The sequence below is a fragment of the Lichenostomus cassidix genome, chromosome 8 (assembly GCF_008360975.1).
Source record: "Lichenostomus cassidix isolate B80296 chromosome 8, HeHo_3.0, whole genome shotgun sequence".
Taxonomy (NCBI): Eukaryota; Metazoa; Chordata; class Aves; order Passeriformes; family Meliphagidae; genus Lichenostomus; species Lichenostomus cassidix.
This window is the reverse complement of record NC_139489.1, coordinates 23,140,550-23,262,262: the sequence shown is the minus strand read 5'-3', so window position 1 is coordinate 23,262,262 and position 121,713 is coordinate 23,140,550. Positions and strand designations below refer to the sequence as shown.

The following is a 121,713-nucleotide window of genomic DNA, read 5'->3' as shown; positions in this document are numbered from 1 at the left end:
CACTGGGAGCTTAGGGTTTAGTTCCCAGCAGAGCTCTTGCCACAGGGACACTGGCAGGGAATCTACCTGGGCTGGTGCTACTCACCTTAAACTCATAACTTCAATGTTGCATTAAAATTCTTCTTCATTTAAAGTTCCATCTTATCCATGGAGATCCATAGAGGATCTCTTACTGAGACCCAGGGCCACCTTTCCATTTCATTTGAGGCCATCACCAGACTTCATCTTACAGTTTTCCAAACACAGCCATTTATTCCCACTGCAAAACACTCCCTTCCTGGTCTGTCAGCACCATGCTGCCACTCTCCTGCTGGGAAGCAGAGCCTTCCCGAGAAATCTGTCTCTGCCCAGCTGCTGGACTGGCTATCAGTCACACCTCAGACAGGCTGCAATTAGAGGGGAGGTTGCATTCTCCCAGCCTGCTGCTTTTGCATGCTGCCTCTCCTGGCTGCATCCTGACACTTTCAGGGGACACTCCGAGATCCTGACTCATACCAGGGAACAAACCCTGTGAATTATTTCAGCTCTGTCCCTACCAGTTGCTTTCATTGGAGCCTGGTGGCAGCTCTGCTGATGGGGCAGAGACCACACAGGGGATTTTGCAGCTTGTGGCTGGTGTGTGCTGCTGTGTCCCCCTGTCAAGCACTGACACTAGGAGCACAGTCAATAATTGGAGCTGATGGGCTGTTTAGAGCAAAGACTTTTACTCCGTGTTAACACACACCACCAGGCCACAGGAAAATTAAGCAAAGTCATGAAGCAGAAGGCAAATTATCTCCAAATGGGTTTCCTTTCCAGAGGTGTCAGTCAGTTCTCAAATTATTTTCCCTAGCTGGGGATGATGAGGGAAGACGTCTGGGATAAAGGTGCCTTCTGCTGCTGTCACGCAGAGCGGCTGTGTGACAGCCTCTCCACCTGACAGGCCTGAAGAATCAGATCATTTCTCTGTAAAATCAGCTTTCACAGCGATGTCCCTGGGAGCTGAGGATGACAGGCTGGGAAGGAGCAAGTAGCCATGGCAGGAGGAATGCCAGCAATGGGCAGAGCAGCTTGAAAAGCCTGTGAAAGCATCCTGGCCAGTGGTCCGTGTGCTTTAACGGAAAATGAATTCTGTACATTTAAACAAAACATGAATCCTGTCAAACTCCGTGTTGGGGTTTTTCCCATGTAGTTACAAGGCTGATTGATAAAAGTGAATGTGTTGGCATTACACATAGGCGCCTGTCATGGTATCACCCATCAGCCTGATTAATACACAAGGTATGGATGTGTGCAGTTTGTAGAGGGAAAATTGCCTCGTAGAGGGATCTCAAAGTACCTGGGAATGGAAAACCTTCACCCAATGGTGGTAATTCCGTGGCACCCCACAGACAGCAGTGTTCTGCTGCATTATTTTCTTATTGAGATGATTCAAAGTGAGTAGGAATGGGTTTCTTTAAATAATAAGCAGGCGGGGCTGGGAGCTGCTCCGTGAAGCTCCACATTTATTCCCCCCTCGAGCTGCTGCCTGCAGAGTCCATTGCTCAGCCAGCAGGATGCTGCAGAAGGACAAGAGAGCAGGTCAGGCTGTGCTGCAGGGCAGTGCTCTGCCCCTAAAGTCTCCTTCCAGCCTGCAGGGCTCTGATACAGCCTCTGAAGTGCAAATCAAAGCAACAGCATCAAAGGAGACAACAGTGGGGGAGCAGGGAGCCTTCAAAGGCCGCTGGGCACGGGGCCAAAGAGAATCTATTTTTTATCACTTCCTCCTGCCCATTGCACTGGGCTCTCCCTGCCTAAGGCAGCGAGTGAGTGAGGCCAACTCTGCTGCCACCGGAGCCAGCAAAGCAGGAGAGCAAGAGATGTCTCCCGAGATAAAAATGAGATCCCTGATCTTACCTGGAGAGTGTAGGCATTGGGCAGCTGGGGTGCTTCTGCCTCCTCCAGCTGTGCCTTGGGGCAGAAGCTCAGATGCTCCTGCCCATGGTGGGGTGATCCCTACAGCCCTGACAAAGCAGAGGCAGCAGAGATTTTCACCAGTCATGTCAGGAGGCGTTTTCCCTTGGGAATTACCCCTGACAGGCAGCTTGCTTCCTTCTGATGCTCATGTGCTGCTGCTGTTCTTCCTCCTGCCACCCTGGCTGGGGTCTGCACCTGTTCAGAATTTGCTCACATTAATGGGCTGCTTCTCAGATTGGTCACCCTCCATCATGCAATTCCTCCAAAAATCCCACACAGGGCAAAACTCAGGTGTGAGACCAAAAGCATCCAAACCAGAAATCAAGATGCTTTTGAGCCAACCTGTCCCAAGGAGCCTTCACCCTTGTTGAAAGGGGTGAATAAAATGATTGCATCTGTAATATTACTGCAAAAGAACACAGCTGCTTTGCCTCTTCAGTATTTATGACCCTTTTTATTTGTGGATGCTCAAAAATATCAGCTTATGCTCACATGGGTGGAAAGGAAATGCATCACGTCTGTTTAAGAGCAGAAAATAAGGAAGGAACATTCCTGCCATATGGAAAAGCTCCTTTTATTATCTGTGTAATAATTGCACAGACTTCCAGTCTGCAGATAATTTACAGAGGACAAGGTGCTCTCAGTAAGGATAAAAACTCATCAAAAATAAACCTCTTTTGCTGGAAAAATATTTAATTTGGATTTGGGTCAGGGTTTCAAGCTCATGCTAAGTGCCTTTGAAAATCGCCCCCCACGCACATGGTCCTACCTTTCTGATGAGCACAATGAATGAGCTGTGAATGTCTGTGTCTTCAGGGTTCAAAGGAATTCACAGTTTTCAACATCAAAACACTTCCTGACAATTTTTCAGCTGAAACACACTGGTTTGTTGTAAAAGCTTGATCTCTTGGAGTGCAAGGGCATTTTGCTAAGCCCTGTGATTTCTTTCCTGGTGCCCACCATGCATGCACAGGCCCACACCAGAAAACACACCTGGGGATGATAATTGGCAGTGCATTTATGGAAAACACAGCTCCAAGTGCTCTAACAGATGGAGACCATGCAGTCTGGCCATGACCATCTTGGGCCAAAAGCAGCTAGAAGCTGTTCTGTGTCAATCCCTCACCTACTGTCCTGCACATGGGCAGTGGTGGAGCGTGTGGTCTTCAAAAAGCATGGGCTAGCAGAAGGTTCCTTGGATGCAGAGCTGGTGTCTCCTGGCTCAGAGAGAGAAGCCAATGGAAAAATCACCCCTGGAGCTAGCAAGGACCTGCGTTGCCTCAGCTATAATGCAAAAGCAGCACACAGGGTCATTTCTTCACTGCTTTGTTTCATAAACTGATTTTTTTAAAGAATAAGGAGACATCCATCCAGCATCCTGACACTAGAACATGCAGCATCCTGACACCAGAGCACCTGCCAGGGAAGGGGTTATGCTGTGGGCAGGCTGTGCCCCATGTTGCTGCTGGCCTGGCATCCTCCACTGCTCAGCTTCCACCCACCAATACCATCCCTGATTTCCCCAAGGCCCCCACCAGCCAGCGGCTGTTTCCTTCCTCTTCTGCTCCCAAATCAGTGTGAAGCGGAAAGCAGCAGGAAAGATTTCCATTTGAACGCTTCGAGGCTGATTACACTGGAAAAGCAACTGGGAATAGGGCAAACATAATCACAGGTAGCGGTATGAGCATCATTAAATCAGGCACTGAAAAAGCAGTCTCTTCCAAAAAACTTCATTTCCTCTAATTCCTGCCTTTTGCCAGGCTGGTGAGGTATTTATAGCACCTTGTTTGGTATTCAAATCCCTGCCTGGTGCAAGCAGATGCTGTCCACGGAGCAGCACCCAGACTTGGCACCTGATTGCTCAGAGATTAATGGCAACCTGTCACAGGTGTCACCTCCCCAGCCCTGACAGACAGGGCTCAGCCCTCGCTGCTCTGCAAGGGGACAGCACCTCAGAGCTTCTCCCCAGTGCTCTTTGTTTATGTGTTCCTGACTACATAACAGGGAAGGGAAATTCTGGGGAAGCAATGAGCTTTCAGGAGAAGAAATCAAAGACTACCTTCATCATGGCAAGGAAAAGTCCTGACATGCTGAAGTTGTCAAAAAGACAGCCTGAATTATTTAGGGGGAGCTCTGTGACGCTGTCACAGAGTGCAGCAAACCTCTGTGTCTACTAGCTGTGTGGGAAGCAGCTGCCCTGGCATCTGACACTGAACATCAAGAGAGGGTCCAGATTGGAAGAGTTGTTTTTCCAGCATTAATTATGGATGCTGCTCCAAGCATCCCCTGGCACATCCCCTCTGCTTTGAGCTTTGCTGCTCTGTAGGGCTGCACTACAACATCGGCTTGCTCCTGGGAAAGCCAAACCCCATGAGCAGGTGGAAGGGTGCAGGGGCAGCAGGAGGAGTATTTGGATAATGCTGGTGGACTCTTTGCCTTTGTTTTCCAGATGTAACCTTTTGCAGGGATGCACTAGGATGTTCCCAGGTTACAGGAACGCCTCTGCTCCTGGGTTTGGGTGGGTTCAGTTCACTTGAGTATTTCAGACCTTTCTTTTCTTTTCTAAATGTATGCTAAGCCCTCAGCAGATAGGATCTCTCCTACTTCAGCATTTTCATGTAAGCTTAATTCTTGATTTTACTAGAAGCTGGTGTTCTCTCAGAGTTGCCATAGTTACTGATGCATACGTTTCTGATTTCACACGCTAATGACTGTCCCAACCTCTTGTTTGTGGAATAAACTGTGTAACCCTGAAAGCAACATAAAATGAAATATTAAAGCACTTATGGTTCAGAAAGCAGACATCATGAATCAGCAATTGGAATTAATTGCATTATCAAGTCTGGATTAAAATAATCCTAGCCTCTAGGCCAACCAAGGGATCAGGACAGCCCCCAAACAAGATTTTTTGGGGATGCTCCAAGTCTGAGAGGCAGTGTTGTGTTGAAGGGAGTGTCATCCCATCCCTGCACACCAAGATTATCCAGGCAGCAGTTCCAGCCTTGTTTCTCCATGAAATGGTGGAGAGACTTGGCAGCCTGGCACCAGAGGGACAGGCGCAGAAGCTGTGCTCTGGCACAGCCTGTCCTGAAGAGCAACATCACGGCGTGAGGTTCCACCCCCACTTCAGTGCTTTTTCCCTGCCCCAAGGAAAGAGGAGAATTAGATATTCTGGGTAGCACTGGACAGCACCCAGAGTGGCATGGGGACAGCTGAAGCAGTGGCCATGCAGCAAAGCCCAGCACTGCAGCCTGGCTCTCGAGTGTCCTGGTGGCTTCTGGAGCTCTGGCTTTCCCTGGAAGGGTGATGGTGACCTCCTGCCACACCAGAGCTGCTGTCTCTGCCCATTGCCACACCACAGCTGTCCCCTGGGGACTGCCAGAAGCTCTCATACATCCCTGTGCTAGCCCTGCTAGCCCCAAGCTTGACAGTGGCTCTAACCTTTAGAGAGGGTAGCAAGGTGTCCCTGTTAAGGGCATTTTTGTCACCTGAAGACACATGGGGTGGGTGAGCAGCCAGTGACAGGCAAGAACTGCCTTTCCTTACTCCAGTGCTGATACAACTCATTACACACTTGGCTGGCTGGAGACTAAATTATAATAAATGCATAATGAAATATTTAAATTTCCAGCAATGGGGTGGAAGTGCAGCGTGGCTTCCCCTGCCAACACCAAGCTCTGCTAACAGCTGCCCTGTCCCTTGGCACTGGGGGGCCATTGCCTTGTCCTGCAGCACCCCCATGTCCCCGGCAGCTCCCAAGGATCACATCCCCCCAGGCATGGCAGCTTGCACTGGGAACCCACTGTGGTGTGCTGACCTTGGCTGGCTGGCAGTTAAAATACATTTGGATAGTCAAATTAAAACAAACACCAATTAGAGCCGAGGCAGGCTGGGGGAGCAGCAGCAGTGTCCTGCCCTTGACACTTGTGCTGGGTCTGTTTGCACATATCGTGGGGCCAGCACTGCCTGCTCCATTTGCCAGACAAGCACCCTCATCCCATGGCAGGACAGAGCCTGCCAGCCTTGGGACGAAATCTTGACCCAGAAATCATGCCCTGTCCTCTGACACACACCTTCTCCCTTTCCACCATGCTTCTCCAGCCGTCCTTTGCCCAGGAGCACTTTCCAGCCTCAGTCCCATGGATGCAGGGTTATTTTTACCCCACTCCCAGCTCTGGCAGACGTTGGCTTTGGCAGGAGATTTTTGCCGTGTCACAATGCCAGGCTAAGCTGGGATCCATCCCTCCGGGAGGGACTGCTGGAGGGTGGAATAATGAGTGGCAAGGCTCTCTCTGGCTGCAGCTGCACGTGTGTTGTGCCAGGCGGGCACAGGGCAGATTCCCTCCTGGAGAGCCCGAGGGCTGAGCCAGGCCACTCCTCTCGCCGCCTTGGCCACTGTGGGCTGGACAGCACACGGGGAAAGCAGCAGCAAGGTTCCTTCCAAAGCCTTCCTCACACAGTGACAGGCCAGGGACCAAAGGGAGATGATGCTGCACCACAGACACCGGACCATGGGGGACTTTGTGGCACCAGGGCAAGGGGAATGCCCCGTCCCAAATGGATGCTGGTTGTGCTGGAGCACCCAATCCTGGTCTTGGGCCAAGACAGCAGGGGAATCAGGGGTCCTTGTGGTGGGGCTGAGACCCTGCTGGGTGCAGTGAGGTGCAGTGTGGAGAAGATTCATCCTGAAGCCATTCTCTGCTGCTCCTGCAGTGGGGAGTCCCCAGGGGAATATGAGGAGGCTTCATCTTTCTGTCAAGGAGCTCTCCAGAGCCAGGCCAGCAGCTCGTCACGCTCCACTTGTGCTCATCTCAGGCTGGCTTCTATCAATTCCCAATCCATGCCTCCCTCTGTGGGCTGTCAGTGCTGTGAGGGGCACACCAGGAGCCCATGGCTAACCACAGTCATTGGGGCACAAGGGCTCCCCCATCACACCTCAGGGGTTACAACTGCTAGCTCCCTGCATCCAGGAAGTTTCCAGCTTGTTTTCCCTGGTAATGAATCCCTCTGAGAAACAGGGCTGCAATGGGTTGAGATGAGGAGAGGATAGGATGGGAATCACAGAGAGACAGACAGACAGACAGACAGACAATAGCCACACAGTGCATTCAGTGCTGTTTTCCGTAGGAAGCCAGGATAAAAGTCACTTCTGCCAAGCTGTGATCATGTAGCTTTGTGTCCCTAATCCTGACTCCAAGGTAATTAGCCCTTCAACTGCCTTTACACCAAAAAGTGACTTAAGGAGCTCAATCTGTTCAGCTTATTAAAGAGCTGGGTAAAGAAGAAAACTGTCCACAGTCTTTAAGCATCTGTCCATGGAGACCACGTATGATATTAAATAGGTCTTTGCAGTAGATGATGAAGACAGTATAATGTACAGCACTGAAAACACAGCAAATATGAAGCAGAAAACACATTGACCACTTTGACTGTAGGAGAAGCTGACTGTCTGAGAGATAACCAAGATCTGCTGGGCTCAGAGTCACTCGTAGTTGGGTCACCCACAAATCTTTGGCATCCTCTGTGGATGACCAGGGAAACCCCCTCACTCAAACTTATGCAGGTGCTCAAATGAGAAACACAAATCCTGCTAGCCCCAAATCTGCATGTGAGCACAGAAGGATGCCCTGAGCAGGGAAGGATGAATGGACAGACCATGCATGGAGCAGGAGGACAACCAGGGAGTAAAGACAACAGATATAAGAACCAAAATTAGAGAAGGAAGCTGAGCAGCAGTCCTTTAGAAAAGGCACAGGAGACTGTACTCCAGGCAGGCTTTCACAGTGTGCTCTGGCATGGGTGTATTCCCTACAAATACAGGGAAATAATGGCTTTCCTCATCCCTGCTGTAGGCACTGGTACATGCTTTGAGTTGTCCCATCATTGTCACTTCCAGTTCTTCAGCTTCCCTTTGAATTGCAGCCTTACCTTATCTCTGTAAGTACAATAGAGGAAAGAAATTGTGAAAGGAGGAAAGCAGCTAACAATGTTAATTTGTTATTTTTTGCTAAGTTGTTGAAGAGATAAACCTGACATAATTCCTTAGCCCAGCATGTGCTCAGAAAAGATCTAGAGCAAGGATGTGGAAATACATGATGGCCACATCACCCTCATGTGATGGCATGGTGCTGGCTGTGTCTTACAGCTCCTGGCTCCTAGCTTTAGGGAAACCCAGAGGTCCACAACACCAATGGACCCTGAAGGAGCTGTAAAGCAGCATAGAAAAGCTTGGGTTGAGAGGGACCTTAAAGATCACTTAGTTCAGACTCCTTTGCTGTTGGCAGGGACATCTTCCACTATCCCACGTTGCTCAAAGCCTCATCCAACCTGACCTTGAACACTTCCAGGGATGGGACATCCACAGCTTCCCTGAACAACCTGTGCCAGGGCCTCATCACCCTCACAGGGAAGAATTCCTTCCTAACATCTGATCTGGATCTCTCCTCTCTTGGAGGATTTTGTGAGACAGTCCAAGATGCACCAGGCAGTCAGCGCTCCTGCCAGCCCCAGCTTTGCAGGTCATGGGGAGTTTGCAAGTCTCTGAGCTGGTCTCACAGGGCCCTGGGGATGGTGATGAGCACCAAAAGTATTCAGACACATTTTCTGTTCCATGCCCTGGGAGCCTGCACTCCTGGCTATTCGCTCAGAGCAGCAACTCAGTCCAGAGATTCCTCAGTAATTCTTGGAGGTGTTTACTTTACTGTTTCATATTATATATTTGCATACATCCAATTTACAGTTCCCATCATCTAGCTGCCTCAGTAATTGGGCAGCTGGTCTCAGAAATGCTGATTTACTGCACTGCTGATGACATAATATGTGTTTGTGATTGCAAGAGGCAGCCACAAAATTCCTCTCTCCTGAACAGAATTCCACTATTGATTTTTGTTTTTTCTATTGGATTAACATTACCATGGCCTGCTGTTTTAGTCAGCACATTTAATACACTGGCAAGAATGTGCCTGTGGAGCTCCTTCGTCACAAACTGCATTTCCTGCATGGGGCACGTGCAGCTCCCCTGTCTTGGCACTCTTGCAAGGGAATAATAATCCTTGACCATTGGGAACAGGCACAAGACTGCAGAGAGTGCAATCAGCAAATGTCACCTTGAAATGTTTGTGGTTGGGTTGGGTTTTGCTCTGCCAACACTTGCCTGTGCTGGGAACAAATTCCTGCTGCCTCTGCAAAACTCATGGAATGGTTCAGGTTGGAAGGGAGCTTAAAGATCATCCTGTTCCAATCCTCCTGCCGTGGGCAGGGACACCTTCCACCAGGTCAGGTTGCTCAGAGTTCCACCCAGCCTGGTCTTGAGCACTTCTAGGCATGGGTCATCTCCCCCTTGCCCATCACCAGATCTGGATTGGCAGCCAAGCAAAGGTTTCGCATCCCCGCTGAGCTCTGTGCATCCCATGCCAGCAGCACTGGCAGCAGCAGGGATGCCCAAGCTGCCCAGCCCACATCAGCATGGCTGACTCAAGGAGGATGATGTGCAGGACAAATGAAAATGGCAACAAAGTGTTCCCATCGCAGAGCAGGAGCGCTCCCAGCCAGCTTCCCACACAGCCAACTCTCCTGTGCTTTTTACGTTTGGTTCCTGTCCAGCCTGAAATAAGAGCAGCCTCTGAAGGGAGGCATTTGTCACTGCCCAGAAGGACTTGCAAGCAAGGTCAGCCTGGACTGCTGCTGCAGCATGGCTTGATGCTGCCTTGCTCTGGAGGAGGGCATGAACACACTGTCCCCAAACCTCCATCCAAATTCCCCCTCAGCCTCCGGATGCTCAGCAAAGGAATCAGCTGCAGTACAGACTCGGCACAAATAAAAAGAGCAAGAAAGCAATTTTGCTTATAGACATCCTTCTTCTTACAGCCCGACAGATTAATTTTTTCCTGTGGCTCGTAATTCCTGTATTTTCTTATTTCCTAAAGGAAAGCTTTCTCTTTGAAAGCAGAAATGACAGACGCTGGTGTTACGCTCATGCAGTGCTTCAGAGGCTTGCACATCCCTGGCACAGTACAGAGCTCCTACCTGGGGGACACAGTGTCACTTTGCATCACCCACTGGCTTGGGACATCCAGCAGCACAGGGCAGGAAGCTTTGAAAATTTCTGTGCAGTCCTTATGCACTGTGACTTATGAGACTCTCTTTTTCCAGCACTGAACAGCACAATTGACTCATACATTTCCCATCATGTGCGGTTTTGGGTAGCAGAAAACAGGCACCAGAAGGATAAATTCAAGTGAGGAAATGAGAATGTCACAAAAATAAAAGGCACAGGAAGAAAACACTTGGAAACAGCAAGTTGAGGCTGCCTGGAGGGGACTGGGGAGCAGATCTCCACCTCTCTGATGGGAGCAGCCCCACACCAATGAGTCCCAGTCCCAAACTCCACGCAGCAGGTGGGCTCAAGCATATTAAAATGCCAGTCTCCCCACTTCGCCCATGCTAATTTTCTCCTGTCTCTTAGTAACTGGTTGGTACAGGTTATGTTAATATGGATTTAAATTCTCCAAAGAGCAGAAAATTAAAGAAAATTATGAATCAATTTACATTTCATCTGATTCATATACCTACACACTCTACAAAATGAGTTGATTCGAAATAATTAAGGTTAAGAATGTCCTCATCACCTCTTCAATACTCCTACTAGATGCACTGCATCTTCCCTGTCTGCTCTTGCTCTCTTTAGCATTTCAAATTACATGTTCTCCTTTGTTTTTTTCCAAGATTTTGCGAATTTACCAGGCAATTAAATAGTGATATGTAATAATAATAATAACAGCAAAACCAGTAATGATGGCAATAGGCTGTGTTTGCAGCAGGAGGAGCAGAATGCCAAAAGGAGGGAGATGAATGGGGAATTCCTGCCTAGATATGGTCCTGGCAGAGCAACCCCAGCACACGCAGTTTGTCAGGCTGTGGGAATCAGGTTGTTTATCAGCCCTTTCACGTGTGAAAGCAGGGCTTAGCAGTGGGACTCCTCTGCAGGTAAACTCTGCAGAAACAGACTCCAGAAACCTTGCCCATCCTAGAAATGTTGAAGATCAGGCTGGACAGAGCTCTGAGCAACCTGCTGTAGTTGAAGATGTCTTTTCTCATTGCAGGGGGATTGGACTAGATGGCTTTTGAATATCCCTTCCAACCCAAACCATTCTAGGATTCTGTGGTCTGCCTTTCCCTAGCAGACATCCATGCTCTCCTGTAAGAATTCCTCCTGCAGAGCTGTGAGGACAGTTGCTCCAACCCTCCTAAGGATTTCTCATTAAGGTAATTTTTTTCCCAGCAGGTTTTATTGTCAGGATGATACATTTAAATCAGCTCCACCACAGCTGACTCACATGTGAATAGCCCCTAGTGAGAAGAAGAACCCACTCACCACACAGAAATTTTAATGAGGAATAGAAAAGGGACTTTTCCATCACCTCAGACCTGCCAGGCCATCTGCATGGCAAAGTGACCCAGCTGGATCTGAGGCCCCACAGAACAAGTGTGGCAATTTTCTTTACCTATTGAAGGTAAAAGAGGGAGAATGGCAGTTCTTGTGGGTGCATTTCTCAGCAATGGGATGCCTTGCTCCAGTATGTGCTTGCTTCCATTGCTGCTTTTTACTGGCAATTATAGATTTGCCTGTGATTACAGTAATTCTCCTCATTGGGAAATAAACATCAGCTACATGCAGCTCTGTGGTGGCAGCAGTATTTCACTCCAACACACACGTCCTTGCTGTCCAGATTTTTCCAGCCATAAAGCAGAAGGAAAATGTCATGCACCTCCAGTACTGCATCCAAAGGTCTCCAGGGAGCAACGATGTGTCTTCCTCCACCTGATCTCAGAAAAGTGTTACGGCAGGGATTTGCAGGCAGGATATTCCACAGTTCCCTGCTCGGAGTCAGGATGCAGCAGGCAGAAGGGTTCCCGAGAAGCAGGGCCGGCTGCCACAAGGAGGCAGTGCCTGATGCCAGCTGAAGGGCTCTGCAACATTTCCAAGGGAGCAGAAGAGCTCTGCAGGCACTGACGTGTGACAAATAGAAGTGAATCGTGTCTTCCCTTGGCTTGGCTTGCTGAACCCTTCAGTGCTTTGCAAGGCACAGGGTGCTTGATTGGATTGGAGTGAAGCAGAAACTCAGCTTTCTCCTTTGTGCATTGATCCAGCATCATCCACTGCAAGCCAGAGCGTTTGCTCCACCGTGCATGACCCTGTGGCTGGTGGCCAGCTCTCTGCCATCCAGGAGGACATGGATTTGTGTCCAAATCCTCAAAAACAGGCCCATGGACATGCTGGTCTGCAGACACAGGCAGGAGAATGCAGCCCCATCCTGGCCTCCTTCAGGAGGAACAAGGCCAGGAGATAAAGGGGACTCACTGCCCTCCTCTGCTTGGTGCTGGCAAGGCTGCATCTGAAACAGAGCCAGTTTGGGTTCCTGCCCCCAGGTCTGGAGGAACCAAAGGCAACTAAGATATTCAGGGCCAGATCCAGTGCTGGGGATAGCCCTGTCCTGAGCCAGGGCCTGGACTAGGGACCAAACAGCCAACTTTGGTGATTCTGGGGTTCAACATGCAAGTCTTCCCTGTAAGGGAAGGGCTGTGATGTCTTTGGGGAGACAAGCATGCCACTTCTTGTCATGCTGCAGAAACAAGCTGAAGATACTGAACCCCTGTGAGCTGTAGTCTGAATTTCAGCCCTGCCAAACAGACTCAGCCACATTTGAATGGCAAGACAAATGTCCAGGGGCGATGTCAGGCCCTGGGAAATGCAGAGCAATTACAGCAACCCTGCCTGTGGCTGGGGAGAGCGGCTGTGCTTTTCTCTTCCAGCCTTCCAGTTGGTATTGTGCCTTGGGAACTATTCCTGATATTCCTCCTCTTCCTCCCTGTGGTGTGGACCGGCAGTGTGGATCCCACTTGTTGACACAGCTGTAAATCACTCTTGACAAGTCTAACAATGACTCGAGGGCAGCAAAGAATCAGCAAAGAATGGATGTTTTTCCCGGAAATAATGAATGTGTGGCCAGGTGCTTCCTCCCACAGCCACCTGCACCCACCTCCGTGGGGCTGGGAACATGTGCTCACTGCAGCCAGAGAGGTCACTCACCCCACTTAGAGATAAAATGCCAAATCACAGCTGACATTTAACTTAGACTGCTCTTACTGAGTGTGCTGCAACAGGCACTGAAGCCTGCTCCATGCGGGCTGTGCCAGCAGAGGTTCTGATTCAGGTGGAGGCTGGGAGTGTTCCCATCCTCAGGAGTTAATGAACACAGGCAGCACAGCTCCTGGCTGGACCTCCCCTGCAAGCTGCAGCCCCTTTGCAGTCAAAGATCATCCCCTGGATGCTGCTGGCTGGCAGGGGCATCTATACAGACATCCAGCAAAAAAACCTGTCTCTCATTTTGTGCTGCCAGCAAATCAAGAGGCTGAAGTTTCTCCCGGCAAAGTGGCTGGAAGTGGAGTCACAGCTCACTGTGACAGTAACAAATTCCCTTGGGGGCTGCAGGCCACTTCTAAATAAAGCCATGGGGCACAGTCACAAGCCCAGCCCCACAGCCTGGCAGCCAGGATGGCACATGCCCTTCTACTCCCTGCCCCAGTCCTCACAGGCACATCTAGAGAGGACAGTGGGCACCTAGTGGGTCCTGGGGACCTCTAACCAGGCTGTTATTGCTCTTATTGCCCATGCCTTGAAACCACCCATCCCCACTGGCCTCAGGGAAGGTTTTTGAGATTGTGGAGGGCTCCTGTCTCTGACATATTCTGCCTTGATCGGTGTGTTCTGCTCTGCAGACCCCTGGGGCTTGGGTGCTCTGTGTGCTCCCAGCAGGACTGCGTCAGCTGGAGAGGCAGGCAGGGGTGGGAGTGCCTGACGGGCTGTTTGCACTGATAGCAGGAGATATGATGGGAGTGAATATCAAACTGGCATCTCCGTCATCTTGTGGCCAAGGTAACGGTGGGAAGTGGGCTCGCCTTGTTGAATCCCTCTTCAGATGAAAAATAGCGAGCATCAAGCTGCTCTCGCTCACAGATTCCTCCTGTTCGGTTTCTAATGTAACGATCCAATTTGCTCAACACAGCTGCAGGTTTTGGGCTCCTTCCAGCTTCCGTGTCTGACACAGGAATGCTGCCTGCTGCACAGAAAGGAGCTGGCCATCCGCACACAGGAGCTGTCCCCTTCCCCTTGCACTGCTCCCCAGACTGGCACTTTTGGAATCAACACACTACACAGTAAACTTCCCTGTACTGCAAAGGGTTTATTGCCCATGGCAAAGAGTTTGAAAAATGCAGACCAGAGAGAGAATGCCCAAACTGACACTGTGCAGTCACGTAACCTCCTTTTTCACCCACAGCTCTTTCCCAAAGGCATCGGGACCTCTCCCTTTAACTGGGCTCTCCCTTTAACAGAGGTAGTTTGCTCCCTGAATTTTTTTGTTGCATATGCAAATAGCGTGGCTCTGGGACCTGCTTGCCCAGAGACGTAGTAGACACCCAAATTTCTCACCTGGATTTCTCCCTGGCCAGCTCCACTTCTCTGAATCACCCCAATCCCACAGGAGACGAGGATAACACGGAAGGGGATGTCCCCATCCTCCCTACAGGGCTCTGTGTAGATAGGTCAGAGCTTATTCTTGGCAGGCACAGGACCCTGCCACTGCCCAGGGGTGGCTGAAGCCACCCCAGGGTCATTCCTGCCCTGCTGGCAGGGAGAGCAGAGCTGTGCAGGAGAGCAGGTTAGGAATCAGAGCAGGCGGGGCACAGCACAATGCTCAGGCACTGTGCTCATGCAGCTCCAAGTCAGCTTCTTGAAAATGTTGTCCTACTTATTTAATCTTTGGGAAAGATGCCTGGTGGGTTTTATAAAGTGTCTGAGTGTGGTTTATGCTCTTGGGTTGCAGGAAATTAAATGCCTTTCGGTTGTCTCTGAGGGTAGTAAAGAAAGAGTTCAGGAGCCTTATTAGACTTCATTTCCATTTTTCTCCGTGTTGAAGGAATACTAAATAACTCCATCTTGGTGGATTTGAAGTATCTGTCATTTGCTTATCTGCAGGACAAGCCACAGTATAGAGTATTACAAGTTCAAAATGGAAAAATAATCTTACTCATTTTCTCATTTACTTTATTTTTCACTTTTTTTCCCTGTACCAATCATCCTGCAATTGTAAACAGCCTGGGCAGCTGAACTACTGCTTCTCTCCAGTTTCACTGCCCTGAATCCAGTCCCTGAGACTCTCTGTAGAATTCCAGACATGAAATGACTCCCACAAGTTCTTATGCTAGGCTCACATTTATCAATTATAAGTCTCCAGGGAAAAGCAGATCATATTTCATCTTCATTCTGGGCTCAGGAGAATTTTTCTCCCATGTGTTTTGAATCTTTTTCTCTGAATGGAGCAGCCTGAGGAGGGCCAAGCACAAAGTAAGTGTAGGGTGAGGCCTTCTAGAAACTGAACCTGCCTTTAAATTGGCCCCTTAACTCCTCCTCTGAGTTGTTGCACCCAATTCATGTTGGGGAAAAAGGCTCCTGGGAAGCAGGAGGAGGCTGTTTCTCATTTTCCTAAAAACAGCACAAAAAGCCACTTGCTGGCTTGCTGCAAGAGATGGAATTGATGCTTTTTTGACATTTTTGTTTCCATGGGACATTTCTCTTTTATATTCTGTGTATTAAAATATATTGTAAATGATTGTTATGTCACAGGGAAATGGCATAGCTATTTTAGTAATGATCTGATTTATAGATTCATAAGCTTTAGGGCCAGAAGGGACTATTATGATCTAGAGAGCTGTGGCCAGAGTCACTTGCCTGATGATTCCCTGCTTCAAACCCAGCATTTCTGGCCAAGTGACAATCCATCTTCACACAGAGAAACCCTGTCAGAACCAGAAAGCCCCAAATGCTGGAGAGCTCCCATCACCTGCAGACACCCCCTATCTGTGTGGGGTGTGAGGACCAGCGAATTGCTCCGATGAGAGCTGTTCATCCATTATCTCCAATCCTCTCTGGAGTTGTACAAGTGAAGTGGGCAAAGACTGATTCATTCCCCACACTCTGGGGTGCAAGGGAGCCAGCAGCCCCAGTGCCAGCTCCCTGGGACCCACTGGGAAGCAGCTGCAGGCTGCTGTGGCACCATGAGCTGTTTCACCTGCATGCACAGCAGGGCACTAGGAATTAAGTGGGCTCCAATTTTATTGTCAGGGTTCATTAGGTTAATTAATACTGTGGACTCACTCCGTTAATCAGCTTTGCAATGGGAGAGTGGTTTCAGCAGGAGTCGAGGAGCTGCTCAGAAGCCGCTCTGCTAATGGTGCTAAATCCAATTTCATGCAATGGCACAGCACAGGGAGATGATTAATGGGTTTCATGTCTCCCCATCTGTGGGGACTGTCCCCAGCTCCCCTGAAGTCGGAGGGAGAGGGTCGTTGCTGGTTGTCTGTGTGGCAGAGCCTGGCAGAGCCCGGCAGAGCCCCTTGCTCCCTGAAACAGTCTCAGAATCTGGGCAAGGAAGAGAAGAAGTTTTTTGGTGCTGGTGTCAGCATGCCAATGCCCACCCAGGCACCTGGCAGTGCTAGGTCCCGTGCCCACCAAGGCTCCAGCCAGCAGGGAGAGGCTGATTCTGACAGCACTGCACTGAGGCAGGGCAAGGCTTTCAGGGACTGACAACAAATTTGCCATATAAATATATTACTGGATTCAATGATCTAATACCATTTGGAAAGGATTCGCATTTTCATATGTCTGAGAGGAAGATTAGAGACACCACCTTCAAAAAAGCTCTCACGGGCTATTCCCTCCTCTCTCCACGGAACACAAAAAGTGACTTTGAAATATGAAACAGCATTGACTGCAAATAAGTTGAAATAAAAGTACTCCTTATGTGACCCAAAGGATTTCTTGGTTGAAAAAAACTATCACCTGAAGAAGGAGGAGGATGTGACTAGTGCTGCCTTGAAGTCTGGGCTCCCCGCAGAGCAGTGACACAGCTGTGACAAGGGATGGCCCCAGGCAGCTGAGCTCGAGCAGGAGGAGGGAGGGTGATGGGAAATAAGTATATTTTCCCACATGGCATGAGCAGGAGGAGAGAAAAGATGGGCATTGAGTGTGCTGCAGCTAGGCAGGTTGATTGAAGGGCCATGAAGGTGCTGGTGAAGGGCTGCTGCAACCCTCAAAACTTCACCCCAGCAAATAAGGGTCATATTTACTGGGATTCAGTGGTTTTAGAGTGGGTGAGAAGGAGAAAATTCATCCTCATCCTCTGACTTTTGCAGGGACTCTGCACATCAGATAATTCCAATTTTGCTCTTTGATGAGATTATGTGTTTGGCTGGTAAAGGTAACAGCACAGATACAGCAAAATACCTTGGCTTTGCTGGCATTTGAACAGGGACAGCCCTGGCAGTCTGATTTTAAAAGTTATCAGGAAAAGACACATTATGTGAATTAAAATGTGGCTGGCAGTGTGTTAAAATGTTTGGAAGGCAGTGTGAGGCAGAAGCCCTCTGCTGACAGCATTGCTGGGGGGTCAGGGCTTGACATTTCGGACAGCAGGATCTCTGCTTGGCAGCATTTGTTCCTTGCCCAGGATGGGCTGAGTGGACAGGGCTGTGCTTTGCAGCCTGTGCCAAACACAGGGACCCGAGCACAGGGACAGAGGTGTTTCAGGTGCTCCCCTTCCCTGGGCTCAGCCAAGGTCTCTCTCATCTCCTCTGTGCACAGCCTGTGCTCCTGGGCTGGCCAGACCCCTCCCTGGGGTCCTGCAGGATGTTCCTGTGCTTATGCCAGCGATCCCAGCAGCTGCAAACAGGCATTTTCCCCCTTCATCACAGAAACTCGGGCGATGATGCTATTTTAGAGGCACAAACGCATCTGAGTGAGCTTTTCTTACGGACAGTAATTTCAGCATCTGTTCGGGCTGCAGAGGCACCTTGTAGCACTGGAATCGCGTGCTCCAGTATTTGTTAGAGTGCAGGATTATTTTCCATTGATTTCAGGCTAATCACACAAAGAAAAGCAACATCTGCTAAGTGAATGGGCTCCCAAGGAGAATTAACCGCTCTCACACACAAAAGAATGGGAAAGAGTTGAACCAGCAAGATTCTCTTTAGCAAGAAGAACATTTATTTTTAGCGCCTCGTGTGGCCCAATCCCTCCCTCCCTCTTTTCTGCCAGCACCAGTTGGAGGCAGGAAAATACCACTGGCATTGGCTTTTTTCCTTCCTCCCCATCATCCCCATCCTCACATCTTGACCCCTTTGCTGTCTGAGCCACTCAGGAAAAAATGCAATTTCTAGCAGGTCGTCCATCTGCGGTGCACATAAACTTATTTGCCAGTAAAAGTCATGCAATAGAGATGATTTGAATCCATGCCAGGCTTCCCCATAACACACAAGTCAGCTGCACAAAGGTGGAGTGGGGAGCCCGGGTAATAAGATGGAAGCAGTAGAGAAAAGTATCCTAACAAGAGTGTGGTAATTAGGATGGGGCTGTTTGTTTCCCTTCCCATGAAGAGGCAAGCCATAAATCAGGGAGGCATCTGCCGTGCAGGATCCAAGGGCTCTCAAAGCAGTAGGAAAAAGCCATCCATCACTGTTAGCAGAAGGAGGATTCGAGTTTAAATTACAGATACTCGAACTATGCATTTGCAATTGTTTGGAAACAAAGTTTTCTTTAATTTCTCCCCTGACTCTGGGACGGGGCTGAGCCAGCTACAGCAGGATTCATCTGATGTCTAATCAGGCCCCAAAAGCAGCATAAAGGGAAAATTTGGTGGGGACCCCAGGGTTCTGGGGTGTAGCTGCTGCCCTTCCCCTGAGCACCTGCACCCACTCTGTCACCCTCCTCACCATCTTCCCTTCGTGGGCTTTTTTACACACTATATTTCCAAAATAACCTGGTCCTTGAAAAAAACCCAGATAAGGCAAAAGAGGGACAATCTCAAGAGCTTTCTTCCTGCTGAACACTCCCACTGGCACGTGTCCCATCCCATTGACCTCTCCGTGCTTCCGCCAGCACCAAAGCTGCCTGCAGGGAAGCAGATCCTGAGTGGCCCAGGAATGCAGGGAAGCAGATCCTGAATGCCCCAGGAATGCAGGGAAGCAGATCCTTAGAGCCCAGGAATGCAGGGAAGTAGATCCTGAGTGCCCCAGGAATGCAGGGAAGCAGATCCTGAGTGCTCCAGGAACGCAGGGAAGCAGATCCTGAGTGCCCCAGGAATGCAGGGAAACAGATCCTGAGTGCCCCAGGAACACAGGCTCATTCCCCAGGCACACCAGGACCTCTGAAACCCCAGGCACTTGCTCACAGCCCAGGGCAAATCCCTGACCCTTGTTTTTGGACAGATGGCATTCCCTGGGTGCTATCTTCAGCTGAGGCTGTGGAAATGGTTCCCATTGGATCCCAACTCCCAGCTCCACCTGTGAGGCTTGCTCATCCTGCTGTGCCCATCCCACAGCCTGCTGCCACATCCCCATTTCCCACTCTTACCCCACTGCCATGCCCAGCACATTTCCACATCTCTTCCCAGACATCTTTCCATCCATCTGTCCATCTGTCCTGGCAGCAGCAAGCACCTGAGCCCCCAGGCACCCACCTGAGCTGCTTGTCCCTCCTTTCCCCAGTGTCCACACGCAATGTAAATTCCTCAGTGATGGAAGCCAGGACTATTAACTGTGCTGCTTTAATTCTCCCCTGATATTTACAGTCATTGGGGTTTGGGAGCCGATATACATTATTGTTTCATCTGAATATATCTCCAGGCAAGAAAGTTGAGCTGCAAGCACAGAAATGTTCATTGCCCAGATATGAGAGGTCCCTCAGGAGAATATATCAGAGCTACAGCGTTAGCATGTAAAATATGTGGGAGTGAGAGTGAAATATTGCCTTTGCTGGCCAGCACCTATCAGCAGGCTGTGGGAAGAGCTGGGGGAGGTTTCCCAGGTGGGGGTAGGGATTGGCACATGTTCCCAAGGCTGTGCCAAGGCAGGGCTTTGCTGAAGACTTTGCCCCAGCAGGGCTGGGCATGGGGAGTGCTCCTGGGAATGCTGTACCCATCGTCAGGTACTGCACAGGCAGCACCGTGTTTGGTGCTCCTGTGGGATTTTCAGGACCTTTTACTCTGGAAAAGGTGTGTAGCCACTCACACCGAGCCAGGGAGATGCTCCCCCAGCCCGGTGGGCTGCACAGAGGGTGTCCCAGCCCTCAAAAGTCACCACACATCAATCCCTGGATAAATGCAGGCTCGTGGCAGAATTAATCACTCTGGCAGTTTACAAGGCAATTAAAGGAAGGGGCCATGTGTCTGATTATACGGCAAATAAGCCTTGGTGAATTACACACATATCAAAGGTAGTTCCAATTAACTGCAGTGATCCACAGGGGAGAGCACCCAGGATAACACCTCCTCCTCCTGTTGGTGTCCTGCACTCGGGAACTGAGCAATAACATGTGTGAAGATCATCAGCTGCATTCCCAAATGAAGAATGCCAAGTATTGTATTTATTTATCAGCCGAAAGTGGAGGATTGCTACCAGAAGCCTGAACAGCTAGACACTGCAATTAACATATTATTTGAATGTGGCTACATGCTTGCCACGCAAATCAAGATGTTCTCCTTGCTCCTTGGTTTAGAAGCTGAGAAAAACCATACTCCTTCTTGTCTCTTCTGCAACACAAAGCGACAGCCAACATTGTGCCCTCTGGACTGGGACTGTAGGGACAAGATTAGCCTAGAGTCCCTGGAGTCTTGAGCACTTCCTGCAGAGATGGGAGGTCTTGCTGTACAAATTTCCCCACAGAGAGACAAAAACAACCTCAAGACCTTTCTTTCTGCAGCAATTCCACCTTCAGAACAGCATCGTGATTAACTGAGAATGAATTTCAGATGATGTCACACCCCTGGGGTGGCTACATGTGGCTGCAGCCCTCCCTGCCAAGGCTCGGGACCAGCCTCTCACTACAGTGAGCATCTGTTAATACAGTTATTGATCAGTTCACTGACAATTAGTACAGCTGATGAAGCTGAGAAGGGTCAAGAGTGATGTTTATGCAGAGTGTGTTCCTCATAACACCATTTAAGAAGTGTTTCAAGACTTGGGGTCTGTGGAGAAATTCCAGAATCTGGGATAATTTCAAATTGAAACCATGGTGCAAAGATTCAAAATGTCTATGAAGACAAAATCTGAGTTTTCAGGTGGTTTAATTAGCAGTCTGCCTGCACCCCACTGGTTATCAAAGATGCGTCTGTGTTTTTAAAAACAGCTCTGAAGCTGTTTCCAGGCCCACCTCTAAAATAAATAAATGCATACATAAGTGTGTGCCTGATGAGAATGAGCTCTGCCAGCTCATCAGAATAAAATGTCAGCAAATGCCAGCAAGTTCCTGACCTTAATTTCAACAGACTTGCCTTTCTCCCCTTTCTGAAGTTATTTGCTTCCTTCCCAGACCTTGCTATTTAGATGTTGATCACCAAGTTTTATTGGGCAGAAAAAGCATCTGCTGGTGCTGCTGCCCTGCACACCTTGCTGGGTGCTTCTGCCAGCTGGGGCTGTGCAGGTGGCTGGAGGGACAAGGTGACTCCCAGCCTGAGCCCACCCTGGGGGCTTTGGGATGCCCTGGTGCCACACAGGTGTGTGCTTTAGTGCACTCTCCAATTTTGGGGTTGTGATCCTAAAAGGATTTGCTGCTATAGGAATTTGTGGAAGGACATCAAAACAATGGGGAGCACCGAACTCTGAGCTGGATCTACCTTTCCTGTCTGAACGCCTGCCTAAGGGCCAATTTGCTTTACAAATTATTGTGCAGAGCTGCAAAGGCTGCCATCTGCTCACTTCTTCTCACAGCCATGACCTGTGATGCTTCCCATTCCCACCTGCATCCAGCATAGTAGAAAATATTTGCATACCTGGCCGAAAGCCCTTTTATTCTTGCTGTGGGAGGAGCCTCCTGAGCACAAGCAGAGCACGGGGTATTTTCCCCAAACCCACTGTGCTGTGGGAGCACTGTGAGTGATGATGGCTGTAGTACAATGATTCCCTCACTTTGACAACACAGGCAGCAAGAGAAGGGGAGTACCAGCCTCCTGGGGCTGAGGTAGGTGCTCACCATTGTCACCTTTTGGGGTGGCTGTCCTCTCCTACCTCAATGGGGCGGCACAGGAGTTATGGGGAAATTTTTTGGGAAATTTTTGGGGAAGGTTGCAGTTTCACCATGCTGGCACCAACAGTGTTTGAGGTACAAAGTGCTCTGCAAACATTACGTTTTACGTTAGGTAAAGGACTGCAGGTGGTTCCTGCTATAGCCTGTGGATGTTGCAGTAACATACAGGACTTTCTGGTGGAAGAAGTGTGGTTTCACTGGTTCACTGTTTCACTGTGTTTTTTTATAAGAGTGAGACTAGACGGTGCAGGCTGACACTCGCAGGCCAGGTTGCATTTATAACATATTTGTGCAATATCATCTCTTTTCTTGCTCTGAAACCCTGTTAAAACTTTGGGATGTTTTTTGGCAAACTTAAACCACCCTGACCTGCTCTCTTGCATCCTTTTCTATTGGGGTGTGTGGCTCACTGCAGACCACTGCCCAGGCGTGTTCCCAAGTGGGATGACAGTCGTCTGTCCCCGCTGCACCCCATGACACCCCAGCTGCTGCAGCTAGGGAGGCTCCACAACGGACACGGCTCACAGTGACATGGTTTTTATCTTCCTTTTGCATAAGCACCACAAGAACATCCTCTGGACTTCGCAGGATGCCCAATGCTGTCTGTGAATGGCGGGTGGGGCTGGTTTCCCTGGGGCTCTGGTGCAGAGCCAGGACAGAACAACTTCCACACCCCCTCTACACACACACGCTCCGAAGGTCGGGTCGAGGCTGAGGAAGGCGATCCCAGCCCCTCCGGCCAGTTTGGGCTTTCCGCGGCGCATTTCTCGGCTTTCCCAGGAGATGGCAGGCCAGCCTTACAAATCCACATCCCGCAGATCCCGGGAGAGGTGGGACCGGGACCGAGCCGCCGCCTCCGCCCGCCTCTGCCGCCGCCGGCGCCGCGGGGCTGCTCCAGGGGTAACGGGAGAGTCCTTCTAAATGTCCCTGCGGGTGGCTCCGGGTCGCAGAGCCGTGTCCCCCGCCACCCAAACCCCGGCCCTGGTGGGGTCCCCTCGAGCTCGGGGGACACCTGAGCCCCGACCGGCGGGCGCAGACGGCAGAGCCTCGGTCCTGCTACCGGCTGGGGACGGACGGGGCTGCGACAGCGAGCAAACCGGTTACACAACCTCGACGGGTTATTCCAGGGCTCCTAATTATTGATTTGGAAAGGGAGGAGGCAGGTTCTGGACAGGTTCAGGTAGGGCCAACACGAGTGTGAGAGTTGATTTCCCTGCCTATCTTTCCCGGATCTCCGGTACCTTGTGGTGCCGGTGGGCTTGGCTCGACACCCTGCGATCCGCAGCCCGGAAAGACTCTCCCAGGAGGAGGCGGTGGTTTGGCAGGGAGGTGCAAGGGCAGGGAGGTGTAAGGTCACTGATCGCAGGGAAAAAAAAAAAACAAACAAAAAGAGACACCGCTGATTTTTGTAACACAGCAGAGCTGCTGCCCCGCAAGCTGTTGTTTCCAGTGCCACCGGTGCAAGAGACCCACGAGTAACGCTTGTCCCTTGGTTTAACCCAAACATTTTAAAAGCATTCTCCAGGCTGGCTCCAGGCGCTGCAGCAGACAGTGAGAACAGCAATTATGCTGTGGGAGAAGCCAGAGGAACAGGCTATGGACTGCCCAGGGCATCTGTTAGGAGCCTCAGCACTGCCAGGCAAACCCACCGGGACTGCCTGGAAGGAGCTGGTTTGCTCCCCAGGCTCTGAAGGCTTTCCATCAAACACCCATGCCTGCACCTGGGGGAGCACCTCCCCGAGGGTGTCATTCACTGGAGAGATGCTTGCAAGCTCCCCCACACAGGATTCAGTTCTTCCCCAAATCCACGGGGCTTTGCTGGCTGTGGAAAGCCTGCAGTGTGCAAGAATGTGTGTCTTTAATCAAATTTAGCACAGGAGCAGGGCTCCAGAGAGGCTGTGGGATCTCTGTCCCCGGGGATACTTGCAATATGCCTAGACACAGCCCTGAGCTGCTGCTCTCATCTCAGAGCTGAAACTTACCCTGCTTGGAGCAGGCATTGGATGACAGAGTCTCAGGGGACTTCTCTGGTGTCTGTATCATTCCTAGCACCTGGGACTTCCATGCTGTCAGCTAAACCTTTGCTAGAGATAAACAGAAACCTTCAGCATGAACCATGGAGCAGATCCAGGCTCAAGATTGTCCCACCACAAGTTTCTCTCCCAGGATGAAGCGAGTTCAGTTCTCTGCACGGTTTTTTCCCTAGGGATCTCTGCAGGTGCAGTCACAACTGCAACACACAGCACTGATCCCCTGCCCTCTCCCAAAACCAGGAGCAAGAGTTTCCAAGAGCCCAGGGCTCACTGGTGTCTTGCCTCCAGTGGGAAATCATCTGTTGATTCATTTGTCCAAGCGCTGACAGCTCTGTGAAATCCCACCCTGGGCCTGGCACGGGGAAACTGGCAGCACAGCAGCTGTTCTCATACACCTCTCAGGGGCACAACGGAGCACAGGGATTTCTCAGTTTATCATGTACTTGTCTGTTCCCAGACTGTTAGCTGTGCCTCAGGGGATGGTGGAAAGCCCACTCCGTTTTGAGTGGAACAATACATTTATCAGATGTGGATGAAGAGCTGTGTCTGGTTCTGAGCTGTGTTATAAACTCAAAGGAAGTTTCATCACATTGATTCAGGCTGAAAAATCAATGCCCCTAGATCTGTTCTGCCCAGGGAAGGATCAACAGTCAGTGCTGCTCTTTGCACTGCACTCAGTGGGAACCCTGAAGGCTGTGGGTTCTGGCTGTAGGAGCATGCAAGCAGAGCAAGGCAAGGGCTTTGGGAATAGTGTGTCTCCTGTGGGAAGGAGTGTCTCTGAGGCCTGTGTTGGCTCTTCAGGCACACTGCAGGGAGAAGAGCTCCTCAACTGTAGATATCCAAACACAAAAGGATGGAGCCCTACCTGAGGGTGTACTATGCAGGTGGGATTAAGGGATGTAACAGTCTGGACTTGAGATCAGATTTATGTGAGTGACTCCCAGAACATCTGGAAAGCAGCTCTAGGCTGCTCTCAGCGTGTAGGAAGCACATTCACAGCTTTCGAGTCTTTAGTAAGGGAGGGCACACTAGGGCCGGGAGTCTGGTCGCAAGGCTTGCAGTTTCTTTTAGCGCAAGATGGAGATTTTCCAGTTCCAGCTCGCTTAGTTTCCACCGTGTCTGGTGTTGAGACAAAGATTTGCGTGTAGAGCTCCTCGGCCCGGAGGGATGCGGGTCCCGCTGCCAGCTCTGCCCCGTGCTCCCCGCGGGGGCGGCCGGCGCTGCCCACCCTCACCCTCACCCTCACCCCCACCATTCCCGAGGCATTGTTTTCCATCTCCCCCTCCTTCCGTCGGTTCTATTTGAAGTTTGGCGGCGGGGCGCAAGCCCGGCCCCGCGCACTAGGTGTCAGCGGCGCTCGCCCCGCGATGCTGCCGGGCGCGGTGCTCGCCCGCGGGAGGGGGCACGGAGCCCCCCGCCACCGCCACCGCCACCGCCCGCCCCGCTCGCTCCGCGCGGGCGCGTCCCCGCCCCGGGGCCGGGCGGGGCGGGGGCTCGGCGGCGGCAGGGCCGGGCGCGCTGCAGGGCTGCCCGGCCGCCGCGGGGCCGCCATGCCCGCCAAGTCCAAGTACAACCTGGTGGACGACCGGCACGACCTCCGCATCCCGCTGCACAACGAGGACGCCTTCCAGCACGGCATCTGCTTCGAGGCCAAGGTGGGCGGCGGGCGCGGGGGTGCCGCGGGGGTCTCTGCCCGGCGCTGCACCCCGGCGCTCCGGGATGCCCGGTTTTCCAGGTCTCCTTTCGCATAGCCGTGGGGTTTTGCTGCTTCCCCCGGAGCCCTTCCCCTTGGCATTGCCTGCTCTTCCCGAAACTCGGCTGCAGAGTTGGGCGAGGCTTCCCAGGTATCTCGTAGGGATGCCCAGACTGGTGGGATGGGTGAGGCTGGAGTGGGGTCACCCTCCAGCTTCACCCCAGCATCCCTCCTCGGCCCTCCATCCCTCCGGGGCTCTGCGTGGTGTTGCTGGGGGACGCTGGCCCCGAAGAGCGGGGTCTTGTGCACCTTCCCGGGAAAGAGCAGAGGGCTCGGGCTTCGCTCTGCAGCTTCGGCGCTGTGGGTAGTGCCGGTGGGATGGGAGACGGGTGGTCGGGGTCTGCAGGATGCCTTGTACCCTGGTGCGCCTCTAATGCGAGCAGCCGGATGAACTGTGTGCCATTTGCGGTGCGAGCGGTCAGGGACACGCGCCCGAAATAAAAGCTTGGTATTTCTCTTTACGTATATAATCCATCCTTGCTAGTGGATTTGGCACGAAGCTCTCTTTTCTTTTTTTTTTCTTTTTTTTTTTTCCCTTTTCTGTTGGGACCTTTCATTCTCTCACTCCACGTCGGCTGTGGCTTCCCGCAGGCTGGCACTTGCCATCTCGCAGCAGGCTGGGAAAAGCCAAGCTACCGAGCGAGGAACGCTGGCCAGCAGTAAATTGGGAAGGAGCTGGCCAGGAGATTTGGAAAGGGGAAACATAAAATCCTGTCCTGTTTGCTTCTCCTGGGGAATATGGTTATCGTGCTGACGGAGATACTCAAGTGAGGTTGGCTTAGGAGAGAAGCCTGGTGTAAAACAGTTTTGAGCGGTAGGAAGTCAGGCGTCTGTCACACATTGTTGTCCTCGGAGAACATGTGCTGCCAGGGGAAGGAAATTTGGCATCTAATTGTGTGCAATGCCCTCGGGGCAAGGCTGCGGCTCATCGGAGGGTGTCAAAGTGTTATTTTCCCCCTTTTCCCGGGGCCGAGAGGGTTCCTGTGCAGAGGCCATCACCTGCCCGATGGCGGGCACCGTGCTGCAGAGAGCAAAACAGCCGAGGAGTTGTTTATGGAGCAAACTTAAACCTGCTTTGCAACTGTTTCCTTAGGAAGGCTGTTCGAGCTCAACTTAGCAGCCTTTTGCTCCTGGGTGGTTGGAGCCGACTTGTTTTATTGCCAGCACCTGCTCACCCCTCACCTGCGGGGAGGCTGCACAGCATCTCCCTGTCTACATCCCATGTGCCTCTTCCACGCCAGGTTTGGGTGACCCGGCTTGGGGGCTGAGGAGTGGGATAGTGCAGCAGCAGCCCCTCAGTCTGCTCATGGCTCATCTCTGCTCCACGCTGCTGGTCTGGCTGCGTTAATGCAGTGCTGCATATTAGCCTTTGTTAGCTCCTCTTTCTCTTATTTGGTGTCTGGTGGCACGCGCTAATGCCAAGCACGATCCGTACGAAACCCAGCTTCCGAATTCCTGGGTTTCTCCAGCAGCCCTTCATGCCAGATACAGAATGCAGATGGCTGAGGCAATTACTCTATCCTTTTATTAGATTGCTGGAGATTAATTAAATGCTTACACTCCTTTACTTCCTTTTATCCCCAAGAATCCCAAGCGCTTACACCCGCACAGCTCTTGTAGCAGCCAGGCACCCGGAGCGAGCCACAAAAATGCAGAACTCTGATTCAGAGCAGAACTTTGGGGGAAGATTAAACCAGAAAAATGCTCATCTGGGGGGTGGCTGTCTCCTCAAATCCTCCTGGGATAGCTGATAGCGCGGGCAATGGGGATCCCGGTGCTACAGCTCAGCAGCTGGATCAGTGCTCTTTGCTCCAGCAGCCTGAGATTCCTGACAAGCTTGCTTGGGGCTCACTGCAGGGGGGTAATGTGGGCCTGAGTCACTATGTGCTGATTTATTGCTTTGATTTTTAATTGTATTTTTACACTCAGACCTGCTGCTGTCTTTAAGGGGCACGTGTGGTGGATGTAATGTGTGTTTTGGTCCCTCAGTAGCAGCTGGCATCTGTGCTGTTATCCCCCTTGTCTCTCTCCTGAAGGAGTCTTGGCATCCCGGGTGACAGGGTGGCCACGGGCAGTCAGGATTTGAACCTTTGTCAAGCAGAGGGTGATGGACTTGATGTGAGGCAGGCGGTGCTGTCATTTGCAGTGCGATGCCATCAGGAGGCTTGTGCCTCTTGTCCCCACTGGAGCCACTTGCAGATGGATGCGCTGGCACAGGGACACCGAGTCAGAGCAAAGTGTCCCCTTAGGATTATGTTAATCCATTTTCTGGAGACAAATCCAAGAGTTGGAAAATCCCACTCCATCTTCTTAGGAACAGTAATACATTTCACACTTCTGGATCTGTTTTCATTGGCCACTTCTCTTGGCACCAAACCCTGCTGTATCCCAGAGATGCCTCGGTCAGGCTTCAGGGAATCGGAGGAGCTGGCTCCGAGGGGAGGCAGGACGTTTGTTTTCTTCTGTGTCTTGCAGTCTGAATTGTTGAGTAAAATCAAAAGCCTAGCCTCTTGGGTTAGCTGAAATATTTGGATGAAAGAACTGGGAGCTGCAGCATGGTGCAGGGAAATGAACAGAAATTCCCACTGCTTTCTGGTTAAATAAATGGGGATGTAGAGAGGAAAGCCACCTCCTGTTTTTCTCCACCTCCATGAGGAGGAGAGGGCTGTGAGCTTACTCCTTATCTTCTCTAAGCCTTGGTGCTGCAGGACAAAACCCAAGGGCCACCTTGTGCAACACCAGCAATTCTGCACATTCAGAAATTATGACTCAGGCTACTCCAACGTCTCCAGAGAGAGAGCAGCAGGCAGAGGGAATGGAGTGGGGTGGTGGAGCCTGGCACTGGCCTGCCAGACCCTCTTCTGTTGGAGTGCAGGAGTGCTGGGTGCTGCTGGGTTTGCTCAGGGGAGCCTCCTGTCCCTGTCCTGGGAGCCTGCTGGGCTGGGCTGGGGTTTCCTCCTGCCCCAGAGGTCTTGTGATCCAGAGCAAGGTCCCACCTACCAAATGCCCATTATTTGGGAACAGCTGTTAATCCTTCAGTCCCATTAATCCCTTTGCAGTGCCTCAATGTACGTGGTTCCCAAAGAAGGGGCAGATAGGTGTGAGAACTCTCTCTGCTGCTCCTGCAAGTGCAGGGAAGGGGAGAATTGGCTTCCCAAGCACATCTCGATCCTTGGTGGACTCAATGCCTGTGGTCTGGAACTGCCATGGGCCTGGACAGCACATGTGGTGAAACTGATGTCCCTGCTAGCAGACCTGCTTGCAGATAAATGTGGGACTTCGGGAGGGTTGCTGTTCTTCTGTGCAGCAGGTGGGTTTTTTGGGTTTGGGTGGCGGGGTGGTTTTTTTCCCTTAAGTGGTCTTGGCAACCAGGCTCTTTCTCTCATTTTTGTCAGTGCTTTTCTCTGCTTCTGTGCGTGGGAAACTGAAGTTGAACTGAGCATCTGCTGCTGTCTATGTTTGGAGATGGGACATGAAGGAGACTGAAGTCTGATCCATTATGTCCCTTCCTCTGAACCTCTCCAGCCCACCTGCCAGCCCCCCTCCAGGGGCTGTGAGCACTGGCAGGCACTGCTGGTTGCTGCAAAGAGAAATCCTTTATCAGGAAAATTATTATAGCCTCAGGTGAACGCTAAGCCAGGAGCACATGTGTATTTCCACCCCTGAGTATATTTTTATGTACGTAGGGGCTGCAAATAACAACGTTGGGAGTGAGTTGAATTGCAGGCAGCTCTGATCAAGGTGTTCAGTTCCCCTCCGCTGCTTTAGGCTCCCTTCCCAGCAAGGGTCCATTTCCTGGAGGGCTGGGAAGCAGGAGACAGGTTGTGTGAAGCTCTGCACCGATTTGTCTGGCTGGGAGAGAGCTGGCAGCTCTCTTTGGGGGCTGTTTGTACTGGCAGCTCTGGTGTGCTCTGTCGGGGCTGCTCAGCCCAGAGCAAAGCTGCAGTGTGCCTGAGCCCAGGATTGCTCGCTCCAGGCTATAAATAACCTTCCCAAGTCTACAAAGGTTCTCATCTGAAACAGTGGCATATTTCTGCCATACTTGTTAAGTCAGTTCATAGGCTGCTTAGTGAAGCTCTTAGCAAAGAAAACTCAGTCTGGATTTGGCAAAGCCACATGTGCCCAGACTGTGGTCCCAGACAGGCGGTGCGTGGGCTCTGCAGATGCCAGGAGGTCCCGAGGGAGCAGCAGCAGAGGGGGTGGGATGCTCCCAGCCCTGTGTTCTGCAGTGCCCTGGTCTTGTGCATCCCTGTCAAGGCCATTGCTGGGTGTAGGTGCAGGAAGCTCAGGCCCTGCGTGGGGGCAGCTGTGGGGAGCAGAAACACGGCCAGTGGACAGTCCTGCTTCAGTGGCATGGAAAAGCTTTATCCCTCCTCTTCCCCCACTGGCTCTGTGCCCTGCTGTCCTCTGCACAGTCACCTGCAGCAAAGGTGTCTCCCCTATTCACATGAGCCCTGTTTTGTCAGGTGGGACAGGAGGGTGGGTGTGGTGCATATGGCTCTGGTCAGTGTCTTGGAGCCCCCAGAGCTCTGTGTTTCTGGCACTTGAGCACTTGCAGCTCCTAAGCAGGTCAAGTGCTGCTGGGACCAGCAGACCCATAAGCACTGATATCCTTAGGGCTCAGGCTGACCAGTGCTGTCTGCTAGGAGGGTCCTGTGTTAGTGCCCAGTGTCCAGGTGCACAGCTCTGGACAGGTCTGACACACCTCAGCCTGCCTGGCTGCCAGGGCTGGATGTGTTTGCTGTCCTCAGGGTGCACAGCCCTGCTGAGGGAGGAATGGGGCAGGGCTGGAGGTGCCCAGCTCAGCAGAGCAGCCGTCTGCTGGACTCAGAATAGAAAGCCAGAGCCTTTTTCCGTTAAAGTCGGCTGGCATCGTGAACTTTCCATCCCTTTTGGCCTCTGAGCCCGCACCACCACAGTCTGAGTAAACTTCCCCCTTTCCACCCAGCAAGGCTGGGTGTTCCTGAGGTGCAGGGCAGGGCCTGGGTCATGCCAGTCCAGATCCTTGGCTCCCCAGGCTGAGGCTGTGCTTGGACAACTGGAGAGCAGGAACAGTGGGACAGCAAAAGTCCTGGGAATGGATTTCTTCTTGCTTTCTCTGACAGCAGCAGCCTGGGGAGAAACCTTATCAGCCAGACTGCAGACTGACTGGGTGTTCCCCGGGTGCTGGGGAAATAAAGAGGTTTCATGCTGGTGCCTGAGCACTTTGTCCCTCACTCCATGGCACAGCAGGGTGGCAGGGTCAATGTCCCTGTACCTGGTGCAGCCTCACACTGCCCTGGACTCGTCAGAAATCTGGGGACCCTTGTGCCCTGTATCTGATGCCTCTCACTTGGCTGCTGGTACCTCTGGTAACCCCTCCTTGACCCAGGGGCACGACCCCTGCTTGGATGAGGCTCTCCTGGCCCTGAAGATGGCCTGGGGCTGGTGCCAGTGTGTCCCTCCTGCCCTCTGCCTGCCTGCAGCTCCCAGACAGAAGCAGTGGCTCCTCATCTGTGGCAGGGTCTCTGGCTTGGGGTGGCTCTGGAAGCTGGAAACCGGCAGCCAGCCAATCCAGGCTCCCCTGTAAGCTGGGGATGATTCAGCCCTGACCTTTGCACGCAGCGTTGGGCTGTTGGAGCAGCAGGAAGGCAGCAGCTCCTCCCCAGGAAGGCTTTGGCTGCCCACCTCTGCCCACCACCGATCTCATCAACACCCCTTCCAAGGTGTCCCCCGGCAGTGATGCGATTGGCCTTCAGTTTTCTGAAAATATCTGCCACCTGCTGTCACAGAAAAAGCAACTTCTCAAGAAAATTCATTTCTGACAGAGCAGAAAACGAGCAGTATTAAACAGCCTCGAGGAAAAATGAGAAACTGAGTGACTTGTGCAAACAGTGCTTTGGCAAAGTGCTCCCCTTTGTTTTCTGTGTAAAAAACAAATTTATTTTTTTCCCTGGCATTTCCCAGAACTGGGCAGATCTTTTGTAAGCCGTGGGCAGAGGGTGCTTGGTGCAGGCTGTGTGCAGAGGCCCCTTCCCACTGTGCCTGGGACAGAGAGGAGAGCCTGTTTGCACGGGGAGGGGCCAGCAAGCAGAGTCCCTTTGGGTGCTGAGAAGCCGGATGGGTGATGCCACCTGTGCCATGGCAGGGAGAGGGACTGCCCTTTCTGGGGACCCTGGAAGGATGAATGGAAAGCTGGACCCCACACATGGGGATGAGGAGCAGCGGGGCACATGAAGGGCCAAAAACACCCTGCAAAAGGGGTGCTTTGTGCTGGCATCACAGCCTGGAGCAGCTCTGGCCCTTGGCAGTGTGAGGGCTGCCTTTGTGGGGCTGCCAGGGCGCCTGCTACGCGAGGGACCCCCTTGGCTGCCCATTCACTGAGCGGGTGGCCTTTCTTCTCCTAATTGGGCTGGGGAGGAGGAGGCTGCCCAGGACTGCCCTCCCCACCTTCAGAGCATGGGGATCAGTGACTCCCTAACTCCACCTGGCTCTTGGATGCAGGTCAGGGACTCCAATTCTGTCCCCACATCTTTTGGCAGGGTGGTGGGGCCATGGATCTGGAGGAGATTATTTGGAAAACCCACATCCTGCATATGTACATGTGTTCTCCCCCTCGGTTTGCAGGGCCTCGGGGAGGGTGAGTTCTTTTATGGGTTTATTTTCTTTGTCAGCTCTTTTGCACAGCTTTATTTTCTCCCCTTTTGTCTCAGGCACCTTCCTTTCTCTCTCCTGCGTCTGTTTCCCGTGGGGTCAGCTTGCTGGCACAGATGCAGGGCTGAGCCCTGGCAGCCAGGACAATGGTCTCTGAGGGGACCAGGACCACCACCGCGTGCCTGGCACCTCGCTGGGGGCACATGTGTGGTAAAGGAAGGCAAAAATCTCTGCCTGGGAGTCTCTGGAGCTCCTGCCCTGGGAGAGAGGGAGCTCAGTCTCTGTGTTGGGGTGGGGTGAGTGGGAAGTATTGCACTGTGGAGGCTCTGGCTGCTTTGCTGATCCTCGTCTTTGCCTCACCTGCTTTTGCCCACACCTATTCCCATAATTAAAATCGGTGCTGTGAGTAGGAGGGCTGGAGGAGAGTGGAGCAGGAGCAGCCCTTGCTGTGCTCATTGCCTGCAAATCACTACTAAATATGGATGGTTTCTCAGACCATCCCCCCTCCTTGCCTAGGAAGTGGTTTAGCTGAAAGACCAACTCCCAGGTCCACACCTTTGGGGGATACTCACTACATTGTGAAGGGTTACTCTCCTGCAGTGTACTTGTCACATGTGATTTCTGCCCTGAAGGTAAAAATAATCCGTGAAGTCTTTGTCCATGTGGTGAGTTGTGTGAAATGTGTAAAAAATACCTGCCTCCAGAGTGGAGGGAGAGGGGAGTGTTTTAGGACCTGTGAGCACAGTAATTCTGTGAAGAGAGCCCACACTGGGGCTGGATATGCTCTGGGCTCTGGTGGGAGCACCCACGGGATGTGGGATACAGCAGGAGGCCCTGGAGTCCAGGTTTGGGAGCAAAGGTGAATCCTGCAGGGTTTGTGACCTGTGCCCCTTGGTTTGGGTACATGTGACCATGAGCTGGAGGGGAACAGCTGAATGAGGGCACACCGATAGGACAGCATCAAGACATCCCTACTGGTGGGGCTGTTTCTCAGGAGGCCTATCCAAGGTGGTGCCTGTCCCAGGGTGGTGTCTGGTTTCTTCTCCATCGCTTGCTTACCAGGCACCCCAGCCCTGCTGGGCTCACACACACAGTTGTGGCCATGAGGTCGTGGTGGGCAGCCAGGAGCTTGGCATTGCTGGAATTCATGTGGCTGTGGGAGCCAGAGGTGGATGTGGCTGTTTCCTGCCCAGCTGGCACTGCTTGCCCTGTCCTTGGGCATGGCTGTGTTCTGCACCTGCCTGGGAAAGGGAAGCACAGGGGAAGGAAAGTGATTACCAGGCGGTGACCTCATGCTGTTTGGAATAGCTGGAAGAAGATAGGCTTCCTCTGGCTCCAGAAGTCTGTCCTCCTCATAGAAGATAAGAATCCTTCTTCTCCAGGTGGTCCCTGGCAGAAAAGTGATCTGGGAAGGCTTGGTGGGGAAGTACAACAGGGATGTTTGCCAGGGGCAGGATGGGGAAAGACTTCTTCCTTAGGTCCTGCATGGTCACTGCGAGTTCAGGGCTCCAGCTGCTTCTATCCTCCTCCTCATCTCCTCCTTTTTACTGATGGTTTCCTGACTTCACATCAGAAGAGGGGATGTTTTGACGTCCGAGATGCTTCTCTCAGATGACCTGCCCTTTTGACGGGGTGACAGGCTCTGCGCAGGGGATGTGACAGAGAGCTCAGCCGGGGCTGTGTGCTCTCAGCAGGGCAGCGAGGGGCTGGGGCTGGGCAGCTGGTGCTGAGTGTCGAGTGCTGGCGCCACGCGTCGTGGGCTGTAATTCCCGGTTACGTAAGGCTGCCCTGCACCGCGGCAGCCTGCGCGGCACGTGATGGACATGCCAGCTGTTTGGGGGTTATTTTTATATTCTCTCTCTTCACATCTCCTCTGTCGGCACTGGCTGCCCGGTGCTGGCTGCTGGACACCTGCCTCTGTGTCCCCCCAGGCAGGAGCTGTGCATCTGGGGATGGCCTCGCCGAGCTTGTTGGGTTGGGGTGTGGGGGCTTAGCAAGGAGGGCTCTCACAAGCACAGGGCTCTGAATTTCTCTCTTAGGAGGCTCTCTGAGAAGCGTGCACACAAAGCCCAGGCGTGGTCATGCATCCTCTGCACCTTGCCCTCCCTCCTCAGAGGTGGCAATCCCAGTGGAGAGGAGCTGGGAGTCCCACACCAATGCTAGGAGGGAAATAGTCCCTCTCAGCAGCCTCTGCCTGAGCACGTGTTCAGACACTCAGGCACCCATGTCAGTGCTGCTGCTGGAAACCAGTGACCTGGTCTTTCATGGTGCCAGCGGAGGTTATGGCCATATTCACAGGAACACGTAGCCCTGCTGGGTTTAGTGCCCGTGCTGTGCTGCCGAGGGTTACGTCAGCCCTTGTGTCGAGATGAAGCGTGGGAGCACAGAGGGCCAGTAAATAGGCTCAAAACGCTTTTCTTCTAACTACACGTTTTTAGTGCTCAGCATTGACTCTTCATCGCTTGTCTGTTTTCTGATCCTTCTTCAGAATGTGCCCTCTTCCATTTTATTTTTAAAAAGGTTTTTGTTCGGCGTCTCTCTGTGCTGGGTCGCAGTGGCGCTGCCTTTGGTCCCCTTTGAATAGCAAAGCGGCTCCTTTATTCTGTTGGCTTGGCCTGGAGGCTCAGCATCCCTGCAAAAACAGCCACGGGTTTGGCAGGGCTGTAATTAAATAATGAAGGGCCTGTCACAGGACAGGTTGGTCCAGCTATTTTAGGTATATTCCAATATCCAAGTCTGTAATAGATGACTCACTGAGGCCGAGGGGATATTTGCTTATACCTGTGTGCTTTGATCATGGCCTAGATGAGTGAATCCTGCTGGCCTGACGGCTGAAGTTATTTTATTGCTAGAAAAAGGGGTTTTGACTACTTGCAGCATTGTAATGAGGGAACAGCTTCATATGGTGGGAGGCGTGCAAGGATTCACGTGCAGCAGGCAAAATGCTGCCCATTTTCCAGAAGTGACCCTGGGTTTCCTGTGTGGATGCCATTGAGGCTGTGGTGGGACCGTGAGGTTTCCAGTGCTGTAGGAGCTCAACTAATCTCCTTTCTCTCCCTGCAGTACATCGGGAGCCTGGATGTGCCGCGGCCAAACAGCCGGGTGGAGATCGTGACAGCCATGCGGCGCATCAGGGTGAGTGTGGCCACTGCTCCTTCCCCTTCTGCACCAGGGTGGCTGGGCTGCTCCTCCATCTGCACTTGCAGCTTTGTCCTGCATAAATCCTGTCCTCCAGTGTGTTCATAGCTCCGTGTTTTTCGCTGTCCCTCTCTCCGCTGACATCTCCGTGTCACCCGGGTGTGGTGCCTGCAGGCTCTGTGTGGCACAGGGCCCTGTTTGCAGCGTGGCTGTCCCCGTGGTACCCAGGCATCCTGTGTGCTGTGTCTGTGCTCCCAGTGCTGCATCCTGTGCAGGAGCAGGTGGTGGGTGGAAGGTGGATGTGGGTATCAGGCTGCCGGCACCTGATGGTAACTGTAGCATGTCCGTGGTTACTCGGATTTCCTAATATGTCAGTCCCAATAACAAAGTAACAAGGTGCTGGTGCAAGACTTACCTTAGGGTTTTACTGCTTGTGTAAGAGTTTCAGCAGCATGAAAATTCGGGTGCTGCCTGGGTATGGCAGCAAGTTAGTGCTAAATGGCAGTGTGCAAATTAAAATGCAGAGTAATGAGCTCTGGGGCTGGCCAGCAGTGAGCTTGTTTAACGGTGAGTAGGTCAGGGGGTGTCATCTGGTAATGAAGTCATCTGGCTTCCCAAAATACTTACAGTCAGGATATGGGACACTCTTGCTGTATAATGCTTGGCCAACAGCCAGGAGAGGATCTTTTCTTCTGCTCCCCAGCCTCTTGCCAGCACAATTGGAGGGTGTTCAGAGGGGGCTGGGAGAGCAGCAAACCATGCGCCCCATGAGCTCGCTGTCCCCAGGCTTAGAACAGCAGGAGTTTCACTGCTCTTCAACATGGGACAGCTCTAGGGGCTGGGCTGGACCTTGGGGTGGTGTCTGTGGCCATGTGGCCGCAGGCACAGGTAATTTGGTCTGTCCTTGGGCCACAGCAAGGAGACTGCCCTGTCCTCCAGGGATGGCTCTCTCCTGGGAATAACACTCTTGACTGGAAGGACCTGAAGGCACTTGCAGGGGTGTTGGGTAATGGATGAGCTGTCTTTCTGGTGGCCTCATGGGATCCCATAAGCACTGGACCTTTTCCTGTCACTGAGCAGCCCTACCAGAGCTCTGCTCCTCTCAAACCCTCGTGCAGATAATCTCATTTTCTCTTTCACCAAAGGAGGAGAGGAGTACCATATCCCAAGGTAAGGAGTATCATATTGCAAGGACACAGATTTCAAGGCTCTTCTGTTTCAAACTTCCAGGGTGTAAATAGTTTGTGGGCTTTCCTCAACAGCTTTCCTACCTGCTGTCCTCTCTGTGGTGGTTAATGTTGTAACTGGTGCATGCTCTGGGAAGTCCTTTATGCCATTAGGTTTGCTCCCCTCATTTCCAGACAAGGTTTGGAACAGAACAACTATTCAGCCATCAAGAACTTTTATAAAAAGCAGTTTCCTTCGCTGCCTTTCAAGATAAGACTTTTGAAAAATTGCAGCTCCAGCCCCAAAATCACAGAGCTCCACCTCAGCATGGGAGGACTGGCACAACTTTGAGGGCTTAAGTAAACTCTGGGGGAAAAAAAGTACACCAGAACATCCTTGTTGACCAATATAAATAAACTCAAAGCAGAGTCTAGAAATTCATAGATAAAGTTCTGACTGGCAGGGAGAGGACACAAAATAGGGTAAAATAATGGTTTCTCATGGTGAATGATGTGTTTGAAAGGTGTGCTCAGGCTTCCTTCACCTGGTGTAAGACAGTAGAGATCCAAGTCATTGAAAGGCTGTGACTTGCCGATCAGACCTGCCAGAGAGACTTTGAATGTCTGTTTATTTGTCAGGGGGTGCTGTTTGTGAGGAGGATGCCATGATGGTTGGTTTGATGGCTGTTTTTGTGTAAATCCCTGCCGTGGTTTCCTGTGCTGTGCTCTGGCCATGTGCCTGCTGCAGGATGGACCACAGCGTTGCTGAGGACATTTCTGCCTGGGCTGGCTGCCTGGGGCCCATTTCAGTTTGGCTGGAGCTGAAGGAATGCATGTCCTCTGTAAAGAACACAGCTACCCTTCTGCTTTAAGGAATAAAATTATACCATAATATTAGCATGGGGAAACCAGAGGAAGAAAAAGTTTATTTAGGCACAGAAAGCAAGCAAGGGGAGATCGTCAAGTGCAAGCAGCAGCAGTTCTGTGTGTAGGGTTTGAAGCAGCTGCTGACCCTGAGGTTTGTGTGGTTTTTAATGCAGTCCCTGGTTTAGGGGGAAAAATACTCTGTCTCTGTTTGTTCCAAGTTAGTCACTGCTGGTGAAAGAGGGGATCCCTCACCCTTCCCTCTGCTGCTTCAACTCCCCTTTCTCAATGCTACCTTTGCCACAGCCGCTCTCTGGGCTTTGCCTCTAGTTACTAAATTATTAAAAAAACTGATCTTGCAAAGAAGTGAGTGTCCTGTCTGCCCAAGAATGGGGATCCCAGTGCGTGCCCTGCAAGCCCCCCATGACTGCCTGTGCTGGGCTTGGAGCAGGGAGGGACTGGGGCAGCAGCAGCACCTCCTGCAGCGCTGCCTCCCTTCCACTCCCCCACACTGGGATCCTGGCTTCCTGTTTAGATGGAGACCTGACCCTCTGGGGGCACAAAGGAGGACACTGCATAGCTGACATTGCTGGGATGCCTGCTCCAGGCAGGCTCCCTGCTGCCACACTCCCACTCTGCAGAGCAAAGCAATGGCCGTGGGCAGGACGGCTCCACCTGAGCAGGAGGTGTAGGTTTAGCCCAAATCTGGTCCCTTTTGTGCATCAGGGCTGAGAGGGATAAGGGCTTGTTTTCAGTGGGGCTTCTCTTAGTACAACTGGCCCTTTTTTCCTCCTCATCCCAAAACAGGGTGACCCAGTCCATGTTGTTTCATTCCCTGAACTGCTGGAGTAGGTTGGCTTTCAAAATGCTCCTTGGCTCCTCTGGATGAAGGGTGTAAAGAACTGATCCAGAAGTCCAGCCTGTGGGCACCTGAACATCAAAAAGCCCCAAACTAAGAGCGGTGTATTTTCCCAACCCTCAGGATTATGAGCTGTTGAAGATTTTAGTCGAAAGTGCCTGAGCAGGTGGCAAGATATCTTTTTCCTTCCCCTCCCTTCCCAGTGAGCTTATGGGCCCTAAATGACAATGACAACTGTATATTTTTTATGTTGTCATGATGTAAATACATGCAAATGCTTTCCTCTCCGTGCCCTAGCACATCTCCAGTGCAGCCAGTGCTACCTGGCTGGGGCTTGATGCTGTGGTTCTAGAGAATTTGGAATCAGCCCTTTTGGATTGCTGAGTGCAGCTTTAATCCAGGTTTTCTTTGGAGCCAGAAAGGATGAAATCCTATATAGGCATTTCTTAAAAGCTGCCTCTGTGGAAGTCTTCTGCAAGGCTGTTTCTGGGAAGTGTCCAGCTGAGTTTTGCAGGCTCAAAACAGGGAGGCATTCCAAGCACTTGAAAATCTAGCTTCTCTACACCTCCTACTCTGTCAGGTACATCTGATTTTGTGGGACTTCTGCCGCTTTGCAAAGCTGAGCTCAATTTTAGCAAATTGGCAAAATCGCTGAATTTCAACAAGCTTGTGTAAAGCAAGATTTTGCATCCTCTGCAGGCGACAGGTGCGGCTGGACTGGTGTGAAAATTGATGTGTGTGGCCAGTTATTTGTGTAGAGCTCCTGGTGTAACTTTGAGTTCATTTAATTAGAATATTTCTCAGATATCCCCGTTCCTTCCATGATGAGGTTTTGAAAGCGTTAATTCATTTACAGCGATGCCTTCCTTTTTTTACTTTTCTCTCACCATGCATTGCTGTCTCTGCTGTAAAACAGAGCAGGATTTAGGAGCAAGCTGGCTCTGTGTGCCTGGGGCAGCCCACCCCTGTCTGTCTGTGAGGACCAGCACAGTGGGAAGTGGGCTGGCCAGGAGATGCTCAGGCTTTGGCCACCTGAAGAGCACAGCCTGCTTCGTGCCAAGTCACGGCGCTCAGCACAAGGTGAATTATTGACAAGCTAATGACTTGACGTGGTTATCCAAGATGAACAAGATTTTGTTGTATTAGATCTGGGAGGAACTGAAAGGATGTGTGCAATAATTTCAATTGCTCTTTCAGTGCTCTGACAGTCACAGTAAAGGGGTGAAGCCTTCTGGGCAAGCTCATATTTCTCCTGGCATCACCAGTGCCACTTAATGTCTTAACAAAGTAATGACTGGTCTGGTATTGCTAAGCATGAAATAGGCCAGGATCTCATCCTGTGGTTAGTATTTAATCAATAAACTGGTTAAATTAGTGCCCAGACTTATTGGAGCTGCCTTTTGTCCAAGACTGCCCACAGGGGAGGGATGATTTCCAGGAGAGTTGGCCAAAGTGTGGTGGCCCTGGCTTTACTGCCTGCCTTAATATCATGGCCAGGATGAGCTGTTTTCCAGTGGAGCTTTGGACTCCAGTGGGCAGTAAGTAGTGGAAGTTATGATGCACACATAGTAAAATTACAAGTTTAGAGAGGTAAATAACTCTATGTGGCAAAGGACAGGCATCTGGACTGGTAAAGAGGTGTGAAGAGTGAGCCATTATGCTCACACTTAATTAACGCTGGAAAGCAAAGGCTGAGCCCTAGAGGAAAGCAGTGAGGGATGGGGCTTGGGCACTGCTTGCCAGGGAGACTTTGGGAAGGCACTGAGAGCACTGAGATGTGAGCAAGCACTGCCTGTGCCAGCTGTCTCCTGAGTGTGTTGGGTCATGCAGTGGCAGGAATGACTGGGCTCAGCCAGACGTGTGACCTGGTGGGTGCTGAGGAGATGAGGAACAGGCACTCTCCTCACCCCCTGGTCGCTGGCTTCATAAATAAGTCACGATAAGCTCATTGCCTTTCAGCTTCCAGCAATGCCCTATCTAAGAGTCCTCTGCCAAACTTGGGACAGAAGCATGTCCTTTGTGGCCAGGCTCCAAAACATGGTGGGGTGGACACCTTGGGGCAGGAAAAAGCAGGGGGTTCCCAGCTGCATGGAGAGGTCACCTGTGGAGCCAGTGAGGATGAAGTAAACCATAACCCAGGTGGGGCAGCGTGGTTTGGGACAGCTCCTGAGCCAGGAGGTGCATGCCATGTGTGGTCTTCCCCATACCTGCTGTCTCCCTGAGGAGCTCAGCACTTCTGCTCTGGGCAAGTGTCCCATGGGCAGGCAATGCTCAGGGCTCTGGCAGGAGCACATCAACTGGTGCTGGGCATGCCAGCACAGGCAGCAGTGTTCCTGGTGGGTGATGCTGGCCTGCAGCCAGCCCAGTGCCTTGGAGAGAACTGGAAGCCAAGTAGGCACCAAGCCCAGGGCAGGACTGGAGCTGCTGGCAAAAAGCTGGGAGGCAGCGGTGCCTTGTGTCCTCTACGACCCATCACACATCCTTGCCCTCCCTTTGCTTGGGCTGGACTTTCTTGGGTTGGACTCTGCTTCTTCTCTGGGAGTCTGCGGTGTCTCCCTGTGATTCATCTCCCTCCCTGCCTGGGGGCTTTCCCCATCACGCTCACACTGAGTCACTTCACTGGCTTGTCAATGCCACCGTCTGAGCCATCAGCAAATATCTGCAGGGAGCTCAAGGGAGAGGATGGGGAATAATGTCTGACAGGCTCCCTGAATGGGGGGGAGGGCAGATCTTTGCTATCACTCCTTCCCAGCCTTGGGATGCTCTGCTGTCTCCCACCCCCTCTCTAAGTTCATGGCCAGTGTGTAGTCATTTCACAAATGTTCATCTCCTGTGTAGCCTTGTGCTTCCTATTCCTCCTGCTTCCCACTTGTTCTTCCTCAGAAATGGCTCTTCAAGCATGTTTTAAGGATAGCGCTGGTGGGCTGCACTGTCTGTGGGGCACAGCATGCTGGACAGGTAACCCTGGCTGTCCCTGGCTCCTTGCAGTGAGGCATCCTACGGATGGTTCTGGCAGGGCAGCAGGCTCAGTTTGGTGCCAGGGCTCAGCCGCACCAGAAGCAGGGGAATGTGGTGCTGCAAACCCTGCTTTCTGCTGGAGCACAGACACACATGGAGTCTGCGGGACTGCAAATGCCATGGGAGCTGCCGATGGGGCTCTCCTGCTCTGGCTTTTCCTCCTGCCAAGAAAAGAGTGATTTGTTGCACACTCTGCCTCCCAGGCATGGATGGATTTAGCCTGGCTGTCAAAGTGAGGAGGAGGTCTGCAGCTTATTCTCAGAGATTTGGGGTCATGTTAGCACTGGGCATTGCTGTTTGTGAGGGTTTGAAGAGTTCCTACAGAAGCCATCATCCTCTGATAGCCCTCTGCTTTTTCTGCAAGGTGACAGAGCTGCCTTTGATGGCCTGACCCTCAAACTTGCTTAAACCTCTGCAGAAGGTATTGCTACTGAGGGAAAGGGCTGTGTTCAGTGTCACCAACACTAACACACTCAGCTCAGGGCATGCCAGCCCCACCACTGTCACCGAGAGGGGACAGTCTATTCTACTGCCAGAAGATTGCAGGTGAAGATATCCATCTGCACTCACCTTTGCATTTTGAGGTAAATTTCTAGCTGTGCCTAAGAATGAGCTCCTGGCTACCTGAGAGGTTGTTGAGAGGAAAAAATGGGTTTGAGAGATGTGCTGAGGTTTGGCTGTTTTCAGGCTGTGTGACTTGTCCTGGCATTTTCCAGCACTATCCGGTCAGTGCAGTGGAGAACTGAACCTTCTGCCTCAGTTTGTGTCTCCTCACACCCATGGCATTGCTTTTATTTGGAGGTTTTTCCTTTCTTATTTACTGCAACATGGAATTTTCACTCTTCATTTTAATAGATCAGTGCTTTCATCAGTTTTCTGCCATCATGGCAATGTTTTACTCTGGGGATGGAGTGGGTCCAAATGCTCCCTGGTGCTGAGTGCTGATGCTACGTGGGCCTGAGCAGGAGAGATGCAGGCAGTCTTATTTTGGGCAGCCACATCTTCCAGCCAGGCCTGAGTGTGTCCAGAGATAATACCTCACTCTTGCTCCATGGCTAAAGGGAGAAATAACCAAGGAAAAGGAGAGCAAAGAGTTTAAAAACACCCACAAGCAGAGGTCAAGCAATATTTAGTATCTGTTTTATGGATGAGGAACTAAGACACAAGGAGACTGTGACTTGTCAGACTCCTTCCAAGGGAGACATCCCTGTGCAGGGATCCAGGCTGAATTAAAGTCAAACCAAACTGAAGGCAACTTTAAATGCTACTCTTATGTATGATCCTTTCTGCTCTTGTGCTTCCCTGCTGGCCTTCAAAGGCCAAGAACCCTTTAATTTAATCTGTTGTGGTGTTCTCTGCTGCATCACCTCAGAAGAGAGACAAAGCCCGGGGCAGCAGCCTTCCAAAAAAAAAAAAAAAAATGCCACGTGCCCCAGTTTCTTCCCTGCTAAAATTAATTCTTGGTGGTTTTGGCTTGGTGCAGCAGGAAGATGTTCCAAGGGATGCTGTGCACCAAGTAGCCGCCGGGGAGGCGCAGAGTCAGAGCCTGCAGCAAGGTGAGAGGGATTTTGGCGCGAGGCAAGAGCTCCGCGGATGTCACGGCGTGTTCCTGCAGCGTGCGGGAGCAGAGGAAAGGAGCACATCTGTTTAAAAGGAGAGGTTGCAAAATCTATTGTGTGAGCTGGTCTGTGGAATGGGAGTTTAATTAGGGAGTGGGAGGAAAGGATGTATCTATTGTAGGGCAGCAGAAGGAGCACTGCCCAGAACAAGGGAAAGGAGCCAAGCGCTCTCCCCATCCCAGCACAGAAGGGCTGTAGTGTGCAGAGCACGATGAAAGCCCTGGATTTTCCTCCTCCTGCCTGCACCTTCTCACCTCACAGGGGGCTGCCAGGGCCACATTGGGCTGCTGCTTCTCCTCATGGCACTAAGGCCATGATGTGGTCTCTGGCTGCTCTGGTGTCCCTGTAGACAATAGTTGGTGGGTGAAGTGATCTGCTTCAACTGGGATTTTTGGAAGGCACAGACTGTCCCATCTGGAGTAATGTCAACCCAGGGCAAAGGTTCTAGACAAAGAATTTTCAGAGAAGAAAATGCTTCCTTCTTCCTTCCTGATGGAGGAGAAGGATCCCAGTGATTCTTAATTTGTCACTTTGTTTTCAGCAGTGGGAGTGTACCATGATGGGGAAAAATCCCCAACCAAACCTGTTCCCCATGTTGTGTGCTTGCTTATGGAAGCTGCTGATCTGTTCCAGCAGAAGCTGCAAAAACTGGCCTGAAGTGTGTATTTGTCACAGGAAATTTCAGCAGAGATGGTTAAATTTCAGCTTAATTCTTTAACAGGAAACAGCCCGACCTGTGATGTTGTACAGTGTTGTTGTTGGACTGCAGTAGTGATATGCATCAGGGAGAGCCATCTCTTTCTTTTTATCTCCAAGGCCTCCAGTTTTGTTTTAGCTTTCTGCTCCAATGGCATTTTCTTATTCCCTCTTAACATGATGGATGGGATTGGTCTGGACTCCTTCAAACACTCCCTGATCCTTGGGAATTTGGGGGATGTGTATCTCCAGCACTGGAAGCACAAAGAGCACATCTGTGCTGACCTCTATTTACATGCTAAGAAATCCACATTATCTAAAAGGAAAGAAATCCAGAATAATTGGCCAAAGCTGTTGGTGAGTGTGACTCGGGGTGCAGGTCCCCTTGAGCTTTCTGGGAAGAAAGACCTGTCTTTCTCTGGTTTGAATAGATCCAACTTCAACTCACAGCTAGTTGATTTTGTACATTTGCCTAAAGTCAGAGCCTTTGATGAGAAGAAGCTCTTCCCCAGTCCCAGGTCTGAGCTGTGGATAAATGCCCACCGTGCCTCTCTTTGGAAAAGCTAAATACAGAGACTTTGTTTTAACCTCTGGGGTGTAGGAGTCTGGGAAAACTGCCTCGTGTTCTTGTTGCTTTTCTCTGAACTGTTTTCTGTTTCTTCTTTGAAGTGTGTGATAAAGCAGAACATGTTCTGTTGGAATGGATTGTAGTGGCAGTGATTTCAGTAGTGCTGTGGTTTGAGATAATGTCACCTTTTTGTTTTGCTGCACATTGCCCAGGACCACAGTATCTTCATAGTGTCCTTTGCCCTGGGATGACACCTTTCAATGGCTCCAGGGTCTTTTTAGGATACATTTCTGCATCTTGGCAGATGCAGCTTCTGTTACTTTTTCCTGTGAGAGGCTGCTTGGCCAATGCCATATAAAATCATCCTGAAATGAGTAGATGCCAGATTCCTGTACACTTGGCCTGGATAGCAAATACTCTGTTTTTTTTCCAGGCCTGCATAAAAATGAGTATTGCTGTGTTCTCCTCACTGGGGTTTCCTGGAAGCACAGTGGCATTCTGTCATCTGTCTGTCTCTCATTGCTTCATCTGCTCAGGTGGATTTCAACCCCTCTTTTCTAACTCCACCTAAAATCTTGCTAATTTTATTACTCAGAATTTCTTTCTATAATTCTGTCTAGATCTCTCTAAAGGACATTATTCTTATTGCCTCTGACATGTAGAATTTTGTGAATGGGTTTTAATACCTGCATTAGTTATTGTTGAAATAGGAACTTTGAAGCAAGTGTGGTATGAATAATTACCTCTTTTCTCCAGTTACAACCCAGAAACATTGCTGAGCACCACCAGCATCTAATGAGCCCCACAGGGCTGGCTTGTTTCTGATGCACTGAGCGTTTAATGCTGCTGCTCATTCATTCTTTATTAATTGTCTGAATTTCATAATTGCTGATTTAGTTACAGTATTACCAGCCTGCCTTCCTTGGTGTGTCACTGCTTCTCTGCCTGGCTATTCTCATTTGCCTTCTTAGCTGGTCTTACTCAAGCTTTTTATGCAACAGTGGGAGAGCAGCGCTGTGGTGAGCAGTAAAAAAAAATACCAAAATAAATCCTGTATTTCACAACTTGGGGCAGAAATATCACCGTGCTGTGATTTGGCTCGGTTTGCTGAGCTGACACCTTTCTGAAGTGCTGTGTGGGTATCTTCTTAGGATGCCCCTTGCTTTGTCACCTGCCCTCAGGGTGGATTTGTGCTCTTCTGGAGTATCAGCCCTGCCTTCGACCCTTCTATGTGGGCAGGGATTACCTCAGCTGCCTTGAGGCAGGGTCTGTCTTTGAGAGAACGAATTCAGGGAAGAAAGCTAATCTTGAACACAGAAATTTTGTTTTCCTTCTCAGGTGGAGGAAGGTGCTGGGCTGGACATAGCCTGCCCTGCCCCGTCAGTCTTGCTGGTGAGAGAAAGGGGCAGGAGTTTATTGGGGATTACTGTAAAGGGGTATGACTAAACTGCTGCAAATGCTGCTCTTTAAGCCAAACTTGTTCTAGGACATGGGCTGAAACCCACTCTGGGTGGGATAAACAGAGGCCATTTCCAGGCTCTTGTAGTTTCTTACCTTCCTCAAAGGGCGGTTGCACCAAACAGCTTGTGCTGCCTCTGCCTGCATAGGTCAAACCAATGCATGTCTAATTAAAAATGCCACAAATTCCAGTCAGATGTGGGCTTTCCAAGGAATGCACTTCTGCTTATTCTAGCAACAGGTGGTAAATATTAAAACGTGTACAGCTCATTTCTTGTGTCCTCCCTCCCGGGCTGTGAAAAGCAGCGCCAGAGCGGTGCCCGCAGATGCACACAGAGCCCGTCCTTGTTTTCCTTAACTGAAGGAAGCAGCTCAAAGCCCGGCTGTTATTTTTATAACCAGTTTGACCAGTATCCCACACGCACCCACGCACCGGTTAATTCGCACCCTGGCTTGGTCACCGGAGATGGCAAAATGTGAAGGCAGGGGGGAGCTTGCCACCTCCCACACAGGTCCATGCTGTTATCACTTCCATGGATTTCTGAAAGGAGTTTGGAGATGTTTTCAAGGCTGGGAGATAGCGTGTTGTGTGTTCTCCGCCGCCCTCCATGCCTGGCTGAGAGGTGCCACTTTTCCCAGCCCGTGAGCAGCACTCACACTCAGAGCCTGAGTCTGCCTGGGCTGGAGGAGAAATGATGTGGCTGGGGTGGGATGGGGTCCCCAGCTTTCTTTCATAGGTTTGGGATTAGTCAAGCCCCTGTGGAATGAACAGTAGCACTTGCACAGGGACATTGGTGGCTTTGGTGAGCTGCTGGTGGAACTGAGGGATGTTGCTGGGAAGTGTACTCTTGCTCCAGCATCCCTCATGACACAGTGCTGCTGCATCCCCCGTGGGCTTCCATGGCACACAGCAAGCTGCTGAGGTGTCTCAGGCCTCCTTTGAATCTCTGATTTTTTAAAAAAAACAAACACAGAGAGGTATGAAACCCCTGAGGATTTCTTGTAAGGGAGGTAAATCATCTTGCAAATGGAAGTCTTCAAAAGAAGGGGTTAGAATAAGCCACTGCCTGTTAACTTTCTCCATTTAACCCTATGACTGGTATTGATTCAGTTCTTACCAATTCTGATTTCTCTGAGCTTCCTGTGAAGCTGCTTCTCCTGCAGATGGCTCGTGTGTGTGTGTCCCAGTTTGCCATCTCAACTTGTGAAACTCGGAGGTAGTGAGGGGAGGTTGGAGGAAGCGGATGGAGGCAGCTCTCTGGGAGGAAATAGCAAACCGAGCAGAAGGCATTTATTGTGAAGTATTCTATGTTATTGGAAAACATATTTTGTGTGATAGATGGGTATGCTGCAATCCTGGGATGGTTTTGAAGCAGCAACCTTAACTTTGCTCTGCTGCTCTCACAACATGGATATTTTTAGCTTGATTCCCATTTATACCCATCAGTACTCGCAACCATCACAGACGGTTACCAAAATTAAACCTGAAGTTGGATGGGAAAATAGGCACTGACCTTGTCAGTGCAAACCAAAATCATATCTATTTCAGACAAACACATGTACCTCAGAGCTGCATTTCCCATATGTGCAAATGCAAACTCCAAGGAACTGTGGAAGTTTAAAAAAGCATCATTAAGCCCAAGAACAAGCATCCAGTACTCCATTATTCCTCCTCTCTTCCAAATTGCTATGCCCTTAAATTTAAGTCCAGTTCATGCCAAAGCCACCAGCAATGGGCTGTAGGTAGGAGGAGAGGGGAAATTTAATCCTGAGGAGTAGTTTAAACCCAGACTATCAGGATGGCAGAGGTGTCCGTCATGTTTGGCCATGCCATGCTGACAGTCTGCTGGTGGAGCTGGTGGGAACCTTCATCCTGGCCCCAGATATGTCCATGATTCTGTGACCCATGGTGGGATCCATCCCTGCTGCAAGTGTGAGTGCCACAAGCTAGTTTTGTCCCCAGTTTTTGTGGTAGGAGTGGGGAGTCCAGGTAAAGTGACCATACTGGGGAGATCCCCAACTCTCCCTGCTGTTCTCTTTTTGTATCCCAGCTCCGGGAGGGAGCAGGGAGGTGCTGCTGGCATCCCATGGCAAGTGCCCTGCTTCTGTGTGGGCATAGTCATGGCCAGGCATGTACTGTGCAAATGCATGGAGGAACTGGGGTGTGATGGGATCCCATGCCCATGGTGAAGGGTGTGGGGAGTCCTCACACACAGGCAGCAGCACAGCACTTTGGCAGGCTGGCTTAAGGCAGTCTTTTAAAAATGGGTTTTAGTCCATTTATTGCTGATCACATTAGTAGGCTAAGCAGGTATTTCAGTGTGCTCCCCTCCAGCAAGCCTGAGTCTCCTGAGAGCATCAAGAGCAGCCCAGAGAAGTGGACTGTCAGGTATTTTGAAGCCTTGTTCAGAAATACCTCTTGGATGTAGCTGTCTGCCCTCTTGGGAGGTGCCCTGCTTTCCAGCCATTTCATCCCCTGACATCTACTGCTGCTGTCCCAGTAGGGCTGGAGGGAGACATGGACCAGGGCAGGCTGTCAGGTGCCTTTCTGTTTGTGGGCAGCAGCCTGAAGCAGAAGTGAGTGATTGATGCTCCATGGCTGGAGACCTTGCTGGCAGGACCCTGACTCTCTGCTGCCCTACCCTTCTGAGCCCAGGCTCTGGGGGGAGGCACTGCTGCCTCTGCTCCCTGCCCAGCTGGGCACAACACAGTATTCCCAGATCTGCGTGGCTTGGATGGCTGGGAGCTCTTCTGATCTACAAAGCTGCTTCTGGCCAGGTTATATCTGTTTGCTGCTGGGCCAAAGCTGTATTTTAAATCACTCCCTCCTCCTCTCCATGCTCTTTTCCTTCAGACTGAAAGGCACACTTCTCCTCCAGTTAACCAGAAAGGAAAAAGAAGGCATGAGGTGTTCTGGCTGCAGTCTGCCCCTGGTGCTTTGGCAGGATCCTGGCACTGAGCTCTGCATGTTGGTTATCCCACAAAGAGCTAGCGGGAAGCCAATGCTGCCTTCCTGCTCCTCCTGCTTTCCATACCCATCCCCAGGGTGGCTTGGCACCCCTGGCCAGGAAAAAAGGGCCTTTCCCTACCAGGTTCCCGTTCCTGCACAGCCCGCAGGTGGCTTCTGAGTCATTCAAGGGCACTGGGGTTGGTGCCATTTCTTTGTGTGGTTGAGTAAAGCGAAATCCTCGTGCCCTGTACAGACCTGTGTTTGCTATTCCTCCCAATTACAGCCATTAGGATCCCAGCAAGGTTTCTCAGGCTTCCCTCCTGGGAAGCTCCTGGACATTTCTGAGGTTTGCTGTCATTGCCCATGTTTTCAGCAGCAGGAATTGTGAGGCATGTGCTTCCCCCCCAGCCGCTAATTCTCGGCGCCGCGGAGCCTGTGCCGATTGAACTCGATCCCGGCTGTCATTTTGTAATAAGTTAATTCTTCATCAAGAGCACAGCACCGCTCCTCCCCCCAAGTGCTGGGAAAGCCGGCGCTAGTCTGGCACGTCTGTCATTAGCCCGGGCTGACCCGGGGTTAAAGTCTAACTCTGGAGGTATTTTATGAGCTGCTGTGCCAACCAGCTGCGAGGAGGAGCTGCGGGGGCATCGCCATGGGCACAGGAGCTCAGAGCTGAGGGTGCTCCCAGCAGGGTCCTGCCCAGCCAGCCCTCTGCATTCAGCACAGGTGGCTCTGGGGGACGCGGCTTTGCTCACAGTTTCATAACCTTTCTGGATAAACACATAGAAATATAGCTTTCTGGCAAAAATGACATCCTCTTCTATGCTTTTTCTTACAGCAGATTTTCGTCTCCTGCCTCCCAAGCTGGCAGAGCAGCAGTGAGTTTTGTGGGAATTGCTTTTTCCCTGTTAATTGAATTCTCAGACCACTGCTCTTTCCCCAGTACAAGGTACAAGCTTGTAACCTTTTTTTTTTTTCTTTTGAGGAAGGAGGATAAAGGATGGAAAGGTGCAGGGGTAGCTTGATGCACTTAGAGCAATTTCCTTAAAAAGATATTCTGTGTATCAGTATTCTGCTGGCACAATGTGACCATAAAGCATTCCTGGTATCTTCCCTTACTGATGGATAGTGCTAGTGGGCAGACTTAAATCTGTACCTACAGCAGTTTAGATGGGCCAGAATGAAATGAGGGCATTTTTATTCAGGTTAACATTTTTCGGATGCTTGTGAGTGTGGGGGGGGATGATGGATCTAGAAAGATATCATCTCTCCTCCTCAGTGTCTGATCTGCCTAACCTTGTGTGCAGCACGTGGTTCCAAGTTTTCTCACAGCTCTGCTGTGTGGAAACAGCCCGACAGGGATGGATAGCATCTTTCTAGGGATGCTGAGTTTTCCCTGCTTTTCACACATACCCATCGCTCTCAGATTCATACATAATTTTACTCCAAGCTGACAAGGTTACATGCGCTCTCTATTAAGCAACATATGTTACACTAAGTTCTCCAGAAAGGGCAATTTTAATACTCTGCCACTAGGAATGCGTTGTGCAATGATGCATACACCAGCTGGCTTCTTTTCCTTCCAAAGTTATTTAAATACTGAACTCTGCATAAAAGACAGATGTTGAAAATAGACTCCCACTAACCTGAGGTCAATGGTAAGGCTCCCATGCTCTGATGGAGTAGATGTTTCTCTTCCAGTTGAAAGGATGAATATGTTTTTTTGTGGGCAGTGTAAAAGTAAGGGATTATCTTTATTCACTCAGCTCGTTGGATTTTATGAGTGATCTTATAGTTCTTTTCCATTACGGAGACCACCTTTGCTTTACTTCTCAAATAGTTGTGGGGTTTCTAAACTGATGTATCTCAAATGTCCATTTTCAGCCTTTGCTCAAAAATTTTAATGCAGCTCTTAGAGCTTCAGTTGGAGACCGACTGTGGAGTTGTGCAAGTCCAGGAACAGATAATTTTGCTTTGTTTCCTTTTCCATTTTCTGTGTATTTCCCTGAAATTAATTCTTCTCTTTCTTCTGGCATTGCCACATTGCTATAAACAAGAATTAATATAATTAATCCAAGCTTGTAGCATTATTACAGATATTTAAAGACCCAGAAACATGCCCAAAATGTGCAAACTGCCTGGGTTGAAGGCTAAGAAAGCTCTTCTGTTACGGCATTTAATTGGTTATAAGTAATACAGTGAAATGCTACATGGTGTGGAACCAAGGGGGATCATGGGAATGCGTTGCAAATCCTCTTTCCTTTCTTGATTTCAAGCTGGATAATTATTTCTGTATCAGTTCTTTATTAAGCCGTAGGCTAGGATTCAGCTCTCCAAGATCGAGCCAGGGGTAGCTGAGCTCATCATGTGTGAAATGTGTTTTTGTTCCTGAAGCAGTCACCAAATCACATTGCAGTGCCCAGTGAATGTGGGGTGAATTGCTGTCACCCAGCTCCTGCACCCAAATACAGAGACACTCCTATTGCACATCTTTGGGGATGCAGGATGTGTTCCCAGTAAGGACTGGGTGGCAGTGGCCCAGTGTCTCTGGAAACATGTGGGTTTTCTTTTCCTGTGGGTCAGCCAGTGCCCTCTTGTTTTGGATGCAGCAGCAGTGGCTGTGGCTGTGCAGACCATCTCAGAGTCCCTTTGGTGACATTTCCAACCCTGCCATCATCACCTCTGCTCTCCTCTGAGCAGCAGGGAAAGCTAAAATCCTAATGCTTTACATCCCTCATAAGCTTTCTCTCTTCACTGTGCAGCAGAAGGAGGAATGTTGACAAATATAGGCAGACATGGCAGATCTCTGTGCCTGGGCAGAGTTGTCATCAAGAATAGCTCCAAACCAGGGAGCTCCTGATCAGCTGTACAGAGAGGTTCTTCCATGACTCCATTAAGTGAAGGGTTTTGGTTTCATCCCTTACAGCCTCTGTGGCTCAGATCTCACTTAGAGGAACTGCACAAAGCTGACACTCCCTTAGACCAAATTAGGAAGCCCCTCCGAATCAGCAACAGCATCTCCTGGCCTGTGGGACCCGCAGTGCTTTCCCTGCACAGCGCCGGGATGTGAGAGGCAGCTAGCTGAATGGCTGTCTTAATGAATCCTCTTCCTTGCTAATTTGTTATTAAATGACGGTTAGTGTTTCATTAGAGCCCCAGTGGGGATGGTTCATTAGCGTGTTACTGGCTGGAGCCGCGCTGCAGAGCATGGGAAGCATATCCCGGAGAGCCGCTGGGCTCGTTGGACTGATTGCTCTAATGAGCTCTGGATGAGGTGGGATGGGTAACAGCCCTCTAAGCACATGGCTCAGGCTTCCAAAGGAGCTTGCCTCTCGAGTCAGTGTCAGGATAAAGGCATGGATTTGTGGAAGGGCTTAACAAATCTGTCTGGTCGGTCCTTCTGAGAATTTGACTTCTTTGCTTCCATTGGTTCTTGCTGGAGTCTTGCCGTGACCCATCAGCTCAAGGGGGCTTTGGCTTCAGCATGGCAGAGGCACAGCAGCTCTTCCCACAGCCTTCCTCTCTGCCAGGCTCAGGACAAGCCTGAGCAGAATCCCTTGGCTGCAGCCAGGGATTGTGGAAGCCTCTCTGAGGAGCTCTGCATGATTCTGGCCCTGAAACATGCCAGGGCTGGGTAGCATCTTTGCTGAAACCTCCTGGCCTGTCTGCATTTCTGTCCTGGGGCTGTTATTCACCAAAAAAACAGGCTAAAAATAGTCTTACCCTGAGATATTTTTTCCCTCTTCCATGCCCGCATTAGTTAGCACTTGGGGTTAGCCCAGAATAGAAACCCCGTAGCACCAGGAGCTTGGAAATGTGACTGGATGTGTATAATCAATGGTCATTAGGACCAATAAATCAGGCTGCAGCACCCCAAGGTGCCATGCAGTCACCCTGGATGCTGCAGAGAGCATCCAGCTCAGCCTGCAGCTCCTGGAAAAATAACATGCAGAGCCTCAGAAAGGACTAGATTAATTACTCCAAGGTAGTCAGGCCAAAGCACACCTTTTGAGGGCTAAATCAAGACATTCCTTTTGTGTTGGGTTTGAGGCACTGGTCTAATATCGTGACAAAGCACAAAGAAAGGGCTCTTGAATGCAGTTTCACCTCTGCTGGTAATGATGGGGAAGAGGAATATGATGGGACTTGGAGACTCACCAGTGGACTCTTTGGTGAGGGGCTCTGCTGAGACTCTTCTCCATGAGGAGTAAGCCATGCAAGCAGCATATGGGAGATCTTCTGGGGGGCTTTGATGCTGATAAAAACCATAGTGGGAGCCTGAGCTCTGCTTTCTCCAGCCCATCAGCATGGCTTCAGCCCTGGAGTGGGTAGGCTTGCCTGGTCTGTGCATGGGGGAGGGCAGAGCTGCATTCCCCCCACTGTTTTCCAAGCTGTCTGAATCCCCCATCCCCTTCAACGACTTCAAAATGGCTTTGAGGAATTGTGCTTTCAGGTCTTTTATCATTTGATCACAGGTCAGGGCCAGCAGCTTTTCCTGCCTGCTGGCTCTGGCTGCCAGAGTTAATACATCATGCGGTGCTGGAAATGTCACAGCGAGGCTGGCGCGGGCCGGAGGCAGGGCTCTGCTCCCTCTGCAGAGACACTGCCCAAATAATGGCAGGATAAATCAAAGCACTCTCCTTCAGGCAGGCATGGTGCAGGATGCAGGGCTTTTCTGGGCACAGAGGGTCTGTCCCATGGCTGTGCACAGGTCCCTGCAAGTGGGGCCAGCACATCGGGTGCCTGATGTGGATGCCTGTGGTAAACCAGTTATGAGACTCCTCAAAAGTCCCACAGCAGGATCAGCCCAAATGGTTTATTCAGGCTATTCCCCTGCCAGCCCTCTCCATGCTTGTAAGACTCTAAATGCCAAAGTGGGTGGATTTGGGGAGAATCTCATTGTCTCCCTGGGCCAGACCAGGGCTTTGTGTTTAGTCACTGATCTTTGGAAGTTCCTGTTGGGATTTTTTCCTGTCCAGTGACTTCTAATTGAAGTGAGTAATTGCATTATCCCATCTCCCCTGGAGAGGTTCATGGAGTCCTCAGCAATCATCTTCAGTTTTAGACTGAGCCCAAAAATATCCAACTCTTTGAAATGCCATTTCACTTTCCAGAGCTCAGCAATGGCCACAAGCCAGCGGGGCTGCTGATCCCTGGGGGCTGGCAGAGCTTGGGGGGTGGTGGTCACTCTCTGGGGAGGCACAGTGCTTCAGAGGGGCAGGGCAAGTGCCTTTGAAACACAAGCTACCATTCCCAGCAGCATCCTGAACTGGGCAAAGCATTATCCACATCCAGTGCTGGATTGCTTTGGTGTGTGCTCCTCCAGATGCTGGGCATAGGGACATTGCATGGCAAAAAGACCCCTTTGTCCTGTCCTAGTGTGGATGCACAGGTTGATGTGGGCATGTGGGATCAGGAAAACCTGTCCCTGTCCCTCTTGCCCCTTCCTGTCGGAGCCTCTTCAGCCCTCCCTGGGGCTGTCCTGGCACAGGAAGGCTAATTCAGGTATTTTCTTCCATCTCCCGCAGTATGAGTTTAAAGCCAAGAATATCAAGAAGAAGAAAGTGAATCTCATCGTGTCAGTGGATGGTGTGAAGGTCATTCTGAAGAAGAAGAAGAAGGTAGGCAGCACTGGTCCCTGGGGCAGCAGTGCCTCAGCAGCAGAACCCCTCTCCTTCTGGTGCAGGGAGCTGCAGCATCCCTGAATTTCTAGGAAGCTCTGGTGGTGTGGGAGAGGAAGGGATGGACTGGGGTCAGCCACGTGTGAGTCATGTTCCTGCAGGGTGGCTGAACCAGTCCTGATGTGGGTGTAGAAGGGGCTTGAGGGGTCCTGTGGGAGGTGATATGGGATGTGGCTGGTTCCCAACAGGACCTGACCCTTGGCAAAGGGTTGCAGGGGAGCAGCAGCAGAGCTGTGACAAGACCTTCCCAAATCTGTCCCCAGACTGTCTCTCTGCCCTGTCCTTGTTCTCAAGGACAGCATCTGACGTACTCATTTTCAGTTTCTTTCATTGCAGAAAAAAGAATGGGCCTGGGATGAGAACAAAATGCTTGTCATGCATGATCCCATCTACAGGTAAGGCTGCTGGGTGAGGGGACAGAGGTTTGTGTGGCTCGGCCATGCCACTTACCCACACCACACCATTGTTGTGCTGGGGACTGACCATGGAGAGCTGCCACCATCCTGTGGAGAGCAGCCCGTGGTGCCTCCCGAAGTTCCCAGCTCCCCCTCTCCATCTTATTCCCAAAAGCCCAGAGCATGGGATGTCTGTCCCAGGGAGGTCAAATTGGAGTGAGAGAGGCCCCCAGCCATGCTGGAAACATGGTGGCAGGCACCTGGGCAAGGCAGCCAGCTCTGTGGGAGCAGGTCAGGACTGGGGTTTGCTCTACTCCATCCCTGGAGGGCTCCTGGGCTGCTGACTCTGTCCTGTGGGGCTGAGCAGAGAAGTCCCGTGCTGCCTTTGCAAATTGCTTGCTGCTGCAGAATCAGCAGGATAATTTTCCCATCTGAGGTAAAAACACTGCCAAAAAAAATTCTGATGGGCTTTAGCAGGGATGTGCTGCAGAGGCTGGGCATCTGCCAGCACCCCGTGCCATGGGAAGCATTGGTTGTGGCCTCAGCAGTCTCCTGGGCATGTGGGTAATGTGTATGCTTGTATCTGCCCTTCCATTCTGTCTCTGCAGGATATTCTATGTATCTCATGACTCCCAGGACCTAAAGATCTTCAGCTACATTGCCAGGGATGGCTCTAGCAATGTCTTCAGGTGCAATGTCTTCAAATCCAAGAAGAAGGTAAAGATGCTGAGATACGCATTTCATCCTGGTGTGCTTTCATGGCACTGCACTGGAGCTGGCAGCCTGGGGCACCCTGGAGCTCTGAGACCCTGTGGCAGCACACAGGGACTCCTGAGAGCTGTGCCAGGCTGGGGGGGTCACTGTGCTGAGGTTACATCCCCTCTCTCCTCTCCTTGCCTCCTGCAGAGCCAAGCCATGCGCATTGTCCGGACAGTGGGGCAGGCGTTCGAGGTGTGCCACAAGCTGAGCCTGCAGCACACCCAGCAAAATGCAGATGGGCAGGAGGATGGAGACAGTGAGAGGAATGGAGATGACCTGGATGTCCCAGGTATTCTACAAAGGGGGAGGTGTGGGGGTGGCGTGGGGCTCCTGGAGCCTGGCAGATGTGGTTTACAGAGGCATTGTGTTCCCATACTGCTCCTTTCTGGCTGACACCTCTGGGCAATGGATTTGCACAGCAAGCTGACCTGCTGTGCTTCAGTCTCAAGCTGGGTTCTTGCCCAGCAAGGAACCTTCTCTAGGTGTTAGCCGTGATCCTCTCAGACATCCCCCTTGCTGGGAGCCCATTAGCAGTGCCCAGGACTCTGCTCTCCGTGCTTGGCTGCACACACTGCAAACATTCCCTCGCTGCTTCCGCACAAGAGGCCCCAAGCACAGACCTGCCTCGTGTCCCAAGGCACGCCTGGGTCTGGGGCCAGCTCTCTGCAAGTCCCTGAATGGGACATAGCCGTGTTTGTGGTCTTCCCATCAGAGGGAAGGCAGATGATTTGGAAGTGGTTGGTCAAACCTTTCCTGTGCTGGGTGGGACACCGGCAGGTCGTGCTGCCTGTCTGTGTGTGGATTGCCTGCCCTGCCCTGCCATCCCATGCTGTGGGCTGGATCCCCCCCATCCCAACAGCAGCAGCCTGGGCTGGGCTGCAGTTTCCTGCTTGCCTCTGTGACCAGTGCTGTCGTGATGATCTAATCATTGGGCTGCCCTGGGCTGCTCATTGTTTGGTTTTCCTCCGCACAATGTCCCAGCCACGATATGCAGCTCCCTGGGGAATGCAGAGCATCTGTTTTTTGTTTTTCTTTCCCCATAATCTCTTGTTTACCTTTCTTTAGCTTTATCTGTGTTTTCTGTTCTTGGTGGCCCGTTTGTCCCACATCAGGGCTTTTGGCTGCTCTTCCCAGGTTTGATGTGCTGGGGCTGGGAGTGTTTTTGGCCACAAGCCTCCCCCAGCAGCAGCAAGAAGAGCAGCCGTGTCTCTCTGTACCTGCTGCCCTGCAGGGCTGGAGGGTGGGTGGCACGGGGCGGTGGGCATTGCTGTGGGCATCGCTCCCCTCACTGCAGGAGAACCGTAGTGAGCTCCAGGTGCAGGCAGGCCGTGCCCTGCCCTGACTCTGCTCCCACAGCCTGTCGCCTCTCCGGCGTGGAGAGAGCGGCTGCCTCGGCCGAGGAGACCGACATCGACGCCGTGGAGCTGCCGCTGCCCGGAGCCGACATCCTGGACTTCAGCCGCGGCGTGACCGACCTCGATGCCGTGGGCAAGGAGGTGGGTGGCCACAGTGAGCCAAGGGTCCCTGCCCTGCACTCTCAGGGGGTGGCACGGCCCCAGCCCCATGACTGATGCTTATCCCGAGGGCCCCGGGGTCGGGAGGGATTGTGCAGCATTCCCCAGCTCCCGGATCAAAGCCATCTGCCGCTGCAGGGCTGCCCTTTGGCTCGGGGCCCAGGGCGCTCCTGGAGAGTGCTGTGCCAAGGCTCAGCTATGTGCAGCCACATGGAAAGCGTTTGGGGCAGAGCTGATACGGATTTTTTTTCCACAAAAAAACAAAAATAAAAGACTTTTTTGATACAGTGGAAATTCCCATGGTAAGCATCAGCCTTAAAAAAATATTTTACAAAAATATTTGGGTTGTTGTTGAAACTGAAAAAATACTGCGAAAAATCCCTTACTGTTTGCAAAGTTTGTCAGCACCCTCAGGAAAGCATGCATTAGCTTTGAATGCAGGTGCTTCTTTTCTGAATATTTTGGGGAGCTGCTCTGTGCCGAAGCTCATGTGTGCCTGGTGGCTCTCTGAGGTGAGTGCCAGGGGATCACGCTTTCAACCTTGGTGTTTTGCAGAGCTGCCTCCACCCTGAAGATATCCTGACAGCATCACCCAAGATGCTGCTGCCCTCATCTGCCCAGCTGCCCGACCTGGGAACACCCCTTTCTGCCCACCACCAGATGCAGCTTCTCCAGCAGCTCCTGCAGCAACAGCAGCAGCAGACACAAGTGGCTGTGGCACAGGTTGTCCCCTCCATTCTTTCCCAGGGGCAGTGGCAGGGCTGGGGCACACTACTGAGCCCCTTGGAGCTGCTGGAGTATCCTGCCTGAGGCAGTGTTGAAGGCAGGCAGCTCTACGGGAAGCTCCATGAGGTGCTTAGGTCTGCTTGCTGCCAGGTGTCTTGGGCCTTTGGCCCCTGTCTGCTCACCAGTGCCCTGCCCCAGTGACTGGTGCCTGGGCTGTGCAGCTGGCAGCTCACTCTCCATGCAGCTATTTCTCATTTAAGCAGCTCTGGCTGCTTTATCTAACTCATTACCTGAGCTTTACTTGTTCCCTGACCCTTTGCAGGGTTCTCTGCAATTCATCAACTTTCTTCCTGGCCTGAGCAATGGGCTCCAGCAGCCTTTCTGTGCTGCCCCGTGGCTTTCCTCCTCTTGCATCAGTAAATCAGTATTTGTGCTTCTGGCTGAGCTGCTGCCTCCAGAGCCCACATGCCTCTTGGGGTCACAGGCTGCCAAGTTGCTTTTCCCTCTAGAAGAGGGACATGCATCCTCGGGGAATCCTTTATGTCTGTCTAAGTATAATGCTGCTCGCAATCCAAAAGGCTCTGTGGTGCCTGCTCAGAGTGTAAAATATTGCACCCCTTGCCCTTGGTCTGGCTTCATGGAAAGCTGTAAATCCCAGTCCTTTGCTTGGCCTCCTGTCACTCCCAGGCTCACCCTGCTTCAGCTTGGCTCTCCCAGGGACACTGCCGTGCCACCTTACTGGCTGCATGTGGGCAGCACCTGCCTGGCAGCACACCTGGCACTGCCTCCTGGTACCCATCCTGGGGGGCAGATGGCCCCCAGCTGGGCAGTTCTGGGGGCCCTGCAGCTGCAGCAGCAGCTCACAGCTTGGCAGGTACAGAGAGCTCCCTCTTCTTCCTCAAGGTCACTTTCTAGACCAAGGTAAAACAGCCTTTCGTGTTTGGTGGGGATATTTTTGTTTTCTGGTTATTTTGGTTTTGAGTTTTTTTGTTTCATTGCAAATCTGTGCTTTACTGGTTCCAGTCATTGCTGGAGAGAGGAGCAGTGGTAGGAGCCATGGGTGGGTGCCAGGAAGGGGTGCTGAGTCAGTGTGGCCCCCAGATTACTGCTGTCCCCTTGTCCAGTGTACATTTCTGGGGCTCTCCTTGCTCGAGCACAGATCAGAGAACTGCTCTGGGCAGGAGCTCCTGGCTGTTTGCCCTCAGGGACATGGTGCTGGGGACATAGATGTTTGCATATACACAGTTGTGCTGAAATCAGTGGTGGTCTTGCCTGTGGGCTCCCCACAGGCATTGCTTCCCAGACCCAGGGTGAGCCACCACCCTCTGCAGCACCCTGCCATCTGTGTTACTGCAGCCCCTCCTTGCGACAGAGGCCTCTGGCTGGGCCCTGTTTCTGGGAAACCTGCCCAAAAAGACAGCTTTTCCAGGGCCAGCTCTGCTGCACGGCTGCACCTTCACTCACCCACAGCACCATCCAGTCAGTTGAGCATGTCTCCTCAGCTGCATCCATCTGCCTTCCTCCTGGGCTGCCCTTTCCATGCACACCTGCAGCTCATGTGCACAACTGACAGTTCCATCAGTGCTGCCTGCCTTGGCCTCAAGCTTTTCCATCAGGGAGGTCAGGGGACTGAGCTGCAGGTGTGACACTGCCCACACACTCCTCGTCACATCTGCAGTAGCTGCAGGGAATAGCTGCTCCATCACATCAGTGAGGAGGATGCTGGTGAGCCCTGGTAGAGGAGCAGGGATGGCTGCAGTTGAAGCCCTCCACCCTCAAGCAGCATCTCCCCGTGCTCACCTGCTCTCTCCTGTCCCAGGTCCACCTGCTGAAGGACCAGCTGGCAGCAGAAGCAGCAGCACGGCTGGAGGCCCAGGCTCGTGTGCACCAGCTCCTGCTCCAGAACAAGGACTTGCTGCAGCACATCTCCCTCCTGGTCAAACAGGTGCAGGAGCTGGAGCTGAAGCTGGCGGGGAACACAACCAGTAAGCGCTGCCGCCCCTTCCTCTTCCCTCGCACCTAGCGAGGGCTATGGGGGATGTGCATGTGGGTGTTTTTCTTGGGTTTTTTGTGTATTTCCAGTCGGTTTGCTCAGAGGGATTTTTGTGCCCTTCTGGCCTGGCTTGTGTGTGTGCAGCAGGGTGCTTGCATGCAGCATGGGAAGGGGCTCTGGGAGGGCTGTATGGACAGGTAGTCACCTACCTCCATCAGCTGTATGTCCGCTTTCCCCAGTGGCTGCATGCTCCAGGCCAGCTCCATACCTGCCCAAGAGCCACTACTTGACTTTCCTCTCTAGCAGATGTGACCATCAGCTCCTTGCAGGAGCTGGGCTGGAAGACAGTTAACTTTTTGTCCTGCAGAACTGGCCCTTTGTTGGCCGGCAGCAGCTCCTGGCATCAGTGACGCCAAATAAGCCCCTCAAAACAGTGAGAGTGGAGAGGCTGATACCCAAATGACCCCCGACTGTCCTACTCCGGCCAGTGTGCAGCCAGCCACAGTGTCCAGGATATGCCCAGGCAAGCTGGGCCTCTTAGCCATGCCCTTCTCTTGCAGCAGGCTCCCAGGACAGTCTGCTGGAGATCACCTTCCGCTCCAACGCCCTCCCCGTCCTCTGCGACCCGACCACCCCGCAGCCTGAGGACACCCACCCACCGCCGCTGGGCCCCAGCTCGGCTTTCCCCAGCACCATGGGCAGCCCCATAGGTAGGAACGACTGTCTGGTGAAGCTGGAGTGCTACCGCTTTCTGCCCGACTCGGGGCCGCCTGCCCCGGAGCCAGCACTGGGCAGCCTGGAGCTCATCAAGTTCCGCGAGTCGGGCATCGCCTCTGAGTACGAGTCCAACACGGACGAGAGCGAGGAGCGCGACTCCTGGTCCCAGGAGGAACCGCCGCGCCTGCTCCACGTCCAGCCCAGGCAGGACCTGGGTGACAGCCTGGAGGACGAGATTGCCGTGTAGGGGTCAGCAGGAGGTGGTGCAGAGCAGCCAGGACCTGCTGGAGCTGGGAAGGACCCTGGCTGCAGCCCTGCAGCCCTGGCAGGGACAGGACAGCCCGGAGGGAGGGTGGGCAGAGGAGGGAGCAGGAGGATTCCAGCAGCCAGCCAGGAGTGTGTGGAGGTGAGGATGGAGCCGTGCCGAGGGCGTGTGCCGGGCGTTCTGTGCTGCAGCATGCATGGGCTTGTGTGCTGAGCTGGAGCATCCCTGCTTTGCAGCAGACACTGAGCTGGCAGCTCCTTGTGCTCTCCCCTGGCCCCTGTCTCTCTGCAAACCATGTGTCAAGGTCAGGCAGAAGGAAGGGATTTCCTGCTGGATTAGCCCCTACTGCTGCTGAGGAAGCAGTAAAGCAGAGGAAGGATTTTGCTGGGGGAATGGTAGAGCAGGTTTAGGGCAGTAAGCAGGGACAAGAGGGACCAAGGACGCAGTCCTGGGGTGGTGAGCAGGGACAGAGCAGCTGGTCTGGCTCTCTGTGTGCTGGGCAGGGTGGGGGATGAGTACAGGGCCGTGCTAGGTGAGGGTTGGTGGCAGTGCACTGTCAGAGTAGGTCTGTGAATGAGCAGTGAGGCATTGAGGGACAGTGGGATTGAGCCTGGAAAGGAGTTGAAGGGGTGAGGTGAGGTTGCACAGGCTGGCCAGGTGCAGGCAGTTGCTGGCAGGGTGATATGGCACTTCCAGGACAGGGCTTGTCCCTGCCAAGGCAGGTGGAGGGTGTGTGAGCAGAGCCTGCTCCTCTCGCAGGCTGTGGAGCAGAGAGGAAGGCACAGCTCAGTGTGGAGCAAGGAGCCAGGGCATGCAGCACTGAGCTGTGCAGTGTCCTCCCTCTCATCATCATCTAGTCCTTCGGCTCCTTGGCACAGCTGCCAGGTTTCAAAGCCCTTTTGGTGCTCTCAAGTCACATTTTCAAGCACTTACCATCACCGCAAGCTCCCTGCTTTGCTTTATAGACAAACCCTCTCATTTCCAAGCAGTTTTGCCCCAGACCAAGGCTGGGAGCTGCAGTGCTGGCAGTGGCATCTTCAGGGATGAGCACACTTCCAGCCCTCGATGGGAAGTGAGCTGCTGGTGTCTGCAGGGGGCTCCATCACATCTGGTTTGCACCCTCTGGAAAAGTGAATCCAAGATCTTGGGATCCCCCACCAGCCCTCAAGATGCTTATGACTGAGAGCCATCTGTGGGGGCCTGCAAGAGACCCAGAGCTTGTTCCTTTCCTGCAAACACTTTTATCACCTGTCTGGTGCTAAGCCTCTTAGAGGCCATGACTGAAGGGGTATGAACCAGAGTCCTGATGTCCACCCAGCTTCATGTGGAAGCACTCGATGAGGTGGGGATTTGGCACAGTTGTCTTCCTCCCCATCCTCCCTCCTGTCCTGCTTCTGCTTTGCTTTGTTGCTTCCCCGCTGCTCTTGCCTTCGCCAGCTCTCTCTCTGCTCAATCTGCCTGCAACTAACTCCTGGCTGACACCAGCTCTTGCTCTCCTCCAGGGCTTAGCCTGGCTGCTGAGGAAGGTCCATCACTTCTCTCTGCCCTGGTCCCATTGGGGCTGAGGGCTCCTGAGGAGTGATGTGGGGATGAGACCCCTGGGGTCAGTACGAGCTGTGCTACGCACCCTTCACCACAAGACAGGACTGGATGGACTTGAGGAGCTAGAGGGTCTAGTGGGAAGGAAAGAAGGATATGTTTCAGTGTCCCCAGCAGTGCCCTGGTGTCAGGGGAGCTCCTGCACCAGCCACAGAACAGGCAGAGTGGGAGAGGGTGCTGTTTGGGACACGGTGCTTCTGTTCTCTGGCCACCACTACCTCCATATGCCCTGTCCCACAGCTGTGTGCCAGCCCCTCTGCTGGGGACTCTATCCCACTGCCAGCTTGCAGCAGTTGAAGGTGAAAGCAAGGGGTGGGAGGCTGGTCCAGCTAGGAGGAAGAAGTGGGCATGGCAGCACATGCAAGGCATGGCATTTACAGGGTAGGGATGGTTGAGCTTGGACAGGGACTTCCGTGGGGGCAGACAGATTGTTCAGGGGAAGGGACAGCAGGAGCTCAGCTGTATACACAGGGCAGATGAAGGGAGAGCCTGGGAGGAGCAACAGCAGGCCAGAGGTCTCTGCCAGGCTGGGCTGCCTCAGGGAGCAGGAGGGGGGAGCCATCTGCTGAGCCACCGCTCTGGTCCATCCCTGCTGCACACACAGAGCTCAGGCCGTGTCCCATGAGGAGCTGTCAGGACCAGCTGTGGCCCTGGGCTCCTACCCCACACTCTGCCCACAGGGGACAGTGGCAGGTGCCCCACAGGCCGAGGGGGTGCTGCCAGGGCCGGGTGGGATCCTGCCAGCATCATGCTGCACCATGGCTGTACACGTGTAAATGACCCCTCTTAAGTCAGCGCTGCCTCCAAGACTCCTCTCTAGCTTCTCACTTTTGTTATGGACCTTGACAGGGGTTTTATAGCTATATTTTTTGTCTTTTCTTTTCCTACAACTGTCGTATTACTAACTGTTGACTCTATCTGGGAAGCCAATCTGTCAATGTAAGTGCACTTAACCCTTGGGTGTTGTCATTAGTCAACTGGCTTTTGCTAAATAAATCTTTCTATTTCTCAAGGCTTTCTGTTGTCTCTTTCTTCTCACTGACTCTCTCTCTTTCTGTACTTCCTTCCCTCTCCACGCTGGGTGCCAGCACCAGCAGTGGCATCCTCTGGCCTTGCATAGACCCTTCCAACCTAAGCCTCCTGCCCTGTGGGACTCCTGCCTGTGGTGCCAGCCACAGGCTGCCCCCAAGACCAAGGTGCCCAGGATATTGCTGGGAGTTGAGGGGTTTCAGTCTTCCCTTTCAGCCACTGCACAGCACAGGCTTGTCTCAGGGCTGACCCAACAGCTTGAGGGTGCCAAGGGCTTCCTGGCATCTGCAGAGGTCCTCACAGAGATGGAGAGATGCTAATCAGCACTTCCAGGGGCTCGGGAGATTTTTAGCTGCTGGAGAAGGAAAAGTAGGGAAGAGCTGCTCTCAAAGGGTGGTAGATGTGTTGTGAAGAGCAGCACACAGGCAGGGCTCACTGCTCCTGAAACAATTCATTCTGCCGCCGGCAGGAGTGATGGAGCAGTGCCCTCCCGCGGCAGCCGCCTGGCTGCTGGGGCTGCATCGACACCCTGGGGGCTGCAGCCTCCTGTGCCTCGAGCTCCTGCTCCCCCAGCATCTCAGGCCTGCCATAGAGTCCCTGGCAGCTCTAGCCCTCCTGGGAGCTGTGCTGGATCTGGGTCTTGAGCAGCCACAGTGTTGGGAAGATGTGGCAGCACAATGTGCACTGGCAGCCATGCTGAAACATGGGCTGGCACTGGGAAGCAGTAAGTTGGTCCTGGACCATGATGTCCTGGCTCTGCTGCTGGCCAGCCTGTCCCTCTCAGGGGCTGGGAGTCCTCTGAGAACCCAAAAGAGAGCTTTCCAAGAGGTTGTCAGGCTGCTCATGCTCCTGGGGACTGGTGTCCAGGCTGGAGGAGAGGCTGCCCAGGCACTGCTGGGTGGCTCTCTTGGTGCAGATGAAGTAGCTGCAGAATGAACCCCAGGGCTGGTAGATGCTGCAGGTGCAGGCAGGGAGGTCGCTGTTCAGCAGGACCATAGGTGGAGACACAGACTGCAGAAGAAAGGGCCTGCAGTGGGTTGGGGGTCTCTGTAAGAGTCCAGCCCATCACAAGGTTGGAAGCAGTGCTGAGAACCCTTCCTCTCTCTCTCTCTGTCCCATGGAATATGGAGGTGGTTGTCTCTGTCCCAGGATGTGCCCCTGGGATGCAGAGGTAGAGGAGGGCACAGGATGCTGATAGGCACTGAGGCCCCAGAACAGCACCAGGTGCATCCAGGAACTGGCTGGAGCCACCACACAGAGACCCACACTGCCATAGAGGCAGCCACAGGGGGTTTGAGCTAGCACTACCAGGGGCAAGCCCCTGCAGCTTCAAGGACTCTTGCTGGGAAGACGTGGTGGAGAAAACAGTGTAGCTCAGAGGTGGGGTATGACTGCAAAGCTCTTTCTCCAGAAAGCACCCGCTGCCACCCACCACACAGAGCCAGCCTGGGCTGGGCTGGGGGAGCCATGGTGGGGCAGGCAGTGCAGAGCCCAGATTGTGGGTGCCCCTAGAGAAGGCCCTGTGGCTTTATGAGGGTGTGGCTGACAAGGGACCTCTATGTGAGTCCCATCTCTTCAGGCAGTGTGACAGGTCTGAGCAGGGGGTTGGCAGCACACCTCAGCTGGCAGTGTGGAAGGGACAGGCCTCTTCCATTGCCATTCCCCTGGTAAATGCTCGCTCACTTGCTCTCGCTCTCTCTCTCTCTTTTTCCACAACCTGCTTCCCAAGTCGCTTGGTTGCAGGTAAGAGAAGCTCTCGATGTGTTGGCAGTGCCAACGTGGAACACTGGGCTCAGTGCTACCCTGTCTTGCCCCATGGTCATCCCCCGTGCATGCACTGCCCTGTGCAGCCCTGGCATGGCCTGGCTGCCCACAGCCTCTGTGGGGCTGTAGGAACATCCTCCCAGTCCCCAAGATTGTATTCCCACACTGCTGGTGGGCTGGCCCTGCTGGCATCCCCCTTCCAGTCTGGCTCACATCCTCTCTCTTCCCTTTCCCCCTCCAGTGGACCAGAGCATGTTTGAGAATGCCAGCGCCAGCGCGGCACCCACGCCTCGGGCACAGCACATCCCTGCCACAGCGGGCACTCTGCCCCAGCCCTCCCGGCCCCCTGGCAGCCAGCACCTCCGCAACCTGGGCAAGGCCGTGGGCGCCAAGGTGAATGACCTCCTGCGCCGCAAGGAGCTGGCCGGCCTGCCCGGCGTGGGAGCCATGGAGGTGAACGCCAGCGCAGGCGCCGTGCTGGGCATGGGACAGCCGGCCGCTGAGGATGGGTGAGTGTCCCTCAGTGTGCACCCCGTGCCAGGGCCGTTGGGACAGGATGGAGGGGCCCAGCGTGGGGCTGTATGCGACTGTCCCTCTGTGCTTGCAGGGCTGTGGGGCTGGACGCCTTTCCCCGGCTGGAACCCCCGCCCCCCATCACCAAGAAGCGGACACCACGTGCCCTGAAGACCCCCCAGGACATGCTCATCGCTCCACAGCCAGAGGGGACCAGCACGAGGAGCGGCACAGAGGAGCCTCCTGAGCCACCTGCAGCCCACCCTGATCCCACAGAGGAACAGCTGGGGATGGCAGACCCGTCTCCTCCAGAATGCCCTGGGGTCCCCAGCATGACAGGCACCCTAGAGCCCAGTGGGGACCAGCCTACCAGTGCCTTACCCGTGCCTGACCTCATCCATAAGGGCAGCCGGGAGAGCCAGTGGCAAGTGGGTGAGAGGGCCACTGAGATGTCACCCACCACAGAGAAGGCCTCCCGGAGACCGGGGCTGGAGCATGAGCCAGCAGGGAGCACAGGGCGGCCGGAACCTCATACCCCTGCCTGGGAGGTGGAGGGGACCCATCCTGACCTACTGTCCTTTGAGTAGCAGTGGGCAGCTGTGACAGGGGCACTGTGGAGGCTGGCTCTCCCAAACATGTCTCTTGCTGCCACTTGCCTTTTTTGGGGTTATTATTTTGGAGAGGGGGAAGCCCCAGGGTGGAAGGAGCCATTGCTGCCCAGTGTGGAGAGCCATGACAACCTGCTTCTCCCCAAACTCCCAGGAGAGGCACAGCCTCAGCCTGTCCTGCCAGAACTTCTGCAGCCCCATCCTGGGCCTGTTGCCCCTGGTCAGTGCCAAGCTCCTGTCCTGCCACAGTGCCATTACCACCCTGTCTGCAGCCAGGGGCTTTGCTGAGCTGGGGACCAAAGGGGTGTGTGGGGGCAGAAGTGCCAGCCTGCCCCTAACCCCATCAGCTCTGCTGCAGTGAGCATCCCATGAGCATCCCACAAGCACCACACACTGGTCCCTGTGTCTGCAGTGGCTGCCTTGGTCCAGAGGATTTCCCAGCTTATGCCATTTGCTTGCCAAGATAGCCCATTCTGGGGCATCAGCAGGCTCACCCAGCCCTAGTGCCTGGTGCCAGGGAGGTGCCAGGGACATAGGACAGCAGATGTGCCCAGGGCCTTCTCCAGGCTGTCCTCACGGTGTTATTCTGCCCAGTGCCATCCCTTTGCAGCAGAGCCCCAGGTGCAGCAGACCTGCGCTCTGGCAGGGAGCAGGGCTGGACACCTGGGACTGCACAGGTGCTGGCCAGTGGGCGCTGGAGGAGAGCTGAGTCCTTCCAGCTCTTGCTTGTTTTCTGGTCTCGTCCCAGCCACCACAGACAGGACTGAACTGTCCAGACAGTCAGCCCTCTCCATGTGGGGCAGTGTCCCCTTTATTTCCTGGGACAGTGGTCTCTTTGTGAGACTGGGACACACAAAGCCATGTGGTCCTCTGATACTGCTCTATGAGTGTTTCCCCCCAACAGGAGGGGTTAGCCAGCTTGGGGACACCTGTGCCAATGCAAGGAAGCAGCAGTGAGATGGAACTTTTTACTCAGAGCTTTTTTGTACGTCCTCACCACAAAGGTGGTTTTGAGAGGAAAAACTCCAAAGCCCCAATTTGGGTTGGAGGAACACAGGAGCTCATGGATGGGCCTTCTCACAGCTCCTTCTGAGCCATGCAGGGTGGTCGGGCTGAAGAAATGTCTTCCAGCACCCAAAGCCACATTGTCCCACAGAAGGAAGGAAGCTGTGAGCATGGATCCTTTTGCCCTGCAAGCAGCCACCCATCTCCTTGCCATTGTTGTGGTGATGCCATGGTGTCCCCTGCAGCTCTCAGCTTTGGGAAAGCCCTGCTCAAGAGTGAGGGGATGCAGATATTCGGTGCTGAGGTGTAACACACCCTGTGATCGTGCTGTGCATGGCCGACTCCAGACAGTGGGGTGTGTTTGCTGCCCAGGCCTGTGCTGCACTGTAGGTGTTGATTGAAACCAGGGCTTGTAGCCCCTCTCTGAAGAACCAGCATCTTCCATCGCTGTCATCCCGAGGGAACCTTCCCCTTCAGGGAGGGTTGGCACTCACGGCTGGTCCACTCCTATTTATGTCGTCAGGGTGTGTGTGTGGTTTGGGACAAGAGATGCAGATTGCACAATAAATGTTTTTTTTTCTTTTTTACCCACTGATGTGTGGCAGTCCCCTGATGGGAGGGGACACCCTGCACCACCCTGGCACCATCCTGCTGGGGAGCCAGGGGTAGGAGAGGGAGTTGGGTGGTGTCCAGGTTGGGGTGGGGGACGTGGATTCCCTGCTGCGCTTGGCACTGAGGGGACGACAGCCATGGTTGGTGTCTGGGATGAGGGCATGCCACCTCGGGAGTGTTGAGCCATCTGGAGCCCGCCTGAACCGGGCAGAGGGGAGCGAGCCCCGGGGGTGGCAGGGCTCACGGGACGGGACCCCGAGGCTATGGAGGGTACTGGAGCCCGCCTGTACCCGGGCAGAGGGGAGCGGGCCCTGGGGGTGCTGGGGGAACCGGACCCCTACGGGAGCCCTGGTCGGTGTGTGGACAGAAGGACACCGGAGGCACTGAGAAGCCGCGCTGGTTCCCGGGCCGAGCGGCTCCTCCCCTCCCCGCCTCTCCCGTCCCTCCCCTCGGGAGGGCGGTGCCGCCCCGTTTCCGGTGTCATGGCGGCCGGAGCGCGGCGGCGGCCGGTGCCGGTGCCGGGGCGCACCGCGGGGCAGCGGCGGGGCAGCGGCGGGACGGCGATGTGAGGCGGGACGGCGCCATGTCGGGGTGCGCGTGGGGCGCGGCGCCGCCGCTGCTGGAGGCGCTGGGCCGGCTGTGGGAGGTGCAGGCGCCGCTGGGCAGCGGCTCCTCGGCCTCGGTGTACCGGGTGCGCTGCTGCGGGGACCCCCGGGCCCCCCCCGGCGCCGTCAAGGAGTTCGTGCCGCCCCCGGGGCCGCGGCCCGGCCCCGCCCGCCGCCCCGGCGCCCGCCCGCCCGCCGCCGACTGCGCCGAGTACGGGTTCCGCAAGGAGCGCGCCGCGCTCGAGCAGCTCCGCGGGCACCGCAACATCGGTAACGGCACCCCGCAGCCCGGGCAGGCCCCCATCCCTCCCCGATCCCTAAACACTCTCCTCGCAGGCACCCCGTGTCCCTAGAGCACCCTCCCAAGGCAGTCTGCCCCTGGCCAAACGGCTGTCTCCAAACCACTTCCCCAGCCAGGGAGGAGAGCCACCAACTCCTTTGGGAATACAGGCAGCGTGGCTCCCAAACCCACCCGCACCGGCAGGCCTAGGCACCCCCAGGCCAATGTTCCGCTCGGATTGGCACCCCTGGGTGGGCAGGTTTGAGCTCCTAGCCTGGACAGCCCAAAGCAGCCTCCCTGCAGTGGGTGCTCCGTTGAATCCCCGTAGGTTAGCCTCCTGGGTGCCCTCCTCTTCCGTGGGTGGGGGATCTGTGGGTGACATCCCGAGGGTGGGCAGGAGAGATGAGCAGAGCAGGTCACTGCAGGCAGGACACCCCTGAGTCCTCCTTTGGGCAGAGTGCCAGAGCCCCAGCAAGGACTGTGCCTCCTGTGGGACAGTGTGTTTGTGCTGGCCTGCCTGGCTCTGGGCTGGAGCTTCTGGGCTGCATCTATGGGTGGGAATGAGCTTGGGAAGGGAGGAAGCCTGTGTGTCTGAGGTGGCTGCTGAAAGCGCCCAAGTTCACCCACCACTGATATCTTTTTTTGGTGTGAAATGCTTTTTAATGCCGTAGTGTGCCTGGACACCCAGACAGTGCTCAGGTTCCCAATCTGCAAGGTTTGTCACAGGATGAGATTGACATGACTCTAAAGAGCTGCACTATGTCCAGTTTGCCCACTGGGATGTGCTTATTCATGTCCCAGAGACTGTCCTTCTTAGCAGGAGCTTTAGCAGAGCCTGGTGGGTTTTGTGAGACCAGCCTATCCTCTGACGCCCATAGGGGTGACATGGCTGGTTTTCCCTTGCTGCTTCCTCCCTGCTTCTCCATCTTTCTGAACATCACCCTTTACAAAACAGCCGAGCTGCCTCCTGCAGCTTCTGTGGAAGGTGCTGGCCCTGTGCTCGTTACCGATGCCTGTCCCTGTGTCTCGTTGTAGTGACACTCTATGGCGTGTTCACCAACCACTACTCTGCCAACGGCCCTTCTCGCTGTCTGCTGCTGGAACTGCTGGACATCAGCGTGTCTGAGCTGCTGCTGCACTCCAGCAACCAGGGCTGCTCCATGTGGATGATCCAGCACTGCGCCCGAGATGTTCTGGAAGCCCTGGCGTTCCTGCACCACAAAGGCTACGTGCATGCAGACCTCAAGCCACGCAACATCCTGTGGAGTGCAGAGGAGGAGTGCTTTAAGCTCATTGACTTTGGACTTAGCTTCAAAGAGGGGAATCAGGTTTGGAATGTGCTACTCTTGAGGCAGATGGCTCTGGGATGAGTTGTGTGGCTCTGTGATGTTTTTGAAGTGACCTGATCAGAGTAGGAGCTGAGCTGGTGCTGAGGGTTTACTGGAAAAGGCTAAAATGTTGTCTGGTCCCAGAGACAGAAGCTCATATTCCCATTCTCCTTGCATGTCTCTGGTTTCTGTTGGTGTTGTAGCCTTTGTGCTGCAAATTCCAGTGTTAATGTTGTACTGAGAAAAGAGGTGTCTCAGCTTCCTGGGAAGTTTGCTAGTTTTTATGTGGTCAGATGAGTGGGAAGACCCAGAAATGTAGAATTCCCTTTTATCATCACTTATCATGTGTAGTAGTATTCCAGGCTTTTCCATCAGCCTGCTCAGCGAACTGTGTTATCTCTGGCAGTGTCCTTGTGCTTGTCTTTACTTTCTCCCAATCTTCAGCAGCCTTCTCAGGAAGTCTGGATGTTTCTTTCCCATGTGTATCAAAAGCCCATAGTCTGGTCCTGGGTGGGCAGTGTCTGTTCTTTGCTGACACAGACAGTCTCTGCCTGTTCTACTCTGCTTTTCCCATTTGCTGGGCTTTTGCTCCATCTTCTTGCTGTCACTTTTGTTTAGGTGATAATGAGTTGTTTGTTTGTCCTTGCCCATTTTATTCTCTTCCATGGCTTCTGATGGAAGCAGGGAGCCTCAGGAGGTTCTGCTGTTGGCTTGATAGATCTTCCTTTCACCCCTCCTTCTCTCAGTAGCAGCCTGTGAGGAGTCTCAGTAAAGCTTTTCCATCAGGTAACCTTGTAGCACATTTGCCTTTAATCACTGGGTGATGGAAGCAAACTTTAATTTTTTCTGTCTCGCCTACATTGTCCTGGTTTGTCCCTATTCCACACACTTTACTCACTTTTAAATTTATGTACTTTTTTACTGGTTTACCTGGTATTGACAGTACAGCCCACTGATTGTGAATGTCAGAGGGCTGTGTGGGTGACCTATCTCTGAATTCTTTGGTACAGGAGTTGTTTTTAATGTTTGGACTTCTTAACTCCTCCATGTTGTCTTCAGTTCTCCCACATTCTTGGCTGAGTTTGTGGTGGTAATCTGTCGCTGTCTATCAGCAAAATACACACTCCTGGTGTCCTGTGTCTAATGCAGATATTTTTATTTAATGCAGGTCTGTTTTTGCTGCCTGCTGTGTGAGTTGCCTCATAATAATTGATTGGGTGTGTTATTTGCTCCCATGGTTTCTTCCAGTCTGCTTTCTTTGGGCTGAATTTCCTCTGTCCTTTCTCAGAAATGCACTGGCTGTATGGGTGAACCTTCTGACCTTGCTTTGAATGTGCACCAGGTACCAGCGTCCCGCCCCTGCCTTGGGCAGCAGCCTACGTGCATCATTTCCTTATCTGAGTCAAAGACCATGCTACTTTTATTTATGACAGCCTTGCCAAGCTTATCCTTACGCAAATTTTCCTGCCATTACTGCTTAACAGGGAATGGTTGTGCACAGAGTGAGGTGTCAACCACTTACAGCTCTCATGATGCTTTAGGTGGTAGGAGTGAAATGCTGTCTTGCTCTTTTTGCTGGTGCCATTGACCACAGTGTTTTCGTTATCTCCAAATGTTGTTTGGGGGGCTGCCAAGTTGCTGCTATTGCCATGCTGGAGGTTCTGCTCCCTGCTGATAGGAGGAGGGACACTGATGAGCAGTTTGTGTATAATTTTTTAGTTTATAAACCAGTTTTGAGCTCTGTTGCCAGAAGATGTCTTCTGTAAACTGTATTTTCAGTCAGAGAACCATGTAATCTTGGTCTGAATATATTCTCATGATAAGAATTCCTAATCCTGTGCTTTATCCAGGAGGAAGTAGGCTTGCATATTCTTGCATATTCCTGGAGTTGCATCACTGTGTCTAAAACAAGCCCCCATGTTTTAAAAAGACACAGCATGCAGTTTGTCTTTGGACACTTAGAAGACTTAGCTGGACAAAGCCACAGCTGACTGATCAGGTATTGCCTGGGAGCAGGAAGCTGCACTGGAGCCTTCAGAGCAGCCCCTCCAGCCACCACTTGTGTGATTCTATAATTCTCTATTTTCTGTGGAGCAGGCAGCATGTGGGCATTTTCTTTCACTGTGCCAGCCATGGCATCTGGGCAGGTATTGATTGCTGCAGCACTTGAGGCTTCAGGGGAGAGGGAAGAGGTGCATGGGAAGTGCCTTTGATGATTTCCTTGTCTGAGCATTTTGGCTGCCTGCTTCGTTCTTTTAACATTTTGTTCCAGAGAACATCAGCACTTGAATAATGGCAGCAGCTCCTGATCCTCACTGCTCAGACAGGGCTGTATGTCCTCTCACACAGCTGGCGTGGAAGCACATTGTGGGTGTTGAACCCTTATCCCAAAATTTCTAGCATCTTCTGCATGTAGGAGAAGTTAAAGGGCCAGTCCACAATGACATCCAGCCTCTTCCTCCCAGCAGTGCTGCCTTTCAGAGGTCAGATGTTAGTGCTGTTTTGCTGGGAGATGTTTTCCTTTCCAGACAGCCCTGTTTTTTCCTCAGCACAGCAGTACGGGGAGTTGAACTGCCTGCCTTGCACAACTGGCTGTACAATGCTTTCTGTCAGTTTAGCAGTAGTATTTTGGGGACCTGTTTGGAAGGATATCTGTGAACTGATTTAAGAGTACAGTGGAGAACCTGAGTCTGGAAATTTAACTTTTTCTGTGTGTTTGATCTCCCATAGGATGTGAAATATATTCAAACAGACGGGTATCGGGCTCCAGAGGCAGAACTGCAGAACTGCCTGGCGCAGGCAGGGCTCCAGAGTGAGACGGAGTGTACCTCTGCTGTGGATCTGTGGAGTCTGGGAATCGTTTTACTGGAAATGTTCTCAGGAATGAAACTGAAACATACAGTCCAATCTCAGGAATGGAAGGTGAGACAGTTCTTGATTGCCCCAAATGAATCCTCCTGCTTCTTGTTCGTAATCTGGATTTGTGAGGTAGCACCTGGCAACTAGGTAATGTTTCCAGGATGTTTCTTTAATCCTATTGCCTTGAGAATTAAGATTCCAGAGCCTTAAGGACCCACCTGCCCTGTGGACTGGCGTGTCTGAATGCTACCTGTGTTCAGGTTACTGAAATAGGAGTGTTCCAGGAGTCTCTGTTTGGGGCGTGAGTCTTGCATAGATTTGGTAGGCAAATTGGGCTGGCTGTAGTGTGGCAAAGGAGGAAAAACAAAATCAGTGGGTGATGGGTGTCAGCTAGTTCAGCAGCACGATGACAGGAATTATTTGCTGGGCTTAGTTTAATGTTATTTCTGATTTGGGGATCTTGTAAGTCTAGATCCTGAGAAAACAAGAGGAAAGCTCTGTGTTGTGAGCCTGGGGCCTGATGCTGTCCTCTGTCTATGAAATAACTTTTTGTGTTCCCCTTTCCAGAAAGGGGATCCTTTCAGTATCATAATCTCCACAGTAACAGCAAATTTTCCTGCATGTAGAAGTTTCTAGCTTTTGTGTAGCCAAATGGGAAAAAAAATCATTTGATGTGAGCCTTCTAGTTTAATGTGTGAAGCTTTAGCATTGGGGATCTCTCATAAAACCCCACAGTACCACAGCCCTCTGCATCCAGTCCAGAAAATGGTGGGATATTGCAAGCTTTGCACAGTCTGTTTTTTACTGGCCTAGTCACTGTTTATTTTTCTTTCCAGACAAACAGTTCTGCCATCATTGATCGCATATTTGCCAGTGAGGGGGTGGTTAATTCAGCCATTCCAGCTTATCACCTCAGAGACCTTATCAAAAGGTACCATAGCATGTTTGATAACTATGCTGGTAACAAGTACAAGCATTAGCTGAGATGTTTCAGTTCCTCTAATTTTGGCACAATTTGGAGTAAGCACATAGAGTATCAGTCATGATGTTGATCATTTGCTGTTACAGTGCTTTGCACTTGTAACCAAGAGATGGAGAAAACTGGAGAATTGCTGCTTTTGGGGAGTGTTATCATGAAAATGAGGGAGGGGGGCAGAAAGTGCTGCTCTCCACTGCTGTCAGGATTCAAAGGCACTTTTGCAACTCTCCCGAGGAGTCTGCCAAGGGGATTGTTTTCACTGTCCTGTGACTGTGCTTTGAGGCTGCAGAGGGAATGAGGACGCAACTTGGCAGAAATAGTATCGGGAGCTCCTCGTAAAGCCAAGTTAGGGAAATTCTCAGGCAAGCTCTGGGTTACTAGCTGCTTTGAATCCCATTTGTGAAAAGATGTGGGAGCACCTTGGAGTGTGATCACTCTCACGAGACTGGATGTATGCCTGAGATGTGGGATGAATGGCGTAAGGTGGAGCTGGAACATGCTGTGTTCCTTGTAAACTTGCAGGTGAGCAATTTCAATTATTTGGTGTTGAGAGACGTGAAGGAAAGCCTGTTCCTCCATCTACCCAAAATGCTTTCAGGGGATCCCTCTGGTGTACTTCAGCTGCAAATTGGAAGATGTTCTTCCCACTCTTCTCCTTGTACCATAACCACCCCAAAGATAGGGTGTTCCTCTATCTCAGTTTCCAGCCTGAGTGGCATTTGTCGGTGTAGGAATGTCACATGCATGAACATAAAGGTGTCTTCTCTTGCAGCATGCTTCATTGTGACCAAGGAAAACGAGCCTCCGCTGAGAAGGCTTTATGCAGCCCGTTCTTCAGCATTCCCTTTGGTAAGCTGTGCTTGTGGCCCCTGCTCAGGACTCTCTCAGCATGTGCTGGACACAGCACAGAGGGCAATTAACTGTTGTTTCTGGGTCTGTCCTCGTTGCTGCTCCTCTGTGGCACTCGCCAGCTCTCCATGGTACCACAGCAGGGAGATCAGAGTGATGCCTGTGTTCTCAGTGTTGCCCTGCCCCTCCAGCCTCATGGGCTGTTACTTTTCCCTAGCTGGACTCTGATTACATTCTACCCCCAAGAGTGCATTGGCAGCAGCATTCATCTGAGGGGACAGAAATAACCAAGATATTTACCTAACGTTCTGACAGTTGAGGTGCTTTTGAAGAGCGCAGTGCTGTTTGTGGTGAGCAGATGGGTTTTCTTACACCAAGTGTTTCCCAGTTCAGAAATCACCAGGAATGTGAGTGCCTTGGGCAGTGGCTGGTGGTGGCATCTGCTGCTGCCTCTGCACAGGTCAGATAGCCCTAGTGTGTTCTTGTGGTGTGAGCCTATTTTTGCAGTGACTGGCCTGTCTCTTCTGGTGCCTGTGTGGCACGTCATGGACAGATGTCACTGTCACTTTCATCTGGTGCTTTCACTTTGATTCTGTTAAATAGGGGTGTTTCTTCAAGACCTCCCAATGAGGGTTGCAGGGAGTCAGTAGAAGGTGGGCTGAGACCTCCCTGTTGAGGCTTGTGCCCTTCCCTGTGTACTATTCCAAAAGCAACACAGTAGCGTTCTCCAGAGCTTGAAGGCTTTCAAGAACACCAGTGAAGAGCTCTGCATCCAGGTTTTCTGCAGCATAAATTAATGCTTCATTAATGAGCTAGCATTTCCCCTTGAATCTTAGCTGTGCTTTTCTTAAGCTCCTTGGTGTACTTTGCAGAGAAAGGTATTGAGTATTGCTTCTCATAGGTACTGATATTTCTATGTGTTAGGCAAAGGTAACAAACTCATTCCTGTTTCCAAACTTCACTTATGTCTCAGAAACTGGGACTCTTGTAATCAAAGCTGGCTTCCATGGCTGAACCTTCCAGCCAGAGCAGAGGGAATTGTGTATTGGCAGTGCTTTCTGGGCTGGTTTTAAACACACAGACCTCTAACTGTACCGAGGAAGGTGCTTCTGTGGTTAGTGCTAGGAGCTTATATAACAGCTTCCATTTTTCTTAGTTCTCTTTGCTGCTTCTTTTCTTTGCCAGACTTGCACATACGCTTGTCTGCACAAAGAAGCATTTACTGTTGCTTTCCCAGCAAGTCAGAAAATGATCTGTCATTGCCCTTCACTTGGACACGGCTGTTCTGTTTAGAGCAAAGACAGCTGAGAATGGCTTTCCTTGTCATTTACAGCCAAGTCTTGACTTTCCAGTTCATCAAGTTCTTTCCTGTGTTGTCTGTGTGGTTGGTGTCATCTGGCATTTGAAAAGGAGCAGAGGGGCTGGGCAGAAAGTACCTCCTAGGACAGAAGTGTATTGCAGGAGATACATGTTTCACTTGGGTACAAGAAGACCAGGTGTCTCTGAGTTCTAGGGTTTGGTTTTTCTCCCTCTCTGAAAAAGACATATGAAATGAAGGACTGGTTTACTTTAGTGTCTGCCTTTTCTCCCAGGTAACAGGACAAGAAGAAACCACCTCAGGTTGCACCAGAGGAGGTTTAGATTGGATGTTAGGAAAAATTTCTTCAGTGAAAGTGTTGTCAAGCATGGGAACAGGCTGGCCAGGGAAGTGATAGTGTCACTATCCCCAGAGATATTTAAAAGATGTATAGATGTGGCACCTGTTTAGTGGTGGGGTTGGCCATGCTGGGTTGGGGTTGATGATTTAAAAGATCTTTTCCAACCTAAGCAATTCTGTCATTCTGTGACTAAAAGGTGGCAACATATAAGACCATGGTGACACTAAAATGTTCTTTCAGTCTTCGGTTCATCTGATGTGTCTTGGTTGCAAATAGTCCTGTGGAATAATTTTCCTAGAGGTTCACTTGGAGCTGGAAAATGCCTGGTTATCTGAAGGCAGCACCTTTCTTCAAAGGGCTGCTCCTGAGAGCTGTCTGGGCATCATCTGTACTGATAAGGCCTTTCATACTTGGAGCTTTTCATAAAGACTCTTCCATGACAGGCAGGAGGAGATTTACAGCGTCTGTGCTTGCCTTGCATCTCTTCTTGCACTGTCAGATCAATATCTTCTGACTGTGCCTGTCAGCTCCCTCACAGGCATTGTGTGTTTAGCTTGGAAAAGTATTTCCTAGGAAATAATAGCTCACTTTGCACACATGGTCAGAAGGCTCAGACTGGAGAAATGAAGCCATTTCCCTTTTCTCTCCCCTCTCACTGTCAAGTGGCAGAGCTGTGAGGTACTGCTATTGTGTTCAGCTGCTGTAGCTGCCAAAACAAATAAACGCATTAACGCTCTCCAAGTACTGCAAATTAGGTGCCCAGATCTGAAATTCCTTAATGGCCTGATATTCCTGTGTAGGAACATGAAATGTAGCTTTTTTCCTGGAGAAGTGACACTGTCCCTGAGGCTTTGAGTTTCCAGAGGACTGGATATCCTCATATGACTCAGGTGACTTTCATAGTTTGCCATTAACCTTTCCTCCTTGACTGTTTCCTTTTCCCACATTGCTACACTGCTCTGGGCCATCCTGGAGCTGCTTCTTTTCCAGAGCCCAGTGCCCTATCTCCAGTGCCCAAAGGGTTTTATTTCTGCTCTTGTGGAGTCCTTCACAGGATCATTGCTCACCCACCTTACGGCCATGCTTGATTCTACAGTCCTGCATTGTTTAAGTAACTTAAGTATGGCGGTCTTCAAAACTGTGGATTGCAGTTTGATTTCGAGGGGAGGGGGGTTTATGTGGTGTTCAGGGAACAGCTAAAAGATATTCTAGGGAGATATGAGACCTGTGCCTTAGTATAGGTTAAGAATTGGAGCTAGAGAAGCTGGCCAGCCTGTTTTCAGCTTGTCTGGGAGCAGTGATAGGAGCGGCAAGTAGCAGAGGATTTCTTTCATCTTCTCACATCTCCATATATATGGGGTAGTTTGTTCAACTAGCATAGGTCATTGGGTCCCATCAGTTTCTGAGACTGGACTAAATAGACACAGCTCTAGCCTTAATTTTAAAAGCAATTTCAGATGCTGGCCTCAGAATAATTGCAGAGTGCACTGAACCCTTTGCAAGAGTCTCTCAGTGCACAGGTTAAGTTGGAAACAGAGAATTCAGACTGTAAGTGCAATTAATAGTGGGGAGAAGCAAAACTACTGCAAAGAGCAGTAAGTGCTTATGTATCATGGCAGATATTGAGTCAACTTCCAGTTTGCTTGCTCCTTTGACATTGACTTTATTTTTTTAATTCTGTGGGTGTCAAACAGCTCCCCATATTGAAGATTTGGTGATGCTTCCCACACCTGTGCTGAGGCTGCTAAATGTTCTAAGTGATGCTTCTCTGCAGTGTGAAGAAGAATATGAAGGTTAGTGCAATTCCCATATAGCAGTGATGTCTTACAGGCTCTGTTTTGTTTGGCTCTGGGGATGTGAGAGCAAGCAGGTGAGCAATTAATAGGCCCAAGAACAGCAAACAAAGAGCTGCTCAGCTGAGATTTAGTAGCAAGGGGCCAACTGCACTAAAGAGAATAGACAGAGATTGAAAGCAGAGATTGTAGGGACTTCTTGAAGAATCCCAAGTTGAAAAAATAGAACAAAACACTTTTTCTTTTTTGATTAGATGCCCACAGAATTCATAATGTATTTGTGGCTCTGAGCTTCTGCTGGAAATATACTGGACTCTGAAGCTCAATAGCACAGATCCTTAAAAATTTGCTAATGAACTTATCCAAGATCTCAGCAGACAAATATCTCACTGGAATTCTTAAAGATGGCAGGCATGTTGGTGGGATTTGCATTTCTGCTTGCTGTCAAATCCATGTGAGTGGCACACAAGCGAGAGAGCTCTGGGGACATGAGTTTAAAAGTTGAATTCTGCTCACACAAAGAAGGGCTTGTGGCAGCTACTTTAGTTCCCCTCCTCCAAGTGCCATAGCAGGCACTCATAAATCCCTGATGTTGTAGCTACTGGAAGTACCTTTGTGTGCAAGGAGAAGCACTGTGCATGGGCTCCAAACCCTGCTGTTGGAGGTTCACTACCTGCAGGTCTGAGTTCCTGAGACTCGTTCAGACACTTCCATCTCATTACGTGACCATTAATCACCGTCAGTTTCTGCTGTGTCACTTTGTGCTTGTTTATTTTAAATTAAAAGGAAAAGAATATTTGTTGATGTGTTCGTCTCACCTGCAGTACTTTCTTGGCTTGCCCTAGTTTGCAAAGTGAAAGACAAGCAGCTCTTTTCTTTCCCAGATGTCCTGGAAGACATAAGGGAGGAGTGTCAGAAATATGGACCGGTGGTTTCCTTGCTTATTCCAAAGGAGAATCCTGGTAAAGGCCAAGTAAGTGAATGGGGGGACGAGACTGTGTGTTCCCACGTATGTTCCTTGTGCTGCAGGACTGCTGCTCAGTGCCTGGAAATCTCCAGGCTGATGGCAGTGCTAAAAATAGATGGCTATTTTGAAGGACAGCACAGGTTCCTTCCTGGTTATGTAAGGTTACCTAACATGGGAGGTGCCCAAAGAGCTTTAGCATGGATGGAAGGAGTGAAGGGGAGAGGCCAATGGGTGGGAGAGGAATTGTTGAGCATGTAGAACATCAGCATACTTTCTCCCACCTTACCAAATGGAGGAGCAGATGAAATCCCAATTTAGAGATTCAGCTCTTTCCCTTCTAGCTCCAGAGCTCTCTGCTCAACCAAGGACAGAGGGGAAAAATTTGTTTAGAATGGCTTCCCCGTTGCAGGGATGGGAGGAGGCAAGTGGCATGGTGTACTGGAAGTCCTATTTCTCCTCTCTCTCTTTCAGGTCTTTGTTGAATATGCAAATGCTGGTGATTCCAAAGCTGCCCAAAAAATGCTGACTGGAAAGATTTTTGATGGCAAGTTTGTTGTGGCTACGTTTTACCCACTGAGTGCCTATAAGAGAGGATATCTGTACCAAAACTTGCTGTAGGCAGTAGCAACAATCAGGAGAGTTGTCTTGCTCCTCTTCCTCATGTGTTTTACAGTTGAATGTGCAAAAGAGCTTCCTAGCCCTGCTTCTGAGTCATCTGTGAAGGAGAGATGCAAAGGACTTAAATGGGCTTTGAAACTTTACTGCTGCTTTGTGATGTGCCGAGGAGGCCGGGATGGCTTTCAGCGTGTGCTTGTGTGTGTGTTGTGCTTGCTTATTTACAGGGGGTGTGGCTCTGCCCCTGGGGGCGTTCGGGTGGCAGGAGTGGTGACAGTGGGAGCCCAGGAGGCCAAGCAGATCTTGGCAAGGGCTTTTCAGTGATTTGACCAAAGCCTTGGCCTTAGTGCTGGGCTTGGCTCCAGCGAGAGGATTTCTTTGTCAAGCTTTCCTATAACACAAGTACTCTTCTCCAGAGGAAGGCTTGCCTGCTTGTTGATACCTATAATAAAGAAGCAGAAACACCATCCACTCTAAACCAGACCAGGAGGACTTTTTAGTCTTCTCACGTAGAACAGAGGGAGGCAGAGTGAAATTGGATCTGCTGAACCTCTGGCGTTTCCCTGTCACCATGACCTGAGCAGAGCCATGCGTCTCATGCTGGGCTGGGGCAGTGAGGTGTGGGTGATGCTGCCTGTGGGGAGCTGAGCTTGCTTGTATGCCTGGGGTGGGCCGGGACTGATGGTGGGGACCTGGTCAGAGCAGTGCCAGCCTCAGTCCCAACACAACCTGTAAGCACTTTGTAGCCCAAGTAGATGTGAAAACCCTGCCATGTGGATTCATCTTTCTAGCACATACCCTGTGCTGGCACTGATGCTCCCTAGTTCTGATGCCAAATCATCTGTGATATGTAAGCGTCTTTCGGTGATATTTTTGGAAAGGAGTGCTACAGCACACAGTATTCTTTGTGTCACAGCAGGACTCCTGCCCTGGGAGTCTTACAAGAACAAACATTTGTCTGTTGTAGGTCCCACGCTTGGCTTTTCTGTGTTGTGCGTTTTGGTTTTGCATTAACCCATTAAGACTTGTAGATTAGAAGCACTGACACTTTTGGTCCTTCATAGGTTACAAAAAGGGCCTGAGGCAATCTGAGATCCTGTATGGAAAGGGCTTAATCAGTCATCAGATTTGACTGGCCAGGAGAAGGTCTTTCACAGAGTCAGGGACAAGAGCCACAAGCCTTTGGGAAACACATTGTGGTGAGCAACATCACTTTCTCCCCAGAGCACACTTTGCTCCCATGGCTTCAGCTGCTGGCAAGGGTAGGCAGAGGCTGTTTCCCAGGGATTTCCAAACCTGTGCACCCAGCAGAGCCTCTCCCTGCAGGGTGGGCACTCTGCTTCTTGATGGGCACAATGTGAAACAGCCCTGTTTAGATGGCCACCAGCATATTCTGGCTTGTGGTCTTGGTACCAGTTTTAGTGAGGAGGAAAGCCCTCCTGAATTCTTTTCTCCAGCTGAAATACTTGGAGACAGCTGCCTGAACCATCCCTGACCTTCCCTGGAGTAATATCTGAATTACCTTGCAGTTTACTGTTTGCATCTTGCTGATGCTGGACTTGCTGGAATCCTGCACTTAAAAATTCCTCTTCACTTTTTGCCCTGTGCATGGTGTGTCAGGAGATCCAATGTCTGTAGCATTTCATGAGTCTGAGTTCCTCTCTGTGCTGGTGTATAATCCTGTCTACTGTGGCCCTTCCCAAACTCCCCCAGAAAGGACCAATCTCTGAATTCTTCTGTTGCCTTTGAGATGGTGGGCTTGCCAGGGGTAAAAAATAATAAAAATATCCCGCAATGAGTTTTAAGGTGTGATTTGCTGATCAGATTTTTCTGGTAACAATGCAACTTTGGTGTGCATAGATGTTAAGCTGCCTTTGCATAGATGGGGTGTGTGATTCATTGCTTTTAATTTAACTGTCTGTTGAAGGTTAGGGTTTTTTGTTTGGGGGTGATTTTTTGTTGTTTTTTGTTTGGGTTTTTTTGGTTAAAAAAGGAAGTTTGACTTAAATTAAGAAACAGCTCCGGCGGGACAAAGGGGTGGGGAGAATCCATACTCTAATGCTAAGTGTGGGACTTTTCCTCCTCCTCTTCCTGCTGGAGCTGCTCGATGAGCTGCTGCCTCTTGGCTGCCTGGCGCATCTTCATCATCACCAGGCTCTCGTAGTCCTGCTCCAACACCACTGATGTCTGTGAGGTCCTGGGCTGGCTGGTGCTGTCAGGGAGGATGGTGCTGGGGTAGCTCTGGGGCTGCCCCTCCAGCCAGGAAATCTTCAGGGGATTATTTAGCAGGCCAACTTCATTCTTCACAGCCATCTCAGCTGCCTTCACCATGGCAAATTCCACCACTGCACTCCCAGTCTTCCTGCTGGAGATCAATAAATTGAGCACATCACCATACTTTTGGAGGATCTGCAGCAGCACATCTTTGGAGTATCCCACTCCTGTCTCATCTTCTTTCCTGCATTTCCACCTGAGCTTGAGCTTAGGAGTTATTTTGCCTTCTGCTGCATTTCTTTCCTGCTTGCCTTGGCTGTGCTGCCCCCTTTCCAGGCGGATCTGCTCTCTGATCAGCCTCTGCTGCTCCTCCAGCTGCCGGGAGCCCTCCTCACGCAGGCGGATTATTTCTTCTTCTAACGATCTTGTTATCCTGATCTCCTCTTTTTTCTCCTGGGATTGGGCTTCCCGTTCTCTGGCTTCAAGATCAAGTTTTACTTTCTTCCTCGTCTCATTGAGTTTCTGTGTCCTTGCTGCAGCCTCCTTCTTCGCCCTCCTCACCTTGTCATAGGCTGCCCTGGCTGCAGCATCTGTGAGCACGGCCAAGGCCTGGGACAGCTGGTGGAAGAGTTCTGCTGCCCTGGGATTGTCTGGGTTCTTGTCTGGGTGGCAGGTCAGGGCCTTCTGCCGGAATGCTGTCTTCACCTCCTTCTCGGACGCCTTCTCGCCAACCCCCAGCAGCCTGTAGAGGTCCTGCTCCAGCAGCTCCTTATTCACTGCCATCTTCAAGCTTCCTGGTTCCACTACAAAATCTGTCTTGGTTTGAAAAATGTGTGTCTGCCAAGAAAGGTGGGAACCTCCCTTAGAATAGAGAATATGAACCCCTCCTTCTGTCCAAATAATTTTAACTTTGAAATCAAGGGGCTTTCAGGCAAAGATATAGGAAAAGGAATAACAGTTCTTCACTAGTATTTATTATAAGGCAATAATATGGAAACAACAGTTGAAACTGACAAAGTCAGAATACAACCTGCCACCCTGTCGGTCAGGGTGGTGTTAGCAGTCCAGTTAGATGGTGGCTGCGGTCCTGTTGGAGTGATGGATGTGGTCTTGTTGAAGCGGTGGTCCTGCAGAAAGGTCTCATCAGTTCCTGGTGGTCTGGTGGTGACTCTCAAGCTCTTCTTCTCTGGGAATCCAGTGGAAAAAAGGTACCCCACTGTTCCAGAGTCTCAGCTTATATGCAGGTGGGAATGTTCAGTTCCTCCCCTCTGGGCGGGGCATCTCACAATAGGATAATGCAATCTTATGAGTCACTCCCAGAGACCTTGATGGCCCATCAGTGGAGATAGCCCCCAGATGGCGTTATCAGGCCTGGGTCATTGGCAGAGACCTTGATGGCCCATCAGTGGAGATAGCCCCCAGATGGTGTTATCAGGCCTGGGTCATTGGCAGAGACCTTGATGGCCCATCAGTGGAGATAGCCCCCAGATGGCGTTATCAGGCCTGGGTCATTGGCAGAGACCTTGATGGCCCATCAGTGGAGATAGCCCCCAGATGGCGTTATCAGGCCTGGGTCATTGGCAGAGACCTTGATGGCCCATCAGTGGAGATAGCCCCCAGATGGTGTTATCAGGCCTGGGTCATTGGCAGAGACCTTGATGGCCCATCAGCGGAGATAGCCCCCAGAGGTTGTTATCAGGGCTGAGTTATGCTGAAAATAAAGACCACTGCCCCATCTGTTTTTAACAGCTTATCAAAATGGCAATGGAATACATACATTTGGTTACACCTCCCATGTAACCTAAGACAACAGCCCAGGTGTTTGTGGCCAGCCCAGGCACATCAATCCTCCTTCTCGATGTAAAGTTTGGTGCTGACCCAGGCTATCTGCCAGATACTGGTCCCGTGCTGACATCACCGTCTCCTCATTGCTCCTTTTGGTAAATTTGCTTATGCTCTCTCTCAGGTGCTTTGCTTGTTCTTTCTGCGCTTTGTCCCCTTCTATTCCAGCTTTATGTTTCTGCACAGACAAAACTCCAGAGCTGGAGCTTCTCTTCTCATCCACCTCTGTCTTTTCCCTTTCTCCCTTTCCCTAGATCAGTCTCTCCATCTTTGTCTAAAGATGTAGGAGTACTTCCCCTCTTCTCTCTATACTTCTTTTCATCACATCTATATTTCTATCTCCTCTCCTTTGCATGATCTTCTCTTTCTCTGTATTTTTCTGCTGTTTACTTCTCTCTGTTATTATATCTGTCTTTATCATTTCTTGTTCTTTCTTTCTCTCATTCCTTCTCTGAGTCCTTTTCTCTCTCCTTTGCCCTCCTCCATTCTCTGCCATGTCCTTCCCTCTCCTTTCTTCCCCCTTTGTTCATCATCTTGATCTTCCCTCCTCCTGTAGTGATCTTCATTAGTGTGATCCCCATGCCTGTGTTGCTCTTCTCTTTCCCTTTGGTGATGCTTTTCATGGGTCCTACTTCTCTCATAATCCTCTTCCCAGTATAGTTCATCATTTCCCCTTCTGCTTGGCCTACTCTCTCCCCTCTTTGCAGGATGACTTGTTTGGGCTTTGGTGCATGACTCTTTCTCCACACTGGAGGAGCTTGGTGACCTGGAATGCCTCTGGCTTTTGTGAGGTTTAGCTTCCTCTTCACTGCTCACAGAGCTCCCCCTTTTTTTCTTTTTCAAATATGCTTTACTGTGTTTGTGTCTCTTGTCATCATCACTACTATGAGTTCCTGTGTTGGTATCAGCATCTGGATTATTCTCTTTCTTAAAGGGCTTTAATCTTTGTCTTTCCAATGGGCATTTGTTCCTCTTGTTGAGTTCATCCTGACTGTCAGGTTTTTCTTCCTTTATCCTGGCTTCACGGAAACTGCATTTAGACATCTCTTCTTCCCCCACACTCTGGTTTAAAAGATGTCTGTAGAATCCACTGAGATCCCTCTGTTTGGTCACATCCTGGTATGCCTTGAGAGTTGATTCTCTTCTTTCTCTCTCCTCCTCCTCAGCTGTTTCTTGCATCTTCTTCTTATAGGCTGAAGTCACAAAAGCCTCTTTGTGTGCTTCTCCTCCTTCCATTTCATGCTCTTTCTGAATTTTTCTTTCCATTCTTCTTTCTTGTACCTTCTTTCTAATCTGAGCTGCTTTGAGGATATTATGGATGTATCTGGGCTTTTTGTCATCACTTCCAGCTAACATTTTGGCACTGCTTTCTTTCTTCTTCTGCTGCATTTCGTCATAAATACTGTAATATTCATACACTGTAGCATCTTCTTCTAAAGCCTTCTGAATCTCCAGTTTAGTCTGTTTCATTGCTTGTTTTTTCAGTGCTTCTTTCTGAAGACTTTCCCCAACAGTTGGCTCTTCATCTGACTCATCTGCAAATACTGAGAGCATCTTTGAGACGAGATTTTTCTGTGGCAATTTTTTGGGCAAAATAAGCCCATATTGGTTGCCCAGCGCTGCCATCTTGTCCGGCAGCCGCCAAACAAACCAGAAACCCGTGAGTTCGACTGTCCCCTCCAATGCCCAGAGAGCAAGTGTCAGCTAGGAGCTGTGCTCAGCCTTTTCTGCTGGCCCAAGTCTCCTGGGATCTCTGCCCCTCTGAGACAAAACCCTCAGATAGGAGAGGTGCAGCCAGGTACTCCTCTCCCCCACCATGGGTACATCTTTATCTCTCTTAAGTACTGATCGTTAGTGTCTCTTAGCAACAGATGGGACAAAATTCCCTAAGTGAAAGAAAATAAAAGGAAAAAGAAAAATCCTAACCTCCAACACTGTCCTTGCAGTGAAGCACCTTTTAGTGTCTGGGAGGAATTGAATGATTAGCTGGGTGAGGGTTTTTCCTATGTGAAGAGCAATGTTTAAAGTATGGTTGGGTCTTGGCTGACCTCCTCAGCCCTGCATAACTGCTGTCCCTGTGGGTTGAGCCAGGGGTCAAAGCACTTTGGTCCAGATATGCCCATGTTGAATGTCACCGTGTCAGCAGCATGGAGCTGGCAGGAGCAGACCCCAGAGCTCCTGCCCTGCTGAGTGCCAGCCTGGGTGGGACCACAGGGAGCTCCCCTGGGTGCAGGTCTGTCACCCACAGCAGTACTGAGAAAGGGAGATGCTGGGGTGCAGGTATGGAACAGAAATTATGTTTTAAGTTCTCACATGCATTTGTCTAGGACTCTGAGCTGCTCTGTCATCTTTCAAGCATATCTCTTTTTCAATCAGAATTATGCTTTGGATTTTCAACTAAGGATAGAGCTGTGCCAGGATTGATCTTTAGACAGAAGCTATAGCCTGTTCCTGCAGCACGGCAGCTCTTCCACCAGAGCGGGGCTGGGGTTTTGTTCAGCTTATTTCACAGAAGCTAAATAAATCCTCAAGATGCAAATTTCTGCTACCAGATATTTTTCTCCAGTTTTTCATTGACCAGGCCTGAACACTGAGCTGGGCAAAACTCCCAAAGCTGCTTTTCTTTATATTCCTCCTGGCAAGAGTTGAAGATGTTCATCTCTGTCCTCTCACTGGATCCACCCTTCTGCAGGCTGTGGGGTACAGGGAGGTTTAGAAGCATTTTATTGTTATTCCTCACCCTCTGCCTTCAAAGACTTTTTCTATCAAGATGAAACTCACTCTGGTGTCTCAGAGACGTGTTGGTGTCAATATAAGTTTTAGCCCTGCTAAAACCTATGAGTTCCTTAACTCTAGATTGTATCTGAAGTGTGCATTTTGATTCAATCCAAGGCATCTGTCATGGTGTGTCTGGGACGGGCCTGGCTTTCCACACCTCCACATTACTGCCTGCTTGAGGTGCAGAAGTGTTGAGGCTTTCCACTCAGATGCTTGCTGGGTTTCCTGGTCTGTGCTGCTCCCTCCCAATAACCCTCAGAGTAGCACCGACCTATGTAATCCTATCCTAGTTATAGGGTGACTGGTGTTCAAATCACTGGCCAAAGCACAAGTCAGCTCCAATCTTAGCTGTATTCCTAATTTTATTCTCACTGGTCTTCAACCTCATAACAACATAGCCTGAGCACCGTGTTGCACCCGGGTTTTTTCCAGAGGGTTTAGTACACGTCCTCCTGCTGTGCCAGATCCCATAACCACGTGCCTCCCTTCGGGTTAGATGTCAACTGTTGTATCCCGTCATGCACCGTTGCTGAGCAGATGTGTGCTTGATACAGGTGATTAATAAACGATGCTTCAGTACAAAGTGGTTGTGCAGTGTGCTGTTCTTGTGTGACACTGAAATGTCATGGAGCTGAGTGAGTTCTCAGTCACCAAGCACCAGAACCTTGGTCTGGGGGGACAGGGCTGTGAGCCAGCCATGGCAGTGTTGGTATTTGTGCTTGGCACCAATGGCTGTCAGAACTCCTCTGCCCCTGTTCTAATTCCCAATAAAGCATTCAGTGTGCAGAGTACAATTCTTACCCCACAGGCATCCCTAGGGGGGAGAAGACAGGTTCAGCCCCTCGACTGATCCCAGCAGTTATGATGGATTCTTCCCTAGCTTTTCCCCCATTCTTCACTTACTTTTATACTATTTGTTTAGGCAGAGCTTGAGTGACTCTAGTCACGCATACCTTTGTTACTGATGGGCATAAAATTAAAAGCCAAGTGGACAACAATACAGTAAAAATAATATGGAGTGCCCACCCAGTTAGGGGTGATTGTGCCTTGGAGCTGTGGGAGGGAGGGATATGTTAATATTATTATTAGGCTTTAATGAAGCAAGTTTATCTAAGTGTGTTGGTTTGAAAACAAACCAGTGGGAGATCACAAGTCAAGATTGAAATTAAAAATAAGTGAAATAATACAAGGAAAAGCACTGACAAAGTCAGATACAACGTAACACCCTGTTAGGGTGGTAGTAGCAGTCCAACTGAAGTAGTCCAGTTGAAGTGGTGATCCTGTGAAGGTCTAGTCTCCAGCTGAAGATCCAGTGGTAGCTCTGGTCCTCTGGGAACCCAGTAGACAGGGCTCCCTCAGGCAGTTCCAGGGCCAGGTTATATCCACGTGGGAACACCTGGTTCCTCCCTCCTCGGCAGAGCATCCCACAATGGGATGAGATAAGTCCATGAGTCACACGGTGGGTCCCTGATGGCCCATTGCCTGTCATGCGGGGTGGGTCATTAGCAGCTGGTAACAGCTAACGGATGGCCCATTGCCTGTCATCCGGAGTGGGTCATTAGCAGGTGATAGCAGCTAACGGCCCACAGCTGGTGGTAATAGAATACTTAACTACATCTATATTGCAACGTAGGACACTAAGGAGAGGGATTTCGTGACAGTTGGCTCAGCAAAGGGACATCTTCTGCTATCTTCCCTGTTAGGCTGTTTTTCAGCTACACAGTACCATTGAGTTCCCCCTCCCCGAAAGGATTTCCACACAGCCTGGCCACAGTGTTGCCACTCTGCTTCCCCACTCCATTCTATCCCCCTTGGCAGGTGTGTGTGTATGGGGAATCATCGTGGAATAGGTTTCAAGTCATGCCAACCGCATTGCATCCAGGGAGTACTAACTGTGATTTACCTTATAATTGTTGTACTAAGATAACTATTCACTTTCCTCTAAATACCCCCGGTTACCTGTCCACAGCGTCCCCAGGCATCCTCCCCCATACCCACCCGCTGGTGTGGCTGCAAACCCCAGTGGGAGCACCGGGGTGACCTCTGCCCGGCCAGGCCACCCCACCCCATGTCCGCTGGCGGTCACTCGGGGCCCGGCTTCCTGCGGCAGCCCCGCTTACTCAGGCCCCATAGGGGCGCGTTCCGCTCGGGCGCTGGCGTAAGGCTTTCCTGAGTGATGACATCCCCAGGCAAAGCGCCTGGTGACGCAGGGAGCTCCCCGGGAGATGCTGCGGGTTGCACAACGCCCCGCGGCCGCTGCCGGGAAGGGACGCGTGGGCCGAGGCGGCGGCGGGTGAGCAGTTTTTTGGCTGCAGCCCGCTCTGACGCTCCCCCGGGGCAGCCGTCACGGCACCGAGCCTGCCGGGGCTCGAGAGGCGTTTGGGCACATGGTGTGGCTGCTGGGGGTGTCCTGTGCCGGGCTAGGATTGAACCCGATGATCCTGCGGGTCCCTCCCGACTCGGGATGTTGTGTCATTCCGGGATACCGCGCGGCCCCTGATGACGGCACGCGGGGTGTCTAATGGCTGCTGACGCCGCCAGTCTGCGGGGCGCGGCTGGGCAGCTCCGTGCGGGCTCCTCCCTCCCCGGGCCCTGTCCGGCGCTGTCCCGGGCGGCTCTGGGGGCTTTTCCCTGCTCTCCCACCGCCCCGAGCCCGCCGGGGCCGCGCGCTGACGTGGCTCGCGTTGCCATGGCAGCCCCCGGCGCGCGCGCCCCCGCCGGCTCCGCAGCAGCCGCTCCGATTGGCGGCGGCACAGCAAGGGAGGCGGGACGTCCCGGCCCCTCCCCCGGCGCTCATTGGGCAGGCGGTGCGCACCACGTGGCGCGGGGCGCGGCCATTGGCGGGCGGGGGCTATAAAGGGGCGGGGGGGCGGTGGCTCCGCACGGCGGGCGGGATGGAGGCGGTGGCGGCTGAGGGGGATGCGGCGGTGGCCGAGCTGCGGGAGCGGCTGGCGGCGGGCGGGCAGGACCATGTGCTGCGCTTCTGGCCCGAGCTGGACGATGCGGCCCGCCGGGCGCTGGCGGACGAGCTGCTCCACATGGACGTGGCCGAGATCAACCGCTTCTTCCGCCGCGCCCGCGGGGACGCCGGCGGGGCGGCGGCGGCGGAGCTGGACGCGCGCATGGAGCCGGTGCCGCGGGACGTGCTGGGCAGCGCCTCCCGCGACCGCGGGCTGGTGCCGCGCTGGGAGAGCCGCGGTAGGTGCCGGGGGCGGCGGGGCTCGGCGCGGAGCCGGCGCGGTGCCGGTGCGGCGGGCCCCACGCGTGTCTGCTCTCCCAGGGCTGGCGGAGATCGCGGCGAGCCGCGTGGCCGTGCTGCTGCTGGCCGGCGGGCAGGGCACCCGCCTCGGCGTCCCCTACCCCAAGGGCATGTGCGACGTGGGGCTGCCCTCCCGAAAGACCCTCTTCCACCTCCAGGCCCAGCGCCTGCGGCGGCTGCAACAGCTGGCGGAGGAGCAGCATGGCACTCCGTGCCACATCCCCTGGTGAGCCCCGGCTCCGGGGGACAGTGCCCGCGGGGGTGGCCTCGGGGGCACAGGGTACGGGGGTAGGGGTAGCTAGGTAGGACACTAGGTTGGGGTAGCCGTGTTGGCTGTCAGCAGCCCGAAATACTCTGGATTGGCTGCTCCCCGCATTTGGGATGAGGGATGTGAGACCCTGCCTCTCTTTCCTGCTCATGGGGCGTCTTCTGCTCTTCGACAGGTACATCATGACAAGTGGCCGCACTATGGAGTCCACCAAGGAGTTCTTTCGGAAGCATCGGTATTTTGGCTTGAAGAAGGAGAATGTCATCTTCTTCCAGCAGGGCATGCTGCCTGCCCTGGGATTCGATGGGAAAATCCTGCTGGAGGAGAAGGGCAAGATTGCTATGGCACCAGGTTGGTGGCCAAAGCTGGCAGGAGAGGTAGCAGGGGTGAGACGTGGTGCTGAGTGAGGACCAGCTTTTGGAGCTGCAGCCTTCAGTGTGACATGGCCCATGTCTGACTCAGGCTGGGAGGTGTCTGTCTTGGCAGGGGAGGACCAGGGTGGGGTATGGCTGGGCTGATGACCCTCCACATCAGCCCATGGGAAGGAGGATGAGTGTGGGTGGCTGACAGGAGAGCTGGTCACTGCTGCAGCCCCAACGTTTGTTTGCTCTGCAGATGGCAACGGGGGCCTGTACCGGGCGCTGGGCTCACACGGCATCATGGATGACATGGAGCGGAGGGGCGTGCAGAGTGTCCATGTCTACTGCGTGGACAACATCCTGGTGAAGGTGGCTGACCCCAGGTTCATTGGGTTCTGCTTGGAGAAGGGAGCAGACTGTGGGGCCAAGGTATGGTTTTGGGACAGGCTGGCACGGCGTCTGCAGGACCAGGTGTGGTCTGTCCTGCTCCTTGCCTGGCTTCCCTGACTTTTCACCCTTCATTTGCTGGCTTGCCTCAGCCAGGAAGGATAGCTAAGAATCCAGAGCTCACTGGTGAAATAATACATACATGGTGCTAGAGTCCTACCTGCCCCTCATGTAGTCCTGCCTGCTCCTGGCATCACTGAACCCTGCCTGGCACGACTCTTTTGCCTTGCACAGGAATGTGGCACTGACAGGCTCAAGCTCAGAGGTTTCCTGGGGCAAAGAGGTTGCCTGGGAGCCCTGTAGCTGCCTGGCTCACACCCGGATGCTGGGCAGCTCTTTCCCGGGTGGCTGTGGGCAGACAGGATCCTTGCCATAGGCTGCCAGCTGTCCACAGCCCCATGTCTTGTGGATAGGACATTGCACACTCAGAGCTTTACTTAAAGACTGGCTTGACAGCCAGAGGTTTTGTTTGCATTGGGCTTGGCTCTGGCAAACAGGTGAGAGGACTTACTGGCCTTGAAGCTTTCAGAGAGCAAGCTGAGAAAGGGAATGCAGTTTTTCCTCCTGGCCTGCATGAGAGAAAGAAGAAATAAACCTTAGCATGCAGAAAGGAGAAAGCCTGTGTCCCTGCATGCCACCCCTCTGTGGTATTAGTGAGGGGTAGGGATTTGCTGGGGTATCCTGTGCTCAGATGGAGGTGTATGAGCTGTGAAGAGGAGGAAGGTCAGGGCCATGGCTCTGCTGAGCCAGCAACTTTTTGGTTATGCACAGCAAGCTGGCTAAAAATATCCATGCCTGCTGCCAGATGTATGCTGGCTTTGTGCCAGACCCTGCCTGCACCCTCTGGGTGTCTGTCACCTTGTCACCCAGCCCTGCTATCTTAGCCTCCTCTAGTCCCCATTGCTAGAAGCACCTGGGAGAGGAGGGCTCCAGCATCCCTATCCCAGCACAGGAGAAAGCCTTGTCAGTCCCCAGTAGATACAAGGGAGTGTGTTTGAAGTGCAGGGCTTTGGGCATCTTTCCCTGATGGTGCTTCCCTCGGGCAGGTGGTGGAGAAGACCAACCCCACGGAGCCGGTGGGCGTGGTGTGCCGGGTGGATGGTGTGTACCAGGTGGTGGAGTACAGCGAGATCTCCCTGGCCACTGCCCAGAAACGGGGCGCGGATGGGCGGCTGCTCTTCAACGCGGGCAACATCGCCAATCACTACTTCACCACTGCCTTCCTGAAAGATGTGGTCAAGTAAGGGCCGGCTGGGGTGCCAGATGAGGAATATTGGTGCTGAGCAGAGCTGGCTGTGCCTTGCTTTCTGCTGGTTGAGATCCAGGCATGCTGGGATAAGGCCCCCCGATGTCTGGCCCCTGCATGCCTAGCCTGATCCCCACCTCTCTGCACAGTCCCTTTCTTGGGATAAGGTTTTTCCTGGCCATATCTGGATGCTGCTTCCAGAGTGCAGGCATGTGGGGCCGTCTCTCCTGGCTGCCATGGGATGAGCAGCCTGTGCCTTGGGGCAGCTGGGGTCAGAGCAGAGTGGCTGTGCTGCCACAGCAGTGTCTGAGCTGGGGACATGGCTTGCTCAGGCAAGTGACATCCCTTTCTTGGTGTGTTGCAGCACTTACGAACCACAGCTGCAGCACCATGTGGCTGAGAAGAAGATCCCACATGTGGACATCACTACAGGGCAGCTAATCCAACCTGAGAAGCCCAATGGGATTAAGATGGAAAAGTTCGTCTTTGACATCTTCCAGTTTTCCAAGTATGTCCTTTGCTCTCTGTTCCAACCGACTGTTGGCTCTCCCTGGGGCAGCTCTGAGAGCTCTGGGGTTGTGCCAGGGCATGCCCACTGGCAATGCCCCAGGATCAGGATAGGATGCCAGCTGCCATGTCTCCAACAGCAGTGGATGGTTGTGCTTGGAGATGAGCAGGGACATGAGCAGCTGGAGGGATGGGTGCTGTGTGCCTCTCGCTTGGCTGAGCCCTGCTCCTGGGCCAGAGGAACATCTGCTGACCCCACAGCCCAGGCCCTCCCTTCCCTCCTGCGTGGCTGTGAAAACAGCCTGTGGGTGTGGGCCAAGGAGGGCTGTGGGCCCAGCTCAGCCACCCTGGCAGGGGAGAAGCCAAAGTGATGAAGCAACCACAGTTTCCAGCCCTGACCCTCCCATGCTGTTCCCCCCAGGAAGTTCGTGGTGTACGAGGTGCTGCGTGAGGACGAGTTCTCTCCCCTGAAGAATGCAGATAGCCAGAATGGCAAAGACAACCCCACCACAGCCCGCCATGCCTTGATGTCCCTGCACCACTGCTGGGTTCTCAATGCAGGGGGGCACTTTGTGGATGAAAATGGCACACGCATCCCTGCCATCCCGCGGTGAGTTGCTTCTCCTGTCACTCCTGCATCCTTTTTGGGCTGGATATCAGGCACAAGGCAATCCCAGCACTGACAACAGTGTCACTGAAGTGACCAGTTATAGCTCCCCTCTCCTGGGTAGCCTGTAGCACAGAGCTGGGTGCAGGCTGTGTGGTGGCAACAGGAGTGGTGGTCCCTCAGTCAGCAGCAGCTTTCCTTCTCAATTCAACACCTGTGAACTGAGTCCAGCCAGTCCATTGCACAGCCAAGGTTGCCTCTGCAGGGAGGAGGTGGCGTCCTAAAGCCACTGCACACCAGCAGATCCATGCAGCAGCCAGGCTGCATCAAGGCATCTCAACCACAAGACCTCCCGGTGCCCTCTTTGGAGACCAGCAAACCCCAGACTCGTTTTGCTCTGTTTTTTCTCCCCCTTGCTAACCCTTGTTTATTCCTGTGTAGCATCACAAACGGAGGGTCAGCTGCCAGCCCAGCAGATGTCACCAACAAGTAACTATCCATGTCCCAAGTGCATGGTGGCGGGGCTGTGCTTAGGGACTAACAGGCTGCAGGCAGAGCAGTGTGCCAGGCTAACAGGGCCAGGGGGCTTGGGGCCGCATGCTGGCGGTGGGGCATGTCACCACTGGGCACGGTGGGTGCCGCTTCTCATGGTGGCAGGTGTAGGCAGATCTGCTCTCTGCTGGGCTCCTTTCTGCAGGGAGAGCTGGTGGGGATGACTGGATGGGGCTCATGCCGCTGGTACAGACGCACACAGCCCCCACAGGCCACCCCAAAGGCAGGCGGGATGCTGTTGGGAAACCCTGGCAGGTCCTTTGATGACACTCCCCTGTTTGTCACAGCACAGTTGGGACCAGTCCTGGCTGGTCCCAGAGCTGGAGACAGCTGCCATCTCCCAATGTCCACCAGGCATCCAGGCAGACCGAAACAGGATTAAAAACATGAAGTAAACGTCAGGCAGGCTTTGATGTAGCATGTGTGAATCTGAGTGCTGCAGCTAGCTGGGCTTTGCGTGACTCTTGAGTTTGGAAGATCCAGACTGTGACACCAGGGAAAGCCCCTGGCTCAGTGCTTGAAAGTTTACGGGAATACATGGGGAAGCTTTAACTCCTCTGTTAGCAGCAGCATGTTCTGTAGGCACAGAGGTGCTGGGACTTAGAGCTGGTGAGTGGAAATGACTCACAGACTAAGCAATCTTTTTACTTCCCCCTCTTTGAGAAGCTGTATCTTCAGGTACTTTCTGGTGGAATACAGCTGTTTATTTCTGTTTTAATTCCAGACTCCAGGTGTTTTCAGGCTTATGACTAGGCCATCGCACTAGTTACAATGTAGGAGAAAGGATGCACCTTGTCCAGCATTTACCCTTTGTTACCAGTTAATGTCAATTTTTTTTTGACAACTATCTTGAATCCATCTCCAAGGCAAACACAGGTGTGGGTTAGGACAGGTGAGTTTTATTTACTCACACCTGGGACAGGAGGGTGCTGAATGAGTGCACAGCAGCAGGAAGGAGCCTCGACAAAATCTCTTGTGTCCAGAAGGGAAGGTGCTGTGTGAGTGCATCTCACATCACCCCATGGGTGCAGGGGGAGGAGGAGGAGGAAGGGGTGACTAGTTTCCATGCAGTATCAAAAATAGCAGGGCTGGGGCCACAGGCATTGCTGTAGTTACCCACATGGAAAGGCATCATGAAAGCCCCATCTAAAGCTCTTTTCCCTTTCAGTCACTGCTGGTATCTAAACTTTGGCTCACACCTCTATGGAGAGCATGCAAGGCTTCACTAACCTGGGGCAGCTGGGAGCTGGCAGGGTCTGCATGGGCCAGCAGCTGCCAGGGCTCAGACAGCCCCCAACCCTCTGCCTGGCCTCAGCAGATCTTGGGCCCCATCTGTGTCCCCCGTGGGATGTACCTAACTCTCCTGACTTTATATTTTTCTCTGCAGCTTGAAGGATGCAAATGACGTGCCAGTCCAGTGTGAAATTTCTCCCCTTGTGTCCTATGGAGGAGAAGTGAGTACTGGCTCTGCAGAGCTCAGGGGGCCCTTGCAGATGGAGCAGGCAGGCAGGTTGTGGGGCTTGTAGGGCACACATGTGAGGGGATAAGCCACAAAAGTGTGACTAATACACGGGGGTGCTTTCTGGGGTGGTGCCCCCCAAGCTGCCAGCACAGGAGGGAAGCAGAGCCACCTGTGAGCAGCTCAGTGGAGCAGATGATGTGTAGTGTGTTCCTAACGAGCCCCTTTCATTCCTGTAGGGTCTGGAAAAATATGTGAAGGACCGAGAGTTTCGCACACCTCTGATCATTGACGAGGATGGGATCCACGAGCTGGTGAAGAATGGGATGTAGTGGTGGTGTGGTGCCCAGGCAGGGCTGCCCATCCCACCAGGAACTCGGACACATGAAGGTTTATAGCTGGGACTAGTAGGCACTGGTCCTGCTCACTCTGGCCCTGTGCAGTGGAGCATTTAACCCACTCGGTTCTCGGCACGTTGTACACTTCTATTTATATTTTAATTTAAAAACCAAACATTTTACGGATTCCCCACCACAAAGCACAGCTGTGGTGTTGCTCTTTGCAGTCCAGGCTGTGGGCATTTATTTTTAAACATGTATATAGTACTAGTCATTGCACATGCGAAGAGGATTTTTATGGTACGGGGTTGGGGATTCAATTCAATCTTGAATTTTTATTTTTCTTAAATCTACATTGCTATTTTTTTTTAGTAGGGTCCTTATCGTTGACCATGTCCTCCCTTTTGGTCATCCTTTGTATATTGCACAACTGGAAGCACCCAAATAAACTGAGTCCCTCCTCTTTGTCATTTGGTGGTGTTTGAGTGACAATGACTTTCCACAAAGAGGCTCACGGAGCAGAGAGACAACTGCATCATGCCAAGTGCTCTGCCCAGCGCAGCAAGGGTGGCTGCAGATAGGTACTCTGGCCTGCAGTGCTTATTTGGGGTGTTCCTGGAGGGAGCAGAGAGTTGCACTTACCTCTTACATTTCTGCAAACAGTGGCAAGCCTTGAGCAGGTAGGTAGGAACAGGCAGCAGTGTTGCACTGCTGGAGGGCGCAGGGTGAAACCAGCCTGCCACGGAGCCCTCCAGCAGTGCCATGTGCTCTCTGCTTTTCCTGGAGGGGCTCTTTGGCTCCTGCAAGAGCCCACTGCCAGGGAGTGTGGTGTCCTGATTCCCTCGGGCAGAGCAGCAGTGCTGCCTCCTCTCCTATCTGGGAAGAAGAATAGAGGTTGGCCAGCTGCTCTACTGATCCAGATGCGGTCACAGCTTCCCACTGCCCCGTGGCTGCCTGGGGAGGGATTTTCACTTGCAGGACAGGGAGTGAGATGCAAACCACTCCCTCTGGGGGAAGTCTCCAGGTCCCCCAAGAGCAAAGGTGGCTGCTGGGCATCCCAGGCTCAGCCCAGCACTTGGTTCCCCAGGCACTGTGCCTGGGCCACTGGGGCTCTGTGGGGGTCCTGGCTGGCACTGTGCCTGCTGCTGGCTCACTGCAGGCTGGCTGGGCTGTGTGTGGCCAAAGCTGTGGCTCTTTGGCTCTGTGGACCACCACCTTTGCATTAGATCCTGGGATTGAGTGACAGGGTGCTGGCTGCTGCCAAGTTATTTGAGCACAGTTCCAGGATGGGAGGAGGAGGTGAGCAGAGTAGAGCTGGCTGGTGTTTGTTCCAGTGTGCACACAGGGCAGTGTGTGCTTCTCCCTGCCAGCTGATCTGGGGCAGCACATGGGGCATTGCTCTGACCAGCTCCCTGCCACCCTGGGGGAAGCTGTGTCCTGTCTCTGTCACCCTGGGCAGCCCTGGCTCTGCTGGCACTGCAGGCCCTCTCTGGTGGCAGTGGTGAGGGTCACCAGTGTCTGCTATGGGCACTGGGTGGCTTCCTCTGCCTGTGATTCCATTGGTTTGGAGACTCCAGGCAGGAAGTAGGGCAGAGAGGTTGGTTTAGGAGCAAGGCTACAGCCCTGGGGCTTCAGGGTGTCTTGTGGGACAGGAAAGCCTTTTGGGGAGTTGCTGGGGTGCTGCTTCCCTCCCACAATGTCCGAGTGGAATAAAATACAGCCAGAACAGTCTGGGGAAAAAGCCCCTGCTTTTTAAAAAATTCTTTAATTGTGGTTTTTGCTATTGCACAAAAATTAATGTGAGCCAGTTATTATTTTCTCCCTGTCATGTTGCGTAGCTGGTGGCCACAGTGCCAAGCCAGTGCCTGGAAATGATGTCAAGCTACCAGCTTTGCGTGGAGCTCAGGGAGCTGGAGCCCTGATTGCGTGCCCTGTGCCAGGCAGGTTGGCTCTCTGGCTGCTGTCCTGGCCACGTGTGCCCGTGCAGGAGTCCCAAACCCTTCCCACAGGGGCCCGGAGAGGGGTGGCCAGCGCTGGGGACTTGTGGAGTGTCCCCATCGCCCGCATTTTGGGGGTGTCCCAGCCGGGCCCCCAGTGCAGGAGGAGGGTCCTGGACACACGTGCCGAGCCACAACCACGGGGTAAAGCATTGGAAAGTGAAACGTTGCCTATTGCTTTAAGTTCTCTTGCCGGTCACGGGGAGTTTTTTTTTTTCTCTTGCACTATGAATGGGTTTTGCTGTAAATTATAGCTTTGCGCACATTCCCTCGGGCCGAGGAAAATAACCTCTGCCGAAAAGCCAGCCCGGATCGCTGACTGGCTCCCCCTCTCCGCTCCCTAATTGAAACCAAATGTGCAAGATGTAGGATTGTGGGATTTCTGGCCGGCTCCCAGGAATCCGCAGAATGCAAGCGAGCTCCCAGAGGCATCTTGCATCAGCCCGGGGAAGTTTGCTCCTCGCCTGGCTCCCCCGGCCCGGGCGAGGGGCGAGGAGCCCACCCACCCTCTGCCACCTCCTTGCTCTGGTGAGTCTCTCTTGGCTACCTGGGGAGGTGTTCGACCCTCCTGGGCTTGGGATTTTGGGGGCTTATCGGTCAAGCCGTGCTCTGCGGCAGAGCTCAGGCAGAAGGGCTAGGGTGTGGGTCTGCCCGGGAAGGGTCTGGGGCAGCAGCAGCATGGTGGCCTCACTCGGGAGGTGACCATTAGCCTCTTTTTGCCGGTTGACCCCCCATTGCCAGTGTTTCCCCCTGTGCCTCGTGCCGGGCCAGCGTTTCCTGGTGTCCCTCCTCGGCTCCCGCCTATGTGTCTGTTGGCAGTCGGTGGTGCGGCTGGCCAGCCAGAGAGGCCCTGCTGTCCCCAGGGTCCCCCAGCCAGGCACCAGGTCATGCTGGGCAAGGGAACACAAGGCCACTGCTCTGGTGTTCTCGAGCATCGTGCCCCATCCTGGTGCTGGCAACCCACTTGTGGCTTTCCCAGCCCTGGGTGGCATTGGAGCGATGCTGAGCAGCCCTGCTCTGCGGCGTGGCGATGCCGTGGCACGGAGCACGGAGCAGGGCTGGAAGTTTTGGGCTGTTGGGAAGCTCTTGCTGGGTGCAGCACCCACACGATGGTGTCCCCAATCCCCAGCAGTGCTCCTGGCAGGGCTCTCCAGGGCAGCTGGAGCCATGGGGATGAGCTGGCTGGTCCCCGCACCCCGGACGGCTGCAGTGCCCCGGGCTGAGCCAGTGAGCCCGTGGCTGGGGAGGCGCTTGCTGCTGCAGAAAATGGGGCTGCATCCAGCCCAGAGAAGGTCTAAAATGGCATTTTTGGAAGGGAGCAGGACTACGGGTCCCGGCATGCTGCACTGTGCTCCCGCTGAGGCTGTGCTGGCGGCGTGGAATGCTGGGGGCTGTAGTGCCAGCTGGGGCAGGGATCCTGAACCCCCTTATCCGCACACCCTTGGGCCAGGGTCACAGCGAGCCTCTCATCGCTCGAGGACACTCCCTGAGCGTGGCCTTGGTGTGTCCCACCCACCTGCCATCCTGGCGGAAGGGGAGCCCCAGCCCCGTGGGAGGACAGGGGATCTGAAATCCTGGGGAACTCGTGTCCAGGACCTGGCATGCACAGGGGGTGCAGGCTGCTGCCATCCCACCCCTCCCCATGGGTGATGCTCCTCCAGCGCTGACAAAGGTGGCAGTGCCCATCTGGAGAGCGAGCTGGGGACCTCACTCAGCTGGGGACCTCACCTGGCACGGGCTGGGGGAAAGAGGGACTGTGGCTCAGGTGGGGTTTGTCTCTTAACAAATGTGGATTTGTTTTTTCCCCTAGTTATTTCCCTTGGTTATTTTAGTAGAATCAGGAAGGAGGGAAACAAAAAGGGAAAACAAAAAAAGAGCAGCAGCCAAGGGAAACGCGAAGCCCAGGCAATGCCAGGGAGGAGCTCCAAAAAAACTCTCTGCACTAAAACTTTCCAGCGATTGAAAATTTTCAGCAAACATTTTCAGTCAAAACGTTGCAAAGCCATCCCTTTTGCAGGGCTGGTGGAAGAAAAATTATTTCCAGCTGGGTTGCCAATACTGCCCGTGTGTCTGACCGCGTGTCCCTTAGCCCCCAGCCTCGGGGCCTGAGTCACTGTCCCCACACTGTCCCCCAGCCCCACTCCCCTGAGGAACTATGAGCACTTCCCAGTGGCTACATGGGGATGACTTCCCTATATTAGACTAAATGTAAATGCATTCCCTGCGGGAGATTACAGCATCTGGTATCCTGATGCTGTAAGAGTTTACTCAGCCTGAAAGAATAGTGGGGGAAAATATCCCTGGATATTTTTTGGAATGCAGAAGGAAATTAAGATTTTAATGTTGGGGGAACTGGCCATCATCAAACACAGGAGCCTCCTGTGTGTGCCTCTCAGTTATGCCACTGAAATTCCCAGTTACAGCTCAGTTACTTGCAAATACCTTCAGTTTACCAGCTGGGAATAGGGAAACAAAGCAACCACATATGTGCTTTTCAAAAAAAAAAGAAAAAAGAGGCAAAAATCACCTCAAGTGCAGGCATTTCCTTGTGCCTTCTGTGGAGCTTGTGGTGTTTGGCAGAGCCCCCCAGGAACCCAGCAGGGTGCTGTGGGGTGCAGAGAGCCTCTAGCAGAGTGCAGGTGGCAGCTCCTCGGGTTTTACTCTCCCCTCGGGTGCTGGTGAGGCCATGACAAGCCCCAGTCAAATTCCTGCCATGCCAAACTCCAACTTTGGCAGTGGCCAGGGCCATATCTAGCACCTCCCAGCTGGGCTTTGTGGGATGTTGGGCATATGATATGTGGCAGCTGGTTTGGGTGGGTTTGGCCTTTCTCTTGGTGTTTGGGACCAGGATCTGGGGCAATGCAGGGACACAACCAGGCATCCACCTGCAGGGTCAGTGGTATTGGGCTGGCTCAAGGATGTGTCAGCCCAGGACAGACATCCCTGGTGCAGTGGGCTTGGCTGGGATTTACCCCAGCAGCCAGGCCCCATTTGGCCAGGAGCTGTGGTCCCTTCAAGCCCCAAGTTAGCAGGTTGTTCTCTCAAAGGCTAATGTGTATTTAAACTAGATTAAAACAGCCTATTTTAATAGAAAGAGAACTATTCTATAGAAGAGAGTAATCTGCATCTGGTGCTGGTGTGACATGTCCCCTTGGCAAATCAGGGGAGCTCAGGGAGCCTGGGGCAAGACTGGTGACATTTAGGGGTGTCCCTGGTGCATCCCTCAGTGCAGTGCCAAGCCCCATGGTGGTTTCCCAGAGGTGTGTGGGCACAGTGGGAGCTGCTGGGGCTCTGGGGGTTCCTGGCAGCTGAGGGCTGTCTGGAGCCAAGGTGATGGCTGTGGTGACAGTGCTGACACAAGGGCAGGCACGTCCTGGGGCGATCCTCCCCTCCGGGGAGAAGTCCTGCCAAAACCAGCCCATTTTCTCCCCCTGCTGAGCCCCAAGCCCCATTGCTTGCAGGACCCCCAGGTCCCCTCCAGCCCTATCCCTTGCTCCCCTCGAGGCAGCAGGGCAAACTGGCTCCCACACCCCGTGTCACACTTTTCTGTGTCACACACGTCCCTGGGATGTCACTCTGTGACAGGGGAAGCTGTCACAGTAAATAGGCTGTAAATCTCAGGTGATTATCTGCTCTCCTCTCTCCGGAGCCAGCAGGCAGGGAAACCGCTCTAGCACCCTGCTATTATTGTCTTATATGACGGGGTTGTGCAACTTCTTGCTTTCAAAGGCGTCCAAGGGTGGGTGGCCCAGGCAGAGCAGAGCTTTGTGCCCTGCAGTGGAGGCAGCCAGTGCCGGCCCCGGGCAGAGCCCAGGGAGCTTCCTGCGGGTCCTGAGGCCATTCCGTGTGGATGTGGCACACCATGGCTCCCAGGGGTGGTGGCTGGGATCTCTGTGACCACCACCACACATCTGAGGCTTGGGGCTCTGCTCCTCCTCTGAGGATGAGGTGGGGACATGTGGTCTCGTGCAGGGGAAGTGCTCCCATCCTCAGCTGGCTGCCCCAAGCAGGGCTGGTGTTTCCCCACTCAGCATGACGAGCCCTGGCTCTGTCTCCACAGGACTGCCGACATGTCGGCCACCCCAAGACCGGCCCTGCTGCCACTGCTGCCACTGCTGCTGCTGCACATCCCGCAGGCTGCGAGAGCACAGGTCAACCCCGGTAAGTGAGACAGGGACCAGGCAGCTGCAGGTGCCATAATTTCATTTCCCCAGTCTCTGTCCCTGCCAGATGGCCGAGTTTGGGTTCTCATCATCTCCACCATCTCTAGCACTTCCCCAGCTCAGGGAGTAATGTATGATAAGCCCTCAAGCCTGTACCTGCCTGGGCACTCTGCTGTCCCACACCTCACTTGGGCACTGGCAGTGACCTGCAGAGCTCCCTCTGTGTGCCATGGGTGCAGTCCTGCCGCTGGCAGGGTGTTGGACATGGCAAAGCACCACAGCCAGAGCCCTGGGCTCTGAGCTGGGCTCATCCCCATGGGGCTCACTGAATCTGGAGGCTGCCAGGTGCCAGGGTATTCATTTCTCTGCTGGGCTGTGCCTTCTCTGGTGGTTTTGCAGCAAACCAAGGCTGGCTTTAGTGAAGTGGTTTGACTGGGTGCCTGGCTTCTGCTCAGAAACCACAACACTGTGCTGGCCGGCAGTGGGAGAAGTGTGTTTAGATGGCTGTTCCTGCAGGGCTCAGCCCCATCCTATCCTGCAGGAGTGCACAGAGGCCAGGTTTTTCCAGGGTTTCCCCAGGACGTCCCTCTAACAGGTCCCTTCAAAGGCTTCCAGCCATGGGAAGAGTTAGCTGTATCTGTCCTGGAGGTTGCATGGGGCTTACTTAGGGAGGCAATCCTATTTCTCCTGCAGACATCTATGGCTGGCAGCATTGGTTTTGCCTGGCCAGGATTGTTATTACGAAGGTAAAAAAACTGTGCTTGGCATGTTTGGCAAGAATTAAATGGGAAATCAGTGGTAGCTGTGTTCTGCAGAGCATCACAAGTGGGAGAGCAGGAGATAAGAAGAGATGCTCCCACTCTGCCAGTGCTCATGATGAAGATGAGTTCATCCCTCTGCCTGATGAAGGATATGGTCCCTGTGTGTGGTGTCCCGGGGATGGTGGCACAATGGGTTCTTTTCTGGTGCAATGCCAGGCGAGCTGGACGCCACAGGGGTTGGAGGTGGCCCAGGCACAGCGTCGTGCCTGGTCCCTGCCACCTCGGTGCGGGTGTTTGCTCGGGGTGGTGTGTGGAGGGAGCGCGGTGGGCTGGAGCCGGCAGCCAGACAGTAAACATGGCCAAACAAGCCGCCCTTTCAGCAGTGCTCTTGGCAGCCAGGCGTGAAAAAATAACTCCTGGGAAGCAGCGAGGATGCGGTGCTGGGGGAGCCGGCTGCCACTCGGGGGTGCAGCCCGCCTGCCACCCTGGGTACTTTTCCACTCGCAGCCAGGCTGGGAGCAGGGCTGCTGATGGGAACTGAGGGCTCAGCAGGGAGGGTGAGTGCCCGTCTTTGTCACCTGTTCCCCCAGGCAGGGACAGGGAGCAGCGGGGCGGCACGGCACAGTTGCTGCCGGTGAGGTTTTTGGGAGAGTGGCCTCTGGAGTGAGCCCTCTGGAGTGTGGGGACAGCAGTGCCAGCTCAGGCTCTCCACTGCAGCCAGAATCCTTGCCAGCAAGGCTGACACAATCCCTGGGGACAGGGCCTGGTGTGCCCATCAGCCCTTGGAGCACCGCCTTCCCTGCTTCCCGCTTCCCTTCAAGCTGGGCTGGCATCTGCTTCTGGCCATGTGCTCAGGAAAATGCCTGCCTCAGCAGGACTGTCCCATCCTTGCTTCATCCTCTCTGTACACCAGAGTGATGGAAAGTGCTGCCCTGGGGCTGCAGTGCCTGGAGCACGGCAGATGTGCCCCAGCCCAGGCTATTTTCAGCTCGGCTGGGGAGCCAAGGAGGGATTCCATCCCACTCAGCACCCTGCTGGTCTCGTTACAGCTGTGTGTCGGTACCCCTTGGGAATGTCAGGTAGGCACATCCCTGACGAGGACATCTCAGCCTCCAGCCAGTGGTCTGAGTCCACAGCTGCCAAGTATGGACGGTGAGTGCAGGGACACCCCTGCAACAGCCACAGCAGTCTGGGCTGCCATGGAGGGGAGAAGGGGCACACGGGGCTGCAAACAGCTCCTCCACTCTGGGCTCGCAGGCTGGACCTGGAGGATGGCGATGGAGCCTGGTGCCCCAAGACCGCGGTGGAGCCAAACGACCTGAAGGAGTTCCTGCAGATTGACCTGCACGCCCTGCACTTCATCACGCTGGTGGGCACCCAGGGGCGCCACGCCGAGGGCCACGGCAACGAGTTTGCCCCCATGTATAAAATCAGCTACAGCCGGGATGGCACCCGCTGGATCTCTTGGAGAAACCGGCATGGGAAGCAGGTGAGGAGGCGGGTGAGGGCTGCGCTGGATGGTGGGTGAGGATGTCCTCCTGCCCATCCCGACCATGCTTTTCTCTTTCCAGGTGCTGGATGGAAACACCAACCCCTATGACATCGTCCTCAAGGACCTGGAGCCGCCCCTCATCGCCCGCTTTGTCCGCTTCATCCCTGTCACTGACCACTCCATGAGTGTCTGCCTGCGCGTGGAGCTGTACGGCTGTGTCTGGCTGGGTGGGTGGTGCGGTCCTGTGCCTGTCCCCATGTCCCCAGAGCCCAGCTGGGGTGCTGGCCATCCCGCTGGGGGCTGTCTGTCCCACAGCACCCACAGGGTGTCCATGCACTCACCCTTCCCTCCCTGCAGATGGGCTGGTGTCCTACAATGCACCAGTCGGGCAGCAGCTTGTCCTTCCCGGGGGCACTGTCATCTACCTGAATGACTCTGTGTATGATGGAGCCTTTGGGTACAGGTGAGCACAGGGTGCCATGCTGGGCAGCAGGCTAGGGGGCTGGTTCTTCCCTGCATTGTCAGGCTGATGTGCTACCCTCAGCAGAGAAAATGCTTGTGAGCTCCCTGAGGTAGGAGACATAGCCAGCTTGGGGAGGCTGCGCATCATGAGGGGGAAAGCATCTGCAGCCCTTCCCTTGGATTTGGACTAGCTGCACCACACATTCAGCACCTCACAGGCTTTTCCAGAGAGAACAGCAAGAACAAAACCCCCCCTTAGTGTGCCAGGGGCTGTGAGGAGCTGCCAGGGGGTGCTGGGTGGTGGCAGGTTTGTGGGTTTGGTGAGAATCATGCTCCCTCTGTCCCCTTGCATGTGCCAGCATGACAGAGGGCCTGGGCCAGCTGACAGACGGGGTGTCAGGGCTGGACGACTTCACGCAGACCCACGAGTACCACGTCTGGCCGGGCTATGACTACGTGGGCTGGCGCAACGAGAGCACGGCTGGAGGCTACGTGGAGATCACCTTCGAGTTCGACCGCATCAGGAACTTCACCGCCATGAAGGTCCACACACCCCCCGCCCTGTCACCCATCCCCATGCCCCTCGGTGGCCGCGCTGACAGGCTGCCCCACAGGTCCACTGCAACAACATGTTCGCCAAAGGGGTGAAGATCTTCAAGGAGGTGCAGTGCTACTTCCGTGCCGACGCCAGCGAGTGGGAGCCCAGTGCCGTCTCCTCAGTGCTGGTGCTGGATGATGTGAACCCCAGCGCCCGCTTCGTCACCGTGCCCCTGCTGCACCGCATGGCCAGTGCCATCAAGTGCCAGTACTACTTCGCCGACACCTGGATGATGTTCAGTGAGATCACCTTCCAGTCAGGTACCCAACGCCACCAGCCCCACGGGGACCGGGCCCTCCTGGGTGTGGAGTTCAAGGAGATAGACCCTGATGTTCCCTTCTCCCTGGCCAGATGCAGCCATGTACAACAACTCAATGCCCCCCAATGCTGAGGCACCCGTGGTCCCCACAACTTACGGTAAGGCACTGGAAGCATGTCACCCTGTGCTGGGTGAGGGGCTGTGCCCCATCCCATGGAGGAAAGGGGCACGGGGTCTCCCCATGCCCCACAGTGACCAGTTCTTGCTGTCCCCTTCTCCGTCCAGACCCCACGCTTAAGGTAGATGACAGCAACACGCGCATCCTGATCGGGTGCCTGGTGGCCATCATCTTCATCCTACTGGCCATCATCGTCATCATACTGTGGCGGCAGTTCTGGCAGAAGATGCTGGAGAAGGTGGGCAAGCGTGGTGTGTCCAGTGAGGTGCCCTAGGGCAGGGGCTCATTCTGGGCAGGTTCTTCTGGGAGCTCAGTGTGGAGAAAACAGACTCCATGTAAGGGCTGATGCTCCCTTCCCCTCCTCAGGAAAGTTGTGCTTTGCACCTGTCTCCCAAGCAAGGGGACTTAGCTGAGCAGGGTGTGACTTTGGGACTTGTCTGTTTGTCCACCCCTCTGTCCTGAAGCTGGTCTGGGGAAGAGGAGCCTGGGTGTGGGGGGGTCTCACCACAGCCACCACCTAACCAAGGTCACTCACAGAAGTGATGAAGCCAAACCCTTCTCCATAGAGGCGGACAAGAGAAGGGGGGAACATGAGGACAAACCCAGGCGGGTGTTGCAGCCCAGGGACATGGCACTAGAGAGGAGGTTTGGGCACATCCCTGGTACCATGAAAAAAAAGAGACCCCATCCTGCCCATGCTGTGGGGAACCCCACCTCTCTCCTCCCTTGCCCCACTCTCACAGGCATCACGGAGGATGCTGGATGATGAAATGACCGTCAGCCTCTCCCTGCCCAGTGAATCCAGCATGTTCAACCACAACCGCTCCTCCTCCTCCAGCGAGCAGGAGTCCAGCTCCACTTATGACCGCATCTTCCCCCTGGGGCCCGACTACCAGGAGCCCTCCCGCCTGATCCGCAAGCTGCCCGAGTTCACCTTGGGAGAGGAGGACACAGGTGAGAGCCAGGACACCCTGCACGCTCAGAGCCATCTACCACACACTGAGCCTGCTGCAGTCCCCTTACTCTAGCCCCAGATTTTGGCCACTCTCCAAACATTTTGTCACAGAGGGGAGAGGTCACACAAGACGCTGTGGATTCCACATGAAGGTCACACAAAACTGTGACTGAGAGCCATCACCTGATATCCACTGCCAGACTAAGCTATGTCCCTCTATCATCCTTGGGATGCTCTGGCACTTCTTCCTCAGTGACCTGGAGGTCAGGCATTGATCTCTGCTCATCTGGTGCTCAGGGCTTGACTGGTGTGTTTGCCAGAGATGGGGAAGGAGTGGAGGAGCCTGAAATGCCTTCAGGAATGCTGGCCTGTGGGGCAGTGCGAGGGCTCTAGGGAGGACAGGGACAGAGTGCGAGCAGCCACCAGGGAGCAGAGGGTACAGAGCAGGACACCCATGGTAGGGCTGGCCCCGCTGTGTCCCCCCAGGCTGCAGTGGCCCCGCGAAGCCATCCCAGGCCAGCGTCCCCGAGGGCGTCCCGCACTACGCCGAGGCCGACATTGTGAACCTGCAGGGTGTGACAGGTGGCAACACCTACTCAGTGCCAGCCCTCACCATGGACCTGCTCTCCGGCAAGGATGTGGCTGTCGAGGAATTCCCCAGGAAGCTGCTGACCTTCAAGGAGAAGCTGGGGGAAGGCCAGTTTGGGGAGGTGAGTGGGAATTGGGCCTGCTCCGAGCAGCGTTCTGGCAAAGCTCTTCCCAGTTCGCAGGGGCTGAGGGAGATTGTCAGTCAGCAGAGGTAATGGCTGCCCCTTTCTCCCCCAGGTTCACCTCTGTGAAGTGGAAGGGATGGAGAAGTTCACAGGGAAGGACTTTTCCCTGGAGGGCTTAGATGGCAGCTCCGATCGGCCCGTGCTGGTGGCTGTGAAGATGCTGCGGGCGGATGCCAACAAGAATGCCAGGTAGGGGCTGAGGGGAGCACACACCCCAGCACTGACCCCCATGCAGAGCCCCACCAGGAGAGCTGGGATGCTTGGAAAGCATCCCGTCTCCACCAGCCATGTGCTCAGTGCAGCTGCAAGGACCACACATCTGATCTCTCTGGGGATTCTGGGCTGTTGTGTGTCAGGATCCTTGGTCCTAACCAGCTCCCCAGTGCCTGTCTACCAGCTGAGCCCACCCTGCAGTTCAGTTCCCCAATCCCAGGGGAGGGGGCCCACAGGTCCCCCAGGAGGCTTGGGCGAGTGGGTGGCACACATAGCCAGTCTGTGCACCCCTCTGTGCCCCTCTGGGTCTGTCTATCCGATCTGTGTGGTTTCTGTTCCGGAAAGGAATGATTTTCTGAAGGAAATCAAGATCATGTCGCGGCTGAAGGACCCCAACATCATCCGGCTGCTGGCGGTGTGCATCACGGATGACCCCCTGTGCATGATCACCGAGTACATGGAGAACGGCGACCTCAACCAGTTCCTGTCCCGCCAGCAGGCAGGCAGCCCCACTGCTGGCCACGCACCCACTGTCAGGTAGGGCTGCCTGGGATAGGCAGGGGCAGCCTTGGGGCCATGCACCTCCTGGCTGCCATCCTTCCCAGAGCTCATCCCTCCCTTGTGCTCCTGACAGTGACCTGCGGTTCATGGCCACCCAGATCGCCTCGGGCATGAAGTACCTCTCGTCCCTCAACTTCGTGCACCGGGACCTGGCCACGCGCAACTGCCTGGTGGGGAAGCACTACACCATCAAGATCGCTGACTTTGGGATGAGCAGAAATCTCTACAGCGGGGACTACTACCGCATCCAGGGCCGGGCGGTGCTCCCCATCCGATGGATGTCCTGGGAGAGCATCCTGCTGGTACATGGGGGCTGGGGTCCTCTGATGGACACTGACATGGCTCTGGGGATGCTCACTGCCTTGTTTCCTCAGGCTGGGGTGTGCAGAAGGGGTGAGGAAGTCTCTGCTCTCTGCAGCCCAGACTGGGGAGAAACACGGGGAAAGCAGGAGTGGTAGCAGCTTTTCAAGGCGAGGGGGACTATTGTGATTTTTGATGTCCAAGTGTAGGGCATGCTTTAAGAAGGATACTTGACTTTTTATCCTGGCCAAGGTCAGACCTGGAAGAGGGAGCAGTGTTGCTTTTTACTTTTGCAGGGAGGTGGGTCCTTGGCAAGCCCCAGCTCTCAGAGTAGTCACTGCCAGCCAGACCTGGAGCTCACCAGGCTCTGGCCCCAGGCAGAGAGCAGGTCTGTGGGGCCAACCACCCCTCTGGGCCCACATCCGGATGCTGAAGTATCCAGAACAATGTTTTGATCCCTGAGCACCTACAGCTTCTGGAGCAGGATGGGGTAGAGCCCATGGCTGACCCTGCTCTGCTCTCTCTGGCCAGGGCAAGTTCACAACGGCCAGTGACGTGTGGGCATTCGGTGTGACACTGTGGGAGACCTTCACGCTCTGCCGGGAGCAGCCCTACTCCCAGATGTCTGACGAGCAGGTCATCGAAAACACCGGCGAGTTCTTCCGGGACCAGGGCCGGCAGGTGGGAACTGCATGGGATGGGGTGGGGTGGGATGGGACAGGAGGGACCTGGGGAGAGACTTCAAGATCCCCAGCCCCAGGGTATGGAGAGAGGGGGCTCCCTGAGAAATGGGGCTCTCCAGGAGAGGTTTGCACCCTCGATTCTGTGTCAGTAACTCTCCCTTTGCCATTTTTGCCTTTTGTTTTGCAGACCTACCTTCCCCAGCCTGTGCTGTGCCCTGACTCAGTCTATAAGCTAATGCTCAGCTGCTGGAGACGGGACACCAAAGATCGTCCCTCCTTCCAGGACATCCATCGCCTTCTTCAGGAGTCGGCCAGTGAAGAATGACCCTTGGCTCCTGCCCAGCCTGGTCCCCATCCTTCCCTGTCCCCAGAGGAGCCCCATACGCAAACAGAAGCCACTTGGACTTAGCCATAAACCCCGAGCAGCTGCTCTTGTTCTCATTGTACAATGAAGCCTCAGAGGAGAACCCCAAAGACAGCAGAGAGCCACGGCGTGGGACGACTCAGACCTCCCACTTCCTTGCAGACCTGAGCCCGGAGAGCAGCACGGGCTTGGCCGAGGGTTATTTATTGACACAGTGTGTTCTTGGTGATGAGGACCGGGACAGAGTGGCTTCTCTCCCCTGGCTGGAGGGGAGGAACTTCAGCTGGACTTTCTCCATGAGGAAGCTCAGCCCATACGCAGGGCAGGAACCCGGGGAAGGGATGTGTGCGGGTGTGTGCCTCCCACCACCTGCTTGAGGAGGAGCTGGGAGCTGCCACAGGGTCTCAGTGGGCTGTGCAATTACAGGGTGAAAACAAAGACTCCACGGACATTTGGGGCTTTGGACATGCCACATGGAGAGGCAGGAAGGGCCCTCCCTGCCAGCCAGCCCTCAGCTGTACAGGGAGAAGACTGAAAACACTCCCAGCACCTCACCCAGCTGCTGGAGTGGGCAGCCAGGGAGGAGCGGGCATCTTGGTGAGGGGCGTGCCGAGGGGACATTCCCTCACTGACCACAGCCACTCCAGGGCAGCTCAGCTGCCCACAAAATGCATTTTGGATGCCCCACAGGTGATACATGGCAGCTGGCAGCAGGATGCTAGTGCCTTTCACTTCCAGGGGGAAATCTCCAGGTCTTCCTCCCCCAGGGTTAACCCGTATCTTCATTGGCCAGGAGAGGAATGCACATTGCAGAGTTTCATTGCCTGCAACAGCCCACGGGCATGGAGCAGGGAACTCCAGCTCTCCCTGGCTCTCAGTCTGGGATCACAGTCCAGCTGAAGCACCTGGGCTGGCCTCTGCTGCCCTGAGCACCCCACAGCATTCTGCCACCAGTCCGTCCTCCTGGATCTGTCAGCATCATGAGCAAACTGGGCAGGTGCCAAAGCCATGTGCCACCAGGAGCCCTGGCAGGTTACCCACCATGCCCCAAAATTGGACCCTCCTGCGGCTGGACAGGAGGAACTATGGACTTCGAGGGTACATGGATCCCTCCATACTTTTGTACACATTAGCTCAGCACCATCAGTCACGCGTGGCACAGTTCCCAGTATCCCCTTGCTAAGGCATGTATATATTCTGTAGATGCACCTGTATGTAGGGGCAGAGCCGCTGAAGAGACTCTTGGTACATGAATGTGGCTGCATGGTTTCTGTGTGGCACCCTGAAGGCAGCTCAGCTCGCCTCCCCTGTGGGCACCCCTAGGGCTGGGGGGCTGCTCTGTGTGCCTGGGATGTGGGGTGGGAACAGGCTGGGCAGTGCACACAGGTAACAGCCTAAGAGCTGGAGGAAGGATGACGAAGAGACCAGCTGGGTGACCCACACTAGCTGTGTATCCCAGGGGGTGGGAGGGAAGGTGCTCTGAGGCTCAGCATCCATGGCAGGACATGTCCAGCAGCAGGACCGAGGCAGGCCAGTGGGTCTGGGAGAGGGGAGGGCAGGGATGGATGGCTGTTCCCTGCAGAGGCTGGCTGGTCTCCCCGGTGTGGCCCTGCTGGCTGCCACAGAGGATGTCTCACCCCTGCTGTGTCAAAGATGAGGACAGGCTTTGTTCCTGTCACGGAATTGGTACCCCTTGGCCTGTCCCCTCGGATGCCTGTCCGTGCTCAAGGGTGCATTGTGGCCCAGCCCTGCCTCAGCAAGCTGGGAGCACTGAACAGGTAAGGGCACACCTGCAGCTCCCAGTGCCCGGGCGCCCCGCACGATCTGCACGGCCCCAGCTTCCAGGACACGTTGGGGTGTCTGGGGGGGCTGGTGTGTCCTGGGACACCTGAAGCCTCCCAGGAGGGACCTGCGCACCCAGACCTCCCTGCCACGGCAGCACCGGGGAACAGGGACCTGGTGGGCGTTTCTTCTGGGCTGCAAAACGTCTGGCTGTGGCAAAGGAAGGGAGCGCTGAGCAGAGCGGCAGTGCGGGGCGCAGGGGGCTCCTCCTGGAAGGGGAAGGGGAAGGGAAGAGATTGGAGCAAGGGGAACCAAAGCCATCTGGCGGCGTGGGCGGGCCCTGTGAATAGTAGGCGTGGCTAGCACGATGTGGGCGTGGCCTCTCTGTGATGGGGCGTGTCCCGCGTGAGGGGCGTGGCCATGGGGCGTGACCACGAGGGCGGGGTCGCGGGCGGGGCCACATGGGCGTGTCCCCGGTAGCTCCGCCTCCCGCGCTCGGCTCACCATCACGCCACCGGCGGCGCTGGCCCCGCCCCCCTGCCTTTCGCCGATTGGCTGGCTGACAGGGCGGGGCGGGGCTCGGGCGCGAGTGGCGTTTATAGGGCGGGGGCGGCGGGCGCGGGGCAGTGATGGAGCGCGTGGTGCTGGTGACCGGTGCTAACGGGTGAGCGCAGGACCGGCCGGGCTGTGCCGGACACCGCGGGGCAGGGAGGGGCGGGCTGGCATGGCTTGGGCTCTCTCTGACACAGTCCCGTTGCAGCGGCGTGGGGCTGGCGCTGTGCCAGCGGCTGCTGGAGGAGGATGGCCGCATCCACCTCTGCATCGCCTGCCGCAGCGAGGAGAAGAGCGAAGCCACGCGGGACCTCATCCTGGCCACCCACCCCGCCGCACAGGTCTCCACCGTGGACGTAGACCTGGGTAACCTGGCTTCCGTCCTGCGAGCCGCCCGTGAGCTCCGCTGCAGGTATGAGATCTCCGCACTCCATCCCACCTGACCTCCCCTGCCCGTGCTCCACCCCACCGGACCCTCCTGTTCCTCCTCCAACTCTGACTCCCCTGCTCTTTCCCCACGCAGGTTTAATCGCCTGGACTTTGTCTACCTCAACGCTGGGATCATGCCCAACCCACACGTGAACTTCAAGGCCCTCTGGCATGGTCTTCTCACCGGGTAGGAGATGCTGCCGGGGGTTCCAGCCCCCTGCCTGGGCGAAGCACGGGGTGCTGGCATCAGGACATGCCCTTGTGTGCAGTGCTGAAGAGCCTATCTCCCGTTCTGGTGTGAGATAGAGCACATCCCTGTGGGATGTATGGGCTTGTGTAGGGTGGAGTGCTGGGGTGGTCCAAGGCACCCAGTGCTGTTTCTGATCCCCACTGGGTGCCAAGGGAGGGCAAGAGTTCACCCAAAGCCTGCAGCCCCTGGCACCGTGTGAGAAATGCTGCTGTGTTGCTAGGAAGATGAAGTTTGCTCATACTGGGTCTCTTTACTGTTGTTCTGGTCCCACTGTAGTTTTTTGTGGTTGATCACAGTATTTTGTGAAGCTGATGGTGTTGGTGTAAGCATCATTATTCTATAAGCAGCACAGGGAAGCTGAGAGCAATGTTGCTTATTCTATAAGCAACTCTGGGGAGCACAGTGACTTGTGTTGAGTCTGTAAGTGCTGTTGGGGTGTTGAGCAGTGATGTCAGACTGGTTTCCTTGCCTGTGTTAGGTATGGCCCGAGGGCTTAGTTCCACGCTGGAGCTTGATTAAATTATCTGAGTGTGAAATGAAGGAGTGAGATGTTTTTAATGGTACTTTACCAAAGGAAAGTGAAGGAAGGGAGGAGTCTTCTCTGCTCTAGTCAGTATTGAAACACTTGCAAATAAAGAACCTGGGACGCTCTGTAAACTTTTCCCATCTGTTTTTTTCATGGATTGATATGGCCCTTGAAGGTGAAACTGTGTGGAGCATGTAAGGTGGGGGAACCCACGAAGGATTGCAGTGGGAGAGTGGTAGATTCCTCCTGGCAGTTTTCTTCACTAACTCCTGTTCTTGGCTTCTAGGAAGCTGCTTCACATGCTGACCACTGCGGAAGGCGTCATGACCCAAACGGACAGGCTGAATGGAGATGGACTTCAGGAGGTGTTTGCTACCAACCTCTTTGGACACTTTATCCTGGTGAGGCTTTGTATGAAGACTGAACGCTCAGTCTGATGTTTGATGTGTGTAGGGATGGGTCCAGGCAGTACAGGTGAATCAGTTCTCACAGGTTCAGATGCTGCAGCCTGACAGGTAAAGTATGACAGGGCAAAGCCCTTGAAATTTGTTTAAATAGCGATAAATGGTGACTTCTGTTGCAAGAGTTAATATAATTCTGAGGTTACTCTAGTGAGCCAGCAGATAGAGGTAAATCATATGTTGTTCTCCATCAGGGTCAATACTAAGGCTTGGCTGTTTTAAATTCTGAGATGCTCAGCTGAGCTGTCCAAGAGAATGACAGCTGCTTGTACAAGTGCCTGCCTTTGGCTAGTCTAGGAAAAACTGGCTGAGAAAGCTGAGATAAGCTCACAGCCTTTAAGTACCGTAAAGTTATACCCTAAGACTGGGGAAACTGCTATGTTAAATAAGTTAACAATTGTTTTTTCAGGTTCGTCAGCTTCAGTCTCTACTCTGCGGTAACGAGAAGCCCTCACGACTCATCTGGACCTCCTCCAGCAATGCCAGGGAGTCTGCCTTCAGCCTCTCTGACTATCAGCATGCCAAGGGGAAGGAATCATACAGTTCCTCTAAATATGCGACTGACCTGACAAGTGTAGTTCTGAACAGGAAATTTAATAACCAGGTGATGATGGGGTTTGTGTTTCTGAACAAACCTAATGAGCTGCTACTGTTTGTAATTATCATTACATTGTTGTTACCCAGTTGCATTCATTCACTCATAGCAATCTGGTGCGTTCCTTAATGCACAGGTAAGAATTAAACATGGCTGAGGTTGAACTGGTGGTGTGGGGGGTGGAGACTCTGCCAGAGAGATTGCCAGATTCTGGAGTTCATGCCAGAAAAACTTCAAAAAGCACAAAATTTTTGCAGCAGTCCCTACCTTGCAAAGAATTGGTGTTAAAAAGCAAAGAGCCCCTGCTTTTTTCAGGTGTCCCAGGGCTGCTCTGGCAGTGCTGCCTGCAAGCACTGGAGGTGCAGGCTCTGCTGATGGCTCTGTGCTGCTGCTCAGGTTTGTCACACTGAGGTGTACAAGTGGCCTGCCTTCCCTGTCCTGAGGGATTGATGGGTTTTGTTGGCAGCTACAGCCCTGGTCCAGCACTAGCAGCTGCACTGTTCTCAAACACTTCAGGAGAAAATGGTTTCATCCTAAAGAGCTGAACTCTTATCTCTTAAAGATGAGGCAGCCTTTGGTCTGAGTGGGCTGTGACTTGTGAGATATCTGCTGTGGCTGCTGAGCTGCACAGAGACTGCAGCAGGAGTCTGCATCTTCTATCCCATGGGCTTGTAATTGGCAAGGATTTAACACAAACATTTCCAATTTGGACTTCTTAAAAATAATTTCATTTAATTGCTCTCTGCTCTGGTACTTAGTGGAGTATTACTGTCTGATGTCTGTACACACCCTCTCTTGCTGAGGAGTACTGGGAGGGAAGGAGTGTAACCTGTTCTTTTAACTGTGGTGTAATTACCCACTGACTTGGTTTCTTCTCTGCAGGGTCTGTATTCCAGTGTTGTTTGTCCTGGGCTCGTTATGTCCAACATGACCTACAGAATTTTGCCTGTTTTTCTGTGGAAGCTGCTAATGCCCATCATGTGGCTTGTGAGTGGATCTCCTGGCTGGTTTTGGGCTGTGACATGCTTGACTGCAAGTGATGTACAGCACACTTCTGGCCCTGTGCTGCTATAGAGTCCTTCCTGCTGTTGGGCTGGGCAGGCTGACCCCTCTGCAAACCTTCCCTTTCTCATTTTGTGGCCCTGATTTCCAGGCTGAGTTTGGAGGTTTGGTGCTGGGCACTGTGCATAGGGGCAGGGTTCAGCCCTCCAGCCACTGCAGTGCTTGTCAAGGCTCCCCTTGGAAGGTTTGGCAGTTCTGCTTGGGCTTGTGAAACACTATTATTTTGCTGGCAGCAGAGCTCAGGACTTGGCCCCAACTTGGCCTCTGTGCTTTGAAATGCTGTTCACTTCTAGAACAGCCAGTTTTTCAGTGTTGTTCTTTCCATTCCTCTAGAAGGCAGTGTTGCTTTCTTCTTTCCACCCCTATGGAAAGCAAAGCTTCCTGCTCTCCATTGCTTCTCCCCCTGCTTCCCCTAAACTTCCCTTTTCTTTCTTCCTCTGGGCTTCAGCTTTCCAGGTTCACTGCAGTTCTGTCCCTGAAGGCTGCCTGCTCTGAGCCTTGATGGTCTTGCTGCTCTAAGCCTTTCAGCTTATGCTTGTCCCAGTTGTAGCAGCTGATCCTGATGGATCACATTTCTCCTGGCAGCAGAGAGGCAATGCCTTCTCAGTTGTCCTCAAGGCTGGCAGTCCTGCAGATCCCCTCTGCCTCCTGCCATTTCTGGCCTTGAGACCATTCCAGAAGAGGCACCTGCAAGGCGTGTGTGGCCTGTTGGCTCCTGCCTTGGGGTGAACTCTATGTGGGAGCATGGAGTGACACTTGCTGACTTGCTGGGGGGCTCTGGAAAGCAGTTTGTGGTGTTAAAGGGATGGTTTAGTCAGTGTGCAGTGTTACCTGTCATCCACTGTGAGATGCGTTTTTACCTCTGGTAGATGATCTACAGTGTCTGGGCTGCTCAGGGCTTGTCAACAAACCTTGGGCCACAGCACAGATTCTGTCATGTGCTTCTTTCCCCCTCAGATCCGATTCTTTGCCAAAACTTACACTCTGACACCCTATAATGGAGCAGAAGCTCACGTAAGTAATTCACAACTTGATTTTAATATTCCTTCCTTCTGGGTAGCTCTTAACCTGAGCAAAGAGCCTCTCAGCAAGGCTGGTGGGTGGGTGCTGTGTTTGACCCCCAAACACCATACACCAGTGAGTGTGGAGGACCAGCTCTCCCCAGGGCTGATCTGCCACATGGTGCTCTATGACCTTCATCCAGTACCCATAAAATAAATGATTTTGGGAAGACATCTCAGCCAGGGAGAATGACATGCAGCACAGGGGGTGGAGGTGGGGGATGTGGGGCACAGTGTGTCTCAAGCACAGTGGCAGCAAGTTTAGCTGTGCTGAACTGCTTTAGCATAAACCTGGGTTACTCTTGGCTCAGGTAGGTCACAACTGAAGGATGCCAGCTCAGAACTTATTTGTATATCACATCTCCTGCTTGGTGGGAGCACCTGTGGTGTCTTCCCCCGTGTCTGCTGGCAGTCGGGTTCTTGCCCACAGGCTTGGCTGGGAACAGTGTGTGCTGGACTTGTGCATCTTTGTGCTGCTCTTCCCAGGTGTGGCTGTTCAAACAGAAGCCAGAGTACCTGGATTCTCACGTCAAATACCACAGCTGTACTTCTGGACTGGGGAAATGCTACGTGGAGCCTCAAAAGGTGAATGGAGAGGGAGCTTCCTGCTTCAGGGGACTTGGCTGGGGGTCTGTCATCTGCCTTGCATGGAAGGGTTGGTGCCAAGGGTGTCCTGTGGCTGGGGTGGAAGGAAGATGGTTGTTGAATGCTGAGCAGCAGGGAAGCATGTGGGGTTATCTGCAGTGTTTCCTAGAGTAACTCCTGGCTTAGGCTGGAGTCTGGAAAATAATGGAAGTGGTGATACGAACAAGTTAAGTATGTAATGATGCTTCCCCAGAATATGTTCTGGCTTGTGCCCTGGTGACAGATGTCTTTAGATGGCTCTTTGTGAAGGTAGAAGCTCTGGAAATGCACCCTGCTTATGCCCAGAGCTGCCCTCACTGTCTGCACTGGCTGCCACCAAGGTGATGGTCTCACCATGCTGTTCTTGTCTTCCAGATGGATGTGGATGAAGACACTGCTGAGAAACTGTACCAGAAGCTGTTGGAACTGGAGGAGCAGACTCTGGAGAGATACAAGGATCTCTTAGATTAAGTAAAGCCAGTCTCAGTGGGGTGAGACTTGTAATAGTAACATGGGATTTCTTCATTCTGGTGCTACTTGTCTTGCCTGCTGTTCTGCAGGCACAGGGGTTCAGACACAATCCTCCTTCTCGACAGAAGGTGAACAGTTCCTGAAAATGGAAGTGTGAAAACTGAAGAGAAATACTTAGACCTTTTACTATGGGACTTTTCTTTGGCATAAAACTGGAGACCTCGAGTGGGCAGAGTCTGTCTTAACACAGTTGCAAAGCCATGTCTTGCGAAAGTGTGACTGAACTGTACATGGTTCAGGAACAGCCTCAAAACCTGTGGTTCCAACCTGGCTCAGTGCAGTGAAGGCAGCAGTCTGGGGTGCTGCCCTGCATCTCGGCTCTGCTGGTGTTTGTAGATGGCTCAAACACATCCCCTGTGGCTAATCCTGACATACTTGAAGGCTCGCCTTCAGCAGAGCTGATCTTGCCCTTGTTCACTAAAGCTGGGGCTGGCTGTACAGACTTGCTCAACAAGATTGAACATTCCTGGCAGGTAGGGTCTGCATAGCAACTGCAACCAAGCTGCTGAAGAGCTGGTCTGAGAAGCACACACCTGCCTCAGCTGTGAGGACAGAGGCCTTACTGTCCCCTGGGTACAGGCACTTAAGGGTTTTAACCATGACTGGCTGGAAAGGATGATGTTAACCTGGACTCAGGGCCAGTCTGCTCTGTTTGGAGCAAGAGTGAGAGGTTACCATGTTGTTTTATCTGTTTAACTCTTTTTATATAAATCTGTTGTACCAACCATTCTTCCTGTTGCCTATCTGGGGACCTTTACCAAGTACCTGCCACCAAGTAACTTCAAGTGCTGTAATGAATAAATGACTGAAACTGAGTTGTCCTTGATGCAGTGGTGTTTTCACTCCAATATCCATCTACTTTTACTCAGAGGGCTAGAAGGGAGCTTGGTTTGTTGCCTTGGGCTATAAACCTGTGCATACCTGGGAAGTGTGGAGTCTCCTCTCTGCCACAGGAGAGCTGTTAACCACCTTTTTGGTTTACTTCTTTAGTTAAGGAAAGACATGAGTGCTTTCTGAAGACTTCAGTGGGGTTTTGTGTGCTGAGCAGCTGTGAGAATTTTGATATTATTTCCCAGTCTTAGGCTCTTGGGAGATATCTGGTGCTTGCTCACCCTGCTGTGTCACATAATTGTGGGTTTAGTGCTCCCTGATAAGGGAGCCCAGGTGCTTCCCTGGGGCTGGCAGGGGTCAGGTGAGGTTACAGGGAGGCTGTGCTGCACCAGGCTGGTGCTTCCTGCCAGGGTGCCCACAGAGAGGGATGGCTCAGGGGTCTGGGTAGGAAACCTGCAAAGAGCTGGCAGCTATGAGAATCCAGGCTCTTTCTGGTGTTAGCTTGCAGGGATACAGATTTAAAGAATCTTTATTCTCCTTTTTTTTTCTCCTTCCCACCCTCCATTGGTTTTGAGCAAAGCAGAGGGGTACTGCCAGTGGGGTGGTACCAGCAGGAGAGGTGTCTCAGGCTTGAGTTTGGGTTGAGGAGAACCTCTCAGCTCAGCCTTATGTGAAGACCTGAGCCACCAGCACTAGTGTGGCTAGGAAGGTAGTGCATTTTGGCCTGGCATTAGAACACAAGGAGGAGCTGGCCATTGTGGGGTGGTGCTCCCCTTGGCTGTGGCTGTAGCAGTTCAGAGTCGTGAAGCAGATAGGGCTGTGCTTATGTGGATGTTGATTTAAATGTGATAAAGTTGGTACCAGCACCAAATCTGTAGTCTGTGGCTTTGTTCACCTGTGAACACCTTGGGGCCCAAACCCTCTATTTCTGGTGGAGTGCCTTCTCTTCTCCACAGGCAAGGAGTCAGTGGCTGGTTGTTCTCTAAACTTTGGGTGCTTGATCCCCACAGCATCCTGCAGTAGTGTATGGCTCCTTGTTCTGGAGAGTGTTGAGCATGTTGTCTTGGTTGGTTTTACCAAGACAATATCTTGAGCTTTGCTCTGCTTCTGGCCTGGGAACATTTAGTATTCCCTACCTACCCCAAATGCAGAGGCACTGAGTCATTCCTAATCCTGGCCTTGTTCTCTCTCTGGGCTGAGATAAATGAAACAGTGAGTGTTAATCAACACAGAGTCTGACACAACGCTTCTGAGCTCAGTGCAACTCAGAGGGAAATGGGAGGATCAGGGCACTTATGCCAAGCTGATCACCTGTATTGCCCTGTGCCAGCTCTGTGCTGGCACTGCAGCTGTGCCAGCTCTGTGCTGGCACTGCAGCTGTGCCAGCCCAAGGACTTGAATGCAGTGAGATCTGGAGCTCCTAGATGAGGTAGCTTTGAATAATCTAGCTTAATTAGGAAAAATAAATGTTTCCTGATACATGAGTTTGGTGGTTTTGTTGTTTTTGTATTTTTTTCTTAAAGACTTGAAAAAGGGACCATGATTACCATGGGAGGTCCTCCAGTGTCCTTTAGCACTTGTCACAGGCCCCACTTCTCTACAGAGATTCCTGCCTGCTTTTTTTGTCACCCCAGGCATCACTGTCCATGCCTTACCATAGAAAAAACTTGGCTGTGCTCAACCTCACCTTCTGCCCCTCTCCTCCATGTGGTGAGAAGCTGGATGTCTTTGCACCCAGAAGATGGGACTGCTCTTTGGGATGGGAACTGTCTTTTGTCCTGAAAGTACAGGTAGGACGTGGAGCCTCAAAAGGGGGACTTCCCAAAGGGCAGGGGTGGCTCAGTTGCTGGCTGTTCCCAAGGGTGCTGCACCACTTGGTTTGGGTGCCCACCACCCTGGTGGCTGTGAAAAGAAGCCTCCAGTGGTGTGGAGGTGGCAGTCTGCAGGGAGCGGATGGCTCCTCATGACCTACTCCTGACTAGCAGACACCTGTGCATGGAGCTTAATCCCCCAGCTAATCCCCTTCAGCTGGACCCGAGTCCTTTGTGCAATGAAAACAGGTCCTGCCCCAGCATGATGCCCCGTGGTGCAGGGTGGTGAGAAATTCCAGCTGGGATGGGGGAAAGCTGGCAGCAGCAGCCATGAATCACTGCTAATGCAGGAACTTGCTCTTTGTGATCCTCAGATATGGAGCTTTCCAGAGAAACCTCTGGGGCAGGTCTTGAGGGTGAAAACTTGCTGTGGTTGCTCTGTGATGCCCTGCACAATCAGCAGTGTGATCTGGTATCTCATGACCATGCCTCATCCTCAGCCACTGGTTTTTCACCTTCCTGGGCAAACACGTTTCCTTGCTCCAAACACAGCCTCAGCTCGCCTTTGATTTTCAGCTCACCTGGCTTTCAGCTACGTAGGGCATGGATAACAGGAGGGTGGGTGGGACCTGAGTCCTGGCCAAGGGAGGAGAAATCTTGAGATTGGTGTCACAGCTGAAATCCCATGGCTGGGTGACCTTTGCCTCCCCAGGAAGCGAAGGGAATGGGGTGGAAGAGAACAACAAGGAGCGGCATGTCCCTGTAAACAGGTGGATGTGACACAGCCAGCTTGTTTGGAAAGATCCAGGCTTAGTGAATGGCAACTTTGATGTTGAAAGCCATGGAGGGGAGCTGCCCAGAGTGCAGACAGACGTAGCTCCGAAGAGCTGGGTGAGAAACAGGGAGCAGAAACCCCTCTGAGAGGGTTACAACAGCATGACCTGGCTGGCTGGCAGGGAAAAGCCAAGAGGGACCTGCCTCTGGGTGGGTTTTGCTGAGAATGGGCAAACTGTAGAGGCCTGAGAAATGTTTGGCTGCAAGGAAGAGCTTGCACCTCCAGCTAGCCCTGCTCCAAGCAGGTGGCCTGATGGCCAAGTCAGGCAGCTCAGGGGTCTGTCCAGGGGAGGTCTGCAGTCTCCAGGGATGGACACCCCACAGCCCCTCCTGGGTCCTGTCCCAGGGCTGCAGGCACACACCACTCCACTCTGCAGCTTCCCAGGGCAGAGTAAGGCTGAAGGGTGCAGTGCTGGATGCTGGGAGCAGATGTGAGCCACACAGCCAAGGAAATGGGAAAGCCCAAAGAGAGCCAAGAATACCCATAGGGCAAGGGAGGATTGTCAGTATTGCTTTGAAAAACAGGGGGGCTGTGCCCAGAGGAGAAGTCTCAGGGAACTGGCAGATGAATTCAGGAACAACTTGTGAGAAGAACGAGTGTGAGTGGTAAATTCTTTGTTAAGCTCATCAGTCGGTGCTCCTCTGTACAATCATAGCTTGGAGAGGCTGCGATGTTGTAATTAGCATTTTTGGTGTCAGTGCTCAATGAGAAGGGCCTGGAAAGGCTGCCCTGCCAGAAACCCTCTGCAGATGCAAGGGTTTGTATCAAACCAAAGTGCTAGCAGGGAG

At 53.0% G+C, this 121,713-nt stretch overlaps 7 protein-coding genes and 1 pseudogene across 11 annotated transcripts; 5 read left to right on the top strand and 3 right to left on the bottom strand.

Annotated features, from left to right (window-relative positions):
* The first annotated feature begins 25,568 nt into the window (after positions 1-25,568).
* NOS1AP (nitric oxide synthase 1 adaptor protein) lies at positions 25,569-67,982 on the top strand. Of its 3 annotated transcripts, none has more exons than XM_085068387.1 (12): positions 25,569-25,760; positions 35,555-35,626; positions 54,356-54,448; positions 54,830-54,903; positions 55,512-55,620; positions 55,810-55,951; positions 57,019-57,158; positions 57,732-57,899; positions 59,722-59,887; positions 60,459-60,605; positions 65,511-65,778; positions 65,877-67,982. In XM_085068387.1, exons 1-12 carry the CDS (start codon positions 25,656-25,658, stop codon positions 66,367-66,369), a joined length of 1,977 nt encoding a protein of 658 aa, XP_084924513.1. In that variant the 5' UTR covers positions 25,569-25,655; the 3' UTR covers positions 66,370-67,982. The 3 variants fall into 3 exon arrangements, with proteins under 3 accessions (XP_084924513.1, XP_084924514.1, XP_084924512.1); XM_085068388.1 differs by having other exon boundaries at positions 25,570-25,760; positions 54,845-54,903; positions 60,456-60,605; XM_085068386.1 differs by having other exon boundaries at positions 25,570-25,760; positions 60,456-60,605.
* On the bottom strand, positions 63,808-64,771 carry SPATA46 (spermatogenesis associated 46). Its single transcript, XM_085068389.1, is given in 2 exon segments — positions 63,808-64,489; positions 64,491-64,771. Coding segments are annotated over 2 exon segments (633 nt in total). The 5' UTR covers positions 64,572-64,771; the 3' UTR covers positions 63,808-63,937.
* Positions 67,983-68,462: 480 nt separating the features above from the next.
* On the top strand, positions 68,463-81,745 carry UHMK1 (U2AF homology motif kinase 1). 2 transcript variants are annotated; one of them, XM_085068383.1, is made up of 8 exons: positions 68,463-68,882; positions 69,928-70,220; positions 72,951-73,142; positions 73,916-74,010; positions 74,831-74,907; positions 78,260-78,358; positions 79,243-79,331; positions 79,797-81,745. In XM_085068383.1, the coding sequence occupies exons 1-8, from the start codon at positions 68,591-68,593 to the stop codon at positions 79,941-79,943; spliced, it is 1,284 nt and encodes a 427-aa protein (XP_084924509.1). In that variant the 5' UTR covers positions 68,463-68,590; the 3' UTR covers positions 79,944-81,745. The 2 variants fall into 2 exon arrangements, with proteins under 2 accessions (XP_084924509.1, XP_084924510.1); XM_085068384.1 differs by lacking the exon at positions 68,463-68,882 and adding an exon at positions 69,658-69,730.
* Positions 80,132-83,627, bottom strand: LOC146434078 (dnaJ homolog subfamily C member 17 pseudogene; annotated as a pseudogene).
* A 65-nt stretch (positions 83,628-83,692) lies between these two features.
* Positions 83,693-87,883, bottom strand: LOC146434077 (nuclear speckle splicing regulatory protein 1-like). Its single transcript, XM_085068385.1, has one exon. The coding sequence runs from the start codon at positions 85,620-85,622 to the stop codon at positions 84,414-84,416; it is 1,209 nt and encodes a 402-aa protein (XP_084924511.1). The 5' UTR covers positions 85,623-87,883; the 3' UTR covers positions 83,693-84,413.
* Positions 87,884-89,663: 1,780 nt separating this feature from the next.
* Positions 89,664-96,286, top strand: UAP1 (UDP-N-acetylglucosamine pyrophosphorylase 1). Of its 2 annotated transcripts, XM_085068381.1 has the most exons (10): positions 89,664-89,972; positions 90,055-90,259; positions 90,477-90,652; positions 90,917-91,089; positions 92,154-92,347; positions 92,718-92,861; positions 93,282-93,470; positions 93,909-93,956; positions 95,407-95,473; positions 95,718-96,286. In XM_085068381.1, the coding sequence occupies exons 1-10, from the start codon at positions 89,669-89,671 to the stop codon at positions 95,808-95,810; spliced, it is 1,593 nt and encodes a 530-aa protein (XP_084924507.1). In that variant the 5' UTR covers positions 89,664-89,668; the 3' UTR covers positions 95,811-96,286. The 2 variants fall into 2 exon arrangements, with proteins under 2 accessions (XP_084924507.1, XP_084924508.1); XM_085068382.1 differs by lacking the exon at positions 93,909-93,956.
* Positions 96,287-98,102: 1,816 nt separating this feature from the next.
* Positions 98,103-109,930, top strand: DDR2 (discoidin domain receptor tyrosine kinase 2). The gene is made up of 17 exons (XM_085068380.1): positions 98,103-98,341; positions 101,874-101,974; positions 103,787-103,889; positions 103,995-104,226; positions 104,309-104,456; positions 104,587-104,692; positions 105,051-105,234; positions 105,306-105,549; positions 105,641-105,706; positions 105,834-105,964; positions 106,470-106,680; positions 107,168-107,391; positions 107,507-107,643; positions 108,013-108,204; positions 108,302-108,530; positions 109,060-109,209; positions 109,399-109,930. The coding sequence occupies exons 2-17, from the start codon at positions 101,884-101,886 to the stop codon at positions 109,534-109,536; spliced, it is 2,586 nt and encodes an 861-aa protein (XP_084924506.1). The 5' UTR covers positions 98,103-98,341; positions 101,874-101,883; the 3' UTR covers positions 109,537-109,930.
* Positions 109,931-111,906: 1,976 nt separating this feature from the next.
* HSD17B7 (hydroxysteroid 17-beta dehydrogenase 7) lies at positions 111,907-118,263 on the top strand. Its single transcript, XM_085068378.1, has 9 exons — positions 111,907-112,021; positions 112,118-112,321; positions 112,433-112,525; positions 113,401-113,515; positions 113,985-114,179; positions 115,053-115,157; positions 116,190-116,246; positions 116,780-116,878; positions 117,293-118,263. Exons 1-9 carry the CDS (start codon positions 111,987-111,989, stop codon positions 117,386-117,388), a joined length of 999 nt encoding a protein of 332 aa, XP_084924504.1. The 5' UTR covers positions 111,907-111,986; the 3' UTR covers positions 117,389-118,263.
* The last annotated feature ends 3,450 nt before the right edge of the window (positions 118,264-121,713 follow it).

Excerpts from the sequence above, each read along its gene's own strand:
- NOS1AP (XM_085068386.1), top strand. The coding sequence starts at position 25,656 with ATGCCCGCCAAGTCCAAGTACAACCTGGTGGACGACCGGCACGACCTC. Across the intron at positions 54,449-54,829 it reads TTCTGAAGAAGAAGAAGAAG|TTTCTTTCATTGCAGAAAAA; the intron begins GTAGGCAGCACT and ends ACTCATTTTCAG. Across the intron at positions 55,621-55,809 it reads TCTTCAAATCCAAGAAGAAG|AGCCAAGCCATGCGCATTGT; the intron begins GTAAAGATGCTG and ends TGCCTCCTGCAG.
- UHMK1 (XM_085068383.1), top strand. The coding sequence starts at position 68,591 with ATGTCGGGGTGCGCGTGGGGCGCGGCGCCGCCGCTGCTGGAGGCGCTG. Across the intron at positions 68,883-69,927 it reads CCGCGGGCACCGCAACATCG|TGACACTCTATGGCGTGTTC; the intron begins GTAACGGCACCC and ends GTCTCGTTGTAG. Across the intron at positions 73,143-73,915 it reads TCCAATCTCAGGAATGGAAG|ACAAACAGTTCTGCCATCAT; the intron begins GTGAGACAGTTC and ends TTTTCTTTCCAG.
- LOC146434077 (XM_085068385.1), bottom strand. The coding sequence starts at position 85,622 with ATGGCAGCGCTGGGCAACCAATATGGGCTTATTTTGCCCAAAAAATTG.
- UAP1 (XM_085068381.1), top strand. The coding sequence starts at position 89,669 with ATGGAGGCGGTGGCGGCTGAGGGGGATGCGGCGGTGGCCGAGCTGCGG. Across the intron at positions 92,862-93,281 it reads GACATCTTCCAGTTTTCCAA|GAAGTTCGTGGTGTACGAGG; the intron begins GTATGTCCTTTG and ends TGTTCCCCCCAG. Across the intron at positions 95,474-95,717 it reads TTGTGTCCTATGGAGGAGAA|GGTCTGGAAAAATATGTGAA; the intron begins GTGAGTACTGGC and ends TCATTCCTGTAG.
- DDR2 (XM_085068380.1), top strand. The coding sequence starts at position 101,884 with ATGTCGGCCACCCCAAGACCGGCCCTGCTGCCACTGCTGCCACTGCTG. Across the intron at positions 103,890-103,994 it reads ACAGCTGCCAAGTATGGACG|GCTGGACCTGGAGGATGGCG; the intron begins GTGAGTGCAGGG and ends CTGGGCTCGCAG. Across the intron at positions 107,644-108,012 it reads GATGCCAACAAGAATGCCAG|GAATGATTTTCTGAAGGAAA; the intron begins GTAGGGGCTGAG and ends TGTTCCGGAAAG.
- HSD17B7 (XM_085068378.1), top strand. The coding sequence starts at position 111,987 with ATGGAGCGCGTGGTGCTGGTGACCGGTGCTAACGG. Across the intron at positions 112,022-112,117 it reads CTGGTGACCGGTGCTAACGG|CGGCGTGGGGCTGGCGCTGT; the intron begins GTGAGCGCAGGA and ends GTCCCGTTGCAG. Across the intron at positions 116,879-117,292 it reads GCTACGTGGAGCCTCAAAAG|ATGGATGTGGATGAAGACAC; the intron begins GTGAATGGAGAG and ends CTTGTCTTCCAG.